The sequence below is a fragment of the Oncorhynchus nerka genome, linkage group LG9a (genome assembly GCF_034236695.1).
Source record: "Oncorhynchus nerka isolate Pitt River linkage group LG9a, Oner_Uvic_2.0, whole genome shotgun sequence".
Lineage (NCBI taxonomy): Eukaryota > Metazoa > Chordata > Actinopteri > Salmoniformes > Salmonidae > Oncorhynchus > Oncorhynchus nerka.
This window is the reverse complement of record NC_088404.1, coordinates 26,834,629-26,978,807: the sequence shown is the minus strand read 5'-3', so window position 1 is coordinate 26,978,807 and position 144,179 is coordinate 26,834,629. Positions and strand designations below refer to the sequence as shown.

Below are 144,179 nucleotides of genomic sequence, written 5' to 3'. Positions count from 1 at the left end.
AGAGTTGAGGAGTAAAGGGAAAACAGAGTTGAGGAGGGAAGGGAAAACAGAGTTGAGGAGTAAAGGGAAAACAGAGTTGAGGAGGAAGGGAAAACAGAGTTGAGGAGTAAAGGAAAACAGAGTTGAGGAGTAAAGGGAAAACAGAGTTGAGGAGGGAAGGAAAACAGAGTTGAGGAGGAAGGGAAAACAGAGTTGAGGAAAGGGAAAACAGAGTTGAGGAGGGAAGGAAAACAGAGTTGAGGAGTAAAGGGAAAACAGAGTTGAGGAGGAGGGAAGGGAAAACAGAGTTGAGGAGGAAAGGAAAACAGAGTTGAGGAGGGAAGGGAAAACAGAGTTGAGGAGAGGGAAAACAGAGGAGGAGGGAAGGAAAACAGAGTTGAGGAGTAAAGGGAAAACAGAGTTGAGGAGGGAAGGGAAAACAGAGTTGAGGAGTAAAGGGAAAACAGAGTTGAGGAGGGAAGGGAAAACAGAGTTGAGGAGTAAAGGAAAACAGAGTTGAGGAGTAAAGGGAAAACAGAGTTGAGGAGGGAAGGAAAACAGAGTTGAGGAGTAAAGGAAAACAGAGTTGAGGAGTAAAGGGAAAACAGAGTTGAGGAGGGAAGGGAAAACAGAGTTGAGGAGGAAGGGAAAACAGAGTTGAGGAGTAAAGGGAAAACAGAGTTGAGGAGGAAAGGAAAACAGAGTTGAGGAGGAAGGGAAAACAGAGTTGAGGAGGAAGGAAAACAGAGTTGAGGAGAAGGAAAACAGAGTTGAGGAGTAAAGGAAAACAGAGTTGAGGAGTAAAGGAAAACAGAGTTGAGGAGGGAAGGAAAACAGAGTTGAGGAGTAAAGGGAAAACAGAGTTGAGGAGGAAGGAAAACAGAGTTGAGGAGTAAAGGGAAAACAGAGTTGAGGAGGGTAAAGGGAAAACAGAGTTGAGGAGGAAGGAAAACAGAGTTGAGGAGTAAAGGAAAACAGAGTTGAGGAGGGAAGGAAAACAGAGTTGAGGAGTAAAGGGAAAACAGAGTTGAGGAGTAAAGGGAAAACAGAGTTGAGGAGGGAAGGGAAAACAGAGTTGAGGAGTAAAGGAAAACAGAGTTGAGGAGTAAAGGGAAAACAGAGTTGAGGAGGGAAGGGAAAACAGAGTTGAGGAGGGAAGGGAAAACAGAGTTGAGGAGTAAAGGGAAAACAGAGTTGAGGAGGAAAGGAAAACAGAGTTGAGGAGTAAAGGGAAAACAGAGTTGAGGAGGGAAGGGAAAACAGAGTTGAGGAGTAAAGGAAAACAGAAAGGGAAGGAAAACAGAGTTGAGGAGGGAAGGGAAAACAGAGTTGAGGAGTAAAGGGAAAACAGAGTTGAGGAGGGAAGGGAAACAGAGTTGAGGAGGGAAGGGAAAACAGAGTTGAGGAGTAAAGGGAAAACAGAGTTGAGGAGGGAAGGGAAAACAGAGTTGAGGAGTAAAGGGAAAACAGAGTTGAGGAGGGAAGGAAAACAGAGTTGAGGAGTAAAGGGAAAACAGAGTTGAGGAGGGAAGGGAAAACAGAGTTGAGGAGGAAGGAAAACAGAGTTGAGGAGTAAAGGAAAACAGAGTTGAGGAGGAAGGGAAAACAGAGTTGAGGAGTAAAGGGAAAACAGAGTTGAGGAGGTAAAAGGAAAACAGAGTTGAGGAGGGAAGGAAAACAGAGTTGAGGAGTAAAGGGAAAACAGAGTTGAGGAGGGAAGGGAAAACAGAGTAAAGGGAAACAGAGTTGAGGAGGAAAACAGAGTTGAGGAGTAAAGGAAAACAGAGTTGAGGAGTAAAGGGAAAACAGAGTTGAGGAGGAAAGGAAAACAGAGTTGAGGAGGGAAGGGAAAACAGAGTTGAGGAGTAAAGGGAAAACAGAGTTGAGGAGGAAAGGAAAACAGAGTTGAGGAGGAAGGGAAAACAGAGTTGAGGAGGAAGGAAAACAGAGTTGAGGAGTAAAGGGAAAACAGAGTTGAGGAGTAAAGGAAAACAGAGTTGAGGAGTAAAGGAAAACAGAGTTGAGGAGTAAAGGAAAACAGAGTTGAGGAGTAAAGGAAAACAGAGTTGAGGAGGAAGGGAAAACAGAGTTGAGGAGTAAAGGAAAACAGAGTTGAGGAGTAAAGGAAAACAGAGTTGAGGAGGAAGGGAAAACAGAGTTGAGGAGAAAGGGAAAACAGAGTTGAGGAGGGAAGGGAAACAGAGTTGAGGAGTAAAGGGAAAACAGAGTTGAGGAGGGAAGGGAAAACAGAGTTGAGGAGGAAAGGGAAAACAGAGTTGAGGAGGGAAGGAAAACAGAGTTGAGGAGTAAAGGGAAAACAGAGTTGAGGGAAAGGGAAAACAGAGTTGAGGAGTAAAGGGAAAACAGAGTTGAGGAGGGAAGGGAAAACAGAGTTGAGGAGTAAAGGAAAACAGAGTTGAGGAGTAAAGGGAAAACAGAGTTGAGGAGGGAAGGAAAACAGAGTTGAGGAGTAAAGGAAAACAGAGTTGAGGAGGGAAGGGAAAACAGAGTTGAGGAGTAAAGGAAAACAGAGTTGAGGAAAAGGAAAACAGAGTTGAGGAGGGAAGGGAAAACAGAGTTGAGGAGTAAAGGGAAAACAGAGTTGAGGAGGGAAGGGAAAACAGAGTTGAGGAGTAAAGGAAAACAGAGTTGAGGAGGAAGGGAAACAGAGTTGAGGAGTAAAGGTATAACAGAGTTGAGGAGTAAAGGGAAAACAGAGTTGAGGAGTAAAGGGAAAACAGAGTTTAGGAGGGAAGGGAAAACAGAGTTGAGGAGTAAAGGGAAAACAGAGTTGAGGAGGGAAGGGAAAACAGAGTTGAGGAGTAAAGGAAAACAGAGTTTAGGAGGGAAGGGAAAACAGAGTTGAGGAGTAAAGGGAAAACAGAGTTGAGGAGTAAAGGAAAACAGAGTTGAGGAGTAAAGGGAAAACAGAGTTGAGGAGTAAAGGGAAAACAGAGTTGAGGAGGGTAAAGGGAAAACAGAGTTGAGGAGGAAGGGAAAACAGAGTTGAGGAGGAAGGGAAAACAGAGTTTAGGAGGGAAGGGAAAACAGAGTTGAGGAGTAAAGGGAAAACAGAGTTGAGGAGTAAAGGGAAAACAGAGTTTAGGAGGGAAGGGAAAACAGAGTTGAGGATTAAAGGGAAAACAGAGTTTAGGAGGGAAGGGAAAACAGAGTTGAGGAGTAAAGGGAAAACAGAGTTGAGGAGGGAAGGGAAAACAGAGTTGAGGAGTAAAGGGAAAACAGAGTTGAGGAGTAAAGGAAAACAGAGTTGAGGAGGAAGGGAAAACAGAGTTGAGGAGTAAAGGGAAAACAGAGTTGAGGAGGGTAAAAGGAAAACAGAGTTGAGGAGTAAAGGGAAAACAGAGTTGAGGAGGAAGGAAAACAGAGTTGAGGGAAGGGAAAACAGAGTTGAGGAGGGAAGGGAAAACAGAGTTGAGGAGTAAAGGGAAAACAGAGTTTAGGAGGGAAGGGAAAACAGAGTTGAGGAGTAAAGGGAAAACAGAGTTGAGGAGGGAAAAAAGAGAGTTGAGGAGGAAAGGAAAACAGAGTTGAGGAGGGAAGGAAAACAGAGTTGAGGAGGGAAGGAAAAACAGAGTTGAGGAAAGGGAAAACAGAGTTGAGGGAGTAAAGGGAAAACAGAGTTGAGGAGTAAAGGGAAAACAGAGTTGAGGAGGAAGGGAAAAAGAGTTGAGGAGTAAAGGGAAAACAGAGTTGAGGAGTAAAGGGAAAACAGAGTTGAGGAGGGAAGGGAAAACAGAGTTGAGGAGTAAAGGAAAACAGAGTTGAGGAGGGAAGGGAAAACAGAGTTGAGGAGTAAAGGGAAAACAGAGTTGAGGAGTAAAGGGAAAACAGAGTTGAGGAGTAAAGGAAAACAGAGTTGAGGAGGAAGGGAAAACAGAGTTGAGGAGTAAAGGGAAAACAGAGTTGAGGAGGGAAGGGAAAACAGAGTTGAGGAGGAGTAAAGGGAAAACAGAGTTGAGGAGGGAAGGAAAACAGAGTTGAGGAGTAAAGGGAAAACAGAGTTGAGGAGGGAAGGAAAACAGAGTTGAGGGAGGAAGGAAAACAGAGTTTAGGAGGGAAGGGAAAACAGAGTTGAGGAGTAAAGGGAAAACAGAGTTGAGGAGGGAAGGGAAAACAGAGTTGAGGAGTAAAGGGAAAACAGAGTTTAGGAGGGAAGGGAAAACAGAGTTGAGGAAAGGAGTTTAGGAGGGAAGGAAAACAGAGTTGAGGAGTAAAGGGAAAACAGAGTTGAGGAGGGAAGGGAAAACAGAGTTGAGGAGTAAAGGGAAAACAGAGTTGAGGAGTAAAGGGAAAACAGAGTTGAGGAGTAAAGGGAAAACAGAGTTGAGGAGGGAAAGGGAAAACAGAGTTGAGGAGTAAAGGGAAAACAGAGTTGAGGAGTAAAGGGAAAACAGAGTTGAGGAGGGAAGGGAAAACAGAGTTGAGGAGGGAAGGAAAACAGAGTTGAGGAGTAAAGGGAAAACAGAGTTGAGGAGGGAAGGGAAAACAGAGTTGAGGAGTAAAGGGAAAACAGAGTTGAGGAGTAAAGGAAAAACAGAGTTGAGGAGTAAAGGGAAACAGAGTTGAGGAGTAAAGGGAAAACAGAGTTTAGGAGGGAAGGGTAACAGAGTTGAGGAGTAAAGGGAAAACAGAGTTGAGGAGTAAAGTGAAAACAGAGTTGAGGAGGGAAGGGAAAACAGAGTTGAGGAGGGAAGGGAAAACAGAGTTGAGGAGGTAAAGGAAAACAGAAAGGGAAGGGAAAACAGAGTTGAGGAGTAAAGGAAAACAGAGTTGAGGAGTAAAGGGAAAACAGAGTTGAGGAGGGAAGGGAAAACAGAGTTGAGGAGTAAAGGGAAAACAGAGTTGAGGAGTAAAGGGAAAACAGAGTTGAGGAGTAAAGGGAAAACAGAGTTGAGGAGGGAAGGGAAAACAGAGTTGAGGAGTAAAGGGAAAACAGAGTTGAGGAGGGAAGGGAAACAGAGTTGAGGAGGGAAGGGAAAACAGAGTTGAGGAGGAAGGAAAACAGAGTTGAGGAGTAAAGGGAAAACAGAGTTGAGGAGTAAAGGGAAAACAGAGTTGAGGAGGGAAGGGGAAGAGAGTTGAGGAGTAAAGGGAAAACAGAGTTGAGGAGGGAAGGGAAAACAGAGTTGAGGAGTAAAGGGAAAACAGAGTTGAGGAGGGAAAGGAAAACAGAGTTTAGGAGGGAAGGGAAAACAGAGTTGAGGAGTAAAGGAAAACAGAGTTGAGGAGGAAGGAAAACAGAGTTGAGGAGTAAAGGAAAACAGAGTTGAGGAGGGAAGGGAAAACAGAGTTGAGGAGTAAAGGGAAAACAGAGTTGAGGAGTAAAGGGAAAACAGAGTTGAGGAGTAAAGGAAAACAGAGTTGAGGAGGGAAGGGAAAACAGAGTTGAGGAGTAAAGGGAAAACAGAGTTGAGGAGTAAAGGGAAAACAGAGTTGAGGAGGGAAGGGAAAACAGAGTTGAGGAGTAAAGGGAAAACAGAGTTGAGGAGTAAAGGGAAAACAGAGTTGAGGAGTAAAGGAAAACAGAGTTGAGGAGAAAGGGAAAACAGAGTTGAGGAGTAAAGGGAAAACAGAGTTGAGGAGTAAAGGGAAAACAGAGTTTAGGAGGGAAGGGAAAACAGAGTTGAGGAGTAAAGGGAAAACAGAGTTTAGGAGGGAAGGAAAACAGAGTTGAGGAGTAAAGGGAAAACAGAGTTGAGGAGTAAAGGGAAAACAGAGTTGAGGAGGGAAGGAAAACAGAGTTGAGGAGTAAAGGAAAACAGAGTTGAGGAGGAAGGGAAAACAGAGTTGAGGAGTAAAGGGAAAACAGAGTTGAGGAGTAAAGGGAAAACAGAGTTGAGGAGGGAAGGGAAAACAGAGTTGAGGAGTAAAGGGAAAACAGAGTTGAGGAGTAAAGGGAAAACAGAGTTGAGGAGGGAAGGGAAAACAGAGTTGAGGAGTAAAGGGAAAACAGAGTTGAGGAGGGAAGGGAAAACAGAGTTGAGGAGGAAGGAAAACAGAGTTGAGGAAAGGGAAAACAGAGTTGAGGAGTAAAGGGAAAACAGAGTTGAGGAGGAAGGGAAAACAGAGTTGAGGAGTAAAGGGAAAACAGAGTTGAGGAGGGAAGGGAAAACAGAGTTGAGGAGTAAAGGGAAAACAGAGTTGAGGAGGAAGGGAAAACAGAGTTGAGGAGGGAAGGGAAAACAGAGTTTAAAGGGAAAACAGAGTTGAGGAGTAAAGGGAAAACAGAGTTGAGGAGGGAAGGGAAAACAGAGTTGAGGGGTAAAGGGAAAACAGAGTTGAGGAGGAAGGAAAACAGAGTTGAGGAGGAAGGGAAAACAGAGTTGAGGAGTAAAGGGAAAACAGAGTTGAGGAGTAAAGGGAAAACAGAGTTGAGGAGGGAAGGGAAAACAGAGTTGAGGAGTAAAGGGAAAACAGAGTTGAGGAGGGAAGGGAAAACAGAGTTGAGGAGTAAAGGGAAAACAGAGTTGAGGAGTAAAGGGAAAACAGAGTTGAGGAGGGAAGGGAAAACAGAGTTGAGGAGTAAAGGGAAAACAGAGTTGAGGAGTAAAGGGAAAACAGAGTTGAGGAGGGAAGGGAAAACAGAGTTGAGGAGTAAAGGGAAAACAGAGTTGAGGAGGAAAGGGAAAACAGAGTTGAGGAGGGAAGGAAAACAGAGTTGAGGAGTAAAGGGAAAACAGAGTTGAGGAGGGAAGGGAAAACAGAGTTGAGGAGTAAAGGGAAAACAGAGTTGAGGAGTAAAGGGAAAACAGAGTTGAGGAGGGAAGGGAAAACAGAGTTGAGGAGTAAAGGGAAAACAGAGTTGAGGAGGGAAGGGAAAACAGAGTTGAGGAGTAAAGGGAAAACAGAGTTGAGGAGGGAAGGGAAAACAGAGTTGAGGAGTAAAGGAAAACAGAGTTGAGGAGGGAAGGGAAAACAGAGTTGAGGAGTAAAGGGAAAACAGAGTTGAGGAGTAAAGGGAAAACAGAGTTGAGGAGGGAAGGGAAAACAGAGTTGAGGAGTAAAGGGAAAACAGAGTTGAGGAGGGAAGGGAAAACAGAGTTGAGGAGTAAAGGGAAAACAGAGTTGAGGAGGGAAAGGGAAAACAGAGTTTAGGAGGGAAGGGAAAACAGAGTTGAGGAGTAAAGGGAAAACAGAGTTGAGGAGGGAAGGGGAAGAGAGTTGAGGAGTAAAGGGAAAACAGAGTTGAGGAGGGAAGGGAAAACAGAGTTGAGGAGTAAAGGGAAAACAGAGTTGAGGAGGAAAGGAAAACAGAGTTTAGGAGGGAAGGGAAAACAGAGTTGAGGAGTAAAGGGAAAACAGAGTTGAGGAGGGAAGGGAAAACAGAGTTGAGGAGTAAAGGAAAACAGAGTTGAGGAGGGAAAGGGAAAACAGAGTTGAGGAGTAAAGGGAAAACAGAGTTGAGGAGTAAAGGGAAAACAGAGTTTAGGAGGGAAGGGAAAACAGAGTTGAGGAGTAAAGGGAAAACAGAGTTGAGGAGTAAAGGGAAAACAGAGTTTAGGAGGGAAGGGAAAACAGAGTTGAGGAGGGAAGGGAAAACAGAGTTGAGGAGTAAAGGGAAAACAGAGTTGAGGAGTAAAGGGAAAACAGAGTTGAGGAGGGAAGGGAAAACAGAGTTGAGGAGTAAAGGGAAAACAGAGTTGAGGAGGGAAGGGAAAACAGAGTTGAGGAGTAAAGGGAAAACAGAGTTGAGGAGTAAAGGGAAAACAGAGTTGAGGAGGGAAGGGGAAGAGAGTTGAGGAGTAAAGGGAAAACAGAGTTGAGGAGGGAAGGGAAAACAGAGTTGAGGAGTAAAGGGAAAACAGAGTTGAGGAGGGAAAGGGAAAACAGAGTTGAGGAGGGAAGGGAAAACAGAGTTGAGGAGTAAAGGAAAACAGAGTTGAGGAGGGAAGGGAAAACAGAGTTGAGGAGTAAAGGGAAAACAGAGTTGAGGAGGGAGGGAAGGGAAAAACAGAGTTGAGGAGGAAGGGAAAACAGAGTTGAGGAGTAAAGGGAAAACAGAGTTGAGGAGTAAAGGAAAACAGAGTTGAGGAGTAAAGGGAAAAAAGTTGAGGAGAGAAAACAGAGTTGAGGGTAAAGGAAAACAGAAGGGGGAAGGGAAAACAGAGTTGAGGAGTAAAGGGAAAACAGAGTTGAGGAGTAAAGGGAAAACAGAGTTGAGGAGGAAGGGAAAACAGAGTTGAAGTAAAGGAAAACAGAGTTGAGGAGGGAAAGGGAAAACAGAGTTGAGGAGTAAAGGAAAACAGAGTTGAGGAGTAAAGGGAAAACAGAGTTTAGGAGGGAAGGGAAAACAGAGTTGAGGAGTAAAGGGAAAACAGAGTTGAGGAGTAAAGGGAAAACAGAGTTGAGGAGTAAAGGGAAAACAGAGTTGAGGAGGGAAGGGAAAACAGAGTTGAGGAGTAAAGGGAAAACAGAGTTGAGGAGTAAAGGGAAAACAGAGTTGAGGAGGGAAGGGAAAACAGAGTTGAGGAGTAAAGGGAAAACAGAGTTGAGGAGTAAAGGAAAACAGAGTTGAGGAGTAAAGGGAAAACAGAGTTGAGGAGTAAAGGGAAAACAGAGTTGAGGAGTAAAGGGAAAACAGAGTTGAGGAGTAAAGGGAAAACAGAGTTGAGGAGGGAAGGAAAACAGAGTTGAGGAGGGAAGGGGAAGAGAGTTGAGGAGTAAAGGGAAAACAGAGTTGAGGAGGGAAGGGGAAGAGAGTTGAGGAGTAAAAGGAAAACGGAGTTGAGGAGGGAAGGGAAAACAGAGTTGAGCAGTAGAGAGGAGCAAGGGGAAGGAGACCCAACTATACTATCATTTGGACAGAGACACTGACCTAAGTGATGGATAATACTGAAGGGGGGAGGTGGTGGGGAAAATGAAGAGGAGTAGAATGTGAAAGAGAGTTAGAGAGAGAGAGCAAAAGAGAGACAGAAAGAAAGTATTCGAAAGACAGAAAACGAGAGAGAAGGTAAGAACAGCTTGAAATAGAGAGCAGGAAGAGACACAGAAAAAAAGTGAGGCTTCTCTTCTTCAGAGCTGATGACTGACCTGCTTTCTAGGGTCAATCAATACTGTTGATTGACAGGTACTGTTGATTGACAGGTGTGCAGAGTGAAATACAAGGGTCAACTCAGGTACCGCTTGCTGTGCAGAAGCAGAGAGAACAGTCTATGGCTTGGGTAGCTGAAGACTTGAACGATTTTCCAGTACTTCCTTTCCTGGGCCTTCCTTGCGTTGTAGATATGTGTTGTGAAAGCTGTTGTGAAATGTAATCTAATGTTTTTAATTGTATATAACTGCCTTAATTTTGCTGGACCCCAGGAAGAGTAGCTGCTGCCTTGGCCCCTCCTGCCATTCCAAACTCAGCTCATGTTTATTCATCAGCCACTTAAAGGACCTTGTTTAAACTAAATCAGAGGCCCTTTTTATGGTCCTACTCCTTACCCCAGGGGTCAGACAAGTTGGTGCTGAGGGGGACATGACCCTGGGGGCACAGAGTTGTGGCGGGAAGGGGGCACAGAGTTGAGGTGGGAAGGGGGCACAGAGATGAGGTGGGAAGGGGGCACAGAGTTGAGGAGTAAAGGGAAAACAGAGTTGAGGAGGGAAGGGGAAGAGAGTTGAGGAGGGAAGGGAAAACAGAGTTGAGGAGGGAAGGGGAAGAGAGTTGAGGAGGGAAGGGAAAACAGAGTTGAGGAGGGAAGGGAAAACAGAGTTGAGGAGGGAAGGGGAAGAGAGTTGAGGAGGGAAGGGGGAGAGAGTTGAGGAGGGAAGGGGAAGAGAGTTGTGGCAGGAAGAGGGCACAGAGTTGAGGAGGGAAGGGAAAACAGAGTTGAGGAGGGAAGGGGAAGAGAGTTGAGGAGGAAAGGGGTCCTACATGGCAGGAATCTCGGCCCCAGTTATGTACTTGGCTGTCCGGACCACCCACTGTAGCGCCATGCGATTGAGGGCGGTGCTATTGTCATACCAAGCAGTGATGTAGCCAGTCAAGATGCTCTCAATGGTACAGCTGTAATACTTTTGGAGGATTTGAGGGCCCATGCCAAACCTTTTCAACCTCCTTAGGGGGATGTGGCACTGTCGTGCCTTCTTCACGACTGCGCATGTGTATGGATAATTTTATGTCCATAGTGATTTGGACATAGAGGAACTTGAAGCTCTCGACCCGCTCCAATGCAGTCGATGTGGATGGGAGGCGTGCTCCCATCCACAGCGAGTATAGCAGGGGACTAAGCACACACCCCTGTGGGGGCCCTGTATTGACGGTCAGCGTGGCAGAGGTGATGTTGCCTACCCTCACCACCTGGGGTCGACCCGTCAGGAGATCCAGGATCCATTTGCAGAGGGAGGTGTTCAGTCCTAGGGTCTTAAGCTTGGTGACGAGCTTGGAGCGGATAATGGTGTTGAATGCTGAGCTATAGTCAATGAACAGTATGCTCACATAGGTGGGTGTGGGCAGTGTGCAATTGAGATTGCATTGTCTATGGATCTGTTGGGGCGGTATGCAAATTGGAGTTGTGGAGTTGATTTGTGCCATAACCAGCCTCTCAAAGCAGTTCATTATTACGGATGTGAGTGCTACAGGGTGGTAGTCATTGAGGTATGAAGCCTAAGAGAATGATGGTGATCATCTTAAAAAGTGGGGATTACAGACTGGGGCAAGGACAGGTTGAAAATTACTGTGAATATGCCATTCAGCTGTTCTGTGCAAGCTCTGAGAACACACCCTGGAATACCGTTGGGCCCCTCGGCCTTGCGGGTGTTGACCTGTTTGAAGACCTTACTTACCCAGGCCCTCACACCAGTCCCTCACGCCCCGGCATGATGTTGTTATTGTCAAGGTGTGCATAAAATGCATTGAGTTCATCTGGTAGAGAGGAATTGTTAGGCAGATCATGGCTGGGTCTTCCTTTGTAATCTGTAATGGACTGTAGCCCCTGCCAAACGCGGCTGGCGTTAGAGCCTGTGTAATATGATTCCACCTTATTTCTATATTGTCCTTTTGCATGTTTGATGACTCTGCAGCGGTCATAGTGGGACTTCATGTACTTATTCCTGTCCTCAGCCGTAGCCTCAGGTTTGTCTGTGGTAGCCATGTGTGTGGTAGCCCTGTCCTTTAGTTTGGCCCCAACCTCAGTGTTAATCCAGGGCTTTTTATTGGGAAAGCAGCAAACCTTTACTGTGGGGACAACATCGCCGATACATTTCCTAATGAAGCCAGTGACGTAGGTGGATAGCCCGTCGATGTTGTCGGAGGAGTCTCGAAAGACATTCCAATCAGTGCTAGCAAAGCAGTCCTGTAGCATAATCTCTGATTCTAGTGACCATTTCTCAAACGGCGCGAGTCACAGGTACTTCCTGTTTGAGCTTCTGCTCATAAACAGAAAGCAGCAGTACGGAGTCATGATCTGATTTGCCAAATGGTGGACACGGGAGGGCCTTGTATGCTTGCTTGTGGTTAGAATAACAGCGGTCTAGGATTTCCTCGCCCCTAGTGGCAAAGGAGACATGTTGATGGAAGTTGGGCAACACGTATCTTAATGATGTGGAATTAAAATCGCCGGCACCCAGAAAAGCAGCCTCCAGATGTAATTTTTCCTGCTTGTTTATAGCCCCATACAGTTTGTTAATTGCCAGCTTGTTATTTTTCTTGTCCTGAGGTGCAATGTATAAAACAGTCATGATAACAGCTGAAAACTCCCTCAAGCGACAGAAGAGTCGAGAATCCATTGAGTTGTCCAAGATGCATGTTTCAGAAAAGCAGAGAATATTTCAGTTTCGCAAGTCCTGTTGGTACCAAATCCGCAAACGGATATCATCCATCTTATTGCCAATTGACCAGTAGAACGGAGGGGAAAAGTTATTGTCAGCTTAAAAAAGTTATAGCTGATACATTTTGTGAAATTAAAGTAAAAAGAATCTACAAAATAATCACACAATAGCTAAATTGGGTGACGCTTATGAATGATAAAGATCTGCATCTCATCTATTAAAAAGTTGTTACAAAGTTATAGTCTGTTAGTAGTCTGCTGTACTTGGAAAAATAACTGTGACATAGAGTAGACCGCTTACAAGTAAGCCCATTAAACCTTATGAGCATGAATCACCATTCATTGAGTGATTATTTTTTATTGGGGATAAGAAGGTATTCATTTTTTTTTATTAGGGAGAAAGATCTAGACAATGAACACCTCCCGCCACAGTTGGTGACAACCTCTCGATCAGCTGATAAACAAGTTCCATCTTTATCAATCAGACTCTTAATCCGATTTTATATATTGGTGTATTCAAATGTCAACTCCAGAAAGTTAACTTCATGAGTTGCACGTCTCAGACCCTCATAGTGTACAGAGGTATTCAGGGCATTATGTTCAGTCGCTCATAAAGACACTTGTAAAAACATCCAGAAGTCCATAAAAGTGTTCATAAACTCTATGTATCCTCTCTTCGCATTACCCCCAGCCTCTCCATAGTTTTCTCAAAACAAGCTTCAGCCTACTGTCTGACCAAACATATCTTATTAGGAGATGTGGAATGTGATGGATACATACGACTTCTATCCATGCCACACACATCCAACAGTAGAGCATAGGAACGGTAATCCTTCCACCCCCCACCCTTTTCTGCTCTGTCACAGCCCACTGACCACCACCACTGCCCAGCCCTGGCCGCCCCAGGCCGCTAACTGGCCCCAGAGGTTGGTTAAGTGTCCCTATCGGACCACAGTGGAGAGGAACAGCAGATTAGCCATGATCCTATCCATCTTATCCACTAGTGGTCGGCCCCTTCATACGCTCTGTTACACCAGTGTTTAAAAGGAGGAGGTTTGTCCATTCAGGCCCTGGCATATGAATCCCAGACGCAGCGCACAAGAACAGACTCTTTCAGCCACAGAAAATAGGCCTTTTTGGCACCTTTTATTTTGGTTGCTAAGGACCCCAGGGTTCAATGGCGAGCCCCCGTTGTGAAAGGACAATGGCCCGCGGTCGCCCGACGACGGTTGCCAGAGGAGGCATAATGTATGGGGAGGGACAGCGGGTGTTGTGGCCAGACGAAACGTCTCTCTTAAGACCGGCAGGATCTGGTGATTGACAGGTGGCTATATGCTCCAGTGCTGATCGCCCGGGAGGTCTGTCCTTCCTGGGGCCTGTGTGTGTGTGTTTGTGTTTGTGTATGAGTGTGTGTGTGTGTGTGTGTGTGTGTGTGTGTGTGTGTGTGTGTGTGTGTGTGTGTGTGTGTGTGTGTGTGTGTGTGTGTGTGTGTTTGTGAACTACCAATAGAATAGCATTGGTGAAACCCTGAGAGTTCTGTTTGTAAGTCAATAGGATGGGGTCTCTCAAGTTTCAACTACTAGCACATATTCTGGTCCATAACCTGCCCAGTTCACTATGGCCTTAAGGGGGAAGTATGCTCCATCAGTCAATCAAGTGCCACCTAAACTCCCAGTGAGTCCACTACATGTCTGCTGACTGTCTGGGCCCCACCAGAACATCCATCAGAGCTCTTTGTTCCCCCTAGTCAAGACTAGGTTCCCAGGGCCCTCAGACTGCTTTGTAAAATGCAAAGTGAATCAATGTGGTGTTAATGTACATTCCAATGTCTAAATAGACAGTGCAGATATACAGTGTGGGATTCTGATTTCATGTGTTTATTTGCCTATAAGGATATAATGTGTTTATACAGTTAATATATGTGTGTTTGTGTACGCTAGTACCTCTTTGTCTTTGTCTGTGTACCCTCTTTACACATCCCTGTCTGGGAACCAGCACCCCGCAGTACCCAGACAGTCCCTCAGCAGTCCCCCTGTTCATTTGGGCCCAGGGGGTAAGGGAAACCAACAGAGGGGTGGAGTGGGGTTGGGTGAGGAGCTCTCAACCAGACATCTGGAACAGTCTGGACCCTTCTCTCCCAGACAGGGACCCCTAGCACCCCCAAATGTGCTCAATATGCTCCCATCCCTCTTTCCCATTGACCTTGACCCCCCTGTCACAGTGGCCCTTCAGACAGACTGGAGTCAAAGGTTAGCCTGGTAGCCACACATCAGACATGGTTGATGGCCCATGCCTGCATTGATGTGCATGGGAAATAATAGTAATCAGATTGAGAGTCAGCCTGTTGGAATGTGGCTAGTGCATTCCTATAGACATGAACCCAAAGACTTCAAATAATTGCAGCAATAAAGCGCATGAACAATCCATATCATATGGCCAATGGATTTATATTTTCAAAGCATTAGCTTATGTTTAAGCATATGACAGGACATATTGCTTTATAATTGCTAATTGTTAATGTTGTTGTTAAAGAGTGACTGCCTCTAAAAAGCAACTTCTTGTTTATAAAATGGCCTATGTGGGATCGAGTCAAAAATTGACTACAAAGTGTGAATAGGATCATTTTGGTCATAGTCAGTCTCGTCCAAAACTGAGATTTGCAAGAGGTTAGGAAAAGATTGTATGCCACGGAATGAAGGGTACCGTAACAGTTTTCCATGGGTTGGGTTCATTTTAATTCTGCCTACATGTCCACAGCACCCAAGTAATCATCAATTTGGAGCACAGGTGCACACCACCCGATCATAATGTCCATGGTCAATTCAATATCCCTATGGGGCTAGTTAGGGACCATCAGTAAGTTGCACTATGTACAAGTAACAATATTTCAAAAGGTAACTAGCTCCAAATTTCAATTACCTCAAACCATAAACTATACATTGTATAAATTCATATACAAATATTGAAAGCATGAAATGAGACAACTGACAGATGTCCAACATTAAAATATTGTACCATTTACATTCTTTGATTTATTGACGGTCCCTAACTATCCCCAGAGATAGGCTGTCCAAAGTCAAACCAATTATTCTAAGATTGCACACCAGCTGAAACGGCTGAAACGAATTGGCTAAATAATTTGGCTAACTCTTCCCACCTGCAAACAAACACAATAGACACCCACATCAAACCACACCCCGAAACAGACTCACGTTTGAAATCAGTCATGGCCGCTAGCATTTTTTTATGATCCAAATCTAAAATGAATAAGGAAGTGTAGTCGCCCTTCTGTAAAACGGTATAGAATCACCTTTGATCCCCTCTGTCAAAGACGCTTGGACCTTCTTTTTGGATTTTTCAGTGGTATCGTTAACAAACAGGCCCCCATAATGAAAATGAGAATTAAAAAAGGTTCAGCCCCTGGTTCGACTGTGATCTTGCAGAGTTACTCCACCTCAAGAATTGCATTTGGCGAAAGGCTCGGCACACGCATACTAAGGCTGACTGACTCTCGTTCAGGCAAATGAGAAATAAGTGCACTCAGGCTATCCGGAAGACCAAAGTTAGTTACTTTAAGGAGCAGTTCTCTCTCTGTGGGTCTAACCCCAAGAAGTTCTGGAAAACGGTTAAAGACCTGGAGAATAAACCCTCCTCCTCACAGCTGCCCATGTCCCTTAAAGTTGATGATGTAGTTGTTACTGACAAGAAGCACATGGCTGAGCTCTTTAATCACCACTTCATTACATTTACATTTAAGTCATTTAGCAGACGCTCTTATCCAGAGCGACTTACAAATTGGTGCATTCACCTTAAGACATCCAGTGGAACAGCCACTTTACAATAGTGTATCTAAATCTTTTAAGGGGGGTGAGAAGGATTACTTTATCCTATCCTAGGTATTCCTGAAAGAGGTGGGGTTTCAGGTGTCTCCGGAAGGTGGTGATTGACTCCGCTGTCCTGGCGTCGTGAGGGAGTTTGTTCCACCATTGGGGGCCAGAGCAGCGAACAGTTTTGACTGGGCTGCGGGAACTGTACTTCCTCAGTGGTAGGGAGGCGAGCAGGCCAGAGGTGGATGAACGCAGTGCCCTTGTTTGGGTGTAGGGCCTGATCAGAGCCTGGAGGTACTGAGGTGCCGTTCCCCTCACAGCTCCGTAGGCAAGCACCATGGTCTTGTAGCGGATGCGAGCTTCAACTGGAAGCCAGTGGAGAGAGCGGAGGAGCGGGGTGACGTGAGAGAACTTGGGAAGGTTGAACACCAGACGGGCTGCGGCGTTCTGGATGAGTTGTAGGGGTTTAATGGCACAGGCAGGGAGCCCAGCCAACAGCGAGTTGCAGTAATCCAGACGGGAGATGACAAGTGCCTGGATTAGGACCTGCGCTGCTTCCTGTGTGAGGCAGGGTCGTACTCTGCGGATGTTGTAGAGCATGAACCTACAAGAACGGGCCACCGCCTTGATGTTAGTTGAGAACGACAGGGTGTTGTCCAGGATCACGCCAAGGTTCTTAGCGCTCTGGGAGGAGGACACAATGGAGTTGTCAACCGTGATGGCGAGATCATGGAACGGGCAGTCCTTCCCTGGGAGGAAGAGCAGCTCCGTCTTGCCGAGGTTCAGCTTGAGGTGGTGATCCGTCATCCACACTGATATGTCTGCCAGACATGCAGAGATGCGATTCGCCACCTGGTCATCAGAAGGGGGAAAGGAGAAGATTAATTGTGTGTCGTCTGCATAGCAATGATAGGAGAGACCATGTGAGGTTATGACAGAGCCAAGTGACTTGGTGTATAGCGAGAATAGGAGAGGGCCTAGAACAGAGCCCTGGGGGACACAGTGGTGAGAGCGTGGTGAGGAGACAGATTCTCGCCACGCCACCTGGTAGGAGCGACCTGTCAGGTAGGACGCAATCCAAGCGTGGGCCGCGCCGGAGATGCCCAACTCGGAGAGGGTGGAGAGGAGGATCTGATGGTTCACAGTATCGAAGGCAGCCGATAGGTCTAGAAGGATGAGAGCAGAGGAGAGAGAGTTAGCTTTAGCAGTGCGGAGGGCCTCCGTGATACAGAGAAGAGCAGTCTCAGTTGAATGACTAGTCTTGAAACCTGACTGATTTGGATCAAGAAGGTCATTCTGAGAGAGATAGCGGGAGAGCTGGCCAAGGACGGCACGTTCAAGAGTTTTGGAGAGAAAAGAAAGAAGGGATACTGGTCTGTAGTTGTTGACATCGGAGGGATCGAGTGTAGGTTTTTTCAGAAGGGGTGCAACTCTCGCTCTCTTGAAGACAGAAGGGACGTAGCCAGCGGTCAGGGATGAGTTGATGAGCGAGGTGAGGTAAGGGAGAAGGTCTCCGGAAATGGTCTGGAGAAGAGAGGAGGGAATAGGGTCAAGCGGGCAGGTTGTTGGGCGGCCGGCCGTCACAAGACGCGAGATTTCATCTGGAGAGAGAGGGGAGAAAGAGGTCAGAGCACAGGGTAGGGCAGTGTGAGCAGAACCAGCGGTGTCGTTTGACTTAGCAAACGAGGATCGGATGTCGTCGACCTTCTTTTCAAAATGGTTGACGAAGTCATCTGCAGAGAGGAGGGGGGGGAGGGGAGGAGGATTCAGGAGGGAGGAGAAGGTGGCAAAGAGCTTCCTAGGGTTAGAGGCAGATGCTTGACTTTAGAGTGGTAGAAAGTGGCTTTAGCAGCAGAGACAGAAGAGGAAAATGTAGAGAGGAGGGAGTGAAAGGATGCCAGGTCCGCAGGGAGGCGAGTTTTCCTCCATTTCCGCCGGTTGCCCGGAGCCCTGTTCTGTGAGCTCGCAATGAGTCGTCGAGCCACGGAGCAGGAGGGGAGGACCGAGCCGGCCTGGAGGATAGGGGACATAGAGAATCAAGGGATGCAGAAAGGGAGGAGAGGAGGGTTGAGGAGGCAGAATCAGGAGATAGGTTGAGAAGGTTTGAGCAGAGGGAAGAGATGATAGGATGGAAGAGGAGAGAGTAGCGGGGGCGAGAGAGCGAAGATTGGGACGGCGCGATACCATCCGAGTAGGGGCAGTGTGGGAAGTGTTGGATGAGAGCAAGAGGGATGCAGAAAGGGAGGAGAGGAGGGTTGAGGAGGCAGAATCAGGAGATAGGTTGGAGAAGGTTTGAGCAGAGGGAAGAGATGATAGGATGGAAGAGGAGAGAGAGCGGGGGCGAGAGAGCGAAGATTGGGACGGCGCGATACCATCCGAGTAGGGGCAGTGTGGGAAGTGTTGGATGAGAGCAAGAGGGAAAGGTAGTGGTCGGAGGCTTGGAGGGGAGTTGCAGTGAGGTTAGTGGAAGAACAGCATCTAGTAAAGACGAGGTCGAGCGTATTGCCTGCCTTGTGAGTAGAGGGGAAGGTGAGAGGGTGAGGTCAAAAGAGGAGAGGAGGGAAAGAAGGAGGCAGAGAGGAATGAGTCAAAGGTAGACGGGGGGAGGTTAAAGTCGCCCAGAACTGTGAGAGGTGAGCCATCCTCAGGAAAGGAGCTTATCAAGGCATCAAGCTCATTGATGAACTCTCCGAGGGAACCTGGAGGGCGATAAATGATAAGGATGTTAAGCTTGAAAGGGCTGGTAACTGTGACAGCATGGAATTCAAAGGAGGCGATAGACAGATGGGTAAGGGAGAAAGAGAGAATGACCACTTGGGAGAGATGAGGATCCCGGTGCCACCACCCCGCTGACCAGAAGCTCGGGTGTGCGAGAACACGTGGGCGGACGAAGAGAGAGCAGTAGGAGTAGCAGTGTTATCTGTGGTGATCCATGTTTCCGTCAGTGCCAAGAAGTCGAGGGACTGGAGGGAGGCATAGGCTGAGATGAACTCTGCCTTGTTGGCCGCAGATCGGCAGTTCCAGAGGCTACCGGAGACCTGAACTCCACGTGGGTCGTGCGCGCTGGGACCACCAGATTAGAGTGGCCGCGGCCACGCGGTGTGGAGCGTTTGTATGGTCTGTGCAGAGAGGAGAGAACAGGGATAGACAGACACATAGTTGACAGGCTACAGAAGAGGCTACACTAATGCAAAGGAGATTGGAATGACAAATGGACTACACGTCTCGAATGTTCAGAAAGTTAAGCTTACGTAGCAGGAATCTTATTGACTAAAATAATTCAAATGATACAGTACTGCTGAAGTAGGCTAGCTGGCAGTGGCTGCGTTGTTGTTGTTCTATCTCTCTATAGTGCTGTTTCTTGTATTATGGTCTCTTGTTTCTTTAGAGGTTTCACTTTGTTGTCCTTTTTCTTTTCCTTTTTCTTCTGTCCTTATTTTGTCTTCCTTTCTTCTGTTAACTAGATATTTTTTACTTTTCCTTAAGTCAGGATTCCTATTTGAATCAGCCATGCCTCCTTGCCCGTCCAACATTTCCTCATCTCCCACCCCTTCTAATGTGACTATCCCCAATGCTTCCCCCCCACCTCGCTACAAAGTTTCTCCCTGCAGGCAGTCACTGAGTCCGAGGTGCTAGAGGAGCTCCTGAATCTTGACCCCCAAAAAACATCTGGTTCACCGCCAAGGCTATCTCCGACCTTTTTAACCTGTCTCTCCTTTCTGGGGAGGTTCCCATTGCTTGGAAGGCAGCCACAGTTAGTCCTTTATTTAAAGGGGAGATCAAGCTGATCCTAACTGTTATAGGCCTATTTCTATTTTTCCCTGTATCAAAAGTGTTGGAAAACTTGTTAATAATCAACTGACTGGCTTTCTTGATGTCTGTAGTATTGTCTCTGGTATGCAATCTGGTTTACACTCAGGTTATGGATGTGTCACTGCAACCTTAACCTGTTGCTTCTACTCGGGACGCTTGCGTCCCAACTAGAGCTCTGGAAATGCAAATGCGCTACGCTAAATGCTAATAGTATTAGTTAAAACTCAAAAGTTCATTAAAATACACATGCAGGGTATCGAATTAAAGCTACACTCGTTGTGAATCCAGGCAACAAGTCAGATTTTTAAAATGCTTTTCGGCGAAAGCATGAGAAGCTATTATCTGATAGCATGCAACACCCCAAAAGACCCACAGGGGACGTAAACAAAATAGTTAGCATTTCGGCGTTACACAAACCGCACAATAAAATAGAAAACATTCATTACCTTTCACCATCTTCTTTGTTGGCACTCCTAGATGTCCCATAAACACTATTTGGGTCTTTATTTCGATTAAATCGGTCCATATAAAGCCTAGATATCGTTATATGTAGACTGTGTGATAAACGAAAAAAACATCGTTTCAAAACGTAACGTCATTTTTTTTAATTCAAAAAGTCGACGATAAACTTTCACAAAACACTTCGAAATACGTTTGTAATGCAACTTTAGGTATTAGTAAACGTTAATAAGCGATAAAATTCATCAGGAGGCGATGTAAAGATCATTAGCTGTCCGTCTGGAAAAATGTCCGGCTAGAAACTCAACGAAAATATCCGGTCCTAGACCGGAGGAGATACGGTGTCCTGTATGTGTTTGACCAAGAAAAACTCGAAGGGAAATGACAAGACTCTAGACACCGTGTGGAAGCTGTAGGTACTGCAACCTCAGTCAATTAATTGTGGTTCACGTTTATCAATGGGTTCAAGTAGCGCATGGATATATTTTCCCATTTTCAGTGATCAGTTTTTCCTGTGCTTTTCGATGTAAATGCCGTTCTGGTAAAGCCACAGCAGTGATTTAACCAGTTTTTTAAACGTCTGAGTGTTTTCTATCCACACAGACTAAGCAAATGCATATACTATATTCCTGGCATGAGTAGCAGGGCGCTGAAATGTTGCGCGATTTTTAACAGAATGTTCAAAAAAGTAGAGGGTCGACTTAAGAGGTTAAAGGTCCTCAATGATGTCACCATTGCGCTTGATTCTAAGTAATGTTGTGCTGCTATTTTTATTAACTTGCCCAAAACTTTTGATACGGTAGACCATTTCATTCTTGTGGGCCGGCTAAGGAATATTGGTGTCTCTAAGGGGTCTTTGGCCTGGTTTTCTAACTACCTCTCAAAGAGTGCAGTGTATAAAGTCAGAAAATCCACTGTTTCAGCCATTGCCTATCACCAAGGGAATACACCAAGGCCCAATCCTAGGCCCCACGCTCTTCTCAATTTACATCAACAACATAGGTCAGGCAGTAGGAAGCTCTCTCATCCATTTATATGCAGATGATACAGTCTTACACTCAGCTGGCCCCTCTCCGGATTTTGTGTTAAATGCTCTACAACAAAGCTTTCTTAGTGTCCAACAAGCTTTCTCTACCCTTAACCTTGTTCTGAACACCTCCAAAACAAAGGTAATGTGGTTTGGTAAGAAGAATGCCCCTCTTCCCACCAGTGTGATTACTACCTCTGAGGGTTTAGAGCTTGAGGTAGTCACCTCAAAAAAGTACTTGGGAGTATGGCTAGACGGTGCACTGTCCTTCGCTCAGCACATATCAAAGCTCCAGGCTAAAGTTAAATCTAGACTTGGTTTTCTCTATCGTAATCGCTCCTCTTTCACCCCAACTGCCAAACTAACCCTGATTCAGATTACCATATTACCCATGCTAGATTATGGAGACATAATTTATACATCAGCAGGTAAGGGTGCTCTCGAGTGGCTAGATGTTCTTTACCATTCAGCCATCAGATTTGCCACCAATGCTCCTTATAGGACACATCACTGCACTCTATACTCCTCTGTAAAGTGGTCATCTCTGTATACACGTCACAAGACACACTGGTTGATGTTTATTTATAAAAACCCTCTTAGGCCTCACTCCCCCCTATCTGAGATATCTACCGCAGCCCTCATCCTCCACATACAACACCCGTTCTGCCAGTCACATTCTGTTAAAGGTCCCCAAAGCACATACATCCTTGGGTCGCTCCTCTTTTCAGTTCGCTGCAGCTAGTGACTGGAAAGAGCTGCAACAAACACTCAAACTGGACAGTTTTATTTCAATCTTTTCATTCAAAGACTCAATCATGGACACTCTTACTGACAGTTGTGGCTGCTTTGCGTGATGTATTGTTGTCTCTACCTTCTTGCCCTTTGTGCTGTTGTGTGTGTCCAATAATGTTTGTACCATGTTTTGTGCTGCTACCATTTTGTGTTGCTACCATGTTGTTGTCATGTTGTGTTGCTACCATTCTGTGTTGTCATGTGTTGCTGCCTTGCTATGTTGTTGTCTTAGGTCTCTCTTTATGCAATGTTGTGTTGTCTCTCTTGTCATGAGTGTTTTGTCCTATATTTATGTTTTTTTTTATTTTATTTTTTTATCCCAGCCCCTGTCCCTACAGGTCTTTTGCCGTTTGGTAGGCCATTCATTCATTTCATTCATTCATTTAAGTCATTTAGCAGACGCTCTTATCCAGAGCTAACTGACTTACCTAGTTAAATAAAGGTTAAAAATTTAAATAAAGTGACCTCAGACCTGTAAAATATGATAGACAATTTTCTATTCAATTTCATTATTGGATTTGCTATTAAATATACATAGTTTCAGCCACTGTTCTTAGTAACGTTGTTCTGTTTCTGTATCCATAACTCATAGCTCAAATACACTCTACCTTTTACCTTTGGTGACTCCCCCTGGTTTCAACCAATACTTATTTCACTCTCATCCCTGCCTCTTTGTTGTGACTGATCTTTAACAGAGAGGGTGGGCTTCATCCTCACTGCACTGATCACCTGGTCAGTCCATGTATCATGTAGCTCAGATGGCTCCCCCTCTCTCTGACTGTCAGCATCCTTTCTTTCTCTCTCCTCCTCTCTTATCTATCTATCTATTACATTACATTTACATTTAAGTCATTTAGCAGACGCTCTTATCCAGAGCGACTTACAAATCTATCTCTCTCTCTCTCTCTCTCTCTCTCTCTCTCTCTCTCTCTCTCTGTTTTCCCTCTCTTTCTCCTTCTTTGTCTCTGGAAGATAAATCCTGCCATTAAGAGCTAAGATAACATTAGGAGATATGCCACCGATCCAAACACATTTCAAGCCAGGGGCAAACACAGACAACATGAATCTACCTCTTATTCACTGGCTAATAAATGAGTAGCTCTAATGAATCCTGAGAGCTCTTTTCAGGTGTGCAGCGCTACAGAACGTTCAGATAGAAATGTACTGTGTAGAACAAACCTGGTTGTCTGCCATGTTGAATAGGAGGCACATTTCTACATGCAATGTTTGGAATGTTTCACCTTTCTGAAAACACCCATAATGAGTTACTCAAATTGGTTGGATTGTTTTCTAGAGTGGTGGATGAAATTGCACTTTTCTCATTCAACCTCCTAGCCTACAAGCAGTAATGGGCTATTTGTTTGTCTCTTGCTGTAAGAAGGAGGGAGGCTGAGTGTATTCAGCATTCCTCTCCTCCACCATTGGACATCAACATTAGACCCATGCTGACTCCAAAGGTTCCCACAGTTGTGTTAAGTTGGCTGGATGTCCTTTGTGTGGTGGACCATTCTTGATAAAGACAGGAAACTGTTGAGCGTGAAAAATCCAACAGTGTTGCAGTTCTTGACACAAACCGGTGCACCTGGCATGTTTGGGCATATTTAAGGCAGTTTTGCGCCATAAGAAATTGCTTTGCAAACAAGTATAAATACGAAGATTAAAAACACATATATATATATTTATAGACTATTATAAATAGTAATTTACAATATACTGGAAGAAAATTAACGAAAATGTGTGCCAAAATCTCTATTTCCCTCTCTCCCTCTTGTTTTCGTTTAATAGCATTTACGTTTCACACATTATGTAGGCATAGGTTATGTTGCCTTCATCAGAATGAAAGGCCTGAACAATAGCCAGAACAAAACAGTCTGAGAAATAATTGCACTAATAAACGTCAATTATTTAACTGTGAAATATTTGTATCCCACTTTCGACTCAAATGTTTTCTTTCTCAATTGAATAAGAGAGCATCAGAACATTCACTTTCACTTGCAGAAAGGCTTTTCAAGACGTTTCGTTGACATATTCCAAGTTTGATAACAATTAGCCCTACCATTAATTGCTAATATGAGGATTCAATCAAGAAATGGAAAGGGAATCAACTTTTTTTTGATTTGCCATTGTGTTGTAGCAAATGTTACTGTACGAAAATCAATTCGAACAATATACTGTAATTTCGTAAGAAATGCGAGAATGTAATATACAACATTTATATTCCAAATATAGCAAAACGTTTGAGGACAAGGAGCTATTCATATTATAGGCCTACATGTTTAGTACCAATTTTACAGGTCTAAGGTAAGGTATGAAATAATATGATTTATTAAGACAATGGTGTTGAATAAATTATATTCACACCTTGTTTTGAGCCCTACTTATGCTCTGGGAAGAGAGCCAGACATCGCTCGCCTCCAATAGAGCTACACTACCCAGCTGTTAAATGTTCCAGTTTATAGGTATTACTAACAGGGCGGCAATTATTCTGAGAGTGAGGCTTACGTTGTATCATATAGCAAGTGCCACGGACATAAGAGCATTTACCCAATCTAATGCATTGAGAGAGTGATGTCTGACATTCTTACTAATTGATTGTGACCTTACATTAATTGCATCTATTATTAAATGCAAGTTATTCGACGATGTCATAACAATACATCGATGAAAACGCATACGACCTAAATAAAACGGTTATTATTGAATATTAAAAGACACAAACTGGAACCATATCATGTGCATAAATACAGATTAAATAGGCCTTCGCTGTTTGTGTCCGGTCCTGAATTGCAAGCCAGTTACAGATTAATTGGAAGTAGTTTATGTGGTTACTTTCAGCACTTCGAATCCATACCATAAATTAGCCTATCTGACATATGTAGTGGTATTGCTAATTAATCTTCACTTTCTCCCAATAGGCCTTGGCTACAAATAAGGTTTTGCTTGGTTAAGTGGCCTAATGTTTTGTGTCAATGTTTCATTCAAACCAATTGCAAACAATGAGATGTCCTGAATTAAAGGTACAAGGCACAAATTGTCAAGGAAGCTTAAATTAAGTCAATTTTCTCAAAAGGTGTAATTAAATAGGCCAAGATGCACATTCTCTGTTATGAAGGGCTTTTTTTTAGCTATATTCCTGACATTCATGTGAGACTGGATTTTGCAGCCTGAAATGTTTCTTCTCCATGCATGAAGGTGTCAGTCTTTCAAGCCAGCCCTCAATGACTGCATCTGAGACTCCATTGCTGAGAAGATTGAACATTTCACTGAAGCTCTGTCACTATCTCTTTGATACAAATATCCTCTCAGACCAGCTTTCTGCATCATGTTTTATGCCCATTGCATTATCCTTATTATAATTCACACCTTTGAATTAGCTGTTCCAGTTCAGTGACACCTTGGAATTGAATGTGAAATTAGTGATTATGATCAGAGTGACACCATTCTAATTAGGATTAGCTACAAAAATCTTAGTGATTATGTGGAGGCCCAGGTTCTTTAGGAAGAGAAAGGGGCCCCCGTTGTCTCATACCAGCTCCTCAGACTCCTCCAACATCCAAGTCCAGACGCCCATAAACTGGATGAGGGTGGGGTACCCTATAGTTTGGAATTGAGGTTGGTGTATGCCTTAAACAAACTGCTGTACCCCCAGTCTGAAGAAGTGGGGGGTGAGGATGTGTAGAAGGGATACAGCAGTTTGTAGGATACATTACACCAGCCTGATTAGGAGTTTAGGCATGGCGCAGATCTGACGGCAGCTCTCGAGTGATACTATTTACATCCCGAGAGAGAGGTCAATGGGTCAGAGAAGTTCACAGGACCCATGCCTATTCTCATGCTAACGGCTGATACACTCACTGTATAGAAACATAAACAAATCCTATTCTCTACTGTGAAACTTACTTCCAGCCCCCACAGACTACTGAATTGGAAAATAAACACAATCTTCTGATTGTTTCTTTCATTTAGTACTTGCCATATAAAAATGTTAAAACTATTCCCTTTTCACAAGACAACATGATTTTAACATTGTGCAATCATCAATTATCAATCAGAAAATAAACAAAATTGTAGTTACTACAGTATTATACAGATTACCACATATTACGCTTGAAATATGCCTGAAAAACTGTGTGGTAAATATCCCAGTAAACACACTCTGTAAAATGTCTCATTATTGCTCCCTCCAGTAGTCTCCTGACTGTGGTAAATAGGCTGTAATCACTAGTTAGTTTAGTTAGTTCATCACCATGTAGTGTTTGGTAAAGCCTGGTCATGAAGGACTTCCCCAAGCCTCTGCCTGTCTCTCTCAGCCAAACGGTCACTGGGGAATGGCAGGAAATAGCCACTTAATTACTGGCCCTTGATCGCTGGCTGTGACCCCTGACCTTGATATCTAGCTGGCACTGTTTATTGTCCTCTGGGGGACTGTCCAGAGGTTGACCTCCTGACCCCAACATCTAGCCGCCACAAGGACATTATACCAACAGGTCCATGTGCCTCGGACCCACTTTGTCTCACTTTGTCTCATCAAAGAGTATGCTTTCATCACCTCAAACTGCTAATTTAACTGACTCAATACTAACAAAGGAGGTGGAGAGTAGGCATATTTTTCAATAAATAAATATGACAAATTATAATAATATACATATATAAATTCTTCTGTGTTTTCCTTTGTTGTCCAGTCAAATGAGACAAATTACGTCCACTTGTGATCATAAACTACAATATAGACCATTATATTCATGATGAAGAGAGCTTGCTGCCTTATATTTCAGGAAATATTTTTATACATGTGAAATACATGTGAAATGTCACAGTAAATGCACAATTTGTAAGATTACTTGTGCAGTTGTGTAAATTCTGTCTTTGGGAGATGAAAGAAAATATCATGATTTATCAATTTAAGAAAATATATATTAGTCAAAAAAATCTAAATGAATAATCAACAGTTCTGCAATTGTATTACATTTCAATGTATTTCAATAATTTCACTCCAACAAAACATCAATATTTGCACAGTTTTTCAACATAAATTAAGCAATATCCTAGACAACTTTGTAAGTGTTATCAACAATACCAATGATAAGCATTAATTTACTACATTTTGTCTGTCACCAACAAACATGTTTTGACTATAACAACACAAAGAAATAATCCCCTCTTGACCTTACTCCTGTCCACATGTTGTTGAATTTGGACTGATTGAGGTCAAGGGTGAGATATTGGAGGGTCCATCAAATCAGACCTACACTGTATAATCCTAATCCAGATTTGGTGTAAAAAATGGTGTCACTAATCAAGTCTGTTAAATCAAGAATTAGGAGCAGCCTCTTGTCAGAGTAAACAACTCCATCAAAACACAATTCTAACTTCAGATTTACCCTATTTCAGAAATTATAACGTTAAATATGATAATATTCGATTACCTTAGATTTAGCCTACTAATTGACATTTTATCACGTGTCTGAGGCATAGAAATTCACACAAAAAAATACTGAATTCGTATTTTCTAGCACTTTTTCGTATGTTGTCTAGGCATACGTTTTAACACAGTACAAAATACCCTGCCACCCTGCAAATGCCAATTTTAATATCAGGGGAAATTTAGTAAAGCGGGTGCTTGGAAGGCCTACTGTTTCCCACACATCGGGAAATGGGGCGGATTCCGTGCACGTCCTAACGTCTGGTCCTCACGTCACTGCCATTCAGTAGCCTAATGGCAGCTGGCGGTGGGGTCACGCGGAGACTCTTTCTCACATATTTGCGTGTGAATCTGTCAAAATACCAGACAACCTGATTGATAAGAACCACTTCCAGAACGCACCGTCTGTCTTGTCCACAATTTTTTTTTTTACTCCCGCCTGCATAAATTAGTGTGTTATAAGCCTAAATGCAAAAGAAAAGAGCTGAAGCTTAACCCATTGTATTTCCAATGTACCAATGTACTTAAACAAGACGGCTAAATTATAGGTTGCTTGCTTAGTTGACACTTGCCAGCTTCAAAGTTTTTTTTGCAGCATGGTAGATTACAATTGTTTTCATCACCATACTCCTGTGCGACTTTTCTAATTCCAGTTTGGGGCAGGTGTCCTTGGTCCTACTCCCCACCCAATGTGTTATTTTGGTTCCCTACATTTGCCTTCACTTAAAATATTGATAAACATGAAGCAAGACACAAATTATCATTGTACAATGCAAATTGTATAATTCTATTGAAAATAATGTGAAATCACTTTCTTCAGAGTTTGTAAACAGCCATGTCATCCACATAGTTGCATGTATGCACACGTACACGCATGCACACGTACATGTACATGCACACACACATACACATACAGCAATGTCATCCACATACAGTGCCTTCTGGAAAGTATTCAGACCCAATGACTTTTTACACATTTTGTTATGTTACCGCCTTATTTTAAAGTGGATTGGGAAAAAATCCCCAGCATCTACACACAATACCCCATAATGACAAAGCAAAACACTGGTTTTAGAAGAAAGAAAAAATAAAGAAATACCTTATCTATATAAGTATTCAGACCATTTGCTATTAGACTCGAAATTGAGCTCAGATGCATCATGTTTCCATTGATCATCCTTGAGATGTTTCTACAATTTGATTGGAGTCCACCTGTGGTAAATTCAATTGATTGGACATGATTTGGAAAGGCACACACCTGTCTACATAAGGTCCCACAGTTGACAGTGCATGTCAGAGCAAAAACCAAGCCATGAGGTTGAAGAAGTCTGGAACCACCAAGACTCCCAGACTTTCTAGAGATAGTCTCCTTGCCAAACTGAGTAATCGGGGGAGAAGGGCCTTGGTCAACCTGATGGTCACTCTGACAGAGCTCTAGAGTTCCAGAAGGACAACCATCTCTGCAGCACTCCACCAATCAGGCCTTTATGGTAAAGTGGCCAGACCCGCTTGGAGTTTTCCAAAAGGCACCTAAAGGACTCTCAAACCATGAGAAACAAGATTCTCTGGTTTGATGAAACCAAGATTGAACTCTTTGGCCTGAATGCCAAGTGTCACGTCTGGAGGAAACCTGGCACCATCCCTATGGTGAAGCATGGTGGTGGCAGCATCATGCTGTTGGGATGTTTCTCAGCGGCAGGGACTGGGAGACTAGTCAGGATTGAGGCAAAGATGAACTGAGCAAAGTACAGAGAGATCCTTGGTAAAACCTGCTCCAGAGCACTCAGAGGCGAAGGTTCACCTTCCAAAAAGACAACACCCAGCCAAGACAAAGCAGGAGTGGCTTCGGGACAAGTCTGTGAATGTCCTCGAGTGGCCCAGCCAGAGCCCGGACAAAGCTGTACATCCATGCTCTCCATCCAACCTGACAGAGTTTGAGAGGATCTGCAGAGAAGAATGGGAGAAACTCCCCAAATACAGGTGTGTCAAGCTTGTATCGTCATACCCAAGAAGACTCGATGCTGTGATCACTGCCAAAGGCGCTTCAACAAAGTACTGAGCAAAGGGTCTGAATACTTATGTAAATGTGATATTTACGTTTTTATTTTTAATAAATGCAAAAAAGTATCCTGTTTTTACTTTGTCATTTTGGGGTATTGTGTGTAGATTGATGAGGGGAAAAAACGATTTAATCCATTTTAGAATAAGGCTGTAACGTAACAAAATGTGGAAAAAGTAAAGGGGTGTGAATCCTTCCCGAAGGCACTGTACTTGCATGCATGCACACGCACAGGCGCACACACACGCGCACACACACGAGCACACACACACACATACATTTTCAGTACTTTTACATCAAATACAGCTGAGTATATGACTGTCACTTGTGATTTGAGAGCATAAGTGGGTTCATAATGTTTTTCATGATTATTTAATTGAATCAGTAAAAGAACAACAAAATCAATCAAGAGTGAAAGTCAAAGTGTGAATGTATTCCATGAAAGAAATATCAGATTTCTCCAATATTTTCTAGTCTCTTGTGATTTGGTTCTGGGTGCTGAGATTAGTATTTTCAGATATTGTCCCACCCCCATTCTTCTATGGAAGGAGATGATTTTTTGGAGGGGAGCCAACGTATCTCTTAAGCAGTGGCGGTTCTAGCTTTAACCCCCCAAATCTTCCCTCTTCCTTGTCGTGGTCCTCTGGTTGTATAAACTTTGTATGACAGTGACAGAGATGGTTTCCAATAGTCTGATTGTTGTTTAGTGGTTTGGTCCATACTGTACCAGGAACACCAATAGAGTATGCAGAATCTCCCTCTCCACTGACCACTCCACATCCAAACCTGAGAATATAGGACAGAAATAAATGGTTAAGAATCATTAGCGTTAGAATGAGGACAAGAGCTACAAAACCTGCAGTTAATAGACAAGCACACAAGCACACACACAGACATGCACACACGCGTGTATGCAAGCTTATTGGCAAGCTTATAGGAAGCTCAGATGCTCAATCAAGCTGAATGACACCCTACAAGGTTTAACTATAAATGCATTTCACTGCCTACCCGAAACACTTACACAATCTATAACAATGCCAGATCCTTGGTCAACATGATAGCCACCTCCACAGTCCACTATCGTTATTTAGGCTACCATAACATAATTCATCTTTCTTTTTTGTTAATTTTAGACACTTTCAAACATTTATTTAAGCCTGAAAATGCAAACAGTATTTTTCAATATTTCAGCAAATAGGCCCTGCATGCACAGCACTGTGTGCGTTTCCTCTCCTCCATTTTAACTCTGTATGAATGGAGCTCTGTAGGCTTTAATCACTTCAGGGAGCCGGCCCAAACTCTTTCTCTGTCAATTTTCACCCACTCACCCATTCAAAAAGTCTCTTTCTCTCACCAGCCCCACAATGCAGGGTTTGTCCTCTCTCTCTTTGTCCACCTCTGATATATTTTTTGACTGCTCCCACTTCTCAGACGGCATGCAGCGTATGCAAATAGAGACCCTTTCATTTGCAAGACCCCTCCCCTGAACGGGTACAACCTCGAAGGGGACCACACTCACACACACGAACAGACTTACAAACGCAAACACTGGCACATACAGACTGACATATCAGTTATTTTACACTGAAAAGTAAAACTGTTATCTGTCCTGGCCTTACCACAGCCATAAGGTGGTTCTGTAACACTGGAGGTTTATGCCATCCAAATGAATCCTCAATTCAACACACAGAAGCATTCTACTTCAAATATTTGTAGGCAAAGCATGCAGTGAGTGGCAGATGGAAAAGTTTTAATGTAGGGCCGTGGATGCATGGATTCTCTTCTATATGGTGAGGGTGTTGTTGTAGACTTTGAGGTAGAGTCTAGACAGGGATCAAGGGTGGGGGTTACCCTACACAGATCTAGAGGGGTAGATTGAAGGAGGGGCCAGACTGGAACTATGGAGCGTAGACTGAGTACTTGGGTTTTGGGGGTGAACTGTGTGCCTATGGTGGGTTAGATTGTGTGTCTGAAGTTGGGGTGCCAGTGGGGGTTGGATAACTGGAGTTGTAGTGGGGGGTGGAGGGATAGACTGGAGCTGTAGTGGGGGGTGAAAAATAACCTCACACTCAACATCAACAAAACAAAGGAGATGATTGTGGACTTCAGGAAACAGCAGAGAGAGCACCCCCCTATCCACATCGATGGGACAGTAGTGGAGAGGGTAGTAAGTTTTAAGTTCCTCGGCGTACACATCACGGACAAACTGAATTGGTCCACCCACACAGACAGCGTCGTGAAGAAGGCGCAGCAGCGCCTCTTCAACCTCAGGAGGCTGAATAAATTTAGCTTGTCACCAAAAGCACTCACAAACTTCTACAGATGCACAATTGAGAGCATCCTGTCGGGATGTATCACCGCCTGGTACGGCAACTGCTCCGCCCACAACCGTAAGGCTCTCCAGAGGGTAGTGAGGTCTGCACAACGCATCACCGGGGGCAAACTACCTGCCCTCCAGGACACCTACACCACCCGATGTCACAGGAAAGCCATAAAGATCATCAAGGACAACAACCACCCGAGCCACTGCCTGTTCACCCCGCTATCATCCAGAAGGCGAGGTCAGTACAGGTGCATCAAAGCAGGGACCGAGAGACTGAAAAACAGCTTCTATCTCAAGGCCATCAGACAGTTAAACAGCCACCACTAACCACTTTAATAATGGAAATTGATGTAAAATATATCACTAGCCACTTTAAACAATGCTACTTAATATAATGTTTACATACGTTTACATATGTTTACATTACTCATCTCATATGTATATGAATATACTGTACTCTATATAATCTACTGCATCTTTATGTAATACATGTATCACTAGCCACTTTAAACTATGCCACTTTGTTTACATACCCTACATGACTCATCTCAAATGTATATACTGTACTCGATACCATCTACTGCATCTTGACTATGCCGTTCTGTACCATCACTCATTCATATATCTTTATGTACATATTCTTTATCCCTTTACACTTGTGTATATAAGGTAGTAGTTTTGGAATTGTTAGGTTAGATTACTTGTTGGTTATTACTGCATTGTCGGAACTAGAAGCACAAGCATTTCCCTACACTCGCATTAACATCTGCTAACCATGTGTATGTGACAAATCAATTTGATTTGATTTGATTTGGGTGGAGGTGGAGGGATAGACTGGAGTTGTAGTGGGGTGGAGGGGAAGGGATACACTGGAATTGTAGTGGAGGTGGAGGGATAGACTGCAATTGAGGTGGAGGTGGAGGGATAGACTGGAATTGTAGTGGAGGTGGAGGGATAGACTGCAATTGTAGTGGTGGTGGAGGGATAGACTGCAATTGTGGTGGAGGTGGAGGGATAGACTGGAATTGTAGTGGGGTGGAGGTGAAGGGATACACTGGAATTGTAGTGGAGGTGGAGGGATAGACTGCAATTGTAGTGGAGGGATAGACTGGAATTGTAGTGGGTGTGGAGGGATAGACTGGAATTGTAGTGGGGGTGGAGGTGGAGGGATAGACTGGAGCTGTAGTGGGGGGTGGAGGTGGAGGGATAGACTGGAGTTGTAGTGGGGGTTGAGGGATAGACTGGAATTGTAATGGAGGTGGAGGGATAGACTGCAATTGTAGTGGAGGGATAGACTGCAATTGTAGTGGGTGTGGAGGGATAGACTGGAATTGTAGTGGGTGGGGAGGGATAGACTGGAATTGTAGTGGGTGTGGATGGATAGACTGGAATTGTAGTGGGGGTGGAGGGATAGACTGTAATTGTAGTGGGGTGGTGGGATAGACTGGAGTTGTGGTAAGGAGGTGTCTGATGAGCATAAAGCCCTCCTTCCCTCAGAGCTGACATCCCCCAGCTCTGGGCCTGTGCCGTGTGTGTGTGTGTGTGTGTGTGTGTGTGTGTGTGTGTGTGTGTGTGTGTGTGTGTGTGTGTGTGTGTGTGTGTGTGTGTGTGTGTGTGTGTGTGTGTGTGTGTGTGTGTGTGTGTGTGTGTGTGGGGCTGATGTGTCTTAGACAGCTATGACAGCTCAGCCTTCTCACTGGTGCACTACCCTCCCCTAGCAACCTCCGCAGGGGTCAAAGGGAAAAACAACTCCTCCGCACCACCTCCAAGACCACCTCTCCCACTGGCCAGACACGAGGCAGTTTGACAGCCATGAATATGAACTTGACGAACTTGACCCATAATACAAAAAAATGTAGAAACAAAAAAGCCTGCTCATTATATAACTTTTGATAAGACGGTGATATTTGTCAAATATAAATTGGGTGAAATAATATAGAATCAGTAGTAGAATTATCAAAATGGAGAAAGAACCAGTATGCAGTATCAGTAAGAACTGAGCGTTAGAAATCTATACAGTGTTGACACTGGAAAACTGACACTCCTCTTTCTAAGTGTTCCCCGCTTCTCTCAGTTCACAAACCTGAAGTATTTCAGAGAAGGAAAAACACAATAATTACAGAACTGTAGATAGTACTATACAGTAGCTATAAATCTTCAATCAGATTAAGAGATACGCAAAGATTTTTTTTTAAACAGGTCACCCCATCCTCCCTCCTCCAAACTTCATCTTCCCCTAGTGTGATTATACAGTATAAGAGTACTGTAAACTCAGTCACCTAATTCTCCTCTACTTTCATTGGAGCACAGAAGACCCCTGCTCCAGGACTACTAGGGGCAGACAGACATAATCTGAAAATCCTGGATATAGAAATTTCTCCTGTGTCTTCCTCTATAAGATACTTATAGAACTTCCGGGTTGGAGCGAGCGGTCGCATCTGCACTCGGTCCGCAGGTAGTATTACATTTCATTACATTTCATTATAGTACAACGGTTTGATTTGTCTAATCTTAGCAATTTCTTCTTAGCTAGCTACATAGCCGTCTTTGTATCATAGATAATTGCGTAATTATCGTATTTCGTCGTCCTAACGCAGTCTACACTGCCCTGCAGCTAGCCAGCTAGCTAACGTCCACCGTTAGCTAGTCCACCGTCTACCGATTAGCAATGGTTTGATTTGTCTAATCTTAGCAATTTCTTCTTAGCTAGCTACATAGCCGTCTTTGTATCATAGATAATTGCGTATTATCGTATTTCGTCGTCCTAACGCAGTCTACACTGCCCTGCAGCTAGCCAGCTAGCTAACGTCCACCGTTAGCTAGTCCACCGTCTACCGATTAGCAGCACAACTATTACACTCAACTGAACGACTTGATTAGTGTAGTGTTAGCTAGCTACATAGTTGTCTTTGCTGTCTTCGTATCAAAGATAATTGTGTAGTTTAGAGTGTGTAGTTTTAGAGTGATTATCTTAATTTACCGAGGTTAGCTAGCCAGCTATTTGTCGTCCTTAACGTAGGAGACACTGCTAGCTAGCCAACAGCTAGCCAACGTCTTCCGAACAGAACTTCCGCACTCAACAATCCGGTCGCATTTCGCTTCGCTCCACAGGTAGTATCACATTTTTCATTTCATTACAGTACAACGGCTTGATTTGTTTGATCGTAGCTAGCTACATAGCTAGCTACATAGCCGTCTTTGTATCAAAGATAATTGTGTAGTCTTGAGCGATTTCCAGGTTAGCTAGCCAGCTATTGTCGTTCTTTTAACGCAACGTAACGTAATCAACACTGCTAGCTAGCCAGCTAGCCCCGAATAGCAGCACAGTAGCACAGTAGAAACTATTACACTCAACGGAACGACTTGATTAGTGTAGTGTCAACAACGCAGACACTGCCAGCTAGCCTACATAGTCAACAACGCAGCCTCTGCCAGCTAGCCTACTTCAGCAGTACTGTATCATTTTAATCATTTTAGTCAATAAGATTCTTGCTACGTAAGCTTAACTTTCTGAACACTCGAGACGTGTAGTCCACTTGTCATTCCAATCTCCTTTGCATTAGCGTAGCCTCTTGTGTAGCCTGTCAACTATGTGTCTGTCTATCCCTGTTCTCTCCTCTCTGCACAGACCATACAAACGCTCCACACCGCGTGGCCACGGCCACCCTAATCTGGTGGTCCCAGCGCGCACGACCCACGTGGAGTTCCAGGTCTCCGGTAGCCTCTGGAACTGCCGATCTGCGGCCAACAAGGCAGAGTTCATCTCAGCCTATGCCTCCCTCCAGTCCCTCGACTTCTTGGCACTGACGGAAACATGGATCACCACAGACAACACTGCTACTCCTACTGCTCTCTCTTCGTCTGCCCACGTGTTCTCGCACACCCCGAGAGCTTCTGGTCAGCGGGGTGGTGGCACCGGGATCCTCATCTCTCCCAAGTGGTCATTCTCTCTTTCTCCCCTTACCCATCTGTCTATCGCCTCCTTTGAATTCCATGCTGTCACAGTTACCAGCCCTTTCAAGCTTAACATCCTTATCATTTATCGCCCTCCAGGTTCCTCGGAGAGTTCATCAATGAGCTTGATGCCTTGATAAGCTCCTTTCCTGAGGACGGCTCACCTCTCACAGTTCTGGGCGACTTTAACCTCCCCACGTCTACCTTTGACTCATTCCTCTCTGCCTCCTTCTTTCCACTCCTCTCCTCTTTTGACCTCACCCTCTCACCTTCCCCCTACTCACAAGGCAGGAAATACGCTCGACCTCATCTTTACTAGATGCTGTTCTTCCACTAACCTCATTGCAACTCCCCTCCAAGTCTCCGACCACTACCTTGTATCCTTTTCCCTCTCGCTCTCATCCAACACTTCCCACACTGCCCCTACTCGGATGGTATCGCACCGTCCCAACCTTCGCTCTCTCTCCCCGCTACTCTCTCCTCTTCCATCCTATCATCTCTTCCCTCTGCTCAAACCTTCTCCAACCTATCTCCTGATTCTGCCTCCTCAACCCTCCTCTCCTCCCTTTCTGCATCCTTTGACTCTCTATGTCCCCTATCCTCCAGGCCGGCTCGGTCCTCCCTCCCGCTCCGTGGCTCGACGACTCATTGCGAGCTCACAGAACAGGGCTCCGGGCAGCCGAGCGGAAATGGAGGAGAACTCGCCTCCCTGCGGACCTGACATCCTTTCACTCCCTCCTCTCTACATTTTCCTCTTCTCTCTCTGCTGCTAAAGCCACTTTCTACCACTCTAAATTCCAAGCATCTGCCTCTAACCCTAGGAAGCTCTTTGCAACCTTCTCCTCCCTCCTGAATCCTCCTCCCCTCCTCCCTCTCTGCAGATGACTTCGTCAACCATTTTGAAAAGAAGGTCGACGACATCCGATCCTCGTTTGCTAAGTCAAACGACACCGCTGGTTCTGCTCACACTGCCCTACCCTGTGCTCTGACCTCTTTCTCCCCTCTCTCCAGATGAAATCTCGCGTCTTGTGACGGCCGGCCGCCCAACAACCTGCCCGCTTGACCCTATCCCCTCCTCTCTTCTCCAGACCATTTCCGGAGACCTTCTCCCTTACCTCACCTCGCTCATCAACTCATCCCTGACCGCTGGCTACGTCCCTTCCGTCTTCAAGAGAGCGAGAGTTGCACCCCTTCTGAAAAACCTACACTCGATCCCTCCGATGTCAACAACTACAGACCTTCTTTCTTTTCTCTCCAAAACTCTTGAACGTGCCGTCCTTGGCCAGCTCTCCCGCTATCTCTCTCAGAATGACCTTCTTGATCCTAATCAGTCAGGTTTCAAGACTAGTCATTCAACTGAGACTGCTCTTCTCTGTATCACGGAGGCGCTCCGCACTGCTAAAGCTAACTCTCTCCTCTGCTCTCATCCTTCTAGACCTATCGGCTGCCTTCGATACTGTGAACCATCAGATCCTCCTCTCCACCCTCTCCGAGTTGGGCATATCCGGCGCGGCCCACGCTTGGATTGCGTCCTACCTGACAGGTCGCTCCTACCAGGTGGCGTGGCGAGAATCCGTCTCCACACCACGTGCTCTCACCACTGGTGTCTCCCAGGGCTCTGTTCTAGGCCCTCTCCTATTCTCGCTATACACCAAGTCACTTGGCTCTGTCATAACCTCACATGGTCTCTCCTATCATTGCTATGCAGACGACACACAATTAATCTTCTCCTTTCCCCCTTCTGATGACCAGGTGGCGAATCGCATCTCTGCATGTCTGGCAGACATATCAGTGTGGATGACGGATCACCACCTCAAGCTGAACCTTGGCAAGACGGAGCTGCTCTTCCTCCCGGGGAAGGACTGCCCGTTCCATGATCTCACCATCACGGTTGACAACTCCATTGTGTCCTCCTCCCAGAGCGCTAAGAACCTTGGCGTGATCCTGGACAACACCCTGTCGTTCTCAACTAACATCAAGGCGGTGGCCCGTTCCTGTAGGTTCATGCTCTACAACATCCGCAGAGTACGACCCTGCCTCACACAGGAAGCGGCGCAGGTCCTAATCCAGGCACTCGTCATCTCCCGTCTGGATTACTGCAACTCGCTGTTGGCTGGGCTCCCTGCCTGTGCCATTAAACCCCTACAACTCATCCAGAACGCCGCAGCCCGTCTGGTGTTCAACCTTCCCAAGTTCTCTCACGTCACCCCGCTCCTCCGCTCTCTCCACTGGCTTCCAGTTGAAGCTCGCATCCGCTACAAGACCATGGTGCTTGCCTACGGAGCTGTGAGGGGAACGGCACCTCAGTACCTCCAGGCTCTGATCAGGCCCTACACCCAAACAAGGGCACTGCGTTCATCCACCTCTGGCCTGCTCGCCTCCCTACCACTGAGGAAGTACAGTTCCCGCTCAGCCCAGTCAAAACTGTTCGCTGCTCTGGCCCCCAATGGTGGAACAAACTCCTCACGACGCCAGGACAGCGGAGTCAATCACCACCTTCCGGAGACACCTGAAACCCCACCTCTTTAAGGAATACCTAGGATAGGATAAAGTAATCCCTCTCACCCCCCCTTAAAAGATTTAGATGCACTACTGTTCCACTGGATGTCATAAGGTGAATGCACCAATTTGTAAGTCGCTCTAGATAAGAGCGTCTGCTAAATGACTTAAATGTAAATGTAAATGTAAAGACAAGGCTTTGTGCTAGATTAGTCTCGGCAAGAGTTACATTAAGGAGGACTGATGAGGCCAGCCTGACCCACATTGGACCCACAAATAAATGCGCACACACCCAGAGATGACCCATGAGCCAGGGTTAATATATTTCAGAGTGAACGTTTATACTATCCACACAGCGAGAGAGCAGTCCAGAGAGGTAACTGGGGAGCTGAACTTATTTCATTACCTGTTTGTGGGCTACTTAACTTACGTATAGAGAATGGGAAGTGTAGGAACACACATATTTGGGCTCCCGAGTGGCGCAGTGGTTTAAGGCACTGCATTTCAGTGTTAGAGGTATCAATACAGACCCTGGTTTGATTCCAGGCTGTATCACAACCGGCCGTGATTGGGAGTCCCATAGGGTGGCACAAGGTAGGGTTTGGCCGGGGTAGGCTGTCAGTGTAAATAAGAAGTGACGTGCCTATATAAATAAACATGATCACTTTTTGTTTTGACTCTCAATCACTGAAATAACTCCAAACATTAGAAAATACTTTATTCAAATAATAAAATCAATTTAGAAAAAATATCCAACAGGTCCAGAAACCTCAAACAACAGTTATATGATTAAATTAATGCTAGGCTCCAATATATTTTCTAATTCCTTCTGTGGTGGTCACCAAAGCCCACACATTACATCCCATATACGGATAGCTACGTTTGTTCAGAGATTAAGGTAAAATCTATGGTTGAGGTATCCATACACGGGAGGGGGAATCTTGGGAACATTTAGATCCCAAATCCTCTTGACACCATGTCTTAGTGCCACTGACCTCCATGACCAATCACTGAATGGGCATGACCACATTCTTGATTGAAACCTGGTTCTTTGTTAAAGAACAGATTTAAGTCTTCCTCCTTAAGCATCTCAATACTGGCACGTTATAATGACCATCAAGCTATGCCACATTTGACTTGTTTTGGATCATTTTGGTATTTTGTGTTAGAGTTGATTTTCTGTTTTCTGTTTTGATAACAATTGAGGTTTTACTTCCATACTAAATTCATATGATCTGGAACTGTTGGACAGAATGTATTATATATGAACTAACTGTGTTCTTTCTTGCAACGATGGCTTAGTGTATCATTAAAGAAAGCACATAGGGGAACAGTGCATGTCTGTGAACACTGAACAGATATGCATGGACAGTACTGGGGCTGGATGGGGGTCTAAATGCATGCATGCCCACTTCCAGTATTTGAAAGAAAAACGTGTCTCACTAAATACTAGTAGAGTGAGCATGAATACATTTAGATCGCCTGACAAATCTGCCTCGGTCGTCACTGTGCCCCTGCCAACGACTGTACCATCTGTCACAGAGCTGCGCACACACACACATACGCGCGCACACACACACACATTCCCCTAATGCTCCATTACTGATATGCAATTCAACACATAGAGATCCTTTGGAAGAGCCTGCGTCTCACTGTTCCTCTTCTTACAGTAGCTTGTGCTCTACGCAGGGAGACAGAAGGAAGAAAGATGGCAGCTCACCCTCTATACACTGTCACTTGTCTTGCTCCTCCTCCCACTTAGCATCTCTCTGCATCTCTCTCCCTGTCCTTTTCCGCTCCTTTCCACCCATCTGTCTTTCCCCCTTTTCGATGAACAACTGTCATCGGAAATGGCATTCTATAGTTGTTTTTACCTTTTCAAAAAGCAGATTGTCTGTCAAACAGGTTTTCTTTCTCTCTTTGTTTGCTATAACACAGTACACCACTTTAATAGAAAAAGAGATTAAGTATAATATGAGCAAATTGTCTCTCTCTTTCTGTCTCCATCATAGCTCCACTTATGCTGTATAGACATAAAACAAATCGCCCTAATGCAGTTACAGTATATATAGAGCTGTGAGTATCATTCATCTGAATAAAAAGGGCAATACATTATGGGCAGGTTCTGATTAAGTCTGTTCCTGGACTGAAAAGCATGCTCAATGGATATTCTCTATTTAAAGTGTATTTTAGTCCAGGACCAGTCTTAATCTGGGTCTGAGAAACCAGCCTTCCAAATATAAACGACACATTCGTTAAACCTGCATGATGAAGAAGATAGACGATTAGTCCGCTGTTTAAACACACAGGTTTGCTGACAATGCTCAGTCAATCAATCACTTTTCACCTACTTCGCCCAAATTGACTACCATTAGATTTCCTCTGATACAGCCAGTGTTTCAGTGTCTTTTCTTTATCTTTACCTGGTTCCTTTGTGGAACCCGTACCATGCACCCCAGAGATAAACAGAGAAAAATTAGGTAGAGGAGGAGAACTTGGCAGAGAAGAAGCACGTCAGACCCACTGATAATACTGAAACACTCCCTGGCTTTTTCTCCAAATCTATTTTATCACTTAAGGCAACACAATCTAGAACGCAAAATACAATATGTTTTTCATACAATCAAAATAAGATTGATGAGTAACATTTCACCTGTATTGCAACTTATATTTCTATCATATGCCAGCTTGGTGCTGTGTATACTGGCAATATACGTATAATGGCAGTAAAATCTCCTATACGTTTGTCAAAGAATATCCCAGTCCACAGGATTTACACCCTTCTTAGACATGCAGAGCAGATTGAATAGTCAGGTGGCACTCTAGTGTGTAAACCTGTGTAAACCTACCCACCATCCCTCAGCCACCCAGCCCACATATCAAATGCACATATTAAACACACACCACACACACATTAAACTCAGTCGCTCACAAGACCCTCCTGATCGGCTGTGAAAGTCTAATGTCTGTGGCATCTGCTCATAGTCTAGTCTGGAGGGCCTTTCCCACCCTGCCCCGGCCCCAGGCCCTCCAGACCCAGGGCCTGCCGCACCACCAGCCCTTACAATGGTGGGAAAGCATGGGCTTTTTTGAAGGGTGGGTGAGTGGGGTGGGGGTGGGAGAACAGCCATTGAGGGGGAGAGAAAGTGGGGCTGAATGATAATGTGAAAACGGAAGGCTCTGTTCATTAACACGCGAATTCAGGCTGCAGCTGCACATTGGCCCTTTAAGCAGACTCTCTCTCTCCTCGTTTCAGGTTGTGGCAGAAACAGCCAGGGGCACAGGGCGTTATTCATATCAGACACAAGTCTGATTTTGGTGTGTGTTACGAATCCCTTTTGGCCCGACAGTCTAGGGGGGATGGTAATGAGACCCGTAACATAACTCATGCAAATTATTATTTACATTTACATTTACATTTAAGTCATTTAGCAGACGCTCTTATCCAGAGCGACTTACAAATTGGTGCGTTCACCTTAAGACATCCAGTGGAACAGCCACTTTACAATAGTGCATCTAAATATTTTAAGGGGGGTGAGAAGGATTACTTTATCCTATCCTAGGTATTCCTGAAAGAGGTGGGGTTTCAGGTGTCTCCGGAAGGTGGTGATTGACTCCGCTGTCCTGGCGTCGTGAGGGAGTTTGTTCCACCATTGGGGGCCAGAGCAGCGAACAGTTTTGACTGGGCTGCGCAGGAACTGTACTTCCTCAGTGGTAAGGAGGCGAGCAGGCCAGAGGTGGATGAACGCAGTGCCCTTGTTTGGGTGTAGGGCCTGATCAGAGCCTGGAGGTACTGAGGTGCCGTTCCCCTCACAGCTCCGTAGGCAAGCACCATGGTCTTGTAGCGGATGCGAGCTTCAACTGGAAGCCAGTGGAGAGAGCGGAGGAGCGGGGTGACGGAGAGAACTTGGGAAGGTTGAACACCAGACGGGCTGCGGCGTTCTGGATGAGTTGTAGGGTTTAATGGCACAGGCAGGAGCCCAGCCAACAGCGAGTTGCAGTAATCCAGACGGGAGATGACAAGTGCCTGGATTAGGACCTGCGCTGCTTCCTGTGTGAGGCAGGGTCGTACTCTGCGGATGTTGTAGAGCATGAACCTACAAGAACGGGCCACCGCCTTGATGTTAGTTGAGAACGACAGGGTGTTGTCCAGGATCACGCCAAGGTTCTTAGCGCTCTGGGAGGAGGACACAATGGAGTTGTCAACCGTGATGGCGAGATCATGGAATGGGCAGTCCTTCCCCGGGAGGAAGAGCAGCTCCGTCTTGCCGAGGTTCAGCTTGAGGTGGTGATCCGTCATCCACACTGATATGTCTGCCAGACATGCAGAGATGCGATTCGCCACCTGGTCATCAGAAGGGGGAAAGGAGAAGAATAATTGTGTGTCGTCTGCATAGCAATGATAGGAGAGACCATGTGAGGTTATGACAGAGCCAAGTGACTTGGTGTATAGCGAGAATAGGAGAGGGCCTAGAACAGAGCCCTGGGGGACGCCAGTGGTGAGAGCGCGTGGTGAGGAGACAGATTCTCTTCACGCCACCTTCACACCATTATTGTGACAAAGTAAAAGTGTGCACGAAATAACCACGACAACAGAAATCTACCGTCAAACTCTAGGTTTATTTATAAACACACGGTAATGGGGGGAGCAGGAAAAGGGGCTGAGCTGGACCCAAGGAAAGAAACAATAAGTATTCAAAAACACCCCTAAGCTAGACTAGCCTACTTTAACAACAGCTAACTAACTAACCAAAAATACAGTGGGTGGTCCGCCCAGTTCTAACTAGTGTATTTAACAAAGTTCACCTACGGGTAGTGTATGCCCATGGGCGACTTGTCTTGGTTTCCCCCTTTTCCCACCAGCAACACACAAACACCATAACCAAAAACAATACTCACAGGTGATGACAAAGTGCTATGGAGGTGCTTAAAACAAAAGAGAGGTTAAGACACAAAGCGAGAGTGAAACACAGAGACCTACAGACATGGCATTTACAGAGAGATTGAGCTAGAGATTGCTCCAGAGCAAACAAATGATGGGGTTTTTAAACCATGGGAAGGAACTGTGATAGGGTAGGAAATAGGAGGTGTGTCTTCTGATTGATGATTGATTGTTGACTGATTGGGGAGTGATGGTTTTCACCTGTGAGGGGGAGAAGGAGAGAAAAGAAACACACACAGGATACACACACACAGGATAACTGTATCCGTAACACTCCCACCCTTAAAAGAGCAACCCTAGGGGTTGCGACTACAGTATTTCAATGAATACTCACAACAAAGCAACAACCTTGCAAAACATACAGAAATCATTTTCACACACGAGACAAAGCATCTGCCAACACATTATCAGAACCCTTTTTGTGGCGGATCTCCAAATTATAATTTTGTACAATCAGCGTCCAACGCATAAGGCGCTGGTTCTGGTTGTACATTCGGTGGAGAAAAACTAAGGGGTTATGGTCAGTATATACAATCACGGGTAGGGCACTGGAACCAATATATACTTCAAAGTATTGCAGAGCCAACAACAAAGCAAGAGCTTCTTGTTCTATTGTCGCATAGTTTGTTTGACATTTATTAAATTTACGTGAAAAATAACAAACGGGATGATCCACTCCACTCTTGTCCTGCTGCAGTAGAACAGCACCAGCACCTCTGGCACTAGCATCTACCTCAAGTTTGAACGTTTGTTCAAAATCTGGAGCAGCAAGTACAGGTGTACTACATAAGAGTGCTTTCGCTGATTCAAAAGCTCTCTTACAATCAGGGGACCACACAAATGATCTAGCCGGACTAAGCAAATCGGTCAATGGAGCAACTACCGCAGAGAAATTTTTACAGAAGCTACGGTAGTAGCCAACCATCCCTAAAAAGCGGCGTAGCTCTCGTCTGGTGGTAGGTGCAGGGAATGCAGTTATAGCCAAGACCTTGGCCTCAACAGGGCGCACCTGTCCATGGCCAACCTCTTTACCGAGATAGGTAACAGTAGCCTTCCCAAACTCGCACTTTGCCAAGTTCAGGGTTAGAGAAGCAGCTGCCAACCGTTCACATACTACCCTTAGCGAGTCAACATGATCTGACCACTCAGACGAATAAATCACTAGGTCATCAAGGTATGCACTACAATTAGGAACGCCAGCTAATACGGAGTTAACCAGTCGTTGGAAAGTGGCTGGTGCATTTCGCATCCCAAAAGCCATGACTGAGTACTGTAGGAAGTTGTCTGGGGTCACAAAGGCAGAAATCTCAGAAGCACGTGAAGTTAACGGAACCTGCCAGTAACCTTTTAAGAGGTCTAACTTAGTTACATACTTAGCAGCACCAATAGTGTCGATACAGTCGTCCAGTCGGGGTAACGGGAACGAATCTGGCATTGTGACAGAATTTACCTTTCGATAATCCGTACATAACCTGGACGTACCATCAGGTTTAGGAACCAAAATGCAAGGAGAACTCCAAGGGCTTGAACTTGGCTTAGCCAGGTCATTCTCCAACAAATATTTCACCTCATCCCTCATTATCTTCCTCTTGGAAGCGTTGATACGATATGGGTGTTGCTTGATAGGTGTAGCATTTCCAACAATAATGTCATGTTCCAACACATTTGTGCGAGTAGGAACGTCATTAAAGAGACATGGAAAACTGTGTAGTAGCCTCACAATATCATTGGCCTGTCCATCCGTTAAATGAACCAGACCGGATTGGATAGACAGCAGCATTTCTGAGTTGGGCAATCTAACACACTGCTGCTGAGTATTGCGCAACTCCAAGCCATCAACATCATCAATATGACAGTCCACTATCATAGCAGTAGTAGCAGAGGAGACAGCAGTACCTTCCTCTGTTTTTGAACTCTCTAACTGTGTGATGGGTCGGGTGTGGTAAGCTTTCAACATGTTAATGTGACACACACGAGATTGGCGTTGTCTATCAGGAGTTTGAAGCACATAGTCAGTTTCACTTATTTTCTTTTCAATTAAATAAGGACCCGAGAAACGAGCTGACAGTGAAGATCCTGGAACAGGTAATAACACCAGTACTTGGTCACCTGGCTGTAGTGGACGAGAAACAGCCTCTTTATCATAGTGTCTTTTCATGCTCCTCTGTGAGGAAGACAGAGCTTCCTTTGAGAGCACAAGCTTGGTGTAGGCGCTCACGAAAGCGACTAACGTAGTCCAACACATTCTCATCTCTGGTACACAACTCTTGGGACAAGAACTGTTCTTTAAGGACTTTCATTGGTCCTCTCACTGTGTGACCAAACACTAGTTCAGCCGGGCTGTAACCTAGGGACTCCTGCACAGTTTCACGAGCAGCAAACAAAACTAGAGGAACTCCCTCATCCCAATCTTTCTCAGATTCCAAACAATATTTACGTAGCATAGACTTCAGTGTCTGATGCCATCTTTCAAGTGCACCCTGAGACTCTGGGTGATAGGCGCTTGACACACGGTGCGCAATTGACAAGGATTTTAACACCTGCCTGAAGAGCTTGGATAGGAAATTGGTACCTTGATCGCTTTGTACCACCCTAGGTAACCCGAATGTCGTGAAGAATTTTATTAAGGCTTTACTCACTACCGGGGCTGTAATCCTTCTCAGAGGAATGGCCTCGGGGTATCTTGTAGCCATACACATTATCGTTAACAAAAACTGGTTACCCGATTTTGTCTTCGGTAACAGTCCGACACAATCAACCACCACATGCTCGAATGGTTCACCTATGACAGGTATGGGACAAAGAGGAGCGGGAGGAATAACCTGATTTGGTTTTCCTGTTATCTGACATGTGTGGCATGTCCGACAGAACTGAGCCACATCTTGTTTTAAACCCGGCCAAAAGAAATGTCGAAGGATCCGATCATAAGTTTTTGTGATTCCTAAATGACCAGACCACTGGTGATCATGAGCAAGGGATAACACATTTTGTCGAAAGGCTGTAGGAATCACTATTTGGTAAACAGCATTCCAATCTCCATCCGCGTCAACATGGGATTTCCATTTACGCATGAGGAGATTACCATCAATGAAGTAAGCCACGTTCTTCTTCTTCACATCTTCCAATGAGACAACACTAGAAAAACATTTAGCAAGCTTGTTGTCAACCTTTTGGTTAGCAATCAGCTGCTCACGAGTGACTGGTAACTGTATTGCATCAGCAATAAGTTCAACGTTCTTTGCTTCTTTCCTGGGCTGTTTGTCAGAGGTGATCAGCTTCTCAGAGGTATCACACAATCCATCTTCTTGATCAACCTCTTTGAACAGAACAGTGTTCGACAAATCTATCACGTCACCCTCTTGTAGTGCCTGAGCACGAGTGACAGCACAAGCGGGGAACACATGTGGATAACTCTGTGCCAGCTCATTCGAGAGAGAGTGGTCACTTTTATCCAATACTTCCAATACGGGTACTACCTTTCCTCCGGCAATATCGTTACCCATTATAAAGGTCACACCTTTCACTGGCAACATAGGGCGTACCCCCACTCTGAATATTCCACTGATTAACTCAGAGTGTACTTTCACAAAGTGCAATGGCACTGGGACAAAACCCATTTCAATACCCTGTACTAACACACTGGAACCACAGTATGTATCGTCAGATAAGGGCAACACATCAGACAATATAAACGTCTGCGCCGCACCAGTATCTCTAAGGATTTTAACCGGTCGCTGAGACGCTTCGTCATTCGTTAGGGACACAAACCCCTCGAAAATGAATGGTTCATAACTGCGGTCGGGGACCGAGACTTTCAAACTACAGTTACCCTGAGGCACCTGTTTTGTTGCAGACCTCACAACCGTACGAATTAGAGCAACACCTGTTGGTGGCTTGGCACGAAGAGGCATCCCTTGTTTGCGTTTAAGCAGGAAGCAATCATTAATCATATGTCCTACTTTATGACAATAGAAACAGGGACGCTCATTCTTCTGGCGTGCTTGATATAATACTTCTGGCCGACTAGGGCTAAAGGTAGGAAACTCAGTGGCTCTACTCTCAGTTTGAGCCGAAAACACACTCTTGTGCGTCAACACAAACTCGTCTGCCAACACAGACGCTTCTGTCAGGGAGGATACTTTCTGTTCGTTTAGGTAAACTACAATGCGTTCGGGTAAGCAATTTTTAAACTCTTCCAACAAGATTAACTCCCGGAGAGAGTTGAAATCAGTTACCTTACTAGCAGCATGCCATTTATCAAACAGATTTCCCTTGTCTCTAGCAAATTCCACATAAGTCTTACTAGAAGACTTTCTATGAGACCTAAATCTCTGTCGGTATGCCTCAGGCACAAGCTCATAGGCACGAAGAACAGTAGCTTTGACCACTTCGTAATTCAAACTGTCCTCCAGAGGTAACGCTGACAAAACCTCTTGGGCTTTACCAGTTAATTTACACTGAAGTAATAGGCACTTTACCTCTTCAGGCCATTTCAATGCTACGGCTATACGCTCAAATACACAAAAATAGGAGTCAACCTCTAACTCTCTGAACAAAGGTACTAAGGCAATCTGCCTACTAATGTCAAATGTGTTTGAGGACACAGCAGGTGAGGACGGCTCACAAACAGGCATAGTAGGACCGGAGGCTAGCCTCGCTGTCTCTGCCTCCAGTTCCATCTGGCGCATTTTGAACTCCAACTGCCTTTGTTCTCTGTCTGCCTCAATTTTACACATCTCCAAATGCCGTTGTTCTCGTTCTTTTTCTGCCTCTATTTTGCATATCTCCAACTGGAGAGTCTCTTGCCTAATTTGGGCTCTCTCTTCCACCTCCAGTTGGAACTGTGCTAAACGGACATCCCTCCTGGCATCACCATTTGACAGTGGGGAGAGTGGATCAAAACGGGACAATGTGGCTGGTGTTTTAGCCTCGCCCTCATTATCAGACACCAATGGGCTTACAGGAGCAGCAACATCCGCTACAGGGGTAGTAGACTCAGGCAGCGGTAACACAAGCACCTGCTCTTCCAACAATACATTTAACACTAGCTGTTTAACCTCCGCCTTAACTAAACTCTGCGGAATCGATACTGAATAATGGTCAGCCAAGGTCATTAAATCAACTCTACGACATTTATCAAAAACCTCCCACGAAGGGTTATCCAAAAAGGATCTCAAATCAAAAGTAGTCATTTCACACTACTTCACAAGTGCCAAAGAAAATAGCAAACACTAATGCTACTTCAGCTATGACGCTCAACACTGAACTATACCACTACAACAATCTACATGAGCGGCATGGGTGTCAGTTATGACAGATCCCGGACGAGGCTCCACTTATGTTACGAATCCCTTTTGGCCCGACATCTAGGGGGGATGGTAATGAGACCCGTAACATAACTCATGCAAATTATTATTGTGACAAAGTAAAAGTGTGCACGAAATAACCACGACAACAGAAATCTACCGTCAAACTCTAGGTTTATTTATAAACACACGGTAATGGGGGGAGCAGGAAAAGGGGCTGAGCTGGACCCAAGGAAAGAAACAATAAGTATTCAAAAACACCCCTAAGCTAGACTAGCCTACTTTAACAACAGCTAACTAACTAACCAAAAATACAGTGGGTGGTCCGCCCAGTTCTAACTAGTGTATTTAACAAAGTTCACCTACGGGTAGTGTATGCCCATGGGCGACTTGTCTTGGTTTCCCCCTTTTCCCACCAGCAACACACAAACACCATAACCAAAAACAATACTCACAGGTGATGACAAAGTGCTATGGAGGTGCTTTAAACAAAAGAGAGGTTAAGACACAAAGCGAGAGTGAAACACAGAGACCTACAGACATGGCATTTACAGAGAGATTGAGCTAGAGATTGAGCTAGAGATTGCTCCAGAGCAAACAAATGATGGGGTTTTTAAACCATGGGGAAGGAACTGTGATAGGGTAGGAAATAGGAGGAGGTGTGTCTTCTGATTGATGATTGATTGTTGACTGATTGGGGAGTGATGGTTTTCACCTGTGAGGGGAGAAGGAGAGAAAAGAAACACACACAGGATACACACACACAGGATAACTGTATCCGTAACAGTGTGAGTGTGTTTTGCATGTTCATAGAGCTTAATTACCACAGTAGTGGATACATTGAAAGTCATTTGATTAGGATGGCGAACACACACAACCATTGCAACAACCATGAATCAAGGCAGTTGTGCAATATATGCAATGCTATTTCTATAATATTTGTGATTATAATGGTCTTATCACCAATATTTGGGAGTAGAATATATACAGAAATGTGGGAGTAATTTATGAGTAAACTATGCTCACACAGATGCAGACACGCACACACACACACGCACACACACGCACACACACACACACACACACACACACACACACACACACACACACACACACACACACACACACACACACACACACACACACGATTCAATTTTATATGGATTAATATTAATAAAATAATAATTTGATAATGGCAACACACAATGCAATTAACAGCCGAGTATGAGCCTTTCCTGTTTTACAATCGAACTTGTTCCTGTGAGTCTTTGTGGATAAGAGCATCTGCTTAATTACAAAAAATGTAAATGTAAATCATGCTTGATGTGTGTTTGATAATCTCCCACAAAAGGTAAATAATTATTCTAGATCAATTATCATTCAACAACTGCACTGTATATTAGTCTTCATCTGAACAAAAACATAATGAGAAAAAGACAAAGAAGATTGAGAATGAGTTAATAACTATTTGCATCAAGCAAACCAACCATCAACACAACCCACACTAGCATATTTTCCTAGAGCACAAAGCCTTTAGCCTTTCAGAACAAAAATCTCCCTGCCACCCTCCAAAACACAACAAAGAATAACCAGCCATATTGTCAAAATACAGTTACATTATTACATAACATAATCAATGGCTTCTCAGAATACCATATTCTATTTGAGTGGGAGGAATAGGCCTTCAGCATGTGTTCCTCTACTGTAAACCAGGAAAAGACGTTGGGGGCGGGAGGGGAGTAAAGAGTAAAAAGCCGCCATGACAAGAGAAAATGGCAGGCTTTCTTGCAATCCTCCAATCGGTGCCAGCTCATTCATTTTGTTTGCCTCCCAGCCCTCTGCCTCCTCCACCTCGCCCCAACCCCTTCTATTCTAATTAGTAGTATCAGATAGGGCGAGGGAAGAAGTGTGAGGTGTGAGGAAATAGGGAACACCCTCCTCCCTTCATCACCCACTAACTATTTTTCACCCCAACCCCACCAAACACAGGACCATAATGCAACTCACGTTGTATGCCAGCCCAGCCATCTTAGGTGCTGCAGCAATGTCTCCCAAGATGGCTCCTCTCTCTGCTCTCAGCGTGCCCATCCTCTGGAGATCTGGCTTTGTCCCCATCTTGGCATAGGCACAGCGTCTCTTGTCTCCCATTTTGCAGTACAGATGGCATTAGAGGCCAGTGGGTAAAGGGGGTGGGGTATTGTGTGGCAATTCTCCTCCTCATTCGCTTTTTTTGATGATTCTGTCCCCTATTTGTGCTCCTTGATCACACCATGTTGTGAATGAGTCACCTGTGAGGAAGGCAGGTGGAGGAGAGAGGATATGAGAATTAACAATAAAACAGACACTATGTTATGAGGTTGTTATTGCAGATCTGAAACCATGGCAACTACCTCTGCAGTTTATTTATAAGAGACAAATGTGAACACAACATTCCTGTATTGTTCCTTTAGTTCACTATAATGATAACATACAGAAACCAATTCTACAGGGATTTAGTCATTATTTCATACCATATGTCTAATACACATTCTACCTACACAGTGATTAAGTAATTATTTCATACCATACTTCTCCACACATTCTACTAACACAGAGGTGAATTGTCTGTCAGCTGCCTCTGGAAGATTGTATGGTAAGCACACGCACACACGCCTCTCCCAGAAGCCTCTCCCCAAATCCTAATTTTTTACATCATACAACCAGGCTAACAACACCACAATTAATGGAATCAAAGGAAATCTAAATTATTGCAAGATTTTGTGATGGCATACAGAATTCCCAGAATACTGTGAAGACCACACTGAGTGAAAGCTTTGGCCCATGCCTGCAAGGGAAAAGACCTTGGACTTTTCGCATAAATCCAATCTCCCTATTTGAATCAAAGCAATTAGCCAGGCATGGACTGACAGTGAGCTTCGCTGCAGCAGGTAGTTAAGGGGATGAATGAAAACTCATCTCACTTTAGAGCTCTCTAGGCTTTACAATCTCAGTTGCTTAATTCTCTGCCCAAAGCATACAGAGTAGGTGAAGTACCAAGTTCAGATGTTCAAGCCCTGTATCTCGGATGCCCCTGCCCTTGTTATTGAGAGGTAGAGGTCAAGGTATTGGTAGAATTACTCCCAAGCTCTCAGATGCACTTTAATTTTAACTGCAGTCTGCAAGTGTTTTTCTTACCCATGGGTGTATTCTTAGAGTAGGCCTAAACCATACAACTTCAGTTGCATTGCTAGTGTATTGTTTATTCAAATAGCCTACACTGCCTGAAACACTTAGTGCTTTGACCATTATTTCAAACATCCTTGCATTTTTTGTTTTCCTAATGGCTTGAACAAGGAATAGGCCTACTATAATATTTTGCCAAATTGTAAAAGAGATTCATTTCAGTTGGGAGGCCTAATTGTGTACACATTGGTGGTGATGACGCCAGAGAGCGCGCGCCGTTCTCTCCGAGTGGGCGCGAGCTGTTTAGCATTCAGCACCATATTCTAGAATGGACGGGACAGCTCCCAGGTGGCCAGGCTCCGCGATTAGAAGACAAACTAATCCAACCAATCGAAACAGATTCATACAACCCCGACTAATGCCACCAACAAAAATTAAATCGAAATCGAAAAACATTTGTCAACATCAGGCCTATTTATTTATTACAAATGTAAAGAGAGGCCTGTAGTCCTTATTAGGCCACAAACATAGTCATTAGGAAACAGCCAAATATGCCAAGAAAAACTGTCGAGAGGGCCATATCAAAACTAAGACATGTTTTACGATGTCAGTGAGTTGGGAGAAAAGTAGGCTAGGCCGTACATCTGTTCATATTTTTTGTCTGAAATTAAAAAGTCTGAAATTTTTTATTGTTGATTTGATTCGATTTGTAAGCGTTTTACAAAATATTAAAAACACCATAATTTTGTACCAATTCCATTGCAAGCAGTGTGACAACAAATATGTTAATTGTTTTTAAATTAACAACATGACGTGTTGCTTACCTTTGAGGTGGAACTTGACGAAACTTGTCAAAAGGCCTAACTTAGTTTTAGGCATATCCTAGGCCTTATTTTCCACCGGAACAAGAATGTGGAAGTAATTTCTACTTTCGGTTATCTAGCTTTATGACAGGTATTTAACACTCATACAGCTAGATAACCAAAGACAGAAAACGACCTCCGGTTCACATTTTCGTAGACTACTTTATCTTGCTGCCTCAGACTCATGGCGGATTGGTGAGCGGGTAGTGATGGCGTGCTTCATCAGACACCTTAAGAGAGGAAGAATGACATATATGATTTAAATATGTTTATGACCATTAGGCTATACATTTCCTAATGATGGCCGAAAATAAGAGGTGAAGAATTATTTTCTATTCTAGAGATGTCTATTTATTCTATTCGTAGATGTCCATGTGACACGGACAGCAAAGCAACAAAGTAATTTTTAAAAGACCAATAAGACCTGGAATAACATGGACTATAAGTGTGTTTATACAGTTTGGCCTGTAATTACAATATAGCACCACTTCTTTCAGGCTATGACAACAAAAAGGCCTATACTGATACACATTATTATTAATAGGCATGTCATTCGATTATATTTACTTTTCTAATATCTATAATAGATTCCAAATAAAACATAATCAAAACTAAGTTCCATTAACAAGTAGCCTATAAAATATCTAGGGCTTACAATCGATTCGAGTTAAAAACTACATTGCCTTTGATTTAATAAAACATATATGTATGTGTAGCTTACCAAAACAAAAACAAACAAAAAACAGTACGAACAGAGAGGTTCATAATTTGTTCTATGATAAACACAAGTGTTTGTATCATATGCGCATGCGACCTGGTTTATGTTGAGCCTATAGTTCTCTGTCACCAAATTAAATTATTCAAGTATCGTAATTTAGGGGATATCTCTACAACATTTTGGAGATGTTTCCTTGTCAATTTGAGATGTTTTCATTTATCTCGGAGAGAGAAAAATAAAGGATATTCTCCTGTAGTCTAGTATGAGATCATAGTCTAGTAAAATAGTATATTATTGTGTTAAATCTTGAAAATGAAGATTGTAATCTTAGTAGGTAATTCAGTAAATGTGATGTGAAAAGTGTTGATTAATTAGCATGACACTGACCTAACCAACAGGTGCTTTGTTACATTTAATTTGGCTAAAATAATTGGACAACACTTACACAGAAATTAAACTATTTTGCTTCCATTGAAAAAAAGGCAAAATTACATTTCTATTTACGAAATTACTAATTAGTTGTGTAAGGGTTTAGGCTGCATAGGGCGTACTGGTTTTGTTTGCATTTGGTCAGTTATTTTCCTTCTATCCATTAATAAAGGTTACAGAACTACAACCAAATTTAACAGGTCCTTGTCTATAATCAAATTACATAGGCATATAGACAATTGAAAGCAGGCCTAGGTTTACTTCTATTCTGGGAGTCTTCTTAATCGCAATACTTATTTGTTGTGTATATAGTTTTAAGAACAACAACACTAGGCCTAGTTGTGCATACTAGCTTCAAAGACTGATTTGCTCATAGCCTATACGTCCCTGTTTAGAAGTTGAACATATTTAGAGGATGACTTGGACGTGGAGAACAGATCGTACAGGTCTCGGCCCTTTGCCACGCTTCGGTTCAACCACGTTCCGATCTAAAAACCACCGACCGACCCGTTTACAAACATACAAGACATGAAAGGAGACCTATTTAACAGACTGTCATATGATTGCAGAGTTGCCTTTGTGTGCTTCTAGGCCTGATCACTTTTAATGAGACTTCGTGCCAATGACCTGCTTTCTGAACCAAGGGCTATTCTCCTCAAAAGCAAGGCTATAACCTACACAATTACTGTATTGTAATCTATTACTGAAAATAACACAGTAGGCCTACATTGTTATAACACTTTGGACAAGAATGTAGGATTATTTTATATTTGATGTAAAGAAATAACATATACCCCAATCTGCTCAATGTCACCGATGCCAGAAGCGCACGCCTATTTCTAAACATGGCACAACTAAAAACGATAATTGTAAGTAAAAGGCGACCACCAGCAAATCAGATACATCCAAGGTAGCAGGCAGACCATATGGACATGACGAGAGAACAGATTCATTGTAAAATGCAATCAATTCATGGAATAAGATACCATGTCAGTTCTTAGTGATGCTGATATGGCTTACTTGTGTTTTAGGTCCAAGATGAAGAAATATATTTTTGGAATCCCCTTTATTTAGTCTTCAGTTCTACCTTCCCTCCAAGTGCGTATGTCTGGCTAATTCGCGGTCTCACTCTTCATCTGGCGATCCAATCATTGGATAAACACGCACGGTCTTCTCCGGGTTAGTCCGTCTCCTTCACTAGTCCTCCGAGCTCTACTCGTCTGCTGCGAGCGTCCTCTGTTGACAATTTACGGCCGCCGTGACGTCATTCCAGTGACAGTTCGTTTTATGTCCAATCACAGAACCAGATGTAACCAATGGTTTTTATGTGCGCATGTGTTCGTAAGGTGCATGGGAGCCACGGGTATATAGTCTTTACATTTCTTATCAACACTTATTGAGTTACTCCATTATCAAGTCAGTGCCAATTGCTACACTTTGGGAATCCAAATGTGCCGGTTATTGAAGCGTTATTGTATGCTTGCGGTTATGATAAGGCAATGCAATCTACACGGAGCAATCTACAGTATAATATAATTGGTGATTCCCAGTTATGGCTTCTTACAACAAACGTTATGACTCATGTTTACTCTATAAATGTAGGCCATCACATAGCCATATAGGGAAAGCCATCACGCAGACACAAAACTAAGAGGTATTTGTAAGTTTCACTTGATAGCTATAATAATTTATGCGTAGGCCTAACTGGTGGGTAAAATGCGATTTTTCATCCAGCAACATTGATTACAATATGGCAACGTACACGTAGGTGATTGATTAATGTTATAGTAGCCTAATTCAGTAACATTAAATTCTAACTGATCTATGGCTGAATGATGACTCAATTCCTATATGGGAGTTTTTATTTGATTCCCTGACGTTCGAAGCCATTATATTATTTGAATTGGTGGAATTTGAACTCAGACTTTATTTTTCCATTTGACTAATCTGCCATGAATGAAATGATGACTTTTCTCTCAGTAGTTGGTCCAATGTTCTGGTGTTTATTTTGTTTGTGAACACAAACAACACTTATTGTGGTGTACGTTGAATATATGTCCCTATAAACTTTCCAATTAAATAGATGACTAATGCGCGTTGAAACAGCCTATATGAGTGATGTTTTGAGAATGGCTTTGTCCAAATAACTGTTCGAGCTTGGATATTAATTTCCTGTCAAAAGGGACATGACTGTCTATCGCACCAAAAAAAAACTGTGAGCATGTGTAGCCTACAGTTAACCACCTTGCATGGTTTAACTGTATAGCCAATCAGCCAGGTGGTTCAAGATTGACGTCAAAATTGGATGTCTATCCATGTCCTGAGGACGTCAGGAAATGCCTTCAAAACTGGCCACTAGGGGCAAAATTGAGCACTATTATCAGACTTTCTACACCCAGAGGCGCAACATCGGGAGACTAAGAAGCCAATCTTACTGAAACATACAGTACTCTAGTTAAAAATTGGATACACCTACTCATTCAAGGGTTTTTATTTATTTTGACTATTTTCTACATTATAGAATAATAGTGAAGACATCAAAACTATGAAATAACACATTTGAAATCATGTAGTAACCAAAAAAGTGTTAAACAAATAAAAGATTCTTCAAAGTAGCCACCCTTTGCCTAAATGACAGCTTTGCACACGCTTGGCATTCTCTCAACCAGCTTCACCTGGAATGCTTTTCTAACAGTCTTGAAGGAGTTCCCACATATGCTGGCTGCTTTTCCTTCACTCTGCGATCCAACTCATCCCAAACCATCTCAATTGGGTTAAGGTCGAGTGATTGTGGAGACCAGGTCATCTGATGCAGCACTCCATCACTCTCCTTGGTCAAACAACCCTTGCAAAGCCTGGAGGTGTGCTGGGTCATTGTCCTTTTGAAAAAAAAATGATAGTCCCACTAAATACCTACCAGATGGGATGGCGTATCGCTGCAGAATGCTGCTGTAGCCATGCTGGTTAAGTGTGTCTTGAATTCTAAATAAATCACAGACAGTGTCACCAGCAAAGCACCCCCACACCATCACACCTACTCCTCCATGCTTCACGGTGGGAACTACACTCACAAAGACATGGCGGTTGGAACTAAAATCTCAAATTTGGACTCTTCAGACCAAAGGATAGATTTCCACCGGTCTAATGTCCATTGCTCATGTTTCTTACCCCCAAGCAAGTCTCTTCTTATTATTGGTGTCCTTTAGTAGTGGCTTCTTTGCAGCAATTAAATCATGGAAGGCCTGATTCACGCAGTCTCCTCTGAACAGTTGATGTTGAGATGTGCCTGTTACTTGAACTCCATGAAGCTTTTATTTGGACTGCAATCTGAGGTGCAGTTAACTCTAACGAACTTACCTCTGCAGCAGAGGTAACTCTGGGTCTTCCTTTCCCGTTGCAGTCCTCATGAGAGCCAGTTCCATCATAGTGCTTGATGGTTTTTCCAACTGCACTTGAAGAAACTTTCACAGTTCTTGACATTTTCCTCATTGACTGACCTTCATGTCTTAAAGTAATGATGGACTGTCGTTTGTCTTTGCTTATTTGAGCTGTTCTTGCCATATTATGGACTTGCCATATGATGTACCAAATCTTCTGTATACCACCCCTACCTTGTCACAACACAACTCATTGGCTCAAACACATTAAGAAGGAAAGAAATTCCACAAATTAACTTTTAACAAGGCACACCTGTTAATTGAAATGTATTTCATGTGACTACCTCATGAAGCTGGTTGAGAGAATGCCAAGACTGTGCAAATCTGTCATCAAGGCAAAGCGTGGCTACTTTCTCCTCCCTTAAACAATTGTCGCCTCCTGAAAATATTAATTTTCCAAGCCAAAATCTCTTTTTAGCCTCCTTGAGAGACATGCTAAACCCTGTACTCCCTCCACTTCAAACTCGGTCAGCCCAAACTGTTCTTCTAACTGAAGTCTACATCAAATGGGCATTACTGGTGTACAAAAATCGGTACAACGTCCTAGTTGAGTGACCCCCAAAAAACACAGCTCAATCAAAACCGGCAAAAGTATAGCAGAGCACTTTTGACACACCCACTCCTTTCCACACGCCCACTAATTTCCTTTCGACACACCCACTCGCCCATACTCCAATCGCCATATTGGGATGCAGCTACCCCCTGTCACGCCCTGATCTGTTTCACCTGCTCCTGTGATTGTCTCCACTCCCTCCAGGTATTGCTTATTTTCCCCAGTGTATATATCCCTGTTTCCTGTCTCTCTGTGCCAGTTCGTCTTGTATGTTTTGTCAAGTCAACCAGCGTGTTTTTCCTGTACTCCTTATCCTAATCTCCTTTTTCTAGTCCTCCCGGTTTTGACCCTTGCCTGTTTCTGGACTCTGATGTGTTTTGGACATTTTTGCCTGTCTACGATCATTCTCTTGCCTACCCCTTTGGATTATTAAACATTGTAAGACTCCAACCATCTGCCTCCTGTGTCTGCATCTGGGTCTCGCCTTGTGCCTTGATAACCCCCTTCTCAGATTGTTGACATTTAAGCTATATTTTGTCTCCAATGTTTATTGAAAACAAAGTTGCACAATGCACACATTTCTCTCAAATACATCGTTACAGTTGTTGGTTAGCTAGCACATTTTAGCCATAGACTTGGCAGTCAAAACACCTCAAAACAAGACTTGGTATCAAGAACAAGATCAAACGAGCCACTTATGATTCAACACATGGCAGGCAGTTTCTTGTCATTGTTGCTAGCTAGCCCCACTGATGTATGCTCATCGTTCGTGACACTGTCAGCTGACCCAGCTATAACAAAGCACATGGAGCAGGGCAGGGGCCAAGTTCTTGCCGGTGACCCTACCAGAGCTACAAGACTGTGACCTACTGGTGTCCACGCATTCCACTCCCTTTGCACCACAGTGGCAACATTTGAATGCATTTAATTTTTTATGTAGGCTTACATTTGACAGAAATTATGAAAAAAATGTCTTACAACATGCCCAAATGTAGTCCAAATAGCTGAATACAAATTTATGCCACGAGAAATTGACATATAATAAACATAAGGTCATTCTACTGGGCCTATCACCATCATGATGTTGTAATGAATATCGGCTTATCTAATTAAAGCAATGAAAGCCCAGTTGTGTTAATTCGTTCTGAGATTTTGTTATTGATGTGTGCCTTCCTTCATGCAGAGGGTAATGGGAGGTTTATTTTCAGTTTGAATGGACAGACTGACCCCTAGCGATGGTTTTCCATAATAATTTTTTACATTTTTTAAATCATACCTTGGTTAAGGATAAAGGCCAAATCAATTGAATAGCCCAGCAAGTTTACTTTGCAAAGAGCATGAAGTGCACAGAATGTTATCAAGAGATTGATTTTTCTATTCAGGAATAACTAAGAGATGAACATATCGTTGATTCCCATACTATATAGCCTGTTGTATGATTGTATCCGTGATCATCACATTGACTGACGAAGCAAGTCGTGCATGTTAAGGTCCATCATCCGTCAATCATTTCCCAAAAAACCGACCCCGGCAGGACTCGAACCTGCAATCTTCTGATTCGAAGTCAGACGCCTTATCCATTAGGCCACGAGGCCGTTAAGCATTTAATGAAAACACGCGATAATATTCGATAATATTATTAGTTTTAGCCAGTGACTAATTTATTTATTTAACGTATTTTCGTCAAATACTGGCCATGTACTTTGCAAAACATTCGCTTTATTTTACACACTTCCGCAAGGGGAGGTCATCCCTGCCACTGGATATCGCTAGATACCTGGTCTGCTGCAATGTTTCACAATCCATGCCTGGAAATCCCGATTAACATTGTTTATATGTGTCACATTGATGCGAGTTGAGGATTGCAAAACGTTGGCTAGGAATTTTAGGGATATTTTTATTCTGTTGTAAACAGCATTCTGACCATTCTCTGCAATGCCGCTTGTAGTTATAGCAGTTTTCTAAAGTAGGCCTATTTAGCAATCATCATGTTTTCATGTTGATGATCTTAATATTACATTTAATGTTTATTGATTACTTTATCAAATCAAAATCAAATCAAATCACATTTTACTTGTCACATACACATGGTTAGCAGATGTTAATGCGAGTGTAGCGAAATGCTTGTGCTTCTAGTTCCGACAATGCAGTAATAACCAACAAGTAATCTAACTAAAAATTCCAAAACTACTGTCTTATACACACAAGTGTAGGGGGATAAAGACATTTACATTTAAGTCATTTAGCAGACGCTCTTATCCAGAGCGACTTACAAATTGCTGCATTCACCTTATGACATCCAGTGGAGCAGCCACTTTACAATAGTGCATCTAAAGAATATGTACATAAAGATATATGAATGAGTGATGGTACAGAGCGGCATAGGCAAGATACAGTAGATGGTGTCGAGTACAGTATATACATATGAGATGAGTATGTAAACAAAGTGGCATAGTTAAAGTGGCTAGTGATACATGTATTACATAAAGATGCAGTAGATGATATAGAGTACAGTATATACGTATACATATGAGATGAATAATGTAGGGTATGTAAACATTATATTAGGTAGCATTGTTTAAAGTGGCTAGTGATATATTTTACATCATTTCCCATCCATTCCCATTATTAAAGTGGCTGGAGTTGAGTCAGTGTGTTGGCAGCAGCCACTCAATGATAGTGGTGGCTGTTTAACAGTCTGATGGCCTTGAGATAGAAGCTGTTTTTCAGTCTCTCAGTCCCAGCTTTGATGCACCTGTACTGACCTCGCCTTCTGGATGATAGCGGGGTGAACAGACAGTGGCTCGGGTGGTTGTTGTCCTTGATGATCTTTATGGCCTTCCTGTAACATCGGGTGGTGTAGGTGTCCTGGAGGGCAGGTAGTTTGCCCCCGGTGATGCGTTGTGCAGACCTCACTACCCTCTGGAGAGCCTTACGGTTGTGGGCGGAGCAGTTGCCGTACCAGGCGGTGATACAGCCCGCCAGGATGCTCTCGATTGTGCATCTGTAGAAGTTTGTGAGTGCTTTTGGTGACAAGCCGAATTTCTTCAGCCTCCTGAGGTTGAAGAGGCGCTGCTGCGCCTTCTTCACGATGCTGTCTGTGTGGGTGGACCAATTCAGTTTGTCTGTGATGTGTATGCCGAGGAACTTAAAACTTACTACCCTCTCCACTACTGTTCCATCGATGTGGATAGGGGGGTGTTCCCTCTGCTGTTTCCTGAAGACCACAATCATCTCCTTAGTTTTGTTGACGTTGAGTGTGAGGTTATTTTCCTGACACCACACTCCGAGGGCCCTCACCTCCTCCTGTAGGCCGTCTCGTCGTTGTTGGTAATCAAGCCTACCACTGTTGTGTCCTCCGCAAACTTGATGATTGAGTTGGAGGCGTGCGTGGCCACGCAGTCGTGGGTGAACAGGGAGTACAGGAGAGGGCTCAGAACGCACCCTTGTGGGGCCCCAGTGTTGAGGATCAGCGGGGTGGAGATGTTGTTGCCTACCCTCACCACCTGGGGGCGGCCCGTCAGGAAGTCCAGTACCCAGTTGCACAGGGCGGGGTCGAGACCCAGGGTCTCGAGCTTGATGACGAGCTTGGAGGGTACTATGGTGTTAAATGCCGAGCTGTAGTCGATGAACAGCATTCTCACATAGGTATTCCTCTTGTCCAGATGGGTTAGGGCAGTGTGGTTGAGATTGCATCGTCTGTGGACCTATTTGGGCGCTAAGCAAATTGGAGTGGGTCTAGGGTGTCAGGTAGGGTGGAGGTGATATGGTCCTTGACTAGTCTCTCAAAGCACTTCATGATGACGGAAGTGAGTGCTACGGGGCGGTAGTCGTTTAGCTCAGTTACCTTAGCTTTCTTGGGAACAGGAACAATGGTGGCCCTCTTGAAGCATGTGGGAACAGCAGACTGGGATAGGGATTGATTTTATGGCTTTTATTGGATGGTTTCGTTATGGTCACAAAGTTGACTCTCTCCATTAAGGTTTTCATCTTGCTCCTGACCAATGTCCAAGGGGAGGAACAATTGACTGTCAGGACTAGTGAGACAATTCTGCATCTTCGTCCCCTCTGGAGGCCTTTATCCTATGGAGGACACTATGCCGCACCTCCTACTCCACCTAGCAGCCCCATTCTCTCCAGGGCTCCCACCCCCCAGAAACCCGCCTGAACCCGCTCAACATCCAGATGCTGTCCCAAAACCATCAGAAGCAGATCTTCCGCGGCGCGTAGCAGGAGTGCAAGGACGAGAAGGTGAAGTGGAGTACCAGGCACCTGCAGAGGCACCAGCTGTGGGGAAAGAGGTCTCTGCTCCCTGGCATGAAGCTCCAGCTGCCCCACATGGAAGGGAAGGACATCGACGGTCACTTCCGCCTGCTGGCCCAAAAGCAGAGCCTACCCTACCTGGAGGCTGCCAGCAAGCTTCAGCAGGCCCCGCTGCCGCCCATGCCCCAGGACCTGATGTGGGAGGTGAGCTGGATGCGCTACAGGCCGGATGGGGAGGCCAGACGGGTGGATTTCCCAGACGAGGCAGGCCACACTGGCTGTGGCCGTGTCTACCACTGCCTGGTGAGACTGAAAGAGAGGACCAAGACCCTCTACTGTGGGAGGGAGGGTTTTACGCTGGAGGAAAATTTCTACTTTATTTCAGTACAGGACAGTTTATATCACTTCTAGGTATTTGTAACTGTAAAATGATCTGTAAGTGTAAAAATGATTCGTAAATGTCAAAAATACTGAAAGGCTTTTGTAGTGAGGTTAATAGATGGTGTATAATATTGTGTTGGGACTGGGCAGGAATGATTACAGTTATTTATTTACAGACTATTTATTCTGAGCCGGAGTGGATTGCAGTTTCACTGAATACTCTGTGAATACTCTGTATTCTATCATTCTGTTTCCTGACAGGTACTCGTGGTCCAGCAAGCGTCTGATACAGGAGAGATACTCCTGATCCAGCCAGCGGATGCCTGCTGACCTCATCCCCTTGGAGACCCGGACAACTTTATCCGGCGGAGGGAGAAACTGATTGTGGACCACAATGTTAGCTTTGACAGATCTTACATCAAGGAGCAGTACCTGCTGAAAGTTCACAGGGTTCCGGGGGCACGTTTTGAGGTGTACTTCATCACTATTTAGTGTAATTAACAGTAATTTATGCTGGATTCACACTATAGGGCCGAATGGAACCCTACTGTGCTGGCTCTGACATTTTATTTTCCCCAGGCTAGCCCAGAAATGACAGACTTGGCTCGGTTAGGCCCAATAGTTTGAATCAGGCATTGACTGGGGTCTTTGGAGTGGCTCATGCTCTGTCTTTAGTCTGGCTGTTTCTCATAGAGATAGCGGACTCATCTTTGTATCTGTGCCAACGCCATTGAGGCAATCTCAATTTTGAAGTAGTACATTTTCTTCTTCACTATTGGCTGATCCCCCGGTTAGACATGACTCCAACAGGCTAACCAGGAGGGATCAGACAATGAAGTTGGATGTCCAACACAGTTGACTACATTAAAATGGTGGAAGCTCTCAATGGCACTGCCCATGATAATACTGCCCTTTGGCCACTAAAAATCAAATCTGATTAGTCACATGCGCCGAGTAGAACAGGTGTAGACCTTACAGTGAAATGCTTACTTAAAGAGCCCCTAACGAACAATGCAGCTTTAAAAAATACAGATACGAAAGCCCTTTATCAATCTCTATGCTGTTTCCCAATCCTCAAGGATGCTTCCAGTGGAAACAGGTAGGCAGCAGGTAGCTGCCTTGGATTGAAACACACGCTGTGGATGGCCAACAAGCACGGCAAGAGGTGGGGCCTCCAGGAGGTCAAAGAACACATGAAGAAAGTGGGTCGGCTTTGGCGGGAGGAAGGGCCCATGATCAGTACTCTCGGTCATCTAGCCTCACGATTAGTAGAAGTACACAGAAAACTATTGATTTGCAATGGTTCCATACTTGTAGAAATGTTGCTGTTGCCTATCTATCAGTTAACAAGCTCGTTCCTCAACTCTCCTTCCCTTGATTGGCTTTGGTTATTTCCTTCACGAGTCCGAAGTTACAAAATAAACTCAATGGTTAATAAATGGTTTTGAATGTTGTTGTGTTTGTATGTCTATATTGGCCTTGGTGGAAGAGTGGGGTAACATCTCACAGCAAGAACTGGCAAATCTGGTGCAGTCCATGAGGAGGAGATGCACTGCAGTACTTAATGCAGCTGGTGGCCACACCAGATACTGACTGTTACTTTTAATTTTAACCCCCCCCCCCTTTGTTCAGGTACACATTATTCCATTTCTGTTAGTCACATGTCTGTGGAACTTGTTGTCTTATGTGGAACATGTGGAACATGTCTTATGTCTCAGTTGTTGAATCTTATGTTCATACAAATATTTACACATGTTAAGTTTGCTGAAAATAAAACGCAGTTGACAGAGGACGTTTATTTTTTTGCTGAGTTTAGCTAGTTAGTGGTGAGTGCTTGTGACATAGACTAAATGACCAAAACTATGTGGACACCTGTTCGTCAAACATCTTATTCCAAAATCATGGGCGTTAACATGTACAGTTGAAGTCAGAAGTTTACATACACCTTAGCCAAATACATTTAAACTCAGTTTTTCACAATTCCTGACATTTAATCCTAGTAAGAATTCCCTGTCTTAGGCCAGTTAGGATCACCACTTTATTTTAAGAATGTGAAATGTCAATAATAGCAGACAGAATGTAACAGGATTCTTCCTGGGAAGGAGAGGCGGACCAAAACACAGCATGGTTATTTTTATACATCTTTATGATGATAACTTGAACAATGTATAATACAAAATAAGAACCGTGAAAAACCGAAACAGCCCTATCTGGTACAACAAACACAAAGACAGGAACAATCACTCACAAAACCCAACACAAAACAGGCTACCTAAATATGGTTCCCAATCAGAGACAATGACTAACACCTGCCTCTGATTGAGAACCATATCAGGCCAAACATAGAAATAGACAAACTAGACACACAACATAGAATGTCCACTCAGATCACACCCTGACCAAACAAAACATAGAAACATACAAAGCAAACTATGGTCAGGGTGTGACACATAATTATTTATTTCAGCTTTTATTTCATTCATCACATTCCCAGTGGGTCAGAAGTTTACATACACTCAATTAGTATTTGGTAGAATTGCCTTTAAAGTGTTTAACTTGGGTCAAACGTTTCAAGTAGCCTTCCACAAGCTTCCCACAATAAGTTGGGTGAATTTTGGCCCATTCCTCCTGACAGAGCTGGTGTAACTGACTCAGGTTTGTAGGCCTCCTTGCTTGCACACGCTTTTTCCGTTCTGCCCACAAATATTCTATAGGATTGAGGTCAGGGCTTTGTGATGGCCACTCCAATACCTTGACTTTGTTGACCTTAAGCCATTTTGCCACAACTTTGGAAGTATGCTTGGGGTCATTGTCCATTTGGAAGACCCATTTGCGACCAAGCTTTAACTTTAACTTTAGCTTTAAGCTTTAATTCGTTTGACTGAACGAATTGCAAAAATCGCTGAAGTTGGAGACGTTTATCTCCCTCACCAACTTCAAACATCTGCTATCTGAGCAGCTAACCGATCGCTGCAGCTGTACATAGTCTATCGGTAAATAGCCCACCCAATTTTACCTACCTCATCCCCATACTGTTTTTATTTATTTACTTTTCTGCTCTTTTGCACACCAATATCTCTACCTGTACATGACCATCTGATCATTTATCACTCCAGTGTTAATTTTCAAAATTGTAATTATTCGCCTACCTCCTCATGCCTTTTGCACACAATGTATATAGACTCTCTTTTTTGTCTACTGTGTTATTGACTTGTTAATTGTTTACTCCATGTGTAACTCTGTGTTGTCTGTTCACACTGCTATGCTTTATCTTGGCCAGGTCGCAGTTGCAAATGAGAACTTGTTCTCAACTAGCCTACCTGGTTAAATAAAGGTGAAATAAAATAAATAAATAAAAAATGTCTTGAGATGTTGTTTCAATATATTCACATAATTTTCCTTCCCCTTGATGCAATATATTTTGTGAAGTGCACCAGTCCCTCCTGCAGCAAAGCACCCCCACAACATGATGCTGCCACCCCGTGCTTCACGGTTAGGATGGTGTTCTTCGGCTTGCAAGCCTCCCCCTTTTCCCTCCAAACATAACAATGGTCATTATGGCCAAACAGTACTATTTGTGTTTCATCAAACCAGGGGACATTTCTCCAAAAAGTACGATCTTTGTTCCCAAGTGCAGTTGCAAACTGTAGTCTGGCTTTTTATGGCGGTTTTGGAGCGGTGGCTTCTTCCTTGCTGAGCGGTCTTTCAGGTTATGTCGATATAGGACTCGTTTTACTGTGGATATATATACTTTTGTTCCTGTTTCCTCCAGCATCTTCAGAAGGTCCTTTGCTGTTGTTCTGGGATTGATTTGCACTTTTCGCACCAAAGTACATTCATCTCTAGGAGACAGAACGCGTCTCCTTCCTGAGCGGTATGACGGCTGCGTGGTCCCATGGTGTTTATACTCGCGTACTATTGTTTGTACAGATGAACATGGTACCTTCAGGCGTTTGGAAATTGCTCCCAAGAATGAACCAGACTTGTGGAGGTCTACAATTGTTTTCTAAAGTTGTCAGGATGAAAATATATGGCCAAACCAAAGCATTAAAGAGTGACTGAACCGGAAAAACAACGTCTCTGGTGGAAAACAGCCTGTGTGGCATCGATATGAGTTAAACATTTATTCTAGTGTCAAAAATGACTACAAAGTTAATAATTTGGGTCACAAAGTCAGTATATTCAAAAACGGAATTTTATGAGATCTTTGTAACTGAGGATGTCACAATTTACATGAGAGTTGGGTTTTGATTTCAACCCTGCCCACACAGGACCACTGCCTGGCACAGTCTAATCACGGTCGGCAGTAATCAAATCATCCAGGTTCACAGCTTCCCATTGTGCTGCAGTGCACGCTATCCAACTCAGACATCCTCACATTCGTGAGCTAACGTTAGCATCACAAACACAACTGTCATCAAAAATACTACTCTAGCTGTGGTGTTGTGCTGTCAGACCTAGGTCCCTCCCACTAAGGAGATTGCAGAGCCATGCCCCAGTCGGGAGGCTCTGGAGAGGCTGAAGGAGACGGTCAGCTGGCTTCCCAAATGGAAACAGCACCTGCCTGGACATCCTGGGTGAGCTGGGCTGGACTGGGCCCCTTGTGGAGCTCCATCTTGCTAAATGCTAACTAATATAGCACACTAACACCCTGGTGCAGATAACTGTGGCTGTGACATACATCAGGCAACACCCACTAATGTTATTTTCCCCATTTCACTCTTCAAATACTAATTTGGGCTCTTTATCAATTTCTCTTTCCTTAATGCCTTGCATCCTTTCTCCTCGCCTCAAAATGCACTGGAGGAGGTCTGATGCGAGGGACACTAGGACTTTTTCCTATATGGTGAAAAGTGAGGCGAGGAGGTAGGATGTGAGAAAACAAGGAAATCCCATTGAGAAAGGGCCATAGTCCATTCCTTCCTACTTTACCAGGTGGTATCGTAAATTGTCTGTGATGTCGGGGGAGGATAGCTGGTCGCCGGGGGCCAGCCAAATCAGTCTGGCGATGCGGGTGACTCCCAAGCTGATGGGGCTGACGTGGGACGGCTTCCCCCTGCACTGCATGGAGCAGCATGGCTGGGGCTACCTGGTAAATCTAGAGGCGAAAGGACACCAGCAGAGTGCTCTATTATTGAATCTCTCGATCCTCTCCCTGATAATACTTTGTTAGTTACTTTTGATGTTGAGTCATTATATACTGAATATTCCACATGAGGGCGGTATTGAAGCTATGGAAAATGTTCTTCTGCAACGTGACCCTAATGAACTACCTTCCTGTGCACGCATTATAACATTGGCTGAAATAGTACTCACACACAACTACTTCATGTTTCTAAATGATTTCTTTATTCAGATGAAGGGTACTGCTATGGGATCCCCCATGGCTCTTAATTATGCCAAGTTGTATGTGGGTTACATGGAGAAACAGTCCATTTCCAATCCTCTCAAAAAATGTTTTCTTGCCAAACATCATTATTTGGAAATGGTATATTGATGATATTTTTGTTCTATGGAGGGGTGATGCAAAACAGCTCCAGGAATTCCATGCTTTTCTTAACTCTTGTTCTGAGCATCTGAGATTTACTATGCAATCTGACACACGTCAAATCAGTTTCCTTGATCTTCTGATCTTGTGTGAGGATAATGTTCTATACACTGATCTTTACAGGAAATCTACTGATCGTAACAGTTTGTTGAGGGCTGATAGTTGTCACCCGCATCCCTTGAAAAGCAGTTTTCCCTACATCAAATTCTGTCGAATCAAAATAATTTGCAAAAAACAATCAGATTTCGACAGAAATATAGCTGAGACGCAAAGAAAAATCAAGGAGAGGGGGTACAAAAATGGTCAGATTAATACTGCTATTGAGAAAATTCAAAACAAACCTGAGACATGATATTTTTCAAGGACAGTCTGCAAAAAGAAGCATTCATGCGTTCTAGCTACCCGCTATTCAAAGTGCTCTGAACAAATTAAGGGATTCTTTCACAAACATTGGCACATTCTGAGATCCGATGACAGTATCAGTAACGTGTTTTCGGACCCTCCCTTGGTTGGGGCAGAAATCTCTGAGATCAATTGGTAAACTGATTGACCACCCCAAGATATCCCTGCACAACGTATATTTGGGCCCCTACCAGATGGAAACTACAAGTGTAATGGCTGCGCTCAATGCAAATGGCACTTATAAATGTAGATCCTTCAAACACCCCCAAACGGAAACAGATCCCAATCAAAGATGTTATCACGTGCTCCACTAAGGCAGTTATTTATCTTATAACTTGTTCATGTGGTAAAAATAATGTGGGTAAAACAAAGCGCAAATTAAAAATACGAATCTCAGAGCATCGTAGCACCATTAGGTGCAAAAACTCAACTTACACAGCTGCGGCCCACTTTTTTGGAAGCAAACCACTCGATTTAGTCCCTTCATTATATCGGCATCGAACATGTAACCCTCCCTGGGAGAGGGGGTGACCTCGACCATTTATTGTTTAAAACGAGAGGCTGCCTGGATCTTTAATTTAAAGACCCTTGCTCCCTTCGGCCTCAACGTAAACTTTGATCTGAAGCCATTCTTGTGATTATTGTGATTTTGCTGTTCATTGTAAATGTTTGTAGGCCTCTGTAGCCAAATCTGATCTATGATCGTATGCTATCCATTCATGTTTTTGGTGTGTTATTTTTATATCTGAGAATTAACCAATGATATCAGGCCACACCCAGCTATGATTACAGACACCTGTGTGTGTCCTTTGACACTATATAAACTAGTCACTCCACAGTGTTCGTCATTATACCCTGATGAAGACAGCTTGTCTGTTGAAACTTTGGTTATTAGGTCGTTCAATTATTGCATCTGAGCTCCAAGAGTGCGGCTCTCCTTTAATTTTTCATGGGGCTACCTGGTGCCTGGCTGCAGGGACAACATGATGGAGCCCCAGGGGGAGGATGCCACGGAGCCTGTGTGCCCCATAGGTAGGTCAGAGAACATCAAACAGCTCAGGGACACGGGCACCAGGGGAAATGGAGACAAAAGACAAAGGTAGCACAGGGATGAGTCAATGAGCCAATAAGTGCATTACTGAATGAATTAGTTTTAATTAATCAGTCAACTTTTTTTTTGCAGTATATCACTGGGTGTACTATACGTGCATCCACCAGAGGAAGTGTGTGTGTTGCTGTGACTTGTAGGGCCATCGAGAGTGTGTACAGTCGTGAGAATGACATTAATTTCCACAGTTTGCTGCTTCAGTGTCTTTGTCAGATGTTACTATTGAATACTGAAGTATAATTACAAGCATTTCATAAGTGTCAAATGATTTTATTGACAATTACATGAAGTTGATGCAAAGAGTCAATATTTGCAGTGTTGACCCTTTTTCAAGACCTCTGCAATCCACCCTGGCATGCTGTCAATTAACTTCTGGGCCACATCCTGACTGATGGCAGCCCATTCTTGCATAATCTATGCTTGGAGTTTGTCCGAATTTGTGGGTTTTTGTTTGTCCACCCGCCTCTTGAGGATTGACCACAAGTTCTCAATGGGATTTAGGTCTGGGGAGTTTCCTGGTCATGGACCCAAAATATTGATGTTTTGTTCTCTGAGCCACTTTTGCCTTATGGCAAGGTGCTCATCATGCTCGTGTAACGGATGTGAAATGGCTAGCTAGTTAGTGGTGGTGTGCGCTAATAGCGTTTCAATCGGTGACGTCACTTGCTCTGAGACCTTGAAGTAGTGGTTCCCCTTGCTCTGCAAGGTCCGCGGCTTTCGTGGAGCGATGGGTAACGATGCTTCGTGGGTGACTGTTGTTGATGTGTGCAGAGGGTCCCTGGTTTGAGCCCAGCGAAGGGACAGACTAAAGTTATACTGTTACACTCGAAAAGGCATTGTTCATCACCAAACTGTTCCTGAATGGTTGGGAAAAGTTGCTCTCAGAGGATGTGTTGGTACCATTCTTTATTCATGGCTGTGTTCTTACGAAAAATTGTGAGTGAGCCCACTCCCTTGGCTGAGAAGCAACCCCACACATGAATGGTCTCAGGATGCTTTACCTTTGGCATAACACAGGACTGATGGTAGCGCTCACCTTGTCTTCTCTGGACAAGCTTTTTTTACGGATGCCCCAAAACATCGGAAAGGAGATTCATCAGAGAAAATTACTTTACCCCAGTCCTCAGCAGTCCAATCCCTGTACCTTTTGCAGAATATCAGTCTGTCCCTGGTGTTTTGCCTGGAGAGAAGTGGCTTCTTTGCTGCCCTTCTTGACACCAGGCCACTTGATACCAGGCCATCCTCCAAAAGTCTTCGCCTCACTGTGCGTGCAGATGCACTCACACCTGCCTGCTGCCATTCCTGAGCAAGCTCTGTACTGGTGGTGCCCCGATCCCACAGTTGAATCAACTTTAGGAGACGGTCCTGGCGCTTGCTGGAATTTCTTGGGCGCCCTGTAGCCTTCTTCACAACAATTGAACCGCTCTCCTTGACGTTCTTGATGATCCGATAAATGGTTGATTTAGGTGCAATCTTATTGGCAGTAATATCCTTGCCTGTGAAGCCCTTTTTGTGCAAAGCAATGATGACGGCACGTGTTTCCTTGCAGGTAACCATGGTTGACCGAGGAAGAACAATGATTCCAAGCACCACCCTCCTTTTGAAGCTTCCTGTCTGTTATTCGAACAGACTGGAAGACTTGTTATTCGAACAGAGTGATCTCCAGACTTGTCCTCGTCAACACTCACCCCTGTGTTAACGAGAGAATCACTGACATGATGTCAGCTGGTCCTTTTGTGGCAGGGCTGAAATGCAGTGGAAATGTTTTTTGGGGGATTCAGTTCATTTGCATGGCAAAGCGTGACTTTGCAATTCATCTGATTACTCTTCATAACATTCTGGCGTATATGCAAATTGCCATCATACAAACAGGCAGCAGACTGTGAAAATTAACTTTTGGCCACGACTCTACTGTGAGCAGAAAGGTAAGGCGCAGCCTAGGTGTTTGGATAACTGCCTCTCTGATGACCTCATGCTGACCGACAGCTCGCTGTGGCAGACGGTAAAACCCTGTCGCACAAGCGTGCACACAGGATTGGTCTGTCTTCATGACATCTCCTGGATGACCATTTTTAATACATGATAACTGTGTAATACACAATGATAACTGTGATAAACACAATGATAACTGTGTAATAAAGAAGTACACACAGAAAATGAGCTGCCCATATCAATTAGGAAATCTGTGCAAATATCAAATATGCTCTTCTGTCAAATAGTTCAACAGGTGGTTGTCTTTCCTGTGCTGACCTGTAGGTGGAGTTGAGTCACCTTGAGAGTGTCAAAGGAGAATGGCGGCAGCGTGACAAGGACCAAGAGAAATGAGGTGAAGTGTCCTCTCCATATAGATGGGACGAGGGCACACCTCTCTTTTACATTGCTCGATTCTTGTGGCAAGTGCACCCTCTATCTCAGTGTTTCCCAACCCTGGTCCTTGAGTACCCCCAACAGTACACATTTGTATTGTAACCCTGGACAAGCACACCTTAACTAATCATCAAGCCATCAATGAGTTTGTCCAGGGCTACAATGAAATTGTGTATTTTTGGGAAACACTGCTCTATCTCTATAGTCCGCCGCTACACTAATTGTTACCGCAAGGATCTTTAGGGTTGAGTAACCGGGTGGTAGCCGGCTAGTGATGGCTATTTAACAGTCTGATGGCCTTGTGATAGAAGTCTTTCAGCCTCTCGGTACCACCTTTGGTGCACCTGTACTGACCTCGCCTTCTGGATGATAGCGGGTGGTTGATTTCCTTGATAATCTTTTTGGCCTTCCTGTGACATCAGGTGCTGTAGGTGTCCTGGAGGGCAGGCAGTGTGACGCGTAGGGCAGACCGCACCACCCTCTGGAGAGCCCTGCGATTGCTGGCGGTGCAGTTGCCGTACCAGGCGGTGATGCTTTCAATTGTGTATCTGTAAAAGTTTGAGGGTATTAGGGGCCAAGCTGAATTTCTTCAGCCTCCTGAGGTTGAAGAGGTGCTGTTGCACTCATAAATGCTTAAGAGACTGTTTTGGCTACAGGATGGAAACGACAACAACGTGGGCGGCCCCTTCTCCAATGACTTTCTGTCCAAGATGGAGGACGGGACCCTGAGGGAGGGACAGGGGGGCACCAACGCCACCCGGGTTTTGGAGATCAATAAGATCTCCTTCTGGAGGAACACTCAGAAACACCTAGGCTCCACTGTATGTGGACAGTTGCATGTAAGAATGACTTCATAAATAGGAATTACATTGATTTAATAGAGAACAATGGTTGAAGACATACTGCATTTACATTGCTAATGATCATACACAATAAACTATCTGAAATGACTGCTCCTACAGGGTTAAAGTAAGGTGGTGTGGCTGAGGCAAGGGGAGCTCCATCACACTTTCAGCAGGCATGAGGAGGGGCAGTATGGCGCCATCTGCCCCAGGTCTTCACTGCAGGAACCATCACCTGTAGGGCTGAGGAACCAACATGGCTGACTGCCAGCAACACTCAGGTAAGAGAATAATAGAGAAAAAAATATGGGGGTGGGGGGGTGGGGGGGGGGGGGTGTAAGTGGACTGACTGGTCAATACAGATTTTTAATGGAACCACTGACATAACCTTTGCGTGCTGTCTGTGCAGCGGGATTGAGTGGGCAGTGAGCTGAAGGCCATGGTACAGGGGCACCCTGGGTACCACCTGGTGGGGATGGATGTGGACTGCCAGGTGCTGTGGATCGCTAACCGGGCTGGGAGAGGCCCACTTCGCTGGCATACACGGTGAGACCTCACTCCTGGCACTGATACTCAGCTTGATGCAGCATTCATTTTGTTATGAGAATCATCAGAAATGTGAGTTTCTGACAACTTCCAAACAATGTTTATCCAAGCGCCCAAGAAAGTAGGCAATCTAATAATGGGGAACTCATGTTACAAAACATTTCCAGTCAGAATATTTGTGTCTGTTTGCATTTTGTGTCACATATATATTTTTTACACAAAATACATGTTACAAAAGGTGGCATATCTGGATATTTGAGAAATCCATTGACAATAATAAATGTAGCCAGTTCATGTTACTGTATGTCCATGCTGCAGTGTTCGGCTGGATGACCCTGCTTGACAAGAAGAGCCAGGGCACTGACCTCTACAGTCGCACCACCGGCCATCAGCCGCGAGCATGCCAAGGGCTTCAACTACAGGCACATCTACGGAGCCGGGCAGCCAAATCAAATCAAATCAAATGTATTTATATAGCCCTTCGTACATCAGCTGATATCTCAAAGTGCTGTACAGAAACCCAGCCTAAAACCCCAAACGGCAAGCAATGCAGGTGTAGAAGCACGGTGGCTAGGAAAAACTCCCTAGAAAGGCCAAAACCTAGGAAGAAACCTAGAGAGGAACCAGGCTATGTGGGGTGGCCAGTCCTCTTCTGGCTGTGCCGGGTGGAGATTATAACAGAACATGGCCAAGATGTTCAAATGTTCATAAATGACCAGCATGGTCGAATAATAATAAGGCAGAACAGTTGAAACTGGAGCAGCAGCACAGTCAGGTGGACTGGGGACAGCAAGGAGTCATCATGTCAGGTAGTCCTGGGGCATGGTCCTAGGGCTCAGGTCAGTTGAAACTGGAGCAGCAGCATGGCCAGGTGGACTGGGGACAGCAAGGAGTCATCATGTCAGGTAGTCCTGGGGCATGGTCCTAGGGCTCAGGTCCTCCGAGAGAGAGAAAGAAAGAGAGAAGGAGAGAATTAGAGAACGCACACTTAGATTCACACAGGACACCGAATAGGACAGGAGAAGTACTCCAGATATAACAAACAGCCCTTTGCCAAGCGCCTGCAATTCAACCTCAGCCAGCCGGAGGCCACCAGCAACCCGGCAGATGTATGCCCTCATCAAGGGCCTAGGCAGGTACAGGAAGGACAGTGGTGGATTGGATTTGGTTAGTGATGACCCTCTGTGTCCGAAATGTCACGCTTGGAAATAGAATTTACCATTTCAGACACAGACCTATTGATCAAAGTGCTTCAGATTGTAAGGATGGGGGTGGGGGTGACTCACCTCATCCACTACCAGTGTGTAGTATCAGAGGGGTACAGGACAGTTAAGATTATGGCAGTTTAGAGCTATACTTTGAAAGTCATAAAGTAATCTCTGCTTGCTCTTTTGGATGTGTACACTTTGATCTAAGCACTTTAAATGCATCTACACTGAACACATGTAAACACGAGATGTTAAGTGTTGGTTTCATGAGCTGAAATAAAAGATTCCAGAAATGTTCCAAATGCACAACTTATTTCACTCAATTTTGTGCACAAATTTGTTTACGTCCCTGTTAGTGAGCATTTCTCCTTTGCCAAGATAATCCATCCACCTGATGGGTGTGGCATATCAAGATGCTGATTAAACTGCATGATCATTACACAGGTGGACCTTGTGCTGGGGACAATAGGCCACTCTAAAAAATGTTGTCACACAACACAATGCCACAGATGTCTAATTTTGAGGGAATGTACAGTTGGCATGCTGACTGCAGGAATGTCCACCAGCGCTGTTGCCAAATGTAATGTTCTGTACCATAAGCCGCCTCAAACGTAATTTTATAGAATTTGGCAGTATGTCCAACTGGCCACACAACCACATACCATGTGTAAGTTAACAGTATAGCTTCTGTCCCTCTCTTTTCCACTACCTGGGCTCGAACCAGGGACTTTCTGCACACAGACAAGTCACCCTTGCAACATCGCTCCACAAAAACTGCGGCTCTTGCAGAGCAAGGGGTACAACTCCTTCAAGGTCTCAGAGCGAGTGACGTCACAGATTGAAACGCTATTAGTGCGCACCCTGCTAACTAGTTAGCCATTTCACATGGGTTACATAAACATGCCAAGAATTTCTGCAAAAACTCTCAAACCGTCTCTGGGAAGCTCCTCTGCGTGCTCTTCGTCAAAATCAAATCAAATCAAATCAAATTTTATTTGTCACATACACATGGTTAGCAGATGTTAATGCGAGTGTAGCGAAATGCTTGTGCTTCTAGTTCCGACAATGCAGTGATAACCAACAAGTAATCTAACTAACAATTCCAAAACTACTGTCTTATACACAGTGTAAGGGGATAAGGAATATGTACATAAGGATATATGAATGAGTGATGGTACAGAGCAGCATACAGTAGATGGTATCGAGTACAGTATATACATATGAGATGAGTATGTAGACAAAGTAAACAAAGTGGCATAGTTAAAGTGGCTAGTGACATAAGGATGCAGTCGATGATCTAGAGTACAGTATATACGTATGCATATGAGATGAATAATGTAGGGTAAGTAGGATCACCAGGGTCTTGATCTGACTGCTGTTTGGCGTCGTAACTGACTTCAGTGAGCAAATGCTCATCTTCGATGGCCACTGGCACGCTGGAGAAGTGTGCTCTTCACAGATGAATCCCGGTTTCCACTGTACCAGCCAGATGGCATTGTGCAGATGAGCGGTTTGCTGATGTCAACGTTGTGAACAGAGTGCCCCATGGTGGGGTTATGGTATGGGCAGTCATAAGCTACGGACAATGAACACAATTGCATTTTATCGATGGCATTTTGTGCAGAGACACCGTGACGAGATCCTGAGGCCCATTGTCGTGCCATTCATCCTCTGCTATCCCCTAATATTTCAGCATGATAATGCATAGCCCCATGTGGCAAGGATCTTTACACAATTTCTGGAAGCTGAAAATGTACCAGTTCATCAATGGCCTACATACTCACCATGTCACTCATTGAGCATGTTTGGGATGCTCAATTTGGCTTTCAATTTGCTATTGAAAGTTGTAATATTAGAATGCACAAGGTGCAATTTCGAAATGGGGTAGTGCATCATCAGTTTTGCTCTTGTCATGACAGTCATTGCAGACCTTAGATAACTATTTATAACTTGTCAGAAATGATCATCTAAACCATGTCAGCTGTTTTTTAGCTAGGTTTTTTAACCCATAGATTTTGTTGTAATGTTTGTCACACAAATATCAAATTAATACACATTAGAGATGGCAAAATGTATATACAGTGAGGCAAAAAAGTATTTAGTCAGCCACCAATTGTGCAAGTTCTCCCACTTAAAAAGATGAGAGAGGCCTATAATTTTCATCATAGGTACACTTCAACTACGACAGACAAAATGAGAAGAAAAAAATCCAGAAAATCACATTGTAGGATTTTTTATGAATTTATTTGCAAGTATTTGGTCACATACAAACAAGCAAGATTTCTGGCTCTTACAGACCTGTAACTTCTTTAAGAGGCTCCTCTGTCCTCCACTCGTTACCTGTATTAATGGCACCTGTTTGAACTTGTTATCAGTATAAAAGACACCTGTCCACAACCTCAAACAGTCACACTCCAAACTCCACTATGGCCAAGACCAAAGAGCTGTCAAAGGACACCAGAAACAAAATTGTAGACCTGCACCAGGCTGGGAAGACTGAATCTGCAATAGGTAAGCAGCTTGGTTTGAAGAAATCAATCAACTGTGGGAGCAATTATTAGGAAATGGAAGACATACAAGACCACTGATAATCTCCCTCGATCTGGGGCTCCACGCAAGATCTCACCCCGTGGGGTCAAAATGATCACAAGAAAGGTGAGCAAAAATCCCAGAACCACACGGGGGGACCTAGTGAATGACCTGCAGAGAGCTGGGACCAAAGTAACAAAGCCTACATTTACATTTTACATTTACATTACATTTAAGTCATTTAGCAGACGCTCTTATCCAGAGCGACTTACAAATTGGTGCGTTCACCTTAAGACATCCAGTGGAACAGCCACTTTACAATAGTGCATCTAAATCTTTTAAGGGGAGGGGGGGGGGGTGAGAAGGATTACTTTATCCTATCCTAGGTATTCCTGAAAGAGGTGTGGTTTCAGGTGTCTCCGGAAGGTGGTGATTGACTCCGCTGTCCTGGCGTCGTGAGGGAGTTTGTTCCACCATTGGGCGGCCAGAGCCTACCATCAGTAACACACTACGCCGCCAGGGACTCAAATCCTGCAGTGCCAGACGTGTCCCCCTGATTAAGCCGGTACATGTCTAGGCCCGTCTGAAGTTTGCTAGAGAGCATTTGGATGATCCAGAAGAAGATTGGGAGAATGTCACATGGTCAGATGAAACCAAAATATAACTTTTTGGTAAAAACTCAACTCGTCGTTTTTGGAGGACAAAGAATGCTGAGTTGCATCCAAAGAACACCATACCTACTGTGAAGCATGGGGGTGGAAACATCATGCTTTGAGGCTGTTTTTCTGCAAAGGGACCAGGACGACTGATCCGTGTAAAGGAAAGAATGAATGGGGCCATGTATCGTGAGATGTGAAAACATCCTTCCATCAGCAAGGGCATTGAAGATGAAACGTGGCTGGGTCTTTCAGCATGAGAATAATCCCAAACACACCGCCCGGGCAACAAAGGAGTGGCTTCGTAAGAAGCATTTCAAGGTCCTGGAGTGGCCTAGCCAGTCTCCAGATCTCAACCCCATAGAAAATCTTTGGAGGGAGTTGAAAGTCCATGTTGCCCAGCGACAGCCCCAAAACATCACTGCTCTAGAGGAGATCTGCATGGAGGAATGGGCCAAATTACCAGCAACAGTGTGTGAAAACCTTGTGAAGACTTACAGAAAGCGTTTGACCTCTGTCATTGTCAACAAAGGGTATATAACAAAGTTTTGAGATAAACTTTTGTTATTGACTAAATACTTATTTTCCACCATAATTTGCAAATAAATTCATTAAAAATCCTACAATGTGATTTTCTGGATTTTTTTTCTCATTTTGTCTGTCATAGTTGAAGTGTACCTATGATGAAAATTACAGGCCTCTCTCATTTTTTTAAGTGGGAGAACTTGCACAATTGGTGGTTGACTAAATACTTTTTTGCCCCACTGTAATTGCAAGACAATGAGCTTTAAAACTGTAAAATGTTCTCTGCACCGCATGACAAAATGTGTAGAATTGCAGGAAATAAGCTATAAACCTGCTAAATGTTCTCTCCACCAAGAAGAGGATTATGAACAGTTTCTGTCATGAACAGTGCTTGTGCCATAGAAATACATGTGGTTTGTGCATGGGGGTGCGGGATGTACCCTAGTGCTGGAAGGGGGCCCTGAGTGAAGAAGTTTGGGAACCCCTGATAAGTTAATTAATTACTTTATTATCCCCATGGGGAAATGTGGTTTGCGGCTTTGTGTATACATAAAAACACATAATCAAAGGACATACAGACAAATACAGGAAGAAAAAGTGAAATTCATGAGTGATCGATGATCATCATTATCAGGTTCCTTAAGTTCTGCAAAAAAACAAAGGTATAATGGTTAGAGATACTTTTGGTCATGTTGTGTATGTTGACACCTGCTCGTCGAACATCTCATTCCAAAATCATGGGCATTAATATGGGGTTGGTCCCCCCTTTGCTGCTATAACAGCCTCCACTCTTCCGGGAAGGCTTTTAATTAGATGTTGGAACATTGCTGCGGGGACTGGCTTCCATTTAGCCACAAGAGCATTAGTGAGGTCGGGCACTGATGTTAGCTGTTTAGGCCTGGCTCGCAGTCAGTGTTCTAATTCATCCCGAAGGTGTTTGACGGGGTTGAGGTCATGGCTCTATGCAGGCCAGTCAAGTTCTTCCACACCGATATCGACAAACGATTTATGTATGGACCTTGCTTTGTGCACGGGGGCATTGTCATGCTGAAACAACTTTTGTTGCCACAAAGTTGGAAGCACAGAATCGCCTAGAATGGCATTGTATGCTGTATCGTTAATATTTCCCTTCACTGGAACTAAGGGGCAGTTAACCGGGGAAGCTCTAGCAGGGCAGAAATTTTACAAACTGACTTGTTGGAAAGGTGGCATACTATGACGGTGTCACATTGAAAGATAATCAATCAAATGTATTTATAAAGCCCTTTTTACATCTGCCGATGTCACAAAGTGCTATACAGAAACCCAGCCTAAAACCCCAAACAGCAAGTAATGCAGATGGCTAGGAAAAACTCCCTGAAAAGGCAGGAACATGGGAAGAAACCTAGAGAGGAACCAGGCTCTGAGGGGTGGCCAGGCCTCTTCTGGCTGTGCCGGGTGGAGACTAACGGTACATGGCCAAGATGTTCAAACGTTCATAGATGACCAGCAGGGTCAAATAATAATAATCACAGTGGTTGTAGAGGGTGCAACAGGTCAGCACCTCAGGACTAAATGTCAGTTGGCTCTTCATAGCCGACCATTAAGAGTTAGAGACAGTAGGTGCGGTACAGAGAGAGAATCAAAAACAGCAGGTCCGGGACAAGGCAGCTGAGGCCATTCTAATGCCAATGTTTGTCTTTGGAGATTGCATGGCTGTGTGCTCAATTTTATCCACCTGTCAGCAACGGGTGTGACTGAAATAGCCGAATCCATTAATTTGAAGGGGTGTCCACATACTTTTGGTGATGTAGTGTATTTTTGAACCGGGCAGTAATGTCAGCTTTGTATGAACTGAAGTTCTTCACAAACACTGACCCTGAATTCCAAATCGACCCACTAGCCCTTCCCCCCTAGATACCCATGTAGATCTGGCTAGGAACACACACTTTCACATTCTATCTCACCCTCTAATTATTTGGGTGTGCAGTTCTCGGAAGAGGAAGTGGGAGGTGGCAGGCCAGTGTTTGTGGTCTGGAGGTACCTTCAACAACCTGGAGAACATCGCCCACTCAGCTCAGCCGGCCACCCCTGTCCCGGGCTGCAGGATCAGCAGACCGTGAAGGATGAGTTCTGGAGAACTTATGCAAACACAATCATAAAAGCACATAAAATGTACATAATTATAACTCACACACGTAACACACTCAATTGTAAGACACACTGTCTGACACTCAAACACACACTTGTTGTAGATGAAAATATTGACGTGTGTGTGTCAGTTCATCACCAGCAGGGTGAACTGGGTGGTACAGAGTTTGGCGGTGGACTACTCCCACTCTTATGCTGGTGGCCGTACACTGACTGATGGAGGAGCATGACATCGACGGATGCTTCCTGTATTAGTATCCACAACGAGGTGCGCTACCTGGTCCGCAGTGAAGACCGCTACTGGGCAGCACTGGCTCTGCAGATCACCAATCTGCTCATTCACTGTCTCCTGCTGACTTCTTGCCAGGTCACCCTAGCAAAAGATCTAACATCAATGGTCTTTTCGGGCTAAATAATACATAAATGACCATGTGGTCATTTAAATGGTTGGGATGTAGCTAATTGTAAGTTAAAATTGAAAGTATTGTCATTCATAGCCAGTGAATGACTCGTTTTACATGTCTCAAACGTCTGTTCAATAAGCTGCTTGTGTTCGTCCATCTTTTATCGTTGTGCTTTAAAAGTGTATGTTTGCCAATGCGCTGAGTATGCCGGACATGCCCCAGTCATTGGCTTTCTTCAGTGCCGTGGACATTGACCAGTGTATGAGCAAGGAGATGACCATGGACTGTGACTCCCTCCAACCCCACAGGGCTGGAGTGCAGATATTGCCTACCAGAGGGTGTCTTGTATATCATCAGTGTACTTCATTCTTTAAAGTCTTTGCGTTGTAATATTGTAGTGTGCATGTGATGGCAATCAGATCTATATTTAACAAAAAATATAAACTCAACATGGAACAATTTCAACTATTTTACTGAGTTACAGTTCATATAAGGACATCGGTCAATTGTAATAAATGAATTACGCCCTAATCTATGGACTTCACATGACTGGGCAGGGGCACAGCCATGGGTGGGCCTGGGAGGGCATAGGCCCACCCACTGGGGAGTCAGCCAATCAGAATGAGCTTTTCCACACTAAAGTGCTTTATTAGAGAAATACTCCGTTTCATCAGCTGTCCGGGTGGATGGTCTCAGACGATCCCTAAGGTGAAGAAGCTGGATGTGGAGGTCCTCGATTGGCGTGGTTACATGTGATCGGCGAATTCTTTAAAATTACATAGGAGGCAGATTGTGATAAAGAAATGAACATTAAATTCTCTGGCAACAGCTCTCTGGTGGACATTCCTGCAGGCACAATGGCAATTGCACGCTCCCTGTAAACTTGAGACATCTGTGACATTGTTGTGACAAAACTGCACATTTTAGAGTGGCCTGTTATTGTCCCCAGCATATGGTGCACCTTTATAATGATCATAATGTTTAATCAGCTTCTTGATATGCCACACCTGTAAGGAGGATGGATTATCTTGGCAAAGGAGAAATGCTCACCAACAGGGATGTAAACAAATTTATGCACAAAATCTGAGAGAAATAAGCTTTTTGTGCACATGGAAAATGTATTTAAGTTCATGAAACATGGGACCTACACGTTATGTTTCTTTTAATTCAGTATATAAAGACGTTTATAAAGAAGTATATAAAGAAGGAAGTAGTGTTGACTGGCAGTGAACACACAAATGGGCTACAAAAAAATCTATTTCACACAATTACATTTAATGTATAATTCTTCAGATTGTAAAGTAACAAACATGTTTACATAATGGCATTTTTACTGTAAATTAATAATTACAGCAGAAATGCTCTTACATGCTCTCAATCTTCTTAATAAAAGCTTTTAACAAATGATCATAATGCAAAACATTGTTTTTGATCTTTCTCTGTACAGTATGTATACCTAGAATAACAACACATTGACTCTTCACCAAATCAGACATCACCAAAGGCTCTCTGGGAAAAGGGAAATAACAGGGTGAACCGAGCAGTCCTCTATGATGTAGCTAGTGTAGCCAGAGGCTTCATGGGATAGATACACAGGTCCTCCAGAGCTGCCCCAACCCAGGCACTGAGTCGTCAAACCAATGACGTCAATAGGAACTACTGGTTCTATACAGGTTCATGATAATAAGGCACTAAATAGAAGAAAACGGTCCGAAGCGGGGCTATCTGAACTTGTCCAATAAGAAACACACATTTTTTGTTTTCTGATGCAAAACATTTTGCTACGGTGTGGCCTAATGAGCACCAACCAACTCAGCAGATCATCAGAACGCATCCGGGTGAATGGGGGCAACTCCAGACTGGTTAAGAGAGGAGTGTACTGAGAGGTTTAGAAGGGCCAGGGTATTATTGATTTCCATTACTGCTTCTTTCTCTTCTTCTTGGGCTCCTGGCTCTGCTCTGGCTCCTGGGAGGCTATGGTCTAAAGGGAGAGGAGAGACAAACCAACACTTACACATGTATCCTCCTCAAAACGCACTTGGATATGTGGTGTCAGACACTGACGAAATGAATTACTTCAGCTCAGACCATTGGGTCGGGGAAAGACACAAAAACGATCCATGGAGTTCTAACTTTTGAATGTGGGCGATAGCAGTAGATTTGAGGAATGCGGGAGTATGGACAGGACTAATTAAGCATTAGTGAATTTGGTGTGACAAGTCATGTTGGGGCTGAGTGAATAGGAGACTAAATCAAAAGTTTTAGATCGCCGTCATCTATACAGTATGTGTCAGTGGTATGGTTGATGCTCACTTGCTGACTGTTGTCGTGCTCCTGCAGCGCTGCCTCCAGAGTGGCTGCGTTGATGCGGAAATCTCTGGACGTGCTCAGTTTCATGTACTGCATCAGGTTCACCTACACAACAATAACACCCAGACACCTGTTTCTCACTGTAGTTACAATAATGCAGTGCTTTGATTAGTTCTGGAGATTGGTCTGTTACTGAGAAGCGCCCATACGGCTCTATATCTTCTAATTGTGTCCTCCATTCCAGATCTTGATTTGTCTGGTTACAAGCAGCTACACTCATCAATTCAATGTGAGACAATCTCCCATCCCAAACCACTCCCTTACATACCTTTGATTTCTTGGAGAGGGTGATGAGGTATTTCTCATACTGTTCTATACTGTAGATCAGGTTGGGAATGGCCTTGGTCTCACGTAGGAGTTTGGCCTTGAGAATGGGAGAACAGCACACACGGTTTTAGTTAGACCAAGGCTCCGAAGATCAGTTGAAGTGGTTGTAAATAAAAGGTCTAACAGAAACTCTTACTGATGCTGTAGCAGTGGCCTCCCCCTCCTTTTTCTTCTTCTTTTTATCATCTGCACCTCCACCGGCCAGCTCACCACTCTGCAGGAAAACACACATCTCAAAGGTCATAACAACAAAGGCCTCCTAGCTAGAGGACAGTGTCAACAAGAAATGTTTAATTAGCATTTGCACCGGGTGAAAGTCTATTCCTTGCTGAAATAAACAGGTGCAGACACTTAGTAAATCTGGCCCATACTGTCAAATGTCGAGGACAGAAACAAATGATGCCACCTGCTGGCAGACAATGGCTGATGGGGAGGCTAGATTACGTCAACAGAGGCTATACCTGCACGTAGGTGATGAAGGAGTAGCACTGTGGAGTCAGGTGAGAGCCGGACAGTTTGACCTGGAAATACAGGGGTATTAGAGATTTTAGTGGACACACGCACACCTGGGGCTCATATGACAGGTAAAACAGTAATGTACATTGGGGCAATGCTGCAGACTCACCAGCTTCTCCACACGTGCTGGGAGCAGGCCCTGTTGGCCTGAGCACAGTTGGATATACTGCAAAGGAAAAGATAAGTGGGTAATTCATTTTAGAGGGAATATAGTAGGTAGGTATAGTGAAGTCAGACTTACATATTTGACCAGGGTGGTGAGGATGGTGTATGTGGGTATAGTTAATGTTAACTCGAAATGACACAACGACAAGGTTCCAGTTTAACAACGTTTACTAAACCGTATTAGCAAACTACATAGTTGCCATTGCACTCAGGCCAGGTTCATCGACAACGAGACTGCTGCGCAGGCGCACTAATAGCATAGTGATAGTCCCGTAATAACAGAAATATAGGGATACTTAAAACACGAACTTAACAGTTAAGTCAGACTTACATATTTGACCAGGGTGGTGAGCATGGTGGATGTGGGTATAGTTAAGTCACACTTACATATTTGACCAGAGTGGTGAGGATGGTGTATGTACGGCTCAGCTCTCCCAGCAGTGTGTTGGTGCAGACTCCAGATGGCAGGGCGGTCTGGACCAGCTCGTTCAGGGCCGTCAGGAGAGTCCCCAGCTGCAGCGTCAGCGCCTTCTCCACTGGGTCCTGCTGGCCCGCAGCCTGGGTGGCATCACCTGGAAACACACACATGAAAATGAAGGACAAAGATGGTGCATGTGTGTGTGTGCAGACAGGACGGGGACAGACAGAAAGACAAACTAGGGCAACTACCACATTCACACACAGGTTACACATATCCTCTCCCCTGCTACTCATCCTTCCCAGTTGAGGACTAGTCATGCTGTGTGTGTACCGTACCAGAGCTGAGCCTGTCAGGGACCAACTGGCCTTTCTTCTTGGTGATCAGCCAGTCCACCTCATCCAATACTTTCCCCACCTGAGACAGCACCAGGAGCTGAAAGAAGAGAAATAGGACAAAGGTTAAGTAAGAATTTTGTCCACAAATGTACCGAAATGTCTATTATACAGTGCATTGTGAAAGTATTCAGACCCCTTCACCTTTTCCACGTTGTTACGTTACAGTCTAAATCTAAAATGGCTCAAATACAATTTTCTTCATCAACCTACACACAATACCCCATAATGACAAAGCAAAAACTTTTTTTTATTTCTGAAAATGTATTAAAAAAACAGATACCTTATTTACATAAGTATTCAGACCTTTTGCTATGAGACTTGAAATTGAGCTCGGGTGCATCCTGTTCCCATTGATCATCCTTGAGAGATGTTTCTACAACTTGATTGGAGTTCACCTTTGTTAAATTCAACTGATTGGACATGATTTGGAAAGGCACACACTTGTCTATAAAAGGTCCCACAGTTGTCAGAGCAAAAAACAAACATGAGGTCAAAGGAATTGTCCGTAGAGGTCCGAGACAGGTTTGTGCTGAGACACAGATCTGGGGAAGGGTATCAAAAAATGTCTACAGCATTGAAGGTCCCCAAGAAAACAGTGACCTCCATCATTCTTAAATGGATGAAGTTTGAAACCATCAAGACTCTACCAAGCGCTGGCTGCCCGGCCAAACTGAGAAATTGGGGGAGAAGGGCCTCGGTCTGGGGGGTGACCAAGAACCCAAAGTTGCTTCAACAAAGTACTGAGTAAAGGGTCTGAATACTTACGGAAATGTGATATTGCCGTTTATGTTTAATACATTTGCACAAATTTCTAAAAACTTGTTTTTGCATTGTCATTATGCTGTATTTTGGGTAGATTTGATGAGGAAAAAAATGATTTAATCAATTTTAGAATAAGGCTGTAACGTAACAAAATGTGGAAAAAGTCAAGGGGTCTGAGTACTCTCTGAATGCACTGTATATAAATAGTTACAGATTAGTGAAGGCCATCATATAGTTATTTTGTTAAATACTTTCCCTTATTAACTGAAATCAAACTTTTTCAAATCCATTTTAGCTGTCGCGCTAGGTGTTTGGTCCGAACAGATTCACAAATCATGGGAATTTGTCACGCAATGCAGACCCCCCGAGGGCCCTGTTCCTACCGTGGCTAAAGCCAGTGTGAGAAACGTGCTACGGTAAGTCTTGTAGATCTTGAAGGATGGGATAGGTATAATCTGTCTAATATCCTGCCAAGCATTCCAAAAGCTAAATGGACAATGGACATAACTGTGAAGTTAACACCAAGAATTGACTTTTAGATCTACACGTGCCTAGGGGTAAGGGTCAATTAGGTAGGAAGAGTGAGACACAATAACACTTTGCATTTAAAATGCAGGTAGGTAAGCGCCACTCACTGTTGTCGGCGAGGCGGTCTTCATGTTGACGATGGCAAAGTGAGACTGCTTCTCCACTTCCAAATCCTGTTATTGTATAATTAAACCACAACAGTATGGCTACAGTAAAACAGGATTGGAGTCAATTCCACTTCAATTCAGGAACAAATTGAATTTCAGTTTAATTCCTGAATTAACGGAATTGAAATTGACCCCGGAATTGAAATTGACCCTGCAGTAAGGCTAAAAGAGCGCTGACATTTTCTCTCTGATCATAATGATTTCTTGTTACGGGTCAAATACTGTGACCGTCTGAAGGCTGTTGTCAGTGAGATTGCCTGGTGATACAGTGCGGTCTGTAGCAGTCGGTACCTGGTCGATGTCTCCCAGCTGACTGTGTATGTCTTGACAAAGCTCCCACAACAGACTGACGGGACTCTTGTAGAGCACGTGCAGACTGAAGAGCAGGGAGAGCAGGCCTTTACTGAACGCTATGTCCTCTGGAGGGAGGGAGGAAAAGAAAGCCAGAGAGGGAGTGAGTGAGCGAGCGAAAAATTGAGGGAGTAAGAGAAATAAAGAGGGAGGGAGTGAATGAGGAAAAGAAAGGAAAAAGAGACATAACCACTTCCCGTTCTACTAAATGCAGAACTCTTAGCAGCATTAATGCCAAACTGATTCTTAGGAACAAAAGCTCTTGCGTATGTTGTGACAGAATTTAAATGGCTCCATTGTGTCAGTTCAGACCTGTTCAATCTGCAGTGTTTTAAAATCAATTAATTGCATTTTAATCAAAATTGCACTATTGATATGTGCAATATCTCATGCCATGAGAGTAACATTCTAACTTAATAAGGGTCCCCTAGGAAACTCTGACTCAACACTTTCGTTCCTACAACGTCTACTGTACCAGGCCTTTTCATTAGTTGTAATGCCAAACAACACCAACCATAGAATCGGGAATACATATTTTATTTCTATGGTTCCAACAATTCACCAAAGGGTTTTGATCTAAATCACAAGTAAAATCACAATCGCAATAGTTGGTAAAAAATAAATAAAAGCAATTTGATTATTTGCCCATATCATGCAGCCTTGGGCCTAGGGTTCAAAACTGCAACACTTTACCTTGACTGTTGCCATTTACTCACCAAAGCTGGTCTCCTTGCAGATTTTCACTGTCCATGTGATCATTTGAACAAACTGGGAGAGAGAGAGAGTGGGGAGAGAGTGAGCAGGAGGCCTAGCCCACTCATCCGAGTCCTCACTGGCTCTATGAAGTGCACTTGGGAGGTTGCCTACCTGCTGGGAGGAGGGTTCTAGCTGGCGTGAGAGCACACTCAGGATGTTTACCAGGAGCTGAGCCTCCTTGCTGTTGAAGTCTTCCTCCCCTCCATTCAGCTGGGTAAACAGTGCCCTCTGTGGATGGACAGGGCAACAGCGTTAATTTTGGCACTTTTCTTTTAGATTTAGCCTAGTCTTAATAATATTTGCAAATGCCTTTTCATTTTTGTCACATCACATTTTGCATTGCCTCATTAAAATCACTGACTTCCATGTGCACAAACATACAGTACCAGTCAAAAGATTGGACACCTACTCATTCAAGGTCTTTTCTTTATTTGTACTATTTTCTACATTGTAGAATAATAGTGAAGACATCAAAATTATGAAATAACATGAAATCATGTAGTAACCAAAAAAAGTGTGAAATCAAAATATAGTAGCCACTCTTTGCCTTGATGACAGCTTTGCACAATCTTAGCATTCTCTCAATCAGCTTCACCTGGAATGCTTTTCCAACAGTCTTGAAGGAGTTCCCACATATGCTGAGCACTTGTTGGTGGCTCCAACTTGGCTGGTTTTCCTATACTCTGCGGTCCAACTCATCCCAAACCATCTCAATTGGGTTGAGGTCGGTTGATTGTGGAGGCCAGCTCATCTGATGTAACACTCCATCACTCTCCTTCTTGGTCAAATTGACCGTACACAGCCTGGAGGTGTTGGTTCATTGTCCTGTTGAAAAACAAATGATAGTGCAAACCAGATTGGATGGCGTATCGCTGCAGAATGCTGTGGTAGCCGTGCTGGTTAAGTGTGCCTTGAATTCTAAATAAATCAGTGTCACCAGCAAATCACCCCCACACCATCACACTACCTCCTCTAAGCTTCATTGTGGGAACCACATGCGGAAATCATCCGTTCACCTATTCTGTGTTTCACAAAGACACGGGGGTTGTAACCAAAAATCTAAAATTTGGACTCATCAGAACAAAGGACAGATTTCCACCGGTCTAATGTCCATTGCTCGTGTTTCTTGACCCAAGGAAGTCTCTTCTTCTTATTGGTGTCCTTTAGTAGTGGTTTCTTTGCAGCAGTTTGACCATGAAGGCCTGAATCACACAGTGTCCTCTGAATAGTTGATGTTGAGATTACTTGAACTCTTGTGAAGCATTTATTTGGGCTGCAATTTCAGAGGCTGGTAACTCTAATGGCAGTCCTCATGGCAATCCTCATGAGAGCCAGTTTCAACATTGCGCTTGATGGTTTTTGTGACTGCATTTGAAGAAACTTTGACTAACCTTCTTGTCTTAAAGTAATGATGGACTGTCGTTTCTCTTTGCTTATTTGAGCTGTTCTTGCCATAATATGGACTTGGTCTTTTACCAAATAGGGCTATCTTCTGTATACCACCCCTAACTTGTCACAACACAACTGATTGGCTCCAAAAATTAACTTTTAACAAGGCACACCTGTTAATTTAAATGCCTTCCAGGTGACTACCTCTTGAAGCTGGTTGACAGAATGCCAAGAGTTTGCAAAGCTGTTATCAAGGCAAAAGGTGGCTACTTTGTAGAATCTCAAATATAAAATATATTTAGTAGTGAATATTATCCTATAAAGTAGAAAATAGTACAAATAAATAAAAACCCTGGAATGAATAAGTGTGTCCAAACCTTTGACTGGTACTGTACATACCCTTGTCCTACCAACATATTTGTATGCAGTACATCCTCTTCTCTTCCCAACAGCAGAAATATTACAAAAATATATAGGAACATATAATAGTTATCTGGCCATGTAAATGTCTAATTCAGCCTACATAGATATTGCACATTACATACAAAACAAAACAGACACACACACGCGAGAGAGACAGAAGCAAAATCACCAGATGGTGCCACAAAGTATTGTCAAAGTAGTATGAGTTGCACCTCCGTCAGTCGGTCGTGTTATTGCCATTGTAATCAATGTTCCACAGACGCTGCAGACACATTGATGTCCAGAAGTAGAATGGGAGCTAATGACTGTTTCGCCCAGTGATGTAGTCGAGTCACTAAACCAAGTTCGAATCGAGTCCCAAGTCCCCTGTGCTCAAGTCAGAGTCCAAGTCCAAGTTCTTTCTGTGCCACGTTCTTGACCTTTGGAGATAGAAATGCCATGAATAGAGCAAACGTTATTCCTTATTCATCATGTCTGTTTGTTCTACATAGCATACTTCCATCTGAACGTTCTAAAACGTTGGATCCTGCTGAACGCACCCCAGGTTGTTAGCTATAGCTAGCTAATGGAGTAACATGACTGAACAAGGTGTAGCCTAACAAATGGTCAACAGTCCGGTCCACAAGTAGCCTAGTTTTAGAACGGTCCACGATATGCTTTATGAATATAAAATGCGGCCCACTAATGCACAATAAAACACAAAAAACATAGCACCGCTATTATGGGTAATTTATTTTGTGCGTTAATCTCTCAAGCCATTTTCTGGGTAAAAGAGGGAGATTTGGCTACGTAACCTGGCTATGAAATGCAGTGGGGAAAGTGGGAGGGTTGAGTGAGACTACAAATGCAAAGACAGCCTACTTTTCTAAACTCAAGGGAGAGAAAAACAGAGCTCGATTGTTGTTAACTATTAAACTCAATGCTGCTATTGTTTTTAAATTTCAAAAAGCAGCTTGTGTTTCTTAACCAGGCAAAGGGTAGGCTGGCTGGTGGTAACTGGTTAGCTGCAGGGAAGCAAGACAGTCACCTGCTCGATGTGTATAATCAGATCTGGAGCGAAGCCTTTCTTTTCTGCCCACACTCATTGCTTGCGCTCACCAGCTGATGTTGGCTGTGTGTGCGAATCCTTCCCATTGCTGAACAGAACTTTGCTGATCTTGGAATTCCTGACAGGCTGCCGCCAGGTGGTAAGGGCAGGTGACAACACATCCGCCACGCTGATCCTCAACACGGGGGCCCCTCAGGGGTGTGTGCTCAGTCCCCTCCTGTACTCCCTGTTCACTCATGACTGCGTGGCCAAGCACGACTCCAACACCATTATTAAGTTAGCTGATGACAACAGTGGTGGGCCTGATCACCGACAACGACGAGACAGTCTATAGGGAGGAGTTCAGAGACCTGTCAGGAATTCTTCTGAAACCTGTGGTGCAAGGACAAAAACCTCTCCCTCGACATGATCAAGACAAAGGAGATGATTGTGGACTACAGGAAAAGGAGGACCGAGCACGCCCCCATTCTCATCGACGAGTCTGTAGTGGAGCAGGTTGAGAGCTTCAAGTTCCTTGGCGTCCACATCACCAACAAACTAACATGGCCCAAGCACACCAAGACATTTGTGAAGAGGGCATGACAAAACCTATTCCCCCTCATGAGACTGAAAATATTTGGCATGGGTCCTAAAAGGTTTTACAGCTGCACCATGGAAAGCATCCTGACGAGTTACATCACCTTGGGTTGAGCTGTGGCGGAGATCTTTGTGGGCTATACTCGGCCTTGTCTCAGGATGGTAAGTTGGTGGTTGAAGATATCCCTCTAGTGGTGTGGGGGGCTGTGCTTTGGCAAAGTGGGTGGGGTTATACGTGTCCTCGGATGGGGCCACAGTGTCTGACCCCTCCTGTCTCAGCCTCCAGTATTTATGCTGCATTAGTTTATGTGTCGGGGGCTAGGGTCAGTTTGTTATATCTGGAGTACTTCTCCTGTCCTATTCGGTGTCCTGTGTGAATCTAAGTGTGCGTTCTCTAATTCTCTCCTTCTCTCTTTCTTTCTCTCTCTCGGAGGACTTGAGCCCTAGGACCATGCCCCAGGACTACCTGACATGATGACTCCTTGCTGTCCCCAGTCCACCTGGCCATGCTGCTGCTCCAGTTTCAACTGGCCTGGGCCCTAGGACCATGTCCCAGGACTACCTGACATGATGACTCCTTGCTGTCCCCAGTCCACCTGGCCATGCTGCTGCTCCAGTTTCAACTATTATTCAACCATGCTGGTCATTTATGAACATTTGAACATCTTGGCCACGTTCTGTTATAATCTCCACCGGCACAGCCAGAAAGGACTGGCCACCCCACATATGCTCTCTCTAATTCTCTCTTTCTTTCTCTCTCTCGGAGGACCTGAGCCCTAGGACCGTGCCCCAGGACACCTGACATGATGACTCCTTGCAGTCCACCTGACTGTGCTGCTGCCAGTTTCAACTGTTCTGCCTTATTAGACCATGCTGGTCATTTATGAACATTTGAACATCTTGGTCATGTTCTGTTATAATCTCTACCCGGCACAGCCAGAAGAGGACTGGCCACCCCACATAGCCTGGTTCCTCTCTAGGTTTCTTCCTAGGTTTTGGCCTTTCTAGGGAGTTTTTCCTAGCCACCGTGCTTTTACACCTGCATTGTTTGCTGTTTGGGGTTTTAGGCTGGGTTTCTGTACAGCACTTTGAGATATCAGCTGATGTACGAAGGGCTATATAAATAAATTTGATTTGATTTGATCACTGCCTGGAGTGGCAATAGCTCGGCCTCCGACCGCAAGGCACTAGAGGTTAGTTTGTTTGGTCCAGTACATAGCTGGGGCCAAGCTTCCTGCCATCCAGGACCTCTATACTAGGTGGTGTCAGAGGAAGGCCCTAAAAATTGTCAAAGACTCCAGCCACCCTAGTCATAGACTGTTCTCTCTGCTACCGCACGGCAAGCAGTATCAAAGCACCAAGTCTAGTTCTAAGAGGCTTCTAAACAGCTTCTACCCCTAAGCCATAAGACTCCTGAACATTTACATTTAAGTCATTTAGCAGACGCTCTTATCCAGAGCGACTTACAAATTGGTGCATTCACCTTATGACATCCAGTGGAGCAGCCACTTTACAATAGTGCATCTAAATCTTTTAAGGGGGGGTGAGAAGGATTACTTTATCCTATCCTCTAATCAAAAGGCTAGACCCAGACTATTTGCATTGCCCCCCACACACACACACACTTTACACTGCTGCTACTCTGTTATTATCTATGCATAGTCACTGAAATAACTCTACCTACATATTACCTCAATTACCGTGACTAACCGGTGCCCCCGCACATTGACTCCGTACTCTGTATTTTACTGCTGCTCTTTAATTATTTGTTAATTTAATTTATTTTGAGGTATTTTTCTTAAATATGCATTGCTGGTTAAGGGCTTGTGAGTAAGTATTTCACTGTAAAGTCTACAGCTGTTGTATTCGGCGCATGTGACAAATAACATTTGATTTGAACCGAATGATCTAGAATCTATCCAAGGTCACATCCTGTACACTTTCACACTTCAGTCACACCTGGAACTGGCGAATGTAGAAAGCAGTCTTCTCTGTGACGCTGGCATTCCCTGGACCGTGATCACTCCCTTCCTCCACAGAGAGATCTGAAAGGAAACCACCACATTATATGTTTTTACAAACTGTTACGGACAAGACATCTGTTATTCACAAAATCATATCTACAGGAACCGACTTTGACGAGGAAGCCATTCACAATAACTTATTTAATTCATTCAATTGACGGGTGTGAATGAACAGTTCTGTTTGGTAGTTCAAAGTGTGTGCAGTCAAGACTTGGGCATTAAGGAAACTCCCTGTTCTGAAAGCATTGTGAATGAGAGCTGTCTGAAGATTTTAGTATTGTGGTCTCAAACTTGCTTCATTGTGTCTGTTCCGAATGTATGATCATGCGTTTTTAAACTGGAGACATCTTGGCCAGCTCTCCCTTATAAAAAATATTCTGTATCTCAATGGGATATCCACTGTGGTTTTGCATTGATATCAATAGATTATTTGAAAGATACTTTAAAGTTTCAACTATCTCATTTCAGGATTTGAGCTTTACAGAAGACCCTTTGGTGTGACGCATTGAGAATGAGAGCAGTTTGTGTGTGTCCCACCGATGGCAGAAAGGAGCTGGGCCACCCTGGCTGGGTAGCGCTGCTGCCCGGTGCTGAAGATCCTCAGCAAGCCCTCCAGACACAGCAGGGACACACTGCAACGCTTCTCCTTCTTTCCAGCATCCTCCACTGCACACGGGATGTTGGTGTACCGCCACATCAAGACACTGGGGGAGGAGGCGGAATAAACCAGTTGAGGTCACAGAGAATATGACCAGTTGATGTCATAGAGAACCTAACCAAGCGATGTCATAGAGAATCTTACTAGGTGGTGTCACAGAGAATATAACTTGCTGATCTCTCAGATAAAATCTGACCTCGTGATGTCACAGAGGTGGTGGAAGGTCTTGTCTGTGTTCTGTCCGTCTGGGCCGTCAGTGTGTCCAGTTTCCTCCAACTGTGTAATCTTTTGCAGAGCCACGCTCACAGCGTAACGCAGGAAGTCCCCACTAGATCGCAGCACAAACAGAGCCTCCTCTCTGCTCTGAGCGCTGTCTCTGGAAGAACACAAATACTTTCAGGTGCAAGACAAGCCACAAAACACACAGGTACGGCATAACTTTGAACTAAAATGTGGCACTTGTCTATGTAGCCTTGACAGAAAATACATTCCCCCATACACACACACCTGAAGAGTGCAGTGAGCAGTGTTGACACAAAGCCCATAGACAGCAGGCTTCGAGGGCTCTTGCTGCTCTTGCCCTTTCCAGACTTCTCCTTCAGGATCTCAGACAGCTTGTTATAGCGACTAAACAGCTCCAGGAGTTCCTCGAAAAGACTCTTACTGCAACACACAGTGTCATAGTAAAAGACAAATTCACTCACTGTCTCACAATGTAGCATATTATCCATCCCAGTCCTACATATCCTCAAGAGTTTTGTTGCTTGACACATTGGAATAAATAAAAATCCTATTCAGCACGTTTCCCACTCTTTTACTTCACGGGGACGGAGTATCCTGAAAAAACATTCCTAATTTCTAAACATTGATTTAAGCATCTGAGCACACAAGTTCATTATTCAAAACACTGATACAGTAGCTTCTCCCACAGATCCAGTGAGCCAGTCTTCTTCAGGTTACCTGTAGTTGGCCTTGGTGAAGTTGTATTCGATGAGCACCTCGTACACTCCCATCACCAGCACGGCATATATGCTGTTCTTCACCCCCACACTGGACAGGGAGAATTCAGCCGACTTATCCTAGAGGGGGGGTTGCACAGAGATAACATCACTTCAGTCACAGTGTACTGTTGATGTAATCTCTGCCACTGGACAAGCAGTCACTGTAAATACAAATGTTTATTAATTGACTTACCTGTATTGATAAAGGTTAAATAAGGAAGATTTATACATCATCCCTCGTGTACATGTTGATATAGCCAAAGTATACTTTTTAACTAATCGGGCAATGAGACATTGCGAAATAAATAATTCCAGCAGAAATAATAGGTTTGCTTGCTTGCAGCGTCGCTGCCAGCACCACTAATAAAATACAGTACTCTACTGCTGTTCATTCTACCAATCAAAAGCATTCCGCTTTTCTCCCCCGTAAGATTTTCTTAGAGTTGACCTTAACCACAGATTACACTACCACTAACCACAACCTTAAATATTACTACAGTACTCCTTATGATAAACTAAACTAATCATAACTACATATTTTAAAAATGTTTATTTGAGAGAAGGTTGAAAAAAGGCCCCTGAATGGCAGGTAGAATCCCAAAAAAGACTTGTAATGATACTGTTGGAATCGGCTAAAATTTGATAATTGAGGTAGTAAATGAATGTTAGGAAATGAAAGAGACTGGCTGTTGTGTTACAAGGTAATGGTTCTCTGAAGAAAGACAGAAGGCTTTGGAATGTGTTTGATGGAGGAGAGGAGAGTGATGTGTTGATATAGGGAAGACAGATGGATATCTGTGAATTTGGTGAAGGAGGGGATGAGATCAGGAGGTGAGGTCAGTTCTCCTTAAGGGAGTAATCAGGGTTAGTATCTAGTTACCTTCTTTCCTGTGGAGCCATAAACTGTAAGGAGGAGGAGTGTCTTAAGTAGGATGCATATAAACTGTGATATCTGAAATGTTTTTCTGTCTGATTTCAGCTGTACAGAACCTTTGGGAATAATTCAACTTGGTTAAAGCTTCTCCAGTGTCCTTGGGTTATTTACTCTGAAAAATGAGAACCTAACAGTACAGATGGCATACTGCGACGCGTGTGGACCAAACAGGACTTTCTGTATGTGACCTGCTGTAATATAATATGCGGATCTCAGGGCTCTACTCGCATACACACCTAAATATTTTGCTGTGCGACCTGGAAATTAAATTTAGGAGCATCAGTGAGCCTAAAAAAAATCAGAATTGTAGCTTTATTACCTCAAATATTTTTCATTGTGCTCCTACATTTCTTTGTGTACACCTACATTTTTCAACTGACACATGGTCCTTGTAAAATAGGTCAGCGTAGAGCCCTGGATCTGCTCCTACCTGTATATACAGGTAACTGCCAAATAATGTAAACACTTGAGTAAATGAGGAATACAAAGTATATTTAAGGTGCTTCACAGACTGTTCTATGAAAGTCACTACTCTGATACACACCAGCTCAAAGTCCTCCAATTCACACTTGATCATCCGACGCGTGATGCTCTCCAGGATGCTCTGCAGCTCGTCCTGAAATCCCCCTTCCTCTTCATCATCATCATCATCGTCACTCCCACCTGCGTTGGGCCGGGCTGAACGGCGCATGCCCTGGTACCACAGCAGGCAGTGGACTGTGCAACTCAACAGATGGGCCTGAGAGGAACAGGAAGCATCTATGTCTTGATGTTCTTGTGGACCTACGCCACACACATACAAGCATGCCAGACAAGGGAGAGAAAAGCAGTAGAGTGGACTGTGCTGCTCACTAGTTGGGCCACTTCTGCACACACGCACGCACACACGAGCACGTGACATAATAGGCTAAAGTTAATACCAGAGGCTCCTGGAGGAAGACTTGGTCTCCTTGAGCACCGATGCATAACTCCAGCTTCACTGGGGGCAGAAGGTCCTGCTCTGGCTCATAGTACCGCCTCACCTAGACAGAACACACGCGTCAAATCACAGTGCAGTATACCACATGTAATTACACCTTAAGATATCACACACACCTGCGAGAGCAGGGTCTGCATGATGGAGCTTGCTAGTTGAGAGTTGCGGCGGAGGACATCATGGAAACCCTACAAATAAGGCACACATGACAACCTTGTGTTAGAAGATAATATGTATACTGAAAAATGTAAATGCAAAAATGTCAAAGATTTTACTGCGTTACAGTTCATAGAAGGAAATCAGTTAATTGAAATAATTCATTATGCCCTAATCTATGGATTTGACATGAATTGGCATGGGTGCAGCCACTGGGGAGCCAGGCCCAGCCAATCAGAATACGTTTTTTCCCACAAAAGGGCTTTATTACAGACATAAATTATGTTTGTATATGGAGATTGCATGGCTGTTGATTTTATACACCTGTCAGCAACGGTGTGGCTAAAATAGCAGAACCCACTCATTTGAAGGGGTGTCCACATACTTTTGTATATACAGTGTATGTACTGTACATTCAGTCTTATAACACTTATCAACACTTATTGGCATTGTGTAGCTTCATCCCAAATATTTTTGTGCTGTTTTGTGAACACCTATGGTCACTGTCTTGTAATGGTCATTGGTACGAACAGATCTGGGACCAGGCTAGACGTTGTGGTGTGGGGGTTCCGACCTCGTAGAGCATGAGTCGTACATCGGCCTGCTGGCCCAGACATCGGCGCAGGCTGCTGAGGATCTCCAGGCAGAAGGCCTCGTTGGCAGCAGAGTTGTAGCGGGAGTGAACGTCCACCTGGACCTGGGCACAGGACACGTCACAAATGAATGGACCAATAGAAATTCCCTCATAATGGCTTGAATACATGAACGAAAGTGCAGGGGTACACTCAGTGTGCACTCAGTCACTATGAGTGGTGGTACTGATATCAATACACTAATATCAGACAGACTGAGACACACACACACCTGGCTGGAGGAGATGGCCTGGCTGGCTTGGCTGGAAGCCATGCTACCCAGGACCCGGAAGTTCTTCAGCAGCAGCAGGAAGCCCGTCACCGCAGACTTCCTCCCATCCAACTGGCTGCAGGGGGTCAAATGACAGGAAAGATTATTTGAGTATCAGCCCAGGGGCTGTATGAATCAAGTGTCTCAGAGTAGGATTGCTGATTTTGGATCAGTTTGGCCTTTTACATCACAATGAAGGAGACAACATGGACAGGGGTGACCTGATCCTAGATTAATACTCCTACTCTGAGACACTTTATACATACGGCCCCATCTCTGATCAGAGCTATGTCTGGTTAGGACAGAGGGTGGGGGAACTTACCTGGAGAACATGGCCTTCCTCAGAACGAGAATTAGAGCATCCTTCATGGACATACTGACCTTCAGCAGAGGCTGGGGACACCACAGAGAGAGAGATCACACAAGCAGCCCCTGCACTGGGCCTGGTGTGTGTGTGTGTGTGTGTGTGTTACCTGGACAGCCTTGAGTAGCCCCTGCACAGTGGCCAGTGGCAGGTATGACAGGTGATCAAACGTCTCTGTCACCTTGGATGATGACTCCAGAAGGATCATGGGAGCCGAGACCACAATGTCCGAGAGAAGATCTGATGATGAAGATGAGAGAGAGAAATCAGACAACATCCAGAAACACCCCGCTCCTCCGCTCCCTCCACTGGCTTCCAGTTGAAGCTCGCATCCGCTACAAGACCATGGTGCTTGCCTACGGAGCTGTGAGGGGAACGGCACCTCAGTACCTCCAGGCTCTGATCAGGCCCTACACCCAAACAAGGGCACTGCGTTCATCCACCTCTGGCCTGCTCGCCTCCCTACCACTGAGGAAGTACAGTTCCCGCTCAGCCCAGTCAAAACTGTTCGCTGCTCTGGCCCCCCAATGGTGGAACAAACTCCCTCACGACGCCAGGACAGCGGAGTCAATCACCACCTTCCGGAGACACCTGAAACCCCACCTCTTTAAGGAATACCTAGGATAGGATAAAGTAATCCTTCTCACCCCCTTAAAAGATTTAGATGCACTATTGTAAAGTGGCTGTTCCACTGGATGTCATAAGGTGAACGCACCAATTTGTAAGTCGCTCTGGATAAGAGCGTCTGCTAAATGACTTAAATGTAAATGTAACAATCCCTAGCCCCAACCGTCTGGACACGTGGAGATCGGAGAGGATTGGACATGTGTACGCAAAAGGTCCAATGCCAAATAGCAACAAAAAAATAAATACACCTATCCCATCAGAGTGCAAGGAGAACAAGATAAGTATATTTACCTATGAAATGAGTGACAGGGGAGGCCGTTTTGGTGACCAATCGGTTCAGGACTTGCTCCAGAATCTCACCCCTGATTGGCTCATGCATCTGTTTAAATAAACCAAAGAAAGTGGTTGAAATTAGAGGTCGACCGATTAATCGGAATGGCCAATCAATTAGGGCCGATTTCAAGTTTTCATAACAATCGGAAATCGGTATTTTTGGGCGCCAATTTTTTAATATATTTTTTTTATACCTTTATTTAACTAGGCAAGTCAGTTAAGAACACATTCTTATTTTCAATTACGGCCTAGGAACGGTGGGTTAACTGCCTTGTTCAGGGGCAGAACAACAGATTTTCACCTTGTCAGCTCGGGGGACCCAATCTTGCAACCTTACAGTTAACAAGTCCAATGCTCTAACCACCTGCCTCTCATTGCACTCCACGAGGAGCCTGCCTGTTACGTGAATGCAGTAGAAGCCAAGGTAAGTTGTTAGCTAGCATTAAACTTATCTTATAAAAAACAATCAATCGATCACTAGTTATAACTACACATGGTTGATGATATTACTAGTTTATCTAGCGTGTCCTGCGTTGCATATAATTGATGCAACGCTGGGGGATGATTTAACAAAAGCGTATTTGCGAAAAAAGCACAATCGTTGGACAACTGTACCTAACCATAAACACCAATGCCTTTCTTAAAATCAATACACAGAAGTATATATTTTTAAACCTGCATATTTAGCTAAAAGAAATCCAGGTTAGCAGGCAATATTAACCAGGTGAATTTGTGTCACTTTTCTAGCGTTCATTGCACGCAGATTCAGGGTATATGCAACAGTTTGGGGAGCCTGTCTCACTGCAAACTAATTTGCCAGAATTTTACGTAATTATGACATAACATTGAAGGTTGTGCAATGTAACAAGAATATTTAGACTTAGGGATGCCACTCGTTAGATAAAATACCGAATGGTTCCGTATTTCACTGAAATAATAAACGTTTTGTTTTCGAAATGATAGTTTCCGGATTCGACCATATTAATGACCAAAGGCTCGTATTTCTGTGTGTTATTATATTATTAAGTCTATGATTTGATAGAGCAGTCTGACTGAGCGATGGTAGGCAGCAGCAGGCTTGTAAGCATTCATTCAAACAGCACTTTCGTGCGTTTTGCCAGCAGCTCTTCGCAAGCACAGCGCTGTTTATGACTTCAAGCCTATCAGCCTAATGGCTGGTGTAACTGATGTGAAATGGCTAGCTAGTTAGCGGGGTGCGCGCTAACAGCGTTTCAAACGTCACTCGCTCTGAGACTTGGAGTGGTTGTTCCCGTTGCTCTGCAAGGGCAGCGGCTTTTGTGGAGCGATGGGTAATGCTGCTTCGAGTGTGGCTGTTGTCGATGTGTTCCTGGTTTGAGCCCAGGTAGGGGTGAGGAGAGGGACGGAAGCTATACTGTTACACTGATCGCCCGAGATGGCATAGCAGTTCAGACGTCTTTTGTCCTCGTCTTGTCGTGTCCTGTATATATATATATTTACAAGTTTTTTCACATACATTTTATTTTTATTTTCCATCAACTCATCTTCAAAACACTCTCCTGCAACCCGCCTCACCAATTTATATTTATAAATAAGTATTATTTACCTCAAATCTGCAATCCTCCAAGAAGCTAGCCAGAAGCTAGCCAGAAACTCAAAGAAGCTAGCCAGGAGCTAGCCAGAAGCTAATCAGAAGCTAGTTCAGAAGCTAGTTAGCTTCTTTACTGGCAACTCGTTAGTATTCAGCTAACCACGGTTTGTGGTCATCAGCTATCCTTTAGCTCGAAAATCTATCGCCAGTTTTGTACGGCGCAGCGCGGCTCGGAACGGAACATACCGGACCAATTTTTCTCTCCCATGTCCCTGGATTTCAACTGCTCTCTGGACACTCATTCCCGGATCTCACAGCTAGCTGGCTGCTATCCGTGTGTCTATCTGCTTTCGTCGATTCCGGAGCAAACATCAATTACTCCGGAGCTAGCCAGGTGAAGAGTTCCATCAATCACTCCTGGGCTGCAGTCACCTATCCGGACCCGTTTTACTGCCTACGCGGAGCCCCAACCGGGCCTTCATAACTAGACTGCCGACGTTATCTACCCGAAGGAGTTCCAGACGTTCTAGACGACCAATTCTTATTGCTTTTAGCCGTACCCTTATTCTTATCCTCCTATGTTCCTCTGGCGATGTAGAGGTGAATCCAGGCCCTGCAGTGCCTAGCTCCACTCCTATTCCCCAGGCACTCTCTTTTGATGACTTCTGTAACCGTAATAGCCTTGGTTTCATGCATGTTAACATTAGAAGCCTCCTCCCTAAGTTTGTTATATTCACTGCTTTAGCACACTCTGCCAACCCGGATGTTCTAGCTGTGTCTGAATCCTGGCTTAGGAAGACCACCAAAAATTCTGAAATTTTAATTCCAAACTACAACATTTTCAGACAAGATAGAACTGCCAAAGGGGGCGGTGTTGCAATCTACTGCAAAGATAGCCTGCAGAGTTCTGTCCTACTATCCAGGTCTGTACCCAAACAATTTGGACTTCTACTTTTAAAAATCCACCTCTCTAAAAACAAGTCTCTCACCGTTGCCGCCTGCTATAGACCACCCTCTGCCCCCAGCTGTGCTCTGGACACCATATGTGAACTGATTGCCCCCCATCTATCTTCAGAGCTTGTGCTGCTAGGCGACCTAAACTGGAACATGCTTAACACCCCAGCCATCCTACAATCTAAACTTGATGCCCTCAATCTCACACAAACTATCAATGAACCTACCAGGTACCCCCCCAAAGCCTTAAACACGGGCACCCTCATAGATATCATCCTAACCAACTTCCCCTCTAAATACACCTCTGCTGTCTTCAACCAAGATCTCAGCGATCACTGCCTCATTGCCTGCATCCGTAATGGGTCAGCGGTCAAACGACCTCCACTCATCACTGTAAAACGATCCCTGAAACACTTCAGTGAGCAGGCCTTTCTAATCGACCTGGCCGGGGTATCCTGGAAGGATATTGATCTCATCCCGTCAGTAGAGGATGCCTGGATATTTTTTTTAAATGCCTTCCTAACAATCTTAAATAAACATGCCCCATTCAAGAAATTTAGAACCAGGAACAGATATAGCCCTTGGTTCTCCCCAGACCTGACTGCCCTTAACCAACACAAAAACATCCTATGGCGTTCTGCATTAGCATCGAACAGCCCCTGTGATATGCAGCTGTTCAGGGAAGCTAGAAACCGTTATACACAGGCAGTTAGAAAAGCCAAGGCTAGCTTTTTCAAGCAGAAATTTGCTTCCTGCAACACTAACTCAAAAAGTTCTGGGACACTGTAAAGTCCATGGAGAATAAGAACACCTCCTCCCAGCTGCCCACTGCACTGAAGATAGGAAACACTGTCACCACTGATAAATCCACCATAATTGAGAATTTCAATAAGCATTTTTCTACGGCTGGCCATGCTTTCCACCTGGCTACTCCTACCCCGGTCAACAGCACTGCACCCCCAACAGCAACTCGCCCAAGCCTTCCCCATTTCTCCTTCTCCCAAATCCATTCAGCTGAAGTTCTGAAAGAGCTGAAAAATCTGGACCCCTACAAATCAGCCGGGCTAGACAATCTGGACCCTTTCTTTCTAAAATTATCTGCCGAAATTGTTGCCACCCCTATTACTAGCCTGTTCAACCTCTCTTTCGTGTCGTCTGAGATTCCCAAAGATTGGAAAGCAGCTGGGTCATCCCCCTCTTCAAAGGGGGGACACTCTTGACCCAAACTGCTACAGACCTATATCTATCCTACCATGCCTTTCTAAGGTCTTCGAAAGCCAAGTCAACAAACAGATTACCGACCATTTCGAATCTCACCATACCTTCTCTGCTATGCAATCTGGTTTCAGAGCTGGTCATGGGTGCACCTCAGCCACGCTCAAGGTCCTAAACGATATCTTAACCGCCATCGATAAGAAACATTACTGTGCAGCCGTATTCATTGATCTGGCCAAGGCTTTCGACTCTGTCAACCACCACATCCTCATCGGCAGACTCGACAGCCTTGGTTTCTCAAATGATTGCCTCGCCTGGTTCACCAACTACTTCTCTGATAGAGTTCATGTGTCAAATCGGAGGGTCTGCTGTCCGGACCTCTGGCAGTCTCTATGGGGGTGCCACAGGGTTCAATTCTTGGACCGACTCTCTTCTCTGTATACATCAATGATGTCGCTCTTGCTGCTGGTGAGTCTCTGATCCACCTCTACGCAGACGACACCATTCTGTATACTTCCGGCCCTTCTTTGGACACTGTGTTAACAACCCTCCAGGCAAGCTTCAATGCCATACAACTCTCCTTCCGTGGCCTCCAATTGCTCTTAAATACAAGTAAAACTAAATGCATGCTCTTCAACCGATCGCTACCTGCACCTACCCGCCTGTCCAACATCACTACTCTGGACGGCTCTGACTTAGAATACGTGGACAACTACAAATACTTAGGTGTCTGGTTAGACTGTAAACTCTCCTTCCAGACCCATATCAAACATCTCCAATCCAAAGTTAAATCTAGAATTGGCTTCCTATTTCGCAACAAAGCATCCTTCACTCATGCTGCCAAACATACCCTTGTAAAACTGACCATCCTACCAATCCTCGACTTTGGCGATGTCATTTACAAAATAGCCTCCAATACCCTACTCAACAAATTGGATGCAGTCTATCACAGTGCAATCCGTTTTGTCACCAAAGCCCCATATACTACCCACCATTGCGACCTGTACGCTCTCGTTGGCTGGCCCTCGCTTCATACTCGTCTCCAAACCCACTGGCTCCATGTCATCTACAAGACCCTGCTAGGTAAAGTCCCCCTTATCTCAGCTCGCTGGTCACCATAGCATCTCCCACCTGTAGCACACGCTCCAGCAGGTATATCTCTCTAGTCACCCCCAAAACCAATTCTTTCTTTGGCCGCCTCTCCTTCCAGTTCTCTGCTGCCAATGACTGGAACGAACTACAAAAATCTCTGAAACTGGAAACACTTATCTCCCTCACTAGCTTTAAGCACCAACTGTCAGAGCATCTTACAGATTACTGCACCTGTACATAGCCCACCTATAATTTAGCCCAAACAACTACCTCTTTCCCAACTGTATTTAATTTATTTATTTATTTTGCTCCTTTGCACCCCATTATTTTTATTTCTACTTTGCACATTCTTCCATTGCAAAACTACCATTCCAGTGTTTTACTTGCTATATTGTATTTACTTTACCACCATGGCCTTTTTTGCCTTTACCTCCCTTCCCTTCTCACCTAATTTGCTCACATTGTATATAGACTTGTTTATACTGTATTATTGACTGTATGTTTGTTTTACTCCATGTGTAACTCTGTGTCGTTGTATGTGTCGAACTGCTTTGCTTTATCTTGGCCAGGTCACAATTGTAAATGAGAACTTGTTCTCAACTTGCCTACCTGGTTAAATAAAGGTGAAATAAAAAAACAAACAAAAAAACACTGGCAATATTATAGTGCCTATAGAGATAAATAGTCCTATAAATACTATATTAACTTTAACCTAAAACCTCTTACCTTGGAATATTGAAGTCTCATGTTAAAAGTAACCACCAACTTTCACATGTTCTCATGTTCTGAGCAAGGAACTCAAACGTTAGCTTTTTTACATGGCACATATTGCACTTTTACTTCTCCAACACTTTGTTTTTGCATTATTTAAACCAAATTGAATATGTTTCATTATTTATTTGAAGCTAAATGGATTTTTATTGATGTATTATATTAAGTTAAAGTAAGTGTTCATTCAGTATTGTTGTAATTGTCATTATTACAAATTTTAAATAAAAAAAATAAAAATTGAACGATTAATCGGTATCTGCTTTTTTTGGTCCTCCAATAAATAGGTATCGGTATCGGCGTTGAAAAATCATAATCGGTCGACCTCTAGTTGAAATATCAGATGAACAGGAGATATCTTACAGGAGAGCTGCTTTAATATTCAGTGTTCCAAAATACATAGCCTGTTACAGCACTCTAATATTATAGCCTGGTTAAAGCACTGAATTATGCGCTCACCATTGTTTCACTGAGCGAAATATTCAGTCTGGTTTAACCAGGTTAGTCCTAATAAAATCAGCTCTTTGAAAGGCAACTGGGGATCAGAATCATCCCAAATCAGATATAGTGAGTTAGTTCTCAGCTGAGAACTAACAGATGGATCATAATCACTATAATGACATTAGCACGTGGCTGTCACTTCAGATCCTGTTCCTTATATAATCTATTCATTAATCACCGTCAGTCTCCATTAAATGATCCAGGGGAGGAGGCCATTGTCAACGTACCTTGAAGCCCTCCAAGAGGATGTGTCCCCCCAGCCGACAGGCCTGCTGTGTGGGTGTTTTGGCTGTGGCGTTGGCCCCTTCGGTTGCAGTCTTCCCGAACGGTCCTGCCTTGGGGCCAAAGGCGTCCATAAGGATGAAGCCCAGTTGGACCAGCCCCTGGGTCACATGGTCCCAGCCAAACACACTGCAGGGGTCAAAGGTCAGTGATGGTGTCCTTAGTTACCACACTAGCATCCCCCTGAGGTGATGCTGGAGTAAGGATCAGTTCTCCCTTTTAGATCATAATGAATAAGATTATATGAACAGGGAGGACCTAATGCTAGATCAGCACTCCTACTCCAAACTGCTTTCTGAATATGAGCCCTGACCTGTTCTTGACAGTGTCCAGGATCATCTGAGCAAGGCTGCAGCGCTGAGGCAGCAGGTCCTGCAGGAACTTGGAGCCCTGCTGCAGATGCTCATCCTTGAAGCTCTTAGTGATCGCCCCCTTCAAAAAATCAAACAACTACACCACCAGGGAGGGAGGGGGTAAAGGGTAGAACAGGGAGGGTCAGAGAGGCTCTTTCCCCAATGGTCTTTCCTTGATTCCTTGCGTACAGTCTCCTCATTGGAGACGTAATTTCAAGCTCCTTCCCCTCTAAATCTTCTCCTCCCATGCATTTTTTTATTTTAATTTTACCTTTATTTAACCAGGCAAGTCAGTTAAGAACACATTCTTATTTTCAATGACGGCCTAAGAACAGTGGGTTAACTGCCTGTTCAGGGGCAGAACGACAGATTTGTACCTTGTCAGCTCGGGGGTTTGAACTCGCAATCTTCCGGTTACTAGTCCAACGCTCTAACCACTAGGCTACCCTGCCGCCCCATTTTGAGAAGCAGGCAAAGAGAAGATGGGAGGAACATAGGAAAGACAAATTGAGAAAGATAATTTTCTTTATTTTTGTGATTGGAGGTTGTCTGGGTTCCTACCTGCTCCTCGTAGCGTTGAATCCTGGCCACCGAGAGCAGCAGAGCAATGCTGAACGGACAGAGCTCCCCTTGGGACCCCTACAGAGGACAGACACCAAACACACAGTCAATACTGTCTAAGCACCATACTGAACATTATTCATCATACATACGGGTGACTAAATTCCTGAATATCTGGATAATAACAATGTTCAATTTATAGACAATTTAAAGCCTCACTCCAAAAGCAGTTTGAACAGCACACCAATAAAACACCCATTCTTTATCATTACTGTCAATCTATTTAAGGGGTGGGTGAGAGAGTATGTGAGAGAGTATCTGGGACCTTAACGCTTTTCAGGAACTCCCTCCCTAGCTCCTGGTCAAGCCGCACTGTAAAAACTATGTGCAGGATGGCTGTGCCCTCCACATGCCTCAGCTGGTCCTGAGGAATGGACTGAACCTCCACGTCCATACTCCTGCGTGTGTATGTGTGTGTGTGTGTGAGTGAGTGAGTGAAAGAGAGAGAGAAAGAAAGATCGTAGAGTCTTCTCATCAAGGAAGTTCACACACAGCTTGTCATTGAATTAGACATTATGGATTATTGGTGTCATAATGCTCACTCACTCTCCATCTTTCTGTTCCTCTTTCTGGCGAAGATCTTGCTCTTTAAAGTAGCTGATGATTCCTTCCAGGACCTGTTTCTTACAGCCCTGGTAGACAACACAAACACAAGAGGTTGTTCATTCACCAAGCTATGTGGAAACATATAGGACATTGTACATACAAACAGACACACACACCTTAGCAGCCAGCAGCAGCAGCTGGTAGACCAAAGGTGGGATCTCCTGCAGGTCTAGTTTGAGGAACATCCTCAGGACCTTCTCGACCAGGAACTGCAGCTCCTCTGGTGCCAAGGGCACATCCCTGGAGAAGATTGTTTAAGGCGGGGTGTTGATGCACTCATTAACTTAGTGCCAATGCACTCATCAACTAACATCAAACATTTCTATTGAAACCAAGTGAAGCCCAATTCTTTCAGGTTTACCTGAACATAGTGGTCAAGTGGATCACACACTGTGGGTCCCATCTGTAAACACAGAACAAATACATCTAAGTTGCATTGACCACAAGCTGTGTGCCATATCAGTAAGCAACCATGGCTCCCTGAAGTACATCCAACTGTTTACATCAAATATCCTTATGTGAAATGTATCCCTCTTAACAATGCGCTGATATGAGACTATTATAACAGCACCTTAAACACAAGCCATTATAAGACTGGTGTCAGGATCTGAATTAATTGTTTGTATGGTAACCCTTAGAAGAAGAGTGTCACTCAATGTCATGAGGGAGCTTTCTAAATGTCATTTCCAGTGTAATCCAGGACCTTACCTGCTAGTGATAGGATTATTATATATCATTTTTAATCGAGTTACATATTGGGATATTACTTTTGGCAATATATCGCAATATTATTTTTGCGCTAGTCAGCTGTACCGGCATAGCTTGCTCTCCATCTTTTTAAATAGTGAGAATTTGCTTCCAGCACTTTTATTTCAATGACTGATCAAAACTTGTGTTCTCAAAGCTCCCTCTTGTCCCTCTGCAACAGACATATATGGTGAGCAATATGTTAGAAACATTTAATTGCAATAAAATAGCAGTATTGAAACGCAATATATATATATATAGAGAGAGAAAATTGTGAGAATCTAAATACACATTGTATCAGTACCTAAGTATCGTGATAATATCGTATCGGGAGTTCCCTGGCAATTCCTAGCCTTGGTCATTTCCATGAAAAAGGACCCATGAGCAGCAACATGTGAAATTCATGGGAGCATATCAAATGAAAGCTATATATATATAGCTGACACCGCATTCTTTCTGCAGACATTCTGAATCTTAATTCGGAGCAGATATTTAACAGTTTTTGGAAAACGTGAACACAGAAAAAAACAGAGGGAGATTTTACCAAAATTCCGATACCAAACTTTGCATCTGCAGTTCTTCCAGTAAATGTGTTTTTGTAAACGTTTCTGTGAAATTGTTAAAAGTAGTCCTTGTGCATGGAGTTGTATAGTTTGTTAAACTTTTAAATCAATGGTTTTTATTTATCTCTGTGCAATTCCGTTACCATAGAATCGCCCCCCTATTACCTGCTGGAACAGAGGCTGTTGATGAGCTGCTTCTTGTACTCTTCCCCACTGAGCTCACCTGTAGATATATCAGGGTAGAAAATAAGGGTATAGAAGACGATTTAGACAATTCTGTAAGGTCAGGTTTCTGCATTCATGGTTTTGAGTTTGGTTTTGTACCTTTGCCATAGGAGAGAGCCTCAGTGGCAGCCAGGGCAGTGAGGACTGTGGGGAAGAGCTCCAGGGATTTGCCACTGCCCATCTTACCCAACTTAATGGCATCAACGAAGAGAGACGCCAGCTGTGCCAGGGAGGGGCCGGGCAGGTTGTGGGTCTAGGATGAGAAAATACAGGGACAGGGTTATTGGAACAGATGAGTCTAATTATCAATACGAAACAACTTAAGTTTAAGCATGAAAGAAATGGCAGAAACAACCCTCTTCCGGTTTGTGAATAAATAAATCTGCCTATGAAACTGCGTAGCCTAATTAATGGCTGCGCGCAAAACAACCTTTGTAAGAAATATCACTGTACCTCTAGCATCAGCAGTCCAATGATGTCTGATGCCACCTCTGTCTGGAGATCTCCAGACTCACACAGGGGGATGCAGTGCTGGTACAGGAGCAGCCTGCGACTCGCTCCCTCTGGGGCACTGGGCGGAGAGCCTGAGAGAACACACACACTTTGAGACACCATACTTCAACATTGCAGAAGCATCCAAAGGAAATACCATGAGACAATGACAAAGGCCTGGGTCATAGTGTCAAGAAATATTTTGTATATCACACATGGTTACCTTTGAATATGGATTTGACCATGGCTCCAATGTCCTTCCCCTTCAATGCACTGTTTGTGACCACAGTGGTCAGCTAGAGGAAAAACACCCAGAGATTATTCAAGAGTTGGGTAAATAGTTTAGCCTGGTTGCCATTCTGTTTCTGCTCTCTTATGGAAACGTCTTATGGAATTAACATGGCATGACAATGACAGTTGGCAAGACGGCACAAACAGATCTGGGGACTATGCAATACCTAGTTAGATACAAAGTAGTAATACAATGTGTCAATTAATACATTATTGAAATGTGGTCAAATGAATAATGTGTATTACAAGATACATTATCATAATTGTGTTGTAGGGTGTTGGGACAATTTGTGTTGACTGGTAACCTGGTCATCAGTCAGGGATGAGAGGTACTGCTGCAGCTCAGGGATGCGCTCTCCATCAGACAACGAAACGATCTTTTCCATTATGTCAGCTCTCATGTTGGACGTCTACAAGGTAAAATACATACACTTTCTGATATGATTTGCAGTGTATTGCACAATGTTCAATAGGGTGTTAAATTATAACAACGTTGACAAAGTTAGCTAGGTACACCACTGCCAGTTCACTACTAATCTTTAATTGGCTTTAAGATAACATTAACTACCTCACGTTAGGCTAGTTAGCTATCGCGCTTCCAGTCGTGTGAAAAAAAGTTGCTTAACAAACTTTCAGATGAAACTACAATACCACCACTTTGGTTGAACCTACCTTTGCAGGTCCTAACTTTTATTTTATCGAGTAAAACGGATTATTTTTGTATTTGTCGGACAATTTCACCAGTAGCTAGCATGCCAGCTTCTACTAACGTTTCGAATTAGCAGCGAAATGAAATTCCGTTGTCACTAGCTAGTTACCACATTCACAAAGTGGAAATGGTCAATATCGTAAAAATGTATAAAAACAGAAAGGTCATTTTTGTTTTTAATTTAAGGTTAGGCATAAGGTTATCAGTGTGGTTAGGGTTAAAGTTAGATTTTAAGAAGATACATTTTAGAAATAGTCGGAATTTAGCCATAATGTTGACTTTGTGGCTGGAGTAACTAGTGACGACCGAAATTCCCGCCAGCAAACCTTTTCCTGTTGTCAATGTTTGCATGCCAGTGATTGGCTCTGTATGTGTATGGAACGCCCACCATGTGCTGCCTACAAATGTCTATTTCTTTACAAAAAAAAGAAAAGCAGACGAGTAAGCTACTAGCTCATTTAAATTTCCAACGATTATCTGGTTAGCTATATGAACTAGTGAAATATGCATATTCCCACGTTGTATACCAGGTGTTAACTGGATAATTTATCTGACAGTGTCAAGGAAACGTTAACAGACAGACAGACATACGAGATATGGAAAAACATTCACTTAAACTGTCTTGTTTGCTAGCAGGTAACATCAGTGCATTAGGCTACATCGCGTTAGTACAGTTGGTTAACAACTTAGCTAGCTACAGTACTTAAAGTAACAGTAGCAAGCTGTGTGTTTTGACAGGTTGTCTAAATAGTTTGTCACATCATCATCATCAAAATAGTCTGTCAGACCCAATATTTCCATACTTGTGTGATTTCATAGTAGGCCTATGTTTTGTCACACCCAGCTATAACGTTGGATACTTTGAAATTACTTAAACGTTACTGTGGCTAGCTAGCAAGACGTTTATATTGAATAAACATGTAATTCTGTGTGTGTTCTAATGTGCTGAGGAAGCGAAGATGTTAGGTAAAGGTTAGATGCCATTCATTTAATGTTCCATCTATACATCCAATCTGCTCACTGTTTTAAAATGTACATCTTATACTCATCCTCCCTCCTATTTCCATAGCAGACATGGTGGCCCATCTTCAAAAAGTTACCAGATGGGAGCCGGACTGGCTGCATCACCACATGTAAAGGCAGCTGCACTGTCCCCTGGAAGATCACCAAGGACTTCAGCCATAGCCTGTTCTCGCCACTTCCGTCTGGCAGACTATAACGGAGCATCCACCACCAGGCCATGAGACAGTGGAAAAGCCTGGCTATCCACCTGCAGAACCTGCTGTTCACCTGCACTGTAAGAGACTATTTCTACTGACTCTGTAGCAGTATTGCTTCCATCCCTCTCCTTGCCCCAACCTGGGGTTGAGTCAGGGACCCTCTGAACAGATCAACAACTTGTCACCCACAAAGCATCGTTATCTATCACTCCACAAAAGCTGTGATCTCCACACCTGTGCCCAGCTAGGCCTCTGTTCATGACCTCCACATCTATGCTCGGTTGTCCCTCAGTCACCCCCATCCTCTGCTCTACTCCAGTTGCTCTCCATTTTCAGTAAATTATATATAATTGTAATTATTTGTGTTCAATCGTTTGTCCCTCTGTGGTGTTTATTTCGCTGAATTCTCTAATTACATTTTGATCAATTAATGTGCGTTTTTGAAAGCTCCACTGTATAAACTATTTAATTGTCCTGTTTGTGTGCCTTGTGCACTGATTTCAAACAATGATTGTATATTTGTCATTCTCATGTCTTCCTCCAATTCTGTGTCTTCAATTGATTTACAATCAAAACAACTTATCTAACATTAGGTTTATAGATGTGAACTTTATATTAAATGTATAGATTAAGCCATTTCTCTTATTTGAGATAAACAAGATTTAACTACTGTGGTGTTTTTTGTATGTTTTTATTTAACCTTAATTTAGCAAGTCAGTTAAGAACGAATTCTTATTTACAATGACGGCCTACCCCGGCCAAACCCAAACGACGCTGGGCCACATATAGGCAACCCCTCTATAAATTCGAATCCTGAAGCGGGTGAACGGTTTGACAAAAAGAGACCGCTTTTCATAATACAAATGTATGGATGATGACAGTTTTACGGGGTAAACGGAACGAGGACTGTCGGAAGAAGCCCGATGCTATTCTAGTCTCAGATTTTCACACGAAAGGAAAATAAAGCATAAAACAAAAATGCAAGGTTAAATACGTCAGCCGTGTCCGGATTCCATACATGTTGATCCTTCGTAGCAAATGCCCATCGAATTCACTAAACTTCTTAATTCCTGGTGGCATGACCTCGACTAATGTTATATCAAATTGATAACGCGTTTGACTCCTGACTAACACTTTTTTCCGCATCTAGGTGAATTGTATTTAGACAGATATTACTACATTCCATCACGCATTTACAACGCATGTAAATGCATAGATATACAGTATATCCATGTTTATCTGGTTGAAACCTTGTTGACAATTCAATTGGAAGTCCCTACGTAGCTACGTCGACTTTGCGTCATAGGTTTCCGCCCAGGCACGCAAGGACGGGGGAGATAATTGAAACTGCAGCTAGTACAGTTGTTGTGGTGATGTAATGTTACCCTTTTGGTGACTACTACGGATGGCTGTGTGTGCCAGGCTCTGCGGAGTGGGTCAGTCGCGGAGGTGCAGGCGGCGACAGCGGCATAATCAACAGGACCAGGGAAGCGACTCCGACATGGACGATGAGGAAGGGGTGCGGATTGTGGGCAAGACACAAGCCGTCACTGGCGGCCCCGAAAACCCCTCGGCCGCGGCAGGGCCGAGTGTGGCCCACGAAGCCACTGCTGAATGTGGTCGTGCAAATGTCAGACCTTCGTATGGGCAAAGTGCAAGCACCGGACCACCGAACCCGCAGTCCCTGTTGGATCTGCCCCCAGAGCTTTTGGTGGGAATATTCTCCTCGCTGCCGGGCACAGAGCTTCCAAACCTTGCGCTCGTCTGCAAGACATTCAGGCAAATCCTCAGCACGGAAACCATCTGGAGAAGGCGATGCACCGAGGGTAAATAATGCGGTGATCGCTCATCATTGCAGATATTCTTCTATCATGTCCTATGCAAAATGTGGCGTTTTATCAAACGGGAATTGACAGTAGCCTATATGATTTGGGACGTAGGTTAGTCTATAGGTTGGGCCAGGGAAGGGTCCGGGTATTGCGTTCTTGTTTTTGCAGTTTCTAGTTATATATTGTGCTTTGGTCCGGAGAGATTCCATGTAAGAGTTTTCTGAAAGCTTTCTTATCGACCAGTCTACGGGCACCGAGAAGGAACTTTGTTGATTGCTGTTATGCAATGCACTGTTCCAACCTTTGCTTTGAACACACCATTATGAAAGACTACATTGCCTCAACTATCCTTGTCTTCTACAACCCTATCTAAATATCATAACCCATAGACATAAATTACTGTAAAAGGGTTCATGCAGCTCTACCTCCTGTCAATTATTCAAATCGGAGGTCCAGAGTACTGCTAGTTTTGACTTACCTTATAATTATTGCGCCCATCTGGTGTCCCAGGTCCAAAGCAGTCCTTGATTAGAAGGGAAGAATGAATCGGCAGAGGAATTGGCTTCAAGGCTAGATTTGAATTTGCCTGGTATACATTTACATTTACATTTAAGTCATTTAGCAGACGCTCTTATCCAGAGCGACTTACAAATTGGTGCATTCACCTTATGACATCCAGTGGAGCAGCCACTTTACAATAGTGCATCTAAATCTTTTAAGGGGGGTGAGAAGGATTACTTTATCCTATCCTAGGTATTCCTTAAAGAGGTGGGGTTTCAGGTGTCTCCGGAAGGTGGTGATTGACTCCGCTGTCCTGGCGTCGTGAGGGAGTTTGTTCCACCATTGGGGGGCCAGAGCAGCGAACAGTTTTGACTGGGCTGAGCATCTAGGTGAACTTCCTCAGTGGTAGGGAGGCGAGCAGGCCAGAGGTGGATGAATGCAGTGCCCTTGTTTGGGTGTAGGGCCTGATCAGAGCCTGGAGGTACTGAGGTGCCGTTCCCCTCACAGCTCCGTAGGCAAGCACCATGGTCTTGTAGCGGATGCAAGCTTCAACTGGAAGCCAGTGGAGAGAGCGGAGGAGCGGGGTGACGTGAGAGAACTTGGGAAGGTTGAACACCAGACGGGCTGCGGCGTTCTGGATGAGTTGTAGGGGTTTAATGGCACAGGCAGGGATGATACACCATGTATTGGATTTAGATTTTTCTTACTACGTTCGTAGTATCCAATCCATTATTGGGTCAGTTTTACTTTTGAAATGTGGGCTGTGCATATCTCATACAAGACTGGGGGGCTTGATCTGAATGTGTTTAAGACCAGTGGTTCCCAAACTGTGGGTCGGCAGGGTGGCCGCGGGGTCCCCCCACATTGTTTTCACTGCATAGCTTAGAGAGCTGTTTTATAACTTGTCAGAAATGTCCAGATCAACAAGCCCATGTCAGCTAACATTTTTTATTTAGTTTTTTCAGCCCATATATATTGTTGTCATTTTTAATCACTCAAATATCACATGAATACACATAGACATGCCAATATGTATAGAATTGCAAGAAAATTAGTTTTAAAAGTGAACAGTTTGTGCCATGAACAGTGCTTGTGCCCATAGAAATAGACGTGGGGGCGCGGGATGTTCCACAATGCTGGAAGGGGGGTACCTCGAGTTAAAAAGTTTGGGAACCCCTGCTTTAGCCAACGCTTGACTTTTATTGTCATGCCATCATGTATTGCACAGTTGTCTGGTCACTAGATCTGTATGCACAATTAGCTTTGACCAGGGTACTGTCACAACCTACTTTGTCCTTCAGTGTCACATGTCTGTTTTATAGAGAATGATAGAGGCCCCCCCAGTGCCCAAAAGTCCATATTGGCATGGGCAGAGCTGTTGAGGCCTTCCACTATTTTAATGGAGGCAAATAGGTGGGACTTCCAACTTCATTGGCTGATCCCTCCTGGTGACCCCGTTGGAGTCATGTCCAACTGGGTCATCAGGAGGGATTAGCCAATTGTGAAGAAGTAAATTTACTACTTCAAAATGGAGTAGTCAAATATAATGGCACAGATACAAAGATGAGTCATCTATCTATCTCTATGGTCTGTCTCTATCTCTCTCCCACAGAGTTTGGCATGAGGGAAGACCTGCGCAAGATAGAAGTGGTGGGTGTGTCCAGTCGGGAGCTCTATGCCAAACGTGAGTCTCTCTGTAAACCCAACCCACTCCCTCGCCCCTACCAACTCGCTCGGAGGGTCCTTCATTCTACCATGTTGCTGACGAAACTCAGAGGGTGACTTCCAGAGAGTGGCGAGGGGATCAATAGACCCATAAACTTCGGGACACACTCCTGACTTGAATGATGCAATTCATGGTCCACTTTTAAATAATAAATTGAGTATGATATTCAAATGAACTAACCCCCCTGTTGTTTTACAAGATTTAGACCTCTGTAACAGTTAAACATTTCATTTGGGAGGTACAGTGCCTTGCGAAAGTATTCGGCCCCCTTGAACTTTGCGACCTTTTGCCACATTTCAGGCGTCAAACATAAAGATATAAAACTGTATTTTTTTGTGAAGAATCAACAACAAGTGGGACACAATCATGAAGTGGAACGACATTTATTGGATATTTCAAACTTTTTTAACAAATCAAAAACTGAAAAATTGGGCGTGCAAAATTATTCAGCCCCTTTACTTTCAGTACAGCAAACTCTCTCCAGAAGTTCAGTGAGGATTTCTGAATGATCCAATGTTGACCTAAATGACTAATGATGATAAATACAATCCACCTGTGTGTAATCAAGTCTCCGTATAAATGCACCTGCACTGTGATAGTCTCAGAGGTCCGTTAAAAGCGCAGAGAGCATCATGAAGAACAAGGAACACACCAGGCAGGTCCGAGATACTGTTGTGAAGAAGTTTAAAGCCGGATTTGGATACAAAAAGATTTCCCAAGCTTTAAACATCCCAAGGAGCACTGTGCAAGCGATAATATTGAAATGGAAGGAGTATCAGACCACTGCAAATCTACCAAGACCTGGCCGTCCCTCTAAACTTTCAGCTCATACAAGGAGAAGACTGATCAGAGATGCAGCCAAGAGGCCCATGATCACTCTGGATGAACTGCAGAGATCTACAGCTGAGGTGGGAGACTCTGTCCATAGGACAACAATCAGTCGTATATTGCACAAATCTGGCCTTTATGGAAGAGTGGCAAGAAGAAAGCCATTTCTTAAAGATATCCATAAAAAGTGTCGTTTAAAGTTTACCACAAGCCACCTGGGAGACACACCAAACATGTGGAAGAAGGTGCTCTGGTCAGATGAAACCAAAATTGAACTTTTTGGCAACAATGCAAAACGTTATGTTTGGCGTAAAAGCAGCACAGCTCATCACCCTGAACACACCATCCCCACTGTCAAACATGGTGGTGGCAGCATCATGGTTTGGGCCTGCTTTTCTTCAGCAGGGACAGGGAAGATGGTTCAAATTGATGGGAAGATGGATGGAGCCAAATACAGGACCATTCTGGAAGAAAACCTGATGGAGTCTGCAAAAGACCTGAGACTGGGATGGAGATTTGTCTTCCAACAAGACAATGATCCAAAACATAAAGCAAAATCTACAATGGAATGGTTCAAAAATAAACATATCCAGGTGTTAGAATGGCCAAGTCAAAGTCCAGACCTGAATCCAATCGAGAATCTGTGGAAAGAACTGAAAACTGCTGTTCACAAATGCTCTCCATCCAACCTCACTGAGCTCGAGCTGTTTTGCAAGGAGGAATGGGAAAAAAATTCAGTCTCTCGATGTGCAAAACTGATAGAGACATACCCCAAGCGACTTACAACTTTAATCGCAGCAAAAGGTGGCGCTACAAAGTATTAACTTAAGGGGGCTGAATAATTTTGCACGCCCAATTTTTCAGTTTTTGATTTGTTAAAAAAGTTTAAAATATCCAATAAATGTCGTTCCACTTCATGATTGTGTCCCACTTGTTGTTGATTCTTCACAAAAAAATACAGTTTTATATCTTTATGTTTGAAGCCTGAAATGTGGCAAAAGGTCGCAAAGTTCAAGGGGGCCGAATACTTTCGCAAGGCACTGTATTTAACAGTGGAGGCTGCTGAGGGGAGGACGACTCATAACAATGTCCAGAATGGAGTGAATGGAATGGTATCAAACACAGTTTCCATGTGTTTGATACCATTCCATTCACTCCATTCCAGCCATTACGCTCCATTCCAGCCTTTATTATACGCCCTCCTCCCCTCAGCAGTCTCTACTGGTATTTCATCTGTTACATGTGTCGCATTGTGAAATCAGACAAACAAATTCAGGTCGCTTATAATTAGGAACACCTAGGGCTGTTGCGGTGACCGTATTACCGCCACACCAGCGGTCATGAGTCATTAAGGCAGGCAAATTCCAAGTGACTTTTTAGTCACGATAATTAGGCTTCTCCAAGCTCTGATGCTGCTGATGGTCATTAGTAGCTTACCAAACTTGCTTACTGCCTGGTCCTCTGCACTCTATTTTCCCTCTAATCACTTTGACAGCAATGCAAATGTAATAGAAAATCTAATCAAACACGTGATGAGAGCCCATCTTGCGCAACATTTCTATAGGCTATGTAATTGCGTGAGAAAACAGAGTGATGGCCTCTAAAAAGAGTAGGATCCCATCAGCTTTCTATAGGCTAGGCCTACAGGAGTATAGCCTACCTGGCTGGTATGAAAATTAACAATGGGAAAAGCGTCCTCCATTTGCTATTTAAGTGCATAGATGACATGTACTTTTTCCTGCTGCCCCTGTTTCAAGACAGGTGCTTGATAATGGTCCATTCTAAATCAAATTTCGCACATATTATTTAGTATATGTAAAAACAAGATTAAATCAAGAATAGTTTGATGGCGACAATATTAGCTGATCACTTGTGAGTTATATGTTATCACTTGTGAAGGGGCAAGGGGAAGGGGGTGATTTGGAATTCAGCCACTCTAACTAAAACATCCAAAATACACTGCTCAAAAAAATAAAGGGAACACTTAAACAACACAATGTAACTCCAAGTCAATCACACTTCTGTGAAATCAAACTGTTCACTTAGGAAGCAACACTGATTGACAATAAATTTCACATGCTGTTGTGCAAATGGAATAGACAACAGGTGGAAATTATAGGCAATTAGCAAGACCCCCAATAAAGGAGTGGTTCTGCAGGTGGTGACCACAGACCACTTCTCAGTTCCTATGCTTCCTGGCTGATGTTTTGGTCACTTTTGAATGCTGGCGGTGCTTTCACTCTAGTGGTAGCATGAGATGGAGTCTACAACCCACACAAGTGGCTCAGGTAGTGCAGCTCATCCAGGATGGCACATCAATGTGAGCTGTGGCAAGAAGGTTTGCTGTGTATGTCAGCGTAGTGTCCAGAGCATGGAGGCGCTACCAGGAGACCGGCCAGTACATCAGGAGACATGGAGCAGGCCGTAGGAGGGCAACATCCCAGCAGCAGGACCGCTACCTCCGCCTTTGTGCAAGGAGGAGCAGGAGGAGCACTGCCAGAGCCCTGCAAAATGACCTCCAGCAGGCCACAAATGTGCATGTGTCTGCTCAAACAGTCAGAAACAGACTCCATGAGGGTGGTAGTATGAGGGCCCGACGTCCACAGGTGGGGGTTGTGCTTACAGCCCAACACCGTGCAGGACGTTTGGCATTTGCCAGAGAACACCAAGATTGGCAAATGTGCCACTGGCGCCCTGTGCTCTTCACAGATGAAAGCAGGTTCACACTGAGCAGATGTGACAGAGTCTGGAGACGCCGTGGAGAACGTTCTGGTGCCTGCAACATCCTCCAGCATGACCGGTTTGGCGGTGGGTCAGTCATGGTGTGGGTTGGCATTTCTTTGGGGGGCCGCACAGCCCTCCATGTGCTCGCCAGAGGTAGCCTGACTGCCATTAGGTACCGAGATGAGATCCTCAGAACCCTTGTGAGACCATATGCTGGTGCGGTTGGCCCTGGGTTCCTCCTAATGCAAGACAATGCTAGACCTCATGTGGCTGGAATGTGTCAGCAGTTCCTGCAAGAGGAAGGCATTGATGCTATGGACTGGCCCGCCCGTTCCCCAGACCTGAATCCAATTGAGCACATGTGGGACATCATGTCTCGCTTCATCCACCAACACCACGTTGCACCACAGACTGTTCAGGAGTTGGTGGATGCTTTAGTCCAGGTCTGGGAGGAGATCCCTCAGGAGACCATCCGCCACCTCATCAGGAGCATGCCCAGGCGTTGTAGGGAGGTCATACAGGCACGTGGAGGCCACACACACTACTGAGCCTCATTTTGACTTGTTTTAAGGACATTACATCAAAGTTGGATCAGCCTTTAGTGTGGTTTTCCACTTTAATTTTGAGTGACTCCAAATCCAGACCTCCATGGGTTGATAAATTTGATTTCCATTGATATTTTTTGTGTGATTTTGTTGTCAGCACATTGAACTATGTAAAGAAAAAAGTATTTAATAAGAATATTTAATTCATTCAGATCTAGGTTGTGTTATTTTAGTGTTCCCTTTATTTTTTGGAGCAGTGTATATTATTGGGACTTTAAGTTTTTCCTGACCAGACCCTGTGACCTGACCTGGAAAAACTCTGGGCCATAGTTACAGACTATAATAGGCATCTTTTTCCACACTGACTAATTAAACCAAGTCACGCTAGGGTCACTTGTGCATTGAAGGTCCAGGAATAATACCACAAACTGTCACTTTCTGCAAACCATTGATGATGGTTTCTTCCTCCAAATTCCAGCATCTTGACTAGCCTCAAACCCATCTGGACAGGGGCTGCTGTTAAACACTTTCCAGTGGTAGCACCCTTGGAGGGATATTCATGCCTTTTTGTAGCTGTATGGGTCATCTCAAGATGGCATGTGGGAAATTGCTCCTTGGGGTGTAGATGGTGCCTACTCAGCATCTACGTCATGACATCAGGGCTTTTACAGGATTAGGGGTAGGTAGGGTATGGTTGTAGTATTGTGTGGTTGGTCATTGATAACAAACCTGTACTACGACTAAGACAGGCTAGGTGTTTCGCGATCCTCAAGGTCCTTTCTCTTTTTGTGTCCCTCTGTCTAATCTCTCTCTCTCTCCTGGCTCCCACTTCCCCTTCCTCCCTCAGTGGTGTGCTCCGGGACCCTATGTGTCTGCCGCTCCCCTTCTCTCTCTCTCTTTACCACCAATATAGAAACCACCTCACACATGTAAGAGGTGTTTCAATTGTTCACTAAAATGTTTCAACGAGGTCTCCCGGGTGGCGCAGTGGTTAAGGGCGCTGTACTGCAGCGCCAGCTGTGCCACCAGAGACCCTGGGTTCGCGCCCAGGCTCTGTCGTAACCGGCCACGACCGGGAGGTCTGTGGGGCGACGCACAATTGGCCTAGCGTCGTCCGGGTTAGGGAGGGCTTGGCCGGTAGGGATATTCTTGACTCATCGCGCACCAGCGACTCCTGTGGCGGGCCGGGCGCAGTGTACGCTAACCAAGGTTGCCAGGTGCACGGTGTTTCCTCCGACACACTGGTGCGGCTGGCTTCCGGGTTGGATGCGCGCTGTGTTAAGAAGCAGTGTGGCTTGGTTGGGTTGTGTATCGGAGGACGCATGACTTTCAACCTTCGTCTCTCCCGAGCCCGTACGGGAGAGACGTAACTACTAAAAACAATTGGATACCACGAAAAAGGGGTAAAATTAAAAACATTTTTTTAAAAACATTTTTTTTTTTTTCAAATGTTTCAACGCTGGAAATACAGACGGACAGAGACATTAGATGGACAGAAAGAAATTATATGGGCAGACACCAGAAAGACTGATACAGATGGGACACTGAACAGACAGGACACTAGATGGAAGGATGAACAGAAATATGGATATATACTGACTTTAAATATAAACATGTAAAGTGTTGGTCCCATGTTTCATGAGCTGAAATAAAATATCCCAGAAATGTTCCATATGAACAAAAAGCTTATTTCTCTCAGATTTTGTGCACCAATTTGTTTACATCCCTTTTAGTGAGCATTTCTCCTTTGCCAAGATCCATCCATTGCCACATATGTCTCAAGTTTTGAGAGAGAGTTCAATTGCCATGCTGCCTTCAGGAATCTCCACCAAAGCTGTTGCCAGAGAATTGAATGTTCATTTCTCAAAGCTGTCTTCAACGCCATTTTAGAGAATTTGGCAGTACGTCCAACCAGCCTCGCAACCGCAGACCACGTGTTACCACGCCAAACCCAGGACCTCAACATCTGGCTTCTTCACCTGCGGGATCATCTGAGGCCAGCCACCTGATGAAAGTGATGAATATTTCTGTAATAAAGCCCGCTTGTGGGGAAGAACTCATTCTGATTTGGCTTATGCCCTCACAGGTTCCACTCAATGCTGCGTGCCTGCCCAGTCATGTGAAATCCATAGATTAGGGCCTAATTTATTTATTTCAATTGACTGATTTCCTTATATGAACTGTAATTCAGTAAAATCGTTAATTGTTGCATGTTGCGTTTATATATTTGTTCAGTATGTGTATATATCCATACTAGTCCAAAGATTGGACACACCTACTCATTCCAGGGTTTTTATTTATTTTGACTATTTTCTACATTGTAGAATAATAGTGAAGACATCAAAACTATGAAATAACACATGGAGTCATGTAGTAACCAAAAAAATATATTTGGTGAAAGACCAAGTCCATATTATGGCAAGAACAACTCAAATAAGCAAAGAGAAACGGCAGTCCATTATGACTATAAGACATGAAGGTCTGTCAATCCGGAACATTTAAAAAACCATCAAGCGCTATGATGAAACTGGCTCTCATGAGGACCGCCACAGAAAAGGAAGACCCAGCGTTACCTCTGCTGCAGAGGATAAGTTCGTTAGAGTTACCAGCCTCAGAAATTGCAGCCCAAATAAATTCTTCACAGAGATCAAGTAACACACATCTCAACATCAACTGTTCAGAGGAGAATGTGTGAATCATGCCTTTTATGGTCAAATTGCTACAAAGAAACCACTACTAAAGGACACCAATAAGAAGAAGAGACTTGCTTGGGCCAAGAAACAAGAGCAATGGAGATTAGACCGGTGGAGTCCAAATGAGATTTTTTTTGCAGAGTAGGTGAACGGATGATCTCCGCATGTGTGGTTCCCACCGTGAAACTTGGAGGGAGAGGTGTGATGGTGTGGGAGTGCTTTGCTGGTGACACTGTCTGTGATTTATTTAAAATTCAAGGCACACTTAACCAGCATGGCTACCACAGCATTCTGCAGCGATATGCCATCCCATCTGGCTTGCGCTTAATGGGACTATCCTTTGTTTTTCAACAGGACAATGACCCAACACACCTCCAGGCTGTGTAAGGGCTATTTGACCAAGAAGGATAGTGATGCATCAGATGACCTGGCCTCCACAATCACCCAACCTCAACCCAATTGAGATGGTTTGGGATGAGTTGGACCGCGGAGTGAAGGAAAAGCAGCCAACAAGTGCTCAGCATATGTGGGAACTCCTTCAAGACTGTTGGAAAAGCATTCCAGATGAAGCTGGTTGAGAGAATGCCAAGAGTGTGCAAAGCATCATCAAGGCAAAGGATGGCTACTTTGAAGAATCTCAAATATAAAATATATTTTGATCTGTTTAACACTTTTTGTTGGTTACTACATGATTACATATGTGTTATTTCATAGTTTTTATGTCTTCACTATTATTCTACAATGTAGAAAATAGTTTTTTTTTTAATTAAAAAATGGAATGAGTAGTAGTGTCCAAATATTTGACTGTTACTGTATAGACTATCAGCATATGAACTAGTACCTTAACTGGGACATCTGACGACTAAAACTGATACTGAAAAAAATCACTGTATGTGTGATGTGTGCATTTAACATGCTAGTCAACATGGTTAGTGCTTGGTGACGGCGCCTGTTTAATTTGTCTACATCATGCACTCTTTTGGAACAATGGAAACCATGCCCTTGATATAACTTCACGTGTCACCCGTCTTCTCATGTGAGTACAATAACAATGTGTCCCCTCTGCCATATCTACTGTCCATGAGTTAAGGCCAGACCTCGACTATGGTGTGTTGAGTTGTCATCAGTTTCTCAGTCTAAATTCTGTTATGTATTGCTGTGATACCCTGTGATTGAACTGTTCACCACTTAGTGTTTAACCCTTTGTTGCACTGTTGTTTTGCAGTGCTGCACCCATACAGACACATCCTGGGTCTTTGGCAGCCTGACATAGGGCCGTACGGAGGGCTGCTCAACGTGGTGGTATGTAATAAGAACACACACACTATTGTGTTCCTTCTTTGTCACATTTAAATCAATAAAAAATGTGTATTTTAAATTGTTCAGCCCACCTTGTTGTAGAAATGAGTATTTTCCCATCAAAACATTTGATTTGTGTTAGGTGGTGATCACTTTTTCCTTTTCTTCTCTCCCTTTACTTCTCTACTACACCATCCCTCTCCAGGTTGATGGGCTATTCATCCTTGGCTGGATGTATCTGCCCCCCCACGACCCTCGGGTCGAGGATCCCATGAGGCGGCGGCCACTCTTCCGCATCCACATGTTGGAGAGCAACAAGACAGCAGTGGAGTGTATGTACGGACACAAGGGCCCTCACAAGGGGGACGTCCAAGTGAGTCCATTTTCTTCTTTTGTGTTTTGAATGGGCGTAAAACCAACATTGGTGATTTATTGTACCTGCAGTTCTTTTTAGAGGGGTAATCTACAGTTGGCAAAAATCTGAGGGATAGGCCTGGAGAAATGTAACCACTCTTAAATTCATGAGCTATTGATGCAAGGACAATATCCACAGTATCAAAATGATGGTGTTAACCATATTTCGAGTCTATACGGTATTTGTTTATGTTTACAAACATTTGAGTTAAACAAGCTGATATTTTGGGTTCTGATGGGGTTTGACAGTTGAACTACGGTAATCTTGCGAGACATTTCTAAGTTCTATTTCAATCAATTAGTTTATACTGTATCATTAATTTATAAGTAAAAAAAATGGATGTAGCAACTGTGGATTGCCCCTTTAATGTTTGCTCAGGAGTATAATTTAACTGATCTACTGACCTGGATGGCATTCTTTGAACCAGCAAGTCCCACAAGGTCAACTACTTTAAAATGTTGTATGTCTTTTGTCACAAGTTTTTGTTGCTATAGCTTTTCCAACTTTGTAGTGCCCATAAGAGGGACTGTTAGGTGAGACCCACAACACAACACAACTGATTAATCGATAATAAGGGAAATAATGATGCACTTATTGTGCTTAAATAGTCATAATCATCACTGATGTTATCCTTTTGTAATGTGTAAGCCGGTGCACTCACTGTGTGGTGAAGTAGTCCCCTGTCTTCCATGGCTTTGTGATTTAAGATGGGATGTCTTCTCTTATTTCCAGACTGGGAAGAAGGACGAGTTCTCGACCAAGTGCAACCAGACAGACCATCACCGCATGCCAGGGGGGAGGCAGGAGGTGAGGAGGAGAGAACGATCTCTTGTAACTTCGCAACAGTTTGTATATTGTTCTCACATGGCTGAGGCAACTCAGTATTTGTCAAATTAATTAATTAATCAATCACATATTTGTATTGCACTTTTTGCAAACACATTTAACCTCAAAGTTATCATACTGAAAGTGTTCCGATTGTCAAAGATTTGTGTTGAATCAAGTCATTCAGCAGATGGTAAATAATTGTCAAGCAGGCAAGAGTGACAGCTATGCATTGTTACAGGATAGATACTGTGATGACAGTTGATTTCGATAGGGGATTGGGGCAAATCGGTAAGTGGGCATGACCGTGGGTTTTTGATGTTCTGTTGGCAGGAGTTCCGGACGTGGCTTGAGGAGGAGTGGGGGAGGACACTGGAGGACATCTTCCATGAGCACATGCAGGAGCTCATACTCATGAAGTTCATCTACACAAGCCAATATGAGTAGGTTTTCCTTATGACATAGTCCAGGGGTTCCCAAAATTGGGTCAGGGGTGTGTGCAGGTACTGCAGGGGGTCCGTGGCCAGATCTCTTTTTCTCTCTCTCGTGTGTGTGTGTGTGTGTGTGTGCTACCGTTCAAAAGTTTGGGGTCACTTAGAAATGTCCTTGTTTTTTAAAGAAAAGCACAAAAAAAATGGTCCACTAAAATCATATCAAATTGATCAGAAATGCAGTGTAGACATTGTTAATGTTGTAAATGACTATTGTAGCTGGAAAAGGCTGATTTTTAATGGATTATCTATACAGGGGTACATAGGCCCATTATCAGCAACAAATAACTTTCCTCTGAAACTCGTCAGTCTATTATTGTTCTGAGAAATGAAGGCTACTCCATGCGAGAAATTGCCAAGAAACTGAAGATGTCGAACAACGCTGTGTACTACTCCCTTCACAGAAAAGTGCAAACTGTTTCTAACCAGAATAGAAAGAGGAGTGGAAGGCCCCGGTGCACAAGTGAGCAAGAGGACAAGTACATTAGTGTCTAGTTTGAGAAACAGACGCCTCACAAGTCCTCTACTGGCAGCTTCATTAAATAGAACCCGCAAAACACCAGTTTCAATGTCAACAGTGAAGAGGTGACTCCGTCATGCTGACCTACTAGGCAGAGTTCCTCTGTCCAGTGTCTGTGTTCTTTTGCCCATCTTAATCGTTTATTTGTATTGGCCAGCCTGAGATATGGCTTTTTTTTTGCAACTCTGCCTAGAAGGCCAGCATCCCGAAGTCGCCTCTTCACTGTTGAGGTGTTTTGCGGGTACTACTTCTACTTTTCTGCATTTCAAACCTGAACGTAAAACTGCATCAAAACATTTTCAAACTTTTTATAAACAGCTGAATGTTTGACCTCTTTCCAAACAGGTTACACAAAACGTTGGAGGCTATGACATCTTCGTCTTCTCTGCTATTCAAATCTGTTCGGGGGAAGAAAAAAAATCTGGTACGGATTTAACCGTACAGCTGTTTTAGTAACTGCATTTAAAAAAAATCTAACTTTTTCCAAAGAACTGCTGTTTTTACCACTCCCCCAACAAGTCAGACAACTTTTAGCGTATTAAATCTTCCTCTACTTCTCTGCTATTCAAATCTGGAATCAGAACATAATTATTTTACAGCTGTTTGTAGGAGTTTATGCATACTAACAAAAACTTAAAGGGTATGCATCTTGTTCTACTTCTTTACTTTTGAAATCTGGAATCAGAAAATAATTTTACTACTAATCAAGAGGTACAGCTGTTTTAGTAACCGCATCACCTAATTTAGCTGACTTCCCACTGTTGAATTAGCTGCCATGGAACCTTCAAATTATAACAATGGGGGAGCACATAAGAGCTATTATGCCACACAGCTCACTCCAAACCCACTAAACTCGCCTACCACTGCCTGTAGTTATCTTTTATCTTTAGTACTGGTCTGTAGGCTAAAATTCTGTGCTTGCCACCTACTAGAACCAAGGAATTTTCGAACATTTCTTGCCTATAACCCGGAAGTAGGATTGGAGACGACTTTCTTTTGATTTAAAACATTCTTTGTGTGGAGTAAAGAAGGACATACTGACTTGCACAACATATTCACAACTCCCATTTGACCGAAAATGTCAATTTATTCACATTCCATATTTTTTCTTTGCATTCATCTCTTCATCCATTAGGTGCCTCTGTTCTGGACCTGTCATAAATTACATCCCTAATTTAAAATGTCGACTCAAGAAGAAGGGAATGGGCGTGTGGCGAAGACTCACTATAGAGCGCATTCTGGAGAGAGATGCGCCTGAGATGCGCCTGTCTTCCACTAATTTGTGCGCATCATTGTGTGAATTCTTTGCCCTTTGTTTGTTAATGTATTTTTTTAAATATAGGATATTTTGCTTCAGCACTCGTAGAAGTACCTATCCTGTGTGCAAATGTAGGCCTATTGAAGTTCCTATCTGGGGATGACTGAGCCTAGTATTTCTGAGCTGCGGAACTTCTCAAAGTATTTTTTTCATCACCTCACACCGAAAGTCAACAGAGTGTTTTACATCCATTGCAAATGACAATAGTTCCTCACTGCATTTGAAAAATCACCCCAACCCTCTCCCCACTGGGCAAAAACTGTTTGAATCAACCAAAAAAAAACTACAGCGCATTTGGAAAGTATTCAGACCCCTTGACTTTTTCCACATTTTGTTCTAAAATTGATTAAAATATGTTTTTCCCTCTTCAATCTATACACAATAACCCAAAATGACAAAGTGAAAACAGTTTTTTAGAAATGTTTGCTGCTTTATTAAGAATGTAAAAAAGATTACTTATTTACATAATTATTCAGACCTTTGCTATGAGACTTGAAATTGAGCTCAGGTGCATCCTGTTTCCATTGATCATCCTTGAGATGTTTCTACAACTTGATTGGAGTCCAGCTTTGGTAAATTTAACTGATTGGACATGATTTTGAATGGCACATACCTGTGTGTGTATATAAAGTCCCACAGTTAACAGTGTATGTCAGAGCAAAAACCAAGTCATTAGGTTGAAGGAATTGTCCGTAGAGATCAGAGATAAGATTGTGTCGAGGCACTGGGGAAGGGTAGCAAAACATTTCTGCATCATTGAAGGGCCCCAAGAACACGGTGACCTCCATCATTCTTAAATGGAAGAAGTTTGGAACCACCAAGACTCTTCCTAGAGCTGGCCGCCCGGCTAAACTGAGCAATCAGTGCAGAAGAGCCTTGGTCAGGGAGAAGACCAAGAACCCGATGGTCACTTTGACAGAGCTCTAGATTTCCTCTGTGGAGATGGGAGAACCTTCCAGAAGGACAACCATTCTATGCCAGCACTCCACCAATCAGGCCTATGTGGTAGAGTGGCCAGACGGAAGCCACTCATCAATAAAAGGCACAAGACAGCCCGCTTGTAATTTGCCAGAAGGCACCTAAAGACTCTCAATCTTGTTTCTCATGGTCTATCTGGTCAGTTGAAACCAAGATTGAACTATTTGGCCTAAATGCCCCACCTCTTTAAGGAATACCTAGGATAGGATAAAGTAATCCTTCTCACCCCCTCCCCCCCCTTAAAATATTTAGATGCACTATTGTAAAGTGGCTGTTCCACTGGATGTCATAAGGTGAATGCACCAATTTGTAAGTCGCTCTGGATAAGAGCGTCTGCTAAATGACTTAAATGTAAATGTAAGTGTCATGTCTGGAGGAAACTTGGCACCATCCTTATGGGGAAGCGTGGTGGTGGCAATATCATGCTGCGGGGATGTTTTTCAGCGGCAGTGACTCGGAGACTAGTCAGGATGGAAGGAACATCAAGAGTGCTCAGGGCCTCAGACTGAGGCGAAGGTTCAACTTCCAAAAGGACAATGACCCTAAGAACACAAGACAACAAAAGAGTGGCTTCAGGACAAGTCTCTGAATGTCCTTGAGTGGCCCAGCCAGAGCCCGGACTTGAACCCGATCAAACATCTCTGGGGAGACACCTGAAAATAGCCCTGCAGCGACGCTCCCCATCCAATCTGACAGAGCTTGAGAGGATCTGCAGAGAAGAATGGGAGAAACTCCCCAAATACAGGTGTGCCAAGCTTGTAGCGTCATACCCAAGAAGACTCGAGGCTGTAATTGCTGCCAAAGGTGCTTCAACAAAGTACTGAGTAAAGGGTCTGAATACTTACAGTACCAGCCAAAACTTTGGACACACCTGCTCATTCAAGGGTTTTTCTTTATTTTTACTATTTTCTACAGTGTAGAATAAGTGAAGACATCAAAACTATGAAATACCACATAGGGAATCATGTAGTAACCAAAAAAGTGTTAAACACTCTTTCACTCTGCGGTCCAACTCATCCCAAACCATCTCAATTGGGTTGAGATCGGGTGATTGTGGAGGCCAGGTCATCTGATGCAGCACTCCATCACTCGCCGCCTTGGTCAAATATCCTGTACACAGCCTGGAGGTCATTGTCCTGTTGAAAAACAAATGATAGTCGTACTAAGCGCAAACCAGATGGGATGGCGTATCGCTGCAGAATGCTGTGTGTGCCTTGAATTTAAATATATCACTGACAGTGTCACCAGTAAAGCACCATCACACACCACCTCTTATCTTCTGCAGCAGAGGTAACTCTGGGTCTTCCTTTCCTGTTGCGATCCTCATGAGCCAGTTTCATCGTAGCGCTTGTTGGTTTTTGAGACTGCACTTAAAGAAACTTTCAAAGCTCTTGAAATTTTCCGGATTGACTGACCTTCATGTCTTAAAGTAATGATGGATAGTCGTTTCTCTTTGCTAATTTCAAATCAAATCAAATTTTATTTATCCCATGCGCCTGAATACAACAGGTAGACCTTACAGTAAAATACTAACTTACAAGCTCTTAACCAACAATGCAGTTAAGAAAAATAAGTGTTAAGTAAAAAATAGATTAGTAAAAAAAATAGCAAATAAAAGTAACAAATAGTTAGAGCAGCAGTAAAATAATAATAGCGAGGCTATATTCACGGGGTACCGATACAGAGTCAATGTGCGGGGGGCACCGGTTAGTCGAGGTAATTGAGGTAATGTCTGAGCTGTTCTTGCCATAATATGGACTTGGTCTTTTACCAAATAGTGCTATCTTCTGTATACCACCCCTACTTTGTCACAGCACAACTGATTGGCTCAAACGCATTAAGAAGGAATGAAATTCCACAAATTAACTTCTAACAAAGCACACCTGTTAATTGAAATGTATTTCAGGTGACTACCCCATGAAGCTGGTTGAGAGAATGCCAAGACTGTGCAAATCTGTAATCAAGGCAAAGGGTGGCTACTTTCTCCTCCCTTAAACAATTATCGCCTCCTTCTGAAAATGTTACTTTTCCAAGCCAAAATCTATTTTTAGCCTCCTTGAGAGACATGCTAAGCCTTTGGTTACCATGTGTGTTATTTCATAGTTTTCAGTGCTAGAGGCGTCAGTGCTAGACGCGTCACTACAGACCCTGGTTCGATCCGGGGTTGTATATCAACCGATCGGGAGTCTCTTAGGGCAGCGCACAATTGTCCCAGCATCGTCCGGGTTATGGGAGGGTTTGGCCTGGGTAGGCCATTATTGTAAAATAAAAATTTGTTCTGAACTGACTTGCCTAGTTAAATAGAGTTCGGTGAGTCTGTTGTGCGGCACACATGAGGTGATGAAGGTACATTTGAATGCAATTCAATAGTAAATGTTTGCCATAAGATACCTTATGTCTTTCTGCCAGAAGTCAAAGATCTCTGGACGGGTTGTCTGTACAACTGCCATTTTTCCCTGTGGTTCCTACTAGCGTTCTTCTCCCCTTTGCTCCATGTACACGTCGCTCTTTCTTCAGAAAAGCAGGCATCACAACTTTGTTCATTTGCACAATTCACTTTAGCTTGTAAATGTCCACAGTCCACATAACATTTTCCGACAAGATAGAACTACTGCAATCTACTGCAGAGATAGCCTGCAGAGTTCTGTCATACTATCCAGGTCTGTGCACAAAAAATTTAGCTTCTACTTCTAAAAATCCACCTTTCCAGAAACAAGTCTCTTACCATTACCGCTTGTTATATACCACCTTCTGCCCCAGCTGTGCCCTGGACACTATATGTGAATTGATTGCCCCCCATCTATCTTCAGAGCTCATACTGTTAGGTGACCTAAACTGGGACATGCTTAACACTACAATCTAAGCTAGATGTCCTCAATCTCACACAAATAATCAATGAACCTACCAGGTACAACCTCAAATCCGTAAACACGGGCACCCTCATAGATATCACCCTGACCAACCTGGCCTCTAAATACACCTCTTCTGTCTTCAACCAGGATCTAAGCGATCACTGCCTCATTGCCTGCATCCGTAATGGGTCTGCGGTCAAATGACCACCCCTCATCACTGTCAAGCACTCCCTAAAACGCTTCAGCGAGCAGGCCTTTCTAATCGACCTGACCCGGGTATCCTGGAAGGATATTGACTTCATTCCGTCAGAGGATGCCTGGTTATTCTTTAAAAGTGCTTTTCTCACCATCTTAAATAAGCATGCCCCATTCAAAGAATTTAGAACCAGGAACAGATATAGCCCTTGGTTCACTCCAGACCTGACTGCCCTTGACCAGCACAAAATCATCCTGTGGCGTACTGCATTAGCATCAAATAGCCCCCACGATATGCAACTTTTCAGGGAAGTTAGGAACCAATATACACAGGCAGTTAGGAAAGCAAAGGCTAGCTTTTCCAAACAGAAATTTGCATCCTGTAGCACAAACTCCAAAAAGTTCTGGGACACGGAAGTCCATGGAGAATAAGAGTACCTCCTCCCAGCTGCCCACTGCACTGAGGCTAAGAAACACTGTCACCACCGATAAATCCATGACAATAGAGAATTTCAATAAGCATTTTTCTACGGCTAGCCATGCTTTCCGCCTGGCTACCCCTACCCCGGTCAACAGCCCTGCACCCCCCACAGCTACTTGCCCAAGCCTCCCCAGCTTCTCCTTCACCCAAATACAGATAGCTGATGTTCTGAAAAAGAGCAAAATCTGGACCCCTACAAATCAGCCGGGCTAGACAATCTGGACCCTCTCTTCCTAAAATGATCCTCCGCAATTGTTGCAACCCCTATTATTAGCCTGTTCAACCTCTCGTTCGTATCGTCTGAAATCCCCAAAGATTGGAAAGCTGCCGTGGTCATCCCCCTCTTCAAAGGGGGAGACACTCCAGACCCAAACTGTTAAAGACCTATATCTATCCTAGCCTAGCTTTCTAAGGTCTTCGAAAGCCAAGTTAACAAACAGATCGCCGACCATTTCGAACCCCACCGTACCTTCTTCGCTATGCAATCTGGTTTCCGAGATGGTCATGGGTGCACCTCAACCACGCTCAAGGTCTTAAACGATATCATAACCGTCATCGATAAGAGACAATAATATGCAGCCGAATAGACCCGGCTAAGGCTTTCAACTCTGTCAATCCCTGCATTCTTATCGGCAGACTCAACAGCCTTGGTTTCTCAAATGACTGCCTCGCCTGGTTCACCAACTACTTCTCAGATAGAGTTCCATGTGTCAAATTGGAGGGCCTATTGTCCGGACCTCTGGCAGTCTCAATGGGGGTGCAACAGGTTCAATTCTCGGGCCTACTCTCTTTTCTGTATACATCAATGATGTTGCTCTTGCTGCTGCTGATTCTCTGATCCACCTCTACGCAGACGACACCATTCTGTATACTTCTGGCCCTTCTTTGGACACTGTGTTAACCAACCTCCAGACGAGCTTTAATGCCATACAACTCTCCTTCCGTGGCCTCCAACTGCTCTTAAATGCAAGTAGAACTAAATGCATGCTCTTCAAACGATTGCTGCCCGCACCTGCCTGCCCGTCCAGCATCCCTACTCTGGACGGTTCTGACTTAGAATATGTGGACAACCACAAATACCTAGGTGTCTGGTTAGACTGTAAACTCTCCTTCCAGACTCACATTAAGCATCTTCAATCCAAAATTAAATCTAGAATCGGCTTCCTATTTCGCAACAAAGCATCCTTTACTCATGCTGCCAAACATAACCTCGTAAAACTGACTATCCTACCAATCCTTGACTATGTCATTTACAAAATAGCCTCCAACACTCTACTCAGCAAATTGGATGCAGTCTATCACAGTGCAATCCGTTTTGTCACCAAAGCCCCATATACTACCCACCACTGCGACCTGTATGCTTTCATTGGCTGGCCCTCGCTTCATATTCGTCACTGGTCACCATAACAGCACCCACCCATAGCATGCGCTCCAGCAGGTATATTTCACTGGTCACCCCCAAAGCCAATTCTTCCTTTGGCCGCCTATCCTTCCAGTTCCCTGCTGCCAATGACTGGAGCGAATTGCACATACCACTGAAGCTAGAGACTCATATCTCCCTCACTAACTTTAAGCATCAGCTGTCAGAGCAGCTCACAGATCATTGCACCTGTACATAGCCCATCTGTAAATAGCCCATCCAACTATTATTTATTCTTTTGCTCATTGCACCACAGTATCTCTACTTGCACATTAATATATTGCCTTACGTCCCTAATCTTACCTCATTTGCACACACTGTATATAGATTTTTTCTATTGTGTTATTGACTGTACGTTTGTTTATTCCATGTGTAACTCTGTGTTTTTGCCGCACTGCTTTGCTTTATCTTGGCCAGATCGCAGTTATAAATGAGAACTTGTTCTCAACTGGCCTACCTGGTTAAATAAAGGTGAAATAAATAAAAACTCACAGAGAATAATATTCGGTAGCTTCTAGCTATGCTTGTATAACTTTGGATTTGCTTGTCTTTGCAATTTATTTTTCAATTTTTGCTCGTTAGCATTTAGCTAGCAGCATCTATGTGATTTCGCTATTAGTTGTGCAAATTTTGTTAGCAGTCTACTAATAGAGGCCCAATGGGCTTTTCTTTAATTTTTAGCGCCCCCTTGTGTGCCATGCCAGTAATACTGTAAATCCCAGAAAGTAAGAGAAGGAAGGTACACTATACATACAAAAGTATGATGACACCCATTCAAATTAGTGTATTTGGCTATTTCAGTTACACCCATTAATGACAGGTGTATAAAATATAGCATACAGTTATGCCATCTCCATAGACAAACATTTTCAGTAGAATGGCCTTACTGAAGAGCTCAGTGACTTTCAACGTGGCACCGTAATAGGATGCCACCTTTCCAATAAGTCAGTCCGTCAAATTTCTGCCCTGTTAGAGCTGCCCCCGTCAACTGTAAGTGCTATTATTGTGAAGTGGAAACATTTAGGAGCAACAACGGCTCAGACATGAAGTGGTAGGCCACACAAGCTCACAGCACGGGACCGCTGAACCACATAGCTCGTAAAAATCATCGGTTTTCGGTTGCAACACTCACTACCGAGTTCCAAACTGCCTCTGGAAGCAACGTCAGCACAATAACTGTTAGTCGGGAGCTTCATGAAATGGGTTTCCATGGCCGAACAGCCGCACACAAGCCTAAGCTCACCATGCGCAATGCCAAGCGTTGGCTGGAGTGGTGTAAAGCTCGCCGCCATTGGACTCAATGGAAACGCGTTCTCTGGAGTGATGAATCGTGCTTCACCATCTGGCCGTCGGACAGACTAATCTGGGTTTGGAGGATGCCAGGAGAATGCTACCTGCCCTAATGCATAGTGCCAACTGTAAAGTTTGGTGGAGGAGGAATAGTTCCAGTGAAGGGAAATCTTAACGCTACGGCATACAATGACATTCTAGACGATTCTGTGATTCCAACTTTATGGCAACAGTTTGGGGAAGGCCCTTTCCTTTCCTGCTTCAGCATTATAATGCCCCTGTGCACAAAGCTAGGTCCATACAGAAATGGTTTGTCTAGATCGGTGTGGAAGAACTTGACTGGCCTGCACAGAGCCCTGACCTCAACCCCATCAAACACCTTAGGGGTGAATTGGAACGCCGACTGCGAGCCAGGCCTAATCGCCCAACATCAGTGCCCGACCTCACTAATGCTCGTGGCTGAATGGAAGCAAGTCCCGCCGCAATGATCCAACATCTAGTGAAAAGCCTTCCAGAAGAGTGGAGATAGCAGCAAAGGGGGGACCAACTCCATATTAATACCAATGATTTTGGAATGAGATATTTGACGAGATATTTGGTCATGTAGTGTATGACTATGAAAATCTGGATACCGCCCAAGCCAAGTGATGATGTGGAAAACTGATTGGGTTTGCAAAAAGTAATCAATGTAAGGGCATTTAGACTTTTTTTCACCAAACTTTTAACCTAATTCCAATGACATGGTGACATTTGTTGTTGGTTGACAACTCAACCAACTGTAAATCCAAACTAGACTGACGTCTGTGCCCAGTGGGTCCTTCTCGATAGGCCTAAGTAACCACCGTGCTTCAGTGTGAAATAGCAACATATTGCTGATCCCATATCTCCAGTGAGAATGTCATAAAATAAAACATTTACAGTTATGTCTGTTCTGAGCTCATTGGCGCGGGAAACGGTCAGGGCCCAGTTGAAACAATGTTGCAAGTTTGCTATAGCAAAAGCTCAATCCAGACCAAGAGAGGTTGACAGGCAGAGGAGAGCACTTAACGCTTTTGACTTAACCAACCGCCATGCATAGCAAATGTGATTTAAAGAGGATATTTAAGCCAATTTTCATCAGGATGTTGTCTTCAAATATAATTTTGGATCTGGTAAATATTTCACATATTTTCCGACAAATCCGAGGTCCATGGCCACCGAGCATGATCCAAACCGGGATCTGAGGGTCAACTGCAGAATTTTGCATCCGACCTGTTCATATATCTGGTTGGTAATCGGGTTAAGGTATATCCGTGAAGACCTCTAGTTAATATAGCTAAAACAAACTTCTAAACTTCTTCCACTAGAGGCGCCATTGTATTTCCCTCCCCAAATGATAGCATAAACGTTTCTAATTCCTTATGCGTAATTATTACAGTTTGTATATACTTTGGTTTTCTAGTAGGAGAATTTGAAAGTGTAGTAGTATTATTTGTGATGAAATATGTGAGCCAACTGCCCCACACTCTAAAGTAAATGTTGTCTATAAGACCAGACTTGACTTTATTTCACCACTTCACTTAAGTAAAATGTTTTCAACTTCTTCCGCCACCATTAAAATATTTTTCAAAGAGCTGAAGCAAGTCACACAATTTTTCTTCATGGAAAATGACCATCTAGTTGTCTTCATTAATGTTGATGATGCTGTAATGTTATTTTCTGACAGTAACTGCCTGATGTACCGGCGGATCTACCTCCCTCCACGACTGCCCTCTGATCTGTTGCAGCCGGGCCTGTTCAAAGGCACCTACGGCAGCCACGGCCTGGAGATCATCATGCTCAGCTTCCATGGGCCTCGCGCCAGGGCCACCAAGCTCACCGTGAGTCCCCCACCTCCACCGCACCCCGGCTGGGCTCCCACCCCGCCTGGCCCCTAATGTTTCCAAAGCAACAGTTTTTGAAATGGAAAACCAAATCAAATGTTATTGGTCACATACACGTTTAGCAGATGTTATTGCGGGTGTAGTGAAATGCTTATGTTTGTAGCTCCATCAGTGCAGTAATATCTAACAATTCACAACAATACACACAAACTTAAAAGTAAAGGAATGGAATTAAGGGATATATAAATATTAGGACGAGCAATGTCGGAGTGGCATAGACTAAAATACAGTAGAATAGAATACATTATATATATATGTAATGAGTAAAGAAAAAATATGTAAACATTATTAAAGTGACTGGTGTTCCATTATTAAAGTGACCAGTGATTTCAAGTCTATGTATATAGGGCAGAACCTTCTAATGTGCTGGGTTACATAACCGGTTGGAAGCCGCCTAGTGATGGCTATTTAACAGTCTGATGGCCTTGAGATAGAAGCTGTTTTCAGTCTCTCGATCCCAACTTTGATGCACCTGTACTTACCTCGCCTTCTGGATGATAGCGGAGTGAACAGGCCGTGACTCGGGGGGTTGTTGTCTTTGATGATCTTTTTGGCCTTCCTGTGACATTGGGTCCTGTAGGGAAGGTCAAAGGTAGTTTGCCGCCGGTGATGCATCGAACAAACCACACCACCCTCTGGAGAGCCCTGCGGGTTGCTGTACCAGGCAGTGATGCCTGACAGATGCTCACAATTGTGCATCTGTAAAAGTTTGTCAGGGTTTTGGGTGACAAGCCAAATTTCTTCAGCCTCCTGAGGTTGAAGAGGCACTGTTGCACCTTCTGCACCACACTGTCTGTGTGAATGGAGCATTTCAGTTTGTCTGTGATGTGTACGCCGAGGAACTTAACTTTCCACCTTCTCCACTGCTGTCCTTTCGATGGATAGGGAGGTGCTCCCTCTGCTGTTTCCTGAAGTCGCCGATCAGCTATTTGTTTTGTCGACATTGAGTGAGAGGTTATTTTCCTGGCACCACACTCCCAGGGCCCTCACCTCCTCCCTGTAGGCTGTCTCATCATTGTTGGTAATCAAGCCTACTACTGTTGTGTTGTGAAAACAAACGTCCCTATTACGTCCCTATTATCGATGTTTGGGTAGAACCTCTTCCATTTCAAAATGTTTTCCCCTTACTGAACATGCCCCTGTCCTTTCTCCTCCCTCCCAGGGGGATCCCAACGTTCCAGCAGGCCAGCTAACGCTCGATGTGGACCTGAATCGGCCTGTGCACCTTCCGGACCTCGAGCACCAGCGCAGCGTGGAGGAGCTGTCTCGCCTGGTGCTGGGGGTGCATGAGGAGGCGCAGCAGGAGGCGCAGAGCCCAGATGTGGCCCCCCAGGGGGTTGCTGTTGGAGAGGGGGCTGTGGCCCCCCAGGGGGTTGCTGTTGGAGAGGGGGCTGTGGCCCCCCAGAGGGCTGCTGCTGCAAAGGGGGCTGTGGATGGTGGCGGGGCAGAGGGTCTGGAGTTGGCTATGGAAGCCCAATCAGAGAGCCGCCAGCCTGGGCCCAGCAGCAGCAGCAGTGCTCCCTCGGAGGCCCAGCCCTTTGTCCTGCCTCTGGGGGTCATGGCCCGCAACGAGGTGTACCCCCGTACCTGCAAGATGTGGTGAGTCCATCTATTTCACACATGTTCAAGTTGTTTTGCACATGTCCTCGTATAGCCAAGAGTTCTTGTCAAATGTAGCTGCATAGCAGAGTGAGAAGAGATACTCACACATGAATGTACACTTGTAATAGAATATAATGGTAATTTAGCAGACTCCTTCATCCAAATGGACTTAAAGTTAATGCATGTATTCAGTATATGTGGCCCATGTGGGAGTCAGACCCACACAACTCAAGTGTTACAAGCACAACACTCCGGCCATCTGAAACATTGGATCGCAACATGTAGACTACGCAACAGGACATTTTGATCATTTTTTTTCTTCATCGATTTCAGTTTCTACGGGACAGGCCTGATTGCCGGCCACGGCTTCACAAGTCCGGAGCGCACGCCTGGCCTCTTTATCCTGTTTGACGAGGACCGCTTCGGCTTCATCTGGCTGGAGCTCAAGTCGTTCAGCCTATACAGCCGCCTGACCGACCAGCTGGCCCACGCCTATGCCCCCAACATGGAGCTCTTTGAGGCTATGCTGCGCAACATGCAGTCCTGGACATCTTGATGGGGCAGATCCACACGTCTCATACAAACATGTTTACCTAGGCCCCTACACACACCCCGATGTGTTGACTGCACCTGGAATACCTCTAGGCCCCTAGTTTGTAAACTATAAGTAATTCCCATAGTTTTTTCCTGATTAGGTCATGTGGTTAGGAAAAACTCTTGGCCCTAATTATCACTGTTATGTATGTATATTTTCCCTCTATAGACCCCGAAAACACAACACGATATTTACCCACTACTGTATGCACACACAGCTTTACAACCCAAACACCTCGACACCGTCCCACACATTTCTGGGCCTGGACAGAAACAACCTTTAGCCCCCTACCCCTTAGGCACCTAAAAGTCCCCCTAGCCTATTGGAGGGAAATGTGGAGATAGTACCATATCGCTTATTATCTAATCGTCTCTCCCTGTCCAATGTTTCCCCTCCTCTTACCTCCACTTGACCTCAGTATCTCTACTGCTGAGACATGTCCACAGGTTAAATGATATGACACTAAGGCTGCGTTTACACAGGCAGCCCTATTCTGATATTTTTTCCACTAATTCGTCTTTTGACCAATTTGATCTGTTCACATCAGATCTTTTTCACAGCTGATCTGACGGGTCAAAATACCAATTAGTAGTTGCCTGTGTAAACCCAGCCAAAGGCTTCCTCAAAAGCTTCTTATTTATTTTTAAACCAAAGAAGAGGATTTGTTGACATTTCATCCCACAAACTCTGGAACAAAGTATCCGTGCCTCTGACTGCATTTTTAGCCAAATTCTTTTGCTTTTTTTCACTTATTGATCTTTGGACCACTCAGATCAGCTTTGAAAAAGATCTGATGTGATTCGTCAAAAGACCAATTATTGAAAACAAATCAGAATTGGGCTTCCTGTGTAAATGCAGCCCATGAGTTCTAACTATATACCATGTCTGCATTGCCTAGGGATTTCCTATTCATTCTACTAAAGCTATTATTGTGTAACTATTTGAATGCCTCATGTTTGGATGCATGCAGCATTTAATTTGTTTAATGCCACCTGTCTCTAATTATCTTATTCACAATCCGATTAAACACTTTTGGTTTGCTGTATATTGCTTATAGTTTGGTGCACAGATGGCATTATGGAATTGGAAAAGACTGCATCTCAGGCACTTTCACTCTTTTCGTGACTCGTCAAGGAAATGATACTGTAACTATGTTAATATTACACAATGGGGCATGTGCATATCAGAAATGATTATGTTTTATTTGCAAAATACTTCTGATGGATAGTATGTAGTAAAATGGAAATGTTGAATGAATGGAGATTTGAAAATTGCGTGTTTGGTACAAGCTTATGCTGTACTGTAGCTGTATCAGCCATTCTTAGTTGGACTGATCGCATTGTCCTTTGGATGATTTTAATAACAGGGTGTTATAAAGATATTGCAACATCCTCAATAATAATGACCGTTTGCAAAACATTGCACAACACAAAATGTAATTCAAGGTACTCTCATACTTTACATTATTTACATTGTGATACATGTGTGTTTGTCTCGCATTAGCCAACAGTGGTGCCCAGGGGGTCTCCTATTGCAAGTGAACTTTTCTAGGCAGGTCAGTGGATGGTTGTCTCTCAACTCCTCTATGAGTCCCTTTCCTTGACTCCTTTCCTTCATGACCACAAATGGACCAGGAGTGTTTTTCCACCATATGGCTTTCACTAGTCTTTTCCTGTCACCTGACATGTCAGTGATCATGGAGGGCAGGACATAAGGAAAATAAGCTAGTGGGCAGTATTGAGATAGTCACTATCTCATGGGAGGCTTCATTCAAAGCAGTACTTTTGTATTAGACTACAGCTTTACTAACATTAGCAAAAAACTAACTCTATAGAGCGTAAATAAGTAATATATATTAATGAAAGGAAACTATTTAATAAGTATGTTTTGATATTTTTAATTTTGGGACAACTAGACATTTTTTAATCATTGCTTGTTGATTTGTGTTTTGTAAGCACATCACACATCTGTTTGTAACTAATGCTTCTGTACACCGCTGTTTAAATGAATCACATTTGTAAATTGAGTCTTGCGCTTTATAAATTGCCAATCCCAGTGGCACGACTCCGCTGGAAACTGTTTGACCTGGTGAACTGCTCTTAATCTGATTTCAGGGAGCTTTGCAGCCTACGTGCTCTTTCTCTTCTCAATAAAAGAAACAACACATTTCTACTCTCTTTTTCCACACAATAATGCTGACATTTTCCATTTAAAATAAGCGCACACATTTGCTCATTCTGCCTCTTGGATCTAAAAGCACTTTCTAAAGTGTTAGTGCAATCTGGGACGTCCCTACCTTAAACCCTGACCGTAACCCTTACCCTTGACTTGGGCAGGAGCTCACTGGAGCTGAGTACCTGCACCTCAAATGTTCTACTGCTTGAGCTCCTGTTCCTCTTATAGAATATTAGGTCAAAGTATTGTGGAGATCCTGCACTGAAATATAAAGCCAAAATGAGTACTGTAACTTATCAGTCCAACTCAAGTACTGCCCATATTAACCTTAACCATTTTAAAGGGCAACTTCAATGGGGTGAGACGTCCCAAGGATTCTGGGTAGCATTCTAAAGCCTGTCGCATGCTTACCAGTCAAAACACATTTTGTGACGTTTATGTTCGTTTTTGTGTTCGGTAGGTTTATTTTTTCGGCTGTTCAAGCAAACAACATTTTTACCTGAGGGAAGCCGAAGTTATGCCCCCTCGTCTGTAGTTGGTCAACAGTACTAGGTCTGTCTACTCCTAGTACAAGTGGGAACTATGTACAGGATTCTTCGAGGAAGTGTTGGTCATTAAATGCTAGACCAGTTTTCATGCAATTTTTTTTCACTTTTTTCACTGCACCAAACATCTTAGTTAAAAGAGACCTTGGCAGAAACAAAAATAAATGACAGATTTCCTTATTTATCTTAGATTAATTTAGACTATTTTGAGGAAGTGTATACTGGCTATGTTGCTATGGCATATCAAGAGGGACAAACAGTAATACACTACCATTCAAACGTTTGGGGTCACTTAGGAATGTCCTTGTTTTTGAAAGAAAAACACTGTTTTGTCCATTAAAATAACATCAAGTTGATGATCAGAAATACAGTGTAGACATTGTTAATGTTGTAAATGACTATTGTAGCTGGAAACGGATGATTTTTAATGGAATATCTACATAAAACCATTTTGCAATTATGTTAGCACAGCTGAAAATGGTTGTCCTGATTAAAGAAGCAATTAAACTGTCTTTCTTTAGACTAGTTGAGTATCTGGAGCATCAGCATCTGTGGGTTTGATTACAGGCGCAAAATGGCCAGAAACAAATAACTTTCTTCTGAAACTCGTCAGTCTATTCTCGTTCTGAGAAATGAAGACTATTCCATGCTGGCCTTCTAGGCAGAGTTGCAAAAAAAAAAGCCAAATCTCAGACTGGCCAATAAAGAGAAAAGATTAAGATGGGCAAAAGAACACAGACACAGGAACTTTGCCTAGAAAGCCAGCATCCCAGATTCGCCTCTTCACTGTTGATGTTGAGACGGGTGTTTTGCAGGTTCTATTTAATGAAGCTGCCAGTTGAGGACGTGTGAGGCGTCTGTTTCTCAAACTAGACACTCTAATGTACTTGTCCTCTTGCTCAGTTGTGCACCGGGGCCTCCCACTCCTCTTTCTATTCTGGTTAGAGCCCGTTTGCACTGTTCTGTGAAGGGAGTAGTACACAGCGTTGTACGAGATCTTCAGTTTCTTGGCAATTTCTCGCATGGAATAGCCTTCATTTCTCAGAATAAGAATAGGCTGACGAGTTTCAGAAGAAAGTTCTTTGTTTCTGGCCATTTTGAGCCTGTAATTGAACCCACAAATGCTGATGCTCCAGATACTCAACTAGTCTAAAGAAGGGCCGTATCATTGCTTCTTTAATGACAAATGTTTTCAGCTGTGCTAACATAATTGCAAAAGGGTTTTCTAATGATCAATTAGCTTTTTAAAGTGATAAACTTGGATTAGCTAGCACAACGTGCCATTGGAACACAAGAGTGATGGTTGTTGATAATGGGCCTCTGTAAGCCTATGTAGATATTCCATAAAAAATCTGCCGTTTCCAGCTACAATAGTAATTTACAACAGTAACAATGTCAACACTATTTCTGATCAATTTTATGTTATTTTAATGGACAAAAATGTGCTTTTCTTCCAAAAACATTTCTAAGTGACCCCAAACTTTCGAATGTTAGTGTATATTGTTGCTTTTTTCTAGTTTTTCAAGTGAAGGTATTTTAAGGGAGTTTGCAAGCACAGAAGTACCCAGGCCAAATAGTCAAATGGTTTTGGGAATGGCCAGTAAAAGTTAACATTGATCCACTTAGGCAAAAAGGACAATGTCTGAGTTGAAATCAATAAGAGAAAATATGCTAAATGTAGAGTTGAAAATAAAGAGAAGGGAGAGACAGAAAAGTTATGTTTGGGAAAGATTTGAAGTGTTAAAAGACAATGATAGCAGTGCCTATGTTATGTGTGATTGTGAGGCCCTATACAAATTAGACAGTCACAAGAAGGGGATTTGAAATAGGCCTATGGTACGCCAAGAGAACTGTAGCCTGCTGTTCAGATTGGTTAAATGGAAACTTAAATCTGGTCACTGACTGTAGGTCTATGACCTCTCCGGTGGAGGCTGGTGGCAGGAGCTATAGGAGGGGCTCATTGTAATGGCTTGAATGGAATACATGGAACGGAGTCAAATGTGGTTTCCATTTGTTTGAGTTTTATACCGTCCCAAAAATACCATTCCAGCCATTACAATAGCTCCTCCCACCAGCCTCCTCTCTCATGTAATATTAAAGACTAACTCATGCATAATTATGTATTTCTAGCAGTAAAAGTATACACCAAATGTACATTTTGACTCAGGAACAGGAGTAGAGAGATTTCTTTCTTTCAGCATCTTGAAAGAATGTTAATGCACATTTAGGGACCATCTGTAGAGGTGCTATTATATCAGCATCATAAAAGCTGATCGTATTTCAACCACTTTAAATATGCATCCAAGCCAAACTTATATCTAATGAGAAACATGTTTGGTAGTTTTCACAGCTTCCTAATTCCTTACAACTGGTCAAACTGCTTTTTGAAAATTTTTCTCAGAAAATCTTACCCATTAGTTAATTTTTTTATTTTTTCATAGCATTTTCTTCCGGGTCCCAAAACTTCTTTGCTCTGCTTAAAAAGCAAAGAAAATGTTACTGATGTTCTATAATTTGAAATTTTTCTGGTGAGCAAGGGTTTATTTAGTCCTTTTGGGCAACATATAATGACAGAAGAGAAGCTGCATGTAACTTATAGACAAGGTGAAAAACAAATAGCTTACCAAAATGTTGGAAACTATAAGCAAAATCATATCTAAATTGGGCCCCAAAAAATACTCCAACCCGTCAAAAAATAGTTCTGTCGTCTGACTGTAGCCTACAGGGTATTTTCTATTTTTGCCGGTCAGGTTTGGGTGCGGGCCTCAGATTTTCACTTCATCACCATAGGCCAGATCCCAACCTGAGTTAAGCGTGTGTAAATTCAACGTAATATTTTTATGCACTTTTCTCTCTATCCATATTCTGACCTTGAATTTAAGTCTGAGAATAGTGCTATTCACCTGCTATTTGTTTTGGGTGGATATTGAATAAATGAAGGTGTGGCGGAGGTGTGTCTACAGATATGCTGTATTCTGACTTTTACATAAATCCCAAATAATTCCAATAGTGTGCAACTGCAGCCCGCAATTCGGGGGCGTTCCTGCATGTGGACATTCCTTTTCATGCTTGTGAGACACTTTTGAATGTGGTTCAATAGGGAAATAAAAATATTATCTGAGTTTTGTTGCCCCAGCCTGCTGTGTACCGGAGTCCTCTTTGCTAACTAGCAGGAGCGACACCAGTAGATAGTGTCCTTTGCTCCCGCCTGCCCTCACCGTCATTAACAGAACTGCGGGAAAACAGTGCACGACAGGCAGGGCGAAGGACGGGAGGCTGGGGCGACACCATGTTCTAACTTGCTAGGTAGCGACACCGTGTACTAGTTTGATAGTGAGCGAGGCTATTTGCTAGCTCGCGAAGGACACTGTCTACCGGTGTATCCCCCGCCTACAGCTAGCTACTTCTGTACACAGCAGGTGGGGACAACACCGTATGCTAGCTAGCTTGCTATTTAATTATCTAGCATACGGTGTTGACTCCCACCTCCTTTGTATCGGAGTCCTCCTTAAGACTAGCTGGCTAAGCTAGCACACAGTGTTTTTTGCTCCCAACTAAAACAGTGCACGACAGGACACTACCAGTGTGTACTAGCTATTGCTACTTACCATTTTCGCCCCTGCCTCTTCTGTGGGGTTTATCGGTGGTTGGCATCCAACGTTACAGTGCATTACCACCATCTACTGTACTAGAAGGCCCATGCCTCCTACCTATGTACTGGAGTCATAGCTTAAAAATTTACCAATAAAAGTATAAAGAGGGGTTCCTGCAGATGCAGGAATGCCCA

At 43.9% G+C, this 144,179-nt stretch overlaps 2 protein-coding genes, 1 long non-coding RNA gene, 1 other non-coding gene and 1 pseudogene across 7 annotated transcripts; 2 read left to right on the top strand and 3 right to left on the bottom strand.

Annotated features, from left to right (window-relative positions):
* Positions 1–58,857: 58,857 nt before the first annotated feature.
* trnar-ucg (transfer RNA arginine (anticodon UCG)) lies at positions 58,858–58,930 on the bottom strand. Its single transcript has one exon. It is a non-coding gene; the product is annotated as a tRNA-Arg (tRNA).
* A 2,357-nt stretch (positions 58,931–61,287) lies between these two features.
* Positions 61,288–82,005, top strand: LOC115134857 (DNA polymerase subunit gamma-1-like; annotated as a pseudogene).
* Positions 81,499–111,875, bottom strand: fanci (FA complementation group I). Of its 4 annotated transcripts, none has more exons than XM_029667787.2 (38): positions 111,618–111,875; positions 109,000–109,104; positions 108,627–108,699; positions 108,365–108,495; positions 108,011–108,164; positions 107,852–107,909; positions 106,738–106,779; positions 106,493–106,616; positions 106,317–106,402; positions 106,036–106,168; positions 105,711–105,788; positions 105,110–105,246; positions 104,742–104,925; positions 98,373–98,460; positions 97,564–97,694; positions 97,413–97,483; positions 97,052–97,166; positions 96,762–96,884; positions 96,151–96,219; positions 95,976–96,077; positions 95,600–95,794; positions 94,081–94,199; positions 93,628–93,783; positions 93,317–93,496; positions 93,000–93,166; positions 92,398–92,483; positions 87,114–87,230; positions 86,963–87,014; positions 86,187–86,314; positions 85,836–85,901; positions 84,379–84,475; positions 84,010–84,194; positions 83,567–83,623; positions 83,403–83,462; positions 83,078–83,155; positions 82,883–82,978; positions 82,558–82,659; positions 81,499–82,225 (listed from the first exon to the last, which is right to left on the bottom strand). In XM_029667787.2, the coding sequence occupies exons 2-38, from the start codon at positions 109,093–109,095 to the stop codon at positions 82,163–82,165; spliced, it is 3,999 nt and encodes a 1,332-aa protein (XP_029523647.2). In that variant the 5' UTR covers positions 109,096–109,104; positions 111,618–111,875; the 3' UTR covers positions 81,499–82,162. The 4 variants fall into 4 exon arrangements, with proteins under 4 accessions (XP_029523647.2, XP_029523646.2, XP_029523648.2 ...); XM_029667786.2 differs by lacking the exon at positions 111,618–111,875 and adding an exon at positions 109,367–111,593; XM_029667788.2 differs by lacking the exon at positions 111,618–111,875 and adding an exon at positions 109,263–109,325.
* On the bottom strand, positions 89,529–91,976 carry LOC135573363 (uncharacterized). The gene is made up of 2 exons (XR_010464697.1): positions 91,586–91,976; positions 89,529–90,542 (listed from the first exon to the last, which is right to left on the bottom strand). It is a non-coding gene; the product is annotated as an uncharacterized LOC135573363 (long non-coding RNA).
* A 60-nt stretch (positions 111,876–111,935) lies between the features above and the next one.
* LOC115134125 (F-box only protein 31-like) lies at positions 111,936–139,838 on the top strand. The gene is made up of 9 exons (XM_029667791.2): positions 111,936–112,449; positions 114,566–114,637; positions 122,695–122,771; positions 122,974–123,141; positions 123,916–123,990; positions 124,342–124,451; positions 135,259–135,412; positions 136,638–137,074; positions 137,411–139,838. Exons 1-9 carry the CDS (start codon positions 112,029–112,031, stop codon positions 137,631–137,633), a joined length of 1,737 nt encoding a protein of 578 aa, XP_029523651.2. The 5' UTR covers positions 111,936–112,028; the 3' UTR covers positions 137,634–139,838.
* Positions 139,839–144,179: the final 4,341 nt, after the last annotated feature.

What these genes read in the sequence shown, in the direction of transcription:
- fanci (XM_029667787.2), bottom strand. Translation starts at nt 109,095, where the DNA reads ATGAGAGCTGACATAATGGAAAAGATCGTTTCGTTGTCTGATGGAGAG. An exon ending in CATCCCTGACTGATGACCAG is followed by an intron (nt 108,700 to 108,999) that starts GTTACCAGTCAA and finishes TTTTTCCTCTAG; the next exon opens with CTGACCACTGTGGTCACAAA. An exon ending in GGCTACTCAAGGCTGTCCAG is followed by an intron (nt 97,484 to 97,563) that starts GTAACACACACA and finishes TGGTGTCCCCAG; the next exon opens with CCTCTGCTGAAGGTCAGTAT.
- LOC115134125 (XM_029667791.2), top strand. Translation starts at nt 112,029, where the DNA reads ATGGCTGTGTGTGCCAGGCTCTGCGGAGTGGGTCAGTCGCGGAGGTGC. An exon ending in GAGAAGGCGATGCACCGAGG is followed by an intron (nt 112,450 to 114,565) that starts GTAAATAATGCG and finishes TCTCTCCCACAG; the next exon opens with AGTTTGGCATGAGGGAAGAC. An exon ending in GAGGGCTGCTCAACGTGGTG is followed by an intron (nt 122,772 to 122,973) that starts GTATGTAATAAG and finishes ATCCCTCTCCAG; the next exon opens with GTTGATGGGCTATTCATCCT.